Genomic DNA, 144,179 nt, shown 5'->3' with positions numbered 1-144,179 from the left:
TGATAAAGGAAAGAGAAGGGGAATGATTACTTTGAATAGAAGAGATACCCTGCTTTGGTTTCTTTAGGTGGCTTATGCCCTGTGTTACGTGATTCTTCAAGCATTCTGAGGGAGACAGCTCCTGGTAGTTCAAAGGTGCTTGTGATCTTTATTTAGTCAAACCTGTAATCATTCAGAATTCAGGTACTTTTAAACTGTTTAAGTTTCCCAACTCTGTAAATGAGTAATGTTTTAAAAATTGTAGATTTCTAAAACTGTATCATAAAATCATCAAAATCACTCTGTCCACCCAACAACTTCACAGATAACCCTTGAAGTGGGAAAAGAACTCCAAAAACATTTTCTGTTATCCAAAAGTATTTTTTTCTTAACAGAGTAGAAATTATTTACCTTCTTAAAAGCCAACTCAGTCATGAAATATCTAATTCTTACATACATTCAATTTGAGATTTTTAAAGCCTGAGAAAAAACCTCCACATCATTGCCTAACATGTTTGGTGACTAAGCTCTTACTAAAATTGTCTCTGACTACATAAAGCTGTACTTTTGTGAAGGCCCATCTGCTGTCTTTAAAAGGCAGAGCATCTGGGTTCAAATCTTTTGCTACTTCCCACCCCCAAACTGGATGTCCCTCCATGTGGGTGCCCTGAGAAGGGCCCAATCTGGTAGTTTGCTTACACATGCCTAATACACACAGATAGCTACAAACTTCACATAAGACACATCAGTCTTGGCCATATTTAATTAGAAATGGTGCTAGCAGGAAAGACAGAAGAGGGGAGTGCTGCTGCTTTTCGTCTATTTTAATTGGATTTTAATTAGGCAAATTACCTGACTTCAAAAGAGCAAAGCACTGGAGCAACTCATGAGTATTATTATTATAATAATTATTAGTGCTGTATTTTTGGGTTTTTTTTTTTTTTTTTGGTTTTTCTTTGTAGTGGTAATCTTTTTTATCTGTTAGTAATACTGTCCCATTAATGTAAGTCTGTTCTTCAGTTAATGCATATTTCAATCTCTCTTTCATTAAACTTGTTAAGGCTTGTTTACACTGAATACTGTAAGTGACAAATCTATAATAAAGCTCTTACAGGTCTATCCTCCAGCAGCTTGGGTTCTAAAATATTTGAGGACACACACAGCATCTTATCCTAGCCTAGATACAGGTGGTAACAGAAGATTTGGAAAGACTTTTTCTTTCAACCAGAGCATAAAACAAAATGGGCACAACCCCACAGATGAATGAACTTCTGCCATTTTAAGTGCTTTCAAATCCAAATTATGATTGTTATATTGATAATGTCAAGAAAGTATTGAGAGCAGATCTGATCTGCAGAGGGTTCAGGTTATTTGGAACCACCAGATAAACTGTGCTATTAATTCTATGCCACATTACTAACAAAGTGGTGTTGATTCCACTTACAGAAATTCTGTGCTGCTCTGATCAAAATATTCAATGATATGAGAATAATGAAAATCTGTTTGAAAAATAAAACTTTAATGGTAGCTATGACTTAATGCTATCATCATTCTGCTCAGGGTCCTCAAAAGATCCTGTCTGTCCCCATTGTGTCAAGTGCATTGTGTCTTCTGCACGGTTATAAGAAGGAACTTAAGACTCTGAAATTCTTAAGCATATAAGCATATTACAAATATGCTTTTCAAAATGTACCTGTTGTTCCAAAACTCTATTTGTGAACAGACAAGGAGGTGCACTGATAATTGTTAGTGTGTGGTACTCTGAAAAACAATATTAAATTAAAAGGAAATAAAGTCAACAGCAAAAACACACCCTTTGACTTCAGCCGATTTAATTTTATGCTTTTCTTTATCATTAAAAAAAAGTCTTTTCTTTCTGGCTGCCTTCTAAGCAGATTCCAGAATCTGTCTCCCTGATGCTATTTTTGTGACAAAAGACTTTCTGAATTGTGTAATTCTTGAGTTCCATGTCAATCACCTCCTGTATTTCAATTCTAAACATAAATGTTAATGAGCTAATTACACTGTTCAAAAGATCTTCTATTGAAAATAAATGTTTAGTAGTAGGTGTGCTACTTTCTGTGTTATATAAATAGGCTTTAGAACTTAATCTAGACAACTCTAGTTGCTATTTGCATATATGAATCTACCTGTTGTCTAGTACACAATTGCTTAATAGTTCTTTTATTGCAAGTATGTGTTGCCATTTAAAATACTAATTAAGCCATTAGCACTTAAACATTCTTTTTATAAATCAATTGCTAAAATTTCTGAATATATTAAGCATCATTTAGGTGATAAACAAAACATGCTTTGACAGAAATTCATCCTTAATCATAGAGAATTTTTGGAATTTGGGGTAAATGTTATTGATGTATCTATTTTATTTCATATTTGGATAGACTTCCTTCTGTTAATCTTGCAGTTTGTTAGCCTAAGACAAGCTCATTGTGCCAAATATCCAGCACACAGATCTAGCTTTCCAAGTACAATCAGAGCAAGTGTCTGCAAAAGAACTTGCAGATGCAGTAATTATTTATCAAAAGTATAAGTTGTGCTTATCATCATTTGCAGAAACTGCTCAAAGGGCGGCACCCACTACTAAGCTACTTTACTGCATTACATAAGTAAGCTCTTTGTTTTGGGGAGTCTGTGCAGAAACTGAGGTTGGTTGTAAAGAAATAAAGTCAGGTCTCGTTATGTTCAGGATGCATGAAAATCTGCATTGCCAGAGAGCACACCTGTCCTCAAAAGTTCTTGTGAAATGCCATGAACTTTTTGAAAACTGTGGGGCAACCAGCACACAGTGGATTTGGAGCACAGTGGAAGCAGAAGGGGAACAGGTAACATACAGGTAACATACAGGTAACAGGGATGACCTCATTACTTTCGAGTTTTCAGCACCAGAGGAAAGGAACAGCCTCTAATTCTCTTTGTCTGAGCTTGTACTATGACAAGTTTTCTGGGTTACAAGGAGATTTTCCCAAATTCTCTATTTTCTGAGACATTGCCATCCACATTGCTTTGGTTCTATCACTGCCGTTCTGTCAGTCAGTCACTGGTGCAGTGCAGCATTACAAAACACATACATTGGAAAATGTTCTTAAATGTGAAACAATGGCCCACACAGATATCATCTTCAGTGTGCTCAAGGGGAGTACAAAATGTTCTTTCCAGTTCACCCATTAATCCTAACTCTTTCAAGTCAATCACTGGTGTACTTACCAGTTGCACAAACAGAACAGTTCCTTTTATTCCCCCCACAAGTCTTTGTTCTACTCTTTGCTGTTCTATGAGGGAACATAGTGATGCAACAGTGATAAACTATCTCTGCAAGATGATCATGCATATGATCAATCAGACTCAGCATGCTTATACCATGCTGTAGACATGGCTCATTAGCATGCTACTCTCAATGCCTAGTGAAGGAGTTACCAGATCCTCTGCTGCTATGTATCATCATCATTCCTTTTTAATTTACTAGTAATGACTAATTACTCTTTCACAGAAGAAATATTTCTAAAGCACACTATTTTAGACTTGGTAATATTTTATCTTCGCTTGTATTTCATTTAAGTGCCCACTTATTCCCCTCTTATACCTCTTCTCCCCTTGCCTTCTCACACATACATACAAAGACACATGCAGAGAAAGGGGAAAAAAAAGAGGAAGAAGAAAAAGGGAAAAAAAGTAAAATAAAAAAGAAATGTTAACTGTGCTGTTAAAGCACAGTAGGGATAGAAGCCTTGAGGGAGGGATGTGTCTGCAGGTGCTGTACACAGACTCAGCAGGGTGTAGATAACCTGTCTGTACATAATTGGAAGATACAGCTAGGTACAGTTGGCAGTGATTTTGGTTCTGGCTGAACAACATGCAGCCTTAGAAGTGTACTGCAGATTTTAGTGACCCACTAGGGTTTAGGAGTTGGACAGGAGAAGGCTTGTCTCTCTTTTGTTACCATTTTTGCTACTTCTAGTCTATTTCTGCCAGAACTCGCAAAACTAGTCACAGACTGTTAGCAGTGAGGTTGTGACAAATAGATTATATGATATGGATTCTGGGATGCCCTTTCTCCTCCAGAAGTTGCTTTCACAGACTTCAGACTGTCAGGGTGGCTGTTCCCTTGTTCACTTGTTACAGGCCTATACCACTCCCTCTATCAAAGTGCAAAAGTTCCCTAATTTGTCATTTCCCACTTAACAGTATCTTCAAATATAACACTAGAAAAAACTGAGACCATATCTATCTCTGTGAACTCATGAGGGAAGCACCACACTGCTGAGATTTAGTTGCTGTTCAGTCACCATCACCTTTTTACCCTTGGGTCTTTTTTTCCCAACATGCTGTTTGAAGTCTTTTGCCTTGTAACCAATAATCACAGAGCTCAAATCAGGAATACCTGTGACCCACACTTTTGGTTTTTTAGGTCTCTCTTACATGGCCAAGATTATAAAATACATAATTTTTACACTAGAATGATAGCCTGAGAGCAAGCTAGGAGAAATTTATTAGTTAGAGGACATAAGCTGAGACATCGTTTAGTTTCAGGTTGCACTGCTATTTGGCATCAATACAGTTATTATGCTACTTGAATGCCATAATATTGACACACTGGTTTAGTTATACATTATACATTACTATACTAGCAATTTTATTCTTCTAAATATTTGGCAGTTTTCTTATCTATGAAGCAGAAATTAATAAGATGCTCCCAGCAGAAGCAAAACCAGTATAGAACATAAAACCAGATTCATCAAAGAGCTGTGTCACTTATGTTCACCTGAGATCGTTGATGCATTTTTGTTTATTATTTTAGCAGTATGTGTATTACTATTATTAATTGGTTATTGGCTATTGGTTATTGCTATGGCTTGTACTATGAATGCTACTACTATCTTTGAGAATGACCTATTGTTTTTTCATCCTTGCTTAAGCTTAGCAAACTTCATTCTAGGAGCCTTTATTGGTGTGTTGTGATAAAGAAAAGAAAAAAAAGAACCTACTGATTAAGCAAGACATTTACAGTGAGCAGTAACTCCTCTAGGTTCTTCAATGTAGTGTTAATATTTCATTAAATTTGTGCTTTCTTTGTTGGATATGTTTTGCATTTAATTTTTAGGAGCCCATGGATTTTCAGGCCATGTCTTCCTTAATCTGGGAGTCTCTAATTTGTGTCTTCTGCCCCAATGGATTTAAAAATTTGTCCTGATGTTTCACTGTTTTCAACAGATGAAATTAACCACGACAACTCTGCTGACCTTTCTTAATGAACGTCTAAAACAATGGTACATTGTTCCCAGCTGTTAGCAATATGGACTTAGTGCTCTGTGTTCTTCCTGATATTTTATGACCATGAATTTTAGCTATTACTAGCATTAGCAGATTTAATAGAAGGAATAAAAGCACAGACAAATTGCAGGTGTAAAACAGTTTATTTCATGGTGCAAATCTCAGATGGGTTGTATACGATCACAGTATGTTGTACTAATAATTGCGTATGACATACTTGTGTTTACAACTAGAACAACCTGGAAATTTTTCCATTTTTTAGTATTAATCAGAGTCTGAAATTGTCTCAAACCACCATGAGGATGACCAAACACATACTCAAATTCAGCATACCCAACCGTAGAAAATACGTAGGCATAGGGGTTTTTTAGGAGGATAATAAACGTATAACTTATTGAAATTGTTTTTCCACGGGATCTGGGATACACTTTTTCCTGGTCTGTTTTTAACATTTGGATTATTTTCATGTCTATTAAAGTGGTATGAATTCATCAGCTGTTACATTTACAGTTTATCTGTCACATCAAACACCAATAAGTTAAAACTGGCAAATGTTACATTCTCTAGGTATGTTTTCTTCATTCCTTTTGTCAACACAAAGGCTTGATCTTATGCCCAGACAAAATTTTTTAGTCAGCCAACCCATAAGATATCTATACTTTGAAGCGTACAGACGTTTTCATTGGACATTAATGCCACCCCAATTCTCCAGTGTTCTCTGTGGCTGCTGTGGTAGATATGGCAGAAGTTGAACAAGAGCTGTGAAATGCAGTCACTGAACCATGGTGGACTTACTGGCTCAAGTCAAACTTCATCTGTGATCAAAATAGAGATGCTGGATGTTGAGCTGCAGGAGCACATTTGCTTTTGTCTCTCTGACAGAGTGGTGACTTGCATGGGATTAAGTTGTTACATAGAAAATTCTTGCACAAGATTAGCCAAAGGTCATCTATGAACAGCTGGGCACCTGTGTAGCCTGGGCCTTAAATGGAAAGGTAAAATAGAACCACTATCACATACAGGTCTGAAGTACTCTGATGGAAAGCTCAGATATTGTGTGCTGAGGAAGGGAACTGAAGCTCTGTATTGAATTACTGTACCTTCAAATATTTAACCAGGCTTTTTTACAGACGAGTGAAGACATTAATTGCAAAAGTAATACTGATTCCTCCATAATCATAGAATAATAATTTGAAAAATATTTTGTGAGAAAATGAAGGCCCTGAATGCACTTTTTTCTCTTTCCTACCCAAGCTCCAAGATCTGTATGAGTATGTAGACACTCCTTCATAGCCTTCTAATTTGTTTTGACCAGTCTTTACATGAGTACAGTAATTATCTGCATGGATTAAAGTTCTCAGGTTCATTACAAAAAAGAAAAACCTAAGAACAGACAAAGGTCATTGGTAAAACTGAAGAAATAGAAGGTATATTTTCCGGTTTTAATGAAAAGGAGGAACTGGGCTGGATTTTCATATAAGTTATTTCATATAACTTTGTTTTAAATACTCACTCTAATATATGAATAATGATATTTACCTACATAAAGTTCATTTGTCCTGAAGAACAACAAATTGTTTTCTCTAATAGTCAATTACCATGGTCAAGGATAAGTAATCTCAGAGTTTTTTCAAGCCTGTAAATGTACTTAAAGCGTTTTCTAATACTGGTAGGATTATCTATCTGTCTTCAGCCCCAAGCAATTATTTTTACTGAGCAGTGGAAGGCTAAGATCTTAGGTAGAGAAGCAAGAGTCTGATTTCACCTCATAAGTTCTGATAAAAGCAAGAAACTCAATATCTTCTGTGATATATAGAGTGTTACAATGTTATCTACCAAAGTAAAATTGAAACCACTGCATAAATATCTTTGCCTCTAGCCTGTAAAATTGCCTTTTTTGTAATTGAAGATTGAAAATTATTTGAGGAATTGCTTGAATATTCTGATAAATATGTTTATCTTTCAGAACTCTGAATTACCACAAAAAAATAGGTGGTCTTCAACTTTGGATCAGCTTGCCACTATAATTTAAATCATATTATTAGAAATGTTGAATATATTTTTGCAACATAAGATCAAACATTTCCTACCACAATGAAAAATGTTTTCATTAGTAAAATAGGCACAGTAGATATAATTTCTATTGTGTGAGTGTAAAAGAGAATACTGCTACATACATATTTATTCATGGAATTGTTTTGAAATAACTCAGTAATATGAGCTCCAGATGGGAATTAGCGGAGTTCTGGTACAAAGGTAAAGCTGCCGCCAGCTTTCTTGTCAGATACTCAGATATGCCTTGAACACAGTCCTTGAGTAGCCCATCTGCAAAGTAAAATTGTCAGAATGGTCACCTAGGCAAGTTCAGAGATCTGGGAGTGAGAAAAGACAATCTTAAGTACATTGTAAATTCTGCTGGGTTTTGGTTATATATTCACATTAAACAAACTGCCATGACTCCAGGGAGACTCCACCTGACTACAGGTCTATTCTTAATCAAGAAATATGTAATAATTTAGGCAATGACGCATTCTAATGTGTTTGTGAAATTCTTTTACAAGGAAGGTATTGGACTACATAAAAGACAGAGAACTGAATTTGGGATTTTGGTTTGGACATAGACTTGACAGTAGAATGTTTTTTTCTTCTGTGTGGCAGTATCGCCTGTGCTGAGATCTCTGAAAAGTGTTGTGATGCAGTTTCTGGGCTAGGTTCTTTATCAGATTGAAGACTAGAGTATGAAACGGCTACATTGTAATCGTTCTGTGTTTTCAAAACACTATTGTGAAGGTTTGTTTATTCTCTCCAATAGATTTTTGCCACATGTTCATAAAATTCCTTTTACTTTCTAGTCAGTGTTTTCTCTAGTGATTACTTTTGCTATGACTATATTACAACTGGAGTTCAAGCGTTTTTTAGTTTGGGGGCTTATTGAGCTTGTACCAGACACATTCCAGTGAAATCCTAAGCTATAAAGGTACCCTGTTTTCCATGATACCAAACTGGCATTTTATTTCTAGTTTGCTAAGGATAAAATAAAGATTTCCTTTCCTCAGCAGACAAAAAGTTAAAGACCTTAATCTAACATCATTTTGAAAGCCATTTTCAATAAAATATGTGGAAGAAGGGACTGAATCACCTCCTCCAGGTTTACACTGCTCCAACTCTCTTTAAATTGTGTTTCATTAGAATAATATGGAAGTTCTCCAGCGGTGATTTGATTATAAATTTAGTCTGGTTCATATAAACATCTGAAAATTCATAAATGCACTGAAATGTTCTGAAAGAACTGAAGAGGACTAAATATAATGCATAACATTAAAGCAATCCTGGGTTAATAGCATTTACATGACAAAATGCTGGGTGCAGCATTTTGATATGATGACCAGAAGCAGAGATGTTAGACACAATGATTAAGTACACAGAAAATAATCCAAATATTGTTTTAAGCTGAGATAATGTGACGATTTTAATGGTCCAACTGGCTAAAAATCAAAGTTCTGAATTTGCCCAAGGAAAGTATCAAAATAAGATTTGATGTTAATTACAGGGAAATTTGGTGGGCATGCATGAAATGCATATTAGTCCTGTAAAAGATTTCTGGGTTGACCCTCAATAAATGATCATAAATTTGTGATCTCAAAATGCCTTGGAAGAAAGTAAAGCAAATTTTTTAGATTGCCTAAACTTCATTTACAGACATATATATATAATCTCACAAAATTAATTATTGTAACATTTCTTGCTATATCATGTTCAAATAGCTTTCATAGTCTTGGGCAACTCTTCCTCATTTTCTGACAGAAAGCCACAATGATTGAACCAATCAAAGCATTTATGTTAGCATTGTCATGAATCTTATTGCAAGATGTTTTCTAATGTCTCAGGACAAAATGCCTTTTTCAGACAGAAAAAATAAAACGTTTCACAAGAAGTAAAAGTAAAGGTGCTTTAGAAATGTTGATTATCTTCTCTCCTTGCCCGCATGACTCTGTGCCCTCTCACAGTACCTGGCAAGAGATAGGTGTTACACAAATCTTGTCTCTACAAGTGACTTCTGAAAAACAATGTGTTAAATAACCACTTCTTCTGTTCAGATGTTGGGTGTTCCACCTGACAAAGCACTCATGATGCTTTATAATATTTTAAGGGATATGTAAAGGGATGTTTAACATTAGGTAACAAGCATAATGGTCCATGATCTTGCTCTCTCACGAGATTATTTAAGCATTTTGGTGTTAAAACTAAGGTGAAGTACAGGTACTTCAGGTACACCAGCCAGGAACAAGCCAGTGATATGAGCTGCCTGGTAAGAGGTGTTGACATGGACTGCAAATATGTCTTCTTCCCTTGGGCATTTTATTTCCCAAAAGTCAAGAGCATGGTCAGTTACAATCAAGGCAATGCAGTGCTTTTCATCTGATAAGCGAGTGAAGAGGTAACAGGTTCTTTCAGAGGCCAGTGAAAGATTACATAAAGGTAATTTCTGTTCTTCTGCAAAAGCTGAGCTTTTTACATCAATTCCTGCACTTGTTTGATCACCTTCACAATCTGTTTGCAAGGAGATTAATTTCTCTATGCTGTATTCTGCTTCCTCCTAGTAGAAAAAGCATACATTTAGCCAAACTTGATTGCAGGTGAAACCCTTATTTGTAAAAATAGTTTCTTAGTTTTGACAAAACAAAAAGTCTGCTCCTAACTTCTAGGTGGAAATCTTGGGAGTACTGTGCATTACACTTTCTCTCCATAGTCTGAATAGGGCATGGGGACAGGGATGGGACAGGGAATTTTTAGTGCTTCTGTATGCCGACCTGCCTGGAAACCAGGGCACTTCAGGAAGGCAGACATAGATGGAGAATAGTCATACACATCAGTTTGTAGCATTGGTCAGGTTTTTAACCAGATCCAGAAGCTAGGACATGCTTTCAAATCCAGATATTTATTAGTAGTGCTAGAGATTAAAATGTAACAAGACTGCTGGCCGGTATAACCATTTCCATTTGGATGCATGCAGCTCTGAGGTTTCCACCTGCATTGTTATTATATATTTGGATTGAATATGAATGGTATTGAGAGGCAGGAGGTAATAGCTTGGACACAGCCTGATGTTTCCCCAGCTACATGGTTTCCCAAGACATAATATTTAACCAGGAAACTTTGCTTTTGTCTAGTGTGCATCTATTTAAAAAAAGTGACCCCAGACTCCTGGTGAAGAAGTAGGGAGATTCTCAGCCTGAAACTACTTGCTCTGGATATACATTAGGAGTCTTTTCTAAAGTAGAAAATGCAGAGAGTTTGCCATGGCAACTTTGAGACAGGAGACTAATTTTCATAGAAGCTGGAAATGACAGGGAAATAATTCTATTTTCAGAACAAGCAAGAAGCAAGAACATGAAATTTAGCCTTGTGTATAATGTGAAATTAGAAGCAGGTCAATTTATTGACTGAAGTAATCTTGTAATTTTATTTCTGTTTTTTGATGTCTTGAAGCCTGCTAATTTCTTGACTCTCAAAGCCTTCGATGTCCCTGTCATATTACCAGATATTCATTAGCCTAAAAATGCCATAGTATTTTGTTTAATGGATGTTAAAAGCAGTGGCTGGAATTTTATGCAGTCATTAATATGTTTAAATATGCTTTGGAATAATCCTATTTATTGTAGAAAGCTCTACATTATATTTTCCTAAGTTTTTCTATTGTAGCAGCTTGGTCATCATATGTTAAATATTGTTATTTAGCTGTCATAATGTTTTTGCTTCACATAAGAAGTGAGGAAAAGCTCATTCACAGATCTCCTGTGTATGAAGTATCATCATAAAGAACAGGGTTATCTTTAATATGTGATGTTACTGTCAGACTTCAAATACATTACACTTCATGCTGTTGGTTCTAACATCAGCCCTGGAAAGGTACTTTTTATTCTCATTACATGACTTTACATGCTTATAATTTTTCATAAGGCTTTTAAATTTCTCTTCAACGTGGATTAATTTTTTTACAAGATTCATACTAGTTAACATGAATCTCCGGAGTAACACTTCATGTTCAGTAGTGTAACAAAAATTTTTAAAATTTTCATATATAGGTACGCATAATTTTTGTTATCTACATCAGTTATTAGTAATAGGTCTACTCTCTTCTGCAAGAAAATTACTATTAATGGAAATATAGAAGAGGAATTATACCAAGAAAAAAATAACAATGCAAACATTTGAACAGGTGCCCAGAAGGAAGAGTAGGATTTTTTGCAACATCACTAAATTTCAGGGCAGTAGGTTTTAACTCTTTGTCAATTTTCAGGTTGGCATCAACTCACAAAGCAAGCTGAGGAATTGCCCTACATCTAAGTAAAAATCGTGGAAGCTAGAACACAGCAAAGATGTGCAACTGCCTGGGGAGGCTCCTGCTTGCTTTTGGCTGGGTCTACCTTTCCTGGCCCAATGCAAGACAGAGACCCTACAGAGCCAGAGGTGTGTCTGCACTGTCAGCCCTGAGTACCTGAATCACCCAAGTTTTAAGTTACAGCTCTCAGTAACCAACCCCTCCCTGTACCTGAATTGTGGTGGTACAAGAAGACCTGACTCCAAGGTTGTGCAATGAGAGGCTTGAACTCTGAGGATGAAGAAGGAAAACCAACAAAAAAATTCTCCCTGAGCCAATGCTGGGAATTGCAAATAGGATTGGGAGTTAAAATGGATCTGAGTGGGATGCAAGTTAAATCATTTGAGGTTTGGAGGGGAATTGATCTTTTCATGAGTCAGGAAAGCACAAACACATTCTTGACAAAATAGAATCTGGACCTGACATTGGAGTCAAGAGGGAGTGAGTGGATGATAAGCAGAGCAGGTTAGCCCAAGGCAACCATGTGGAAGCTGTGAATGTTGAAGTACGTTTGGATCACAGAAACTAGTAATCCTATAGCCTGGCCATCCTGTAAATAAAACATAAAGCCACAATATAGTCTTTGTGTAGACTTGATTTAAAGGCATGTGTGATTTAAAGCCGTGTGAGCCTTGCACCAATCATAATTTCAAATATATTTTTAAGTTGAAATGTATATGTAAAGAACAAATATGCTCCTGAATTAATTTTTCTTCCCCCTCCCACACAGTGTAACTCTGTATGCTCTATAATAAACTGAGGCGGTAGCTAAGGCCATAATCATGTTTGCCTTCAGCATTAACACCATTTAATATTTTCTATCCAAATCTTGTAAATTTTCTCCCAAAGTTTATGGACAACCACAGTGTTTTATCACATTTTGTAGACGTTTTATTTAGGGACTTTCAGCAGATCTGGGTGTTGGCCAGAAACTTCACACCTGGAAGGGGAATTTCACTGAAATAACTAGATTTTTCAAATCTTTTAAATATTTGGCTCAGGTATTAAAATTAGTGTTAAGCAAATGAGCTACCTTTATTAATTTAACTACTTCCATTTCAGAGACGTACACATCTCATGCTAACATCTGTCTTCCTATCCCAGGAGCTGCCTTTTGTTAAGTGCCCCAGCCTAGTAAAAGAAAAAATTACCATCTATATGCTTCCCACTGATAAACTGAAGAAAGCAGAAGCTGCCTTCTGAGAATACGAAGGTAAAATTGGGTCAAGGACACAGGAGAAGGAGCAGGCAGTCACATTTTCGTCCATGCTGAAGAAACAAGATCCAGATTTCCTATGCGTGATATGCTTTCATGCCTAGTGGAAACTTATTTGCGACTTGCTAATGTATTGTAGTTATAGAATAGAAAGTAGAAAATTGTGTAAGCACTGACATCACTGCAATTTAAAAATGAAATGATCACTTGGCAACAAAATATGGGTCTTGGATCTTTTTGGTTATAAGTATGGATTTTGGAGTATTTTTGGGGGTGGGGAGTAGATACTTTAGAGGAAATCAAGTGCGACAGAGAGTAGTTACAATGCACTGATTAAAACAGAAGAGTTTTAAGAAAACGTGATTTATTCAAAAGGGAGCAAGTGAGTTTTATTTGTATTTTCAAATTTTCTGGACTGTTAAGTGAATATTATTCTGTGTTTCACTGAATGTATGCTCCCAGTTTCTTTTTATTATTTATTTCGTGTGACCAATGATATTTCAAATTGTATGCAAATATGTTAGAAAATTAATTAGGATGACTTTTGTAATTAACTCAATGGTTCCAGACTACAGAGGGGTGATAGGAGATATGTCCTGTAAAATAGCAGGGATCATTATTTTGTATGGTTGTGCATATTGAATGTGTTCATCACTGATGTGATAGTTTGATTATCAACTTTATTGCTTTCAGTAAACACAAATATGTCACAAATCATTAAGAGATTGGATAAAAATGACACAGTCATGTTATGTGCAGCTTTTAGGTAAAGTTCATTGAGTATAAAATATTACACTGGTTGCGTAGAATCACGTGGGGCAAAAAACTACTTAGGGATTTGTGGAAGCGAAAGGAGTCTACTTTTGACCTGTATTCTGCAATATCATGGAAAATCAGCATTAGCAAAGTTGACATTAATGACTGTGGCTGCCACAGCCTGACTGTCTGTGTTCCATGCTGCATTTTCCCATCTTCTGTGCAACCATTTCCCTGGGGCACATTCTAAAACCCACGTTCCATTTCATCACAGCTCTTGGAGCCTTCTTTGGAGGAAGAGAAAGTCTGAAACTAGGAAGCATTCTTCTATTTATGCAAGTGGTTTTGCACTGCCAATACAGATTTTAAGATAAATTCTTCTCAGACACTGCATTACTTGAATCCCTTAATAGTGGTCTACATCATAATCTCATGAAAACCAGATAACACATACAGAGATTCAGATTAATGCTTTTTGGTAGTCCTTTGTTTCCATTTTTGATGGGACAGCAAGATTTTCCCCTCTAGCTCGCCCAAAAAATCTCTGTTGCTCAGTTGGTTGCACCTCCTGAATCATTTGGACCAGCTGATATTTTCTGTTGTCTTGCCTTCTATTTTTTCAGCTCTTTGGTTTCTTTAAGACAGGGAAAATGGAGGCCTTATTTTACATGAGTTTTGTGGTGAGAGAAAACAGATTATCATCATTCCCACTGACACAACTTCTTTTTTTTCCATTCATGATGCATTTTCCACTGTCACAACTGAATTAGTTTCACTGATTTAGCTTGTTTACTTGGTTGGCTATAATTCTGTCCACCATTGTACCAACTGCACAAATTGTTTATACTGTTACAGAAAATATCAAGAGAACAGAATAAATTAATTAGCCCATAATGCAATTATAGCTGCAATATTGTATCAGTCTTATGAAATATGAATAGACTTTTATGTGACAAAGAGGGCTGGAACCAGTAAAAACCTCCAGCACATGAAAATTTGGATAATCATGGCCATATGGAATTCTGCTGCCTTATCCTTGTAGCAATGCCATAGTCATGGCTGCTCTCAGTTTTTAACATTTGCAATGAACTTTTTAATTAGCAGTAACAGAGGAATGCTCTAGTTCATTCGTTAGTTAGAAGCACAGCTTCTGGCTAGTACAAGATTGAAAATAATTGATTTGTATTTCAAAGCACTACATTGAATACATTATTACACAAAGATGATCTAGACAAATAATCTCATTACAAGGATGATATCACAATACTTATCCTTAATAGGTTGTAAAAACCTAAAAGTTAAGGGGTTATTTTCACATTATGAAATTCCCTGCCATATTTTTATTCAAACTTGCTTTGCTGACAATATTTTTTAGTATAAAAGGTGTTCTGCAGACTTTTCACAGCTGAATGTTTCAAGAGACATGGTTTTGAAAAAAGCGCATACTTGTGCTTCTACACTTGCAAAAGAAAGTCTGTAGCTAGTAAAGCTTTTACCATCATTCAAATTGGTTTTGTCATCAGTTATTTTTTAATAGTCCATTTTTGCAATTATTATCCCCCAGACTTACAACGGTCTCATTTAACAGCTCTTCAGGCTTGTACAGTTTGGGCAACCAAAGATTTCACACATTCTGTGCTTTAATTAAAATATATCTCCACCAGTCTTCAGGGATCTGACCTTGTCTTTTGTAAAAGTTGTGTTGTTCTCTTCTCACAACTTCCCCACCACACCGAGTGCCCACTCAAAGGTCACAACCACCACAGCAGTGCTGACAGCACTTGGAGTTTAGGCTTAGCCAGACCTTTTCCTGACCATCTCTTGGATCTTGATGTCTGAGAGACAGTAAGGCTCTCAGCGCTGGGAGAGTAGCTGACAACAGCATTGGCAGTGGGATGTCCTTTCTTGCCTATTTAAGTTCTGCAACTCAGCAGAGCAAAGGCATGGATTCTTCCCTAGAAGGCAGGTTGCAAGGTCCAAGTATGAATATTCACTGTGTGCCTGGCAGGCACAAGAGGTGAAGATTTGCTGGTGAAATTAAGAGGGTTTAAAAATGAGGAGGTTGTGATAAGGCCTGATTGGATAATGTTTGTTCTGGTTTTTATCATGATGCTTGATTTAGTCAATTACTATTTTATTAGATTGCTTGTCTGGAAAAATTATTATTTTATTATGTTCTATCATAGGATACTTGTGCAGTCAAGATTTGCTCTCTTTAGGAGGATTGAAATGCCAATTATGATTTTATACAGGTCTGGGAAAATCATTTACACTCTAGTTACAAACATGAAAACAACTGAATTTAAAAAAGTTGTATATGTTACTCCTTACCTTACAGAGAGTATGGGCATAACTGGCAAAGCAATTAATTGTACTTAAGGACTGCTTCCAAGCACTTCTTTTTTCTAAGGTAAATTTAGAAATACCCAGGGGCTGTAGCACAATGAGTGCAGTGTGCTGTAACCTTTATGTGATAAGGAAGGGACTTCAGCATGCAAAACTCCATGATTAACACTGAAATAAGATTAGCAGCCTAGCCAGCTAAGGACCTGGCTGTCACTAATCTACAACACTTAGCACCTCTTTAGACCTTTGCTCTCCTCCTGTAAAGACTCTTATTGACTAATGGGAAGTTGAAACAGCCCTTCAATCACTTGCATTATAGTTTTGTGTAGCTGGCATTAAATGCATGTTTAGATTTTTGGGGGAAGGTTTTGTTTGGTTTTTGTTGTTTGTTGTTGGTGGTGTTGGTTTTGGTTTTTTGGTGAGAGTTTGGATCATAGAAATTGAGGAAACCCTGGAGTGTGGACACATGAAATAGCATTATCAGAGTTTAGTGAAATTTCAGAAGTCAGCTGTAGCAAACATTTTGTCTAAACCTCATTGCTGTGACAAATTGTGACGTTCACTAAATTTTCACTAACTTTTCCAGATAAACTCAGATTTAAGGCTATTTTATGTGATTCAAATGCCTTTTTCTATGCACAAAGTTCAATTCAGGTTTAATTATACTACTCATCTGAGGCTTGTTATGGATGTATGTAAATGTTTGACAGCAGAAGAAAAACAGAACTGTGTTAACCAATCAGTGGTTTGGGCTTCTAATGTTCTTGAATGTTTTCTGTTTTTACTGAACTATGCCAAGACTGAGTTTGTTTACTCTCATTTTGGACAAGATCCTTCCTTTAACTAACAAAGTTTATTTTTTTTTTTTCTTTTATCTTTATTCTCTATGTCTGACCACACATCCCGTTTATTTTTAATCTATTGCTCTCCTGAATTGAAAACTTATAAAAGTGCTGGTCTGAGGTGCTAGGAATACAGATTTTCTCCTTTATTTGCAAAGCAAATAGAATAGGTGGTCTTCTTCCCATGACCCTGTCAACAGCACTTACAGCCTTATTTTTTTCTCCAGAGAATACGCACTTACAGATCAATGTTTCTTGCTTTTTTTTTTGTTCACTGTGTTCTCTTTCAAATTTGTTAACCAAGACAATAATTAGCAACATGTCTTCTTCAGTAATTGTTGGTACATTTAAATGCTTGTAAACTGGTGATAATTTTTGCTTCCTCTGGTCTGAGCAAAAGAAATAGTATTTCAAGGGTCCTCAGCCCCCTCACATTTGGGTCACTCATTCTGAATTTTTTGTTTCATTCTTTCTTACTTGAATTGGTGTACAATTATTCTGATTTATACAATTTATGAATTACTAGGAAACTACTGTATGTCATAAATGATATTTTTCAACAAAAAGAAAACTTTAAAAAGAAGGCATTTTTTTATCTTCATACTTTTTCCACATAGGTTTTTTTGGTTTCTACAGGTATAGACCTGAATTCTTGGACTTTTAAGATGACCCTACAGAATTTACTGTCATGTCACAGTAGAAAGTTATCTCCATGGTCACCAAATCTAATAATGTCAAATGCAACCTTCATAAGTTTATGAAATTATTTAAGAATAATAATAATCTTACCTCTCCAATGCTACCTCAAGCATGGCTGTAGGGTTTCATCCTTCAGATGATTAGAAATCTTTTTATGTGAAACTATGCAAATATATCTACAGACAACTTGTTCCTATTGCTTTTAACTGCTCTTTTCTTGGATGTTTAGCTTTTATTGTCTTTAAGGTGAATAACCTTATACAGTCAGTTTGTATTTTTCTGTGCTAAGATGAGCAACTCTTGCATGGTCCTTACTATAGTTCTTTTATCTTACTCAACTTGCTCTTTTATTTCACCCAGAAATCTTTTATTGCAGATAAAAGATGTGGTTTTTTCAGGAACACATAACCAAAACTTTGCACAGTATTCTATCCAAAGTATCTGGGTTTCCTGTTGTCATTTGTCATCACTGTGTCATTGGTGGCATGTGGATTTCTGAAATACAGCTAGCAGATAATTTTCTTTCATTGTAATTTCCAACTGATAGATTTCCTACTTAACTACACCACTTTTCATCTTTCTAGTGCTGTTTTCTTGCTCTTCCTCTCTGTTGTTCTGAGTCTACTGAGTTCTGACATTACCTCTTAGCAATGTGTCAACAGCAATTTCTCTGTGCCAACCTTATTTATGAAAGCACTGTATAAAGTGGTCTGAAAGTGAGACTCAGAGCAGTATCACCATTGATATGACTCCAATCCACCTCCAGAATCTGTTTAACTCCCTTTCAAACTCCCAAATATTAAGTTATATTCTAGTAAGAAACTTACTCTGATTTTTTGGTTGGCTTTATTTTTGGTTTGTTGTTTGGGTTTTTTTCTGCCTAGATGTGTTCTGAGCTCTCTATATACCTGTTATTTTCCTCCTCCCTTTCCTTTTCCAGCAAGATTAATGGACACTCCTGGCTGCTGTGCAGTCCTGCAGCTGTTCTATTTCCTCTGCCTCCTTTGAGCACACCACAGTCCATGTCTGTGTCTTTGTACAGCTACATGACCTGCAGTTCCAGGGGGCTAGTACAGACTAACCTGTTATCTTCAGGGTTGCATGAACCCCTGCTGGATCCAAGGTTTTAATGTGACCCTTGTTCATAAATGACCTTTTACTGGTATAAATAGGTGAATTACTCGAAGCATCAGAAAGTGACAATAAATTCTGCATAAAAGCTTCTACTTGTAGGCAGCTGTCCAACTCTGGAATAAACTCATACATACAGCAGCTGAGTATCCAAGCTTTTGGATTTTATATTAATGGGGACATCCTTTGTTTAATTTTACCACCATCTCCAAGTGTGATCTATATATAATACGTGGTAAAACAGATCTCAGTTACTCTGCTGTCTATATTTAAGCCAGTGTTGAAAAGACTAGGAAGTTAAAATATGCACATATTGGGGGTAAAGCACCTTAAGTCTGTGAGGGACTGAAAAAGATCTAATAACATCAGAGAAAGTTGTGCTTTGATGAGTTTGGAAATTTAATCTTAGCCAGAGAAAATAGTTAAAGGATCAATAGAAATGGATTCTTTTTGCCAGAAAACATGGATTTATATTGTTTCTCATGCCATTTATAAGAATGTTTATTATCTTGTTTGGATCTTTTTTTTCGTAACCAAATATTTTAACATCAGCTTATACTCAGATGGGTAGAATTAAGGCAGTACATCACTGTATCTGTAAACTCTATGCCTCTGTCTTCCAGTGATGGTCTAGGACATACAACCTTTCATTTGCACAGTTTAAGAGTAGGGGAAAAAAATTAAATTCTTATTTAGGCCTGTTTTCTGAAGCTATTAATGACAGGCAGTGGAAAGTGGAAAAGGAGGAGACAAAAGGAGGTTCTGTACTTCCCATGCACTGTGGTTCTTCTGCAAAAAGTACATGAGACTGACACTCAGTTTGTAGATGCAATCAGGTGGGTGAATGTGGTTGGGAGGGGTAGGATGGACTTCTTCCATGAACCTAAAGAGAGTCACAAATGGGTTTTTATTTAGCTTCTCCCAAGTCCCTCCTACATTTTGTGAAAGAAGGAAAATACAGCCTTATCTTACTAGTTGTTTCTAAATAAATAATTGTCCTCTCTCTTGAGGTCAGATGACCAGAGTGCTTAGTGTAATGCCTCTCATTCCAGAGATGGGCAGCAGGAGATTGGTTTCTTTAAGAGACACAAGATAGGCACTAGAGAAGGAATGAATCAATTTTTACAGGTGGAGTTTGTCCCAGAAATCAGCAAAACTAGACTCAAATTCTCATGACTATATTTGGAGATTATTATCCCTGAACTGATGGAAAACCTGCATCTCTATTTATTCCATAGAGGTTAGAGTCAAAATTTTCTCCTGTAATGTAATAGATGTTTTAGAAACTTTTGACAAAATTGGAAAGAAAGATTTTTGCTTTAGCTCTATTAAAAAATACTACAAATGAAAGTATATGAACTTCATTTGATATTTGACACTTACCTGATTTCTTGATGATTTACTTGTTAAAATAATCAAGCACATTTTTTCCTGTAACTTCCTTGTGCTTCTGTTTGAGAATTATAAAAAAAGATATTTTACCTTTATGGATTGTATTTTATAGCTTCACATGGGAATTTTTTTGCAGTATTTTCATTACTTAAGTCACTCATCAAATCCAGTAATTATTATTACTTGGCACTGGTGAGGCCACACCTCAAATTCTGTGTTCAGTTTTGGGCCCCTCTCTATAGGAAACACATTGAGGTGCTGGAGAGAATCCAGAGAAAGGCAATGGAGCTGGTGAAGGGTTTGGAGCACAAGTCCTGTGAGGAGTAGCTGAGGGAGCTGGGGGTGTTTAGCCTGGAGAAAAGGAGGCTCAGGAGGGACCTTATCGCTCTCTACAACTGCCTGAAAAGGGGTTGTAGACAGGTGGGTGTTGGTCTCTTTTCCCAGGTAACAAATGACATCACAAGAATAAATGGCCTCAGATTGTGCCAGGCCTCAAATTGTGCCATTGTGTTTAGATTGTACGCTAGGAAAAATTTCCTCACAGAAAGTTGTCAAGCACTGAAACAGGCTGCTAAGACAAGTGGTGGAGTCACTATCCCTGGAGGTACTTAAAAGACTTGTGGATGTGACTCTTGGGGATACAGTTTAATGGTGGACTTCACAGGGCTGAGTCAATGGCTGGTCTCAATGATCTTAAAAGTGTTTTCCAAGCTATATGATTCTATGATTCTCTAATTTTCTATTCGGGATTAGACATCCAGGGATAATTTGGATTACTACCTAGTACTCATTGTGTCATTTTTTATCTGTGTTGTGGATAGAATACAATTTTATTTATAAGACAAAGTGAAAATCCAGTATGAAGATATTGGCAAAAAAACCTCATCCCTTAAACGTGAACAATATGTACAGTGTTCTGACACTGTAGTTTATATTTTTTAAAGGTGTTACATGTTTATTCATGGAAATACAATTGAGAATGAGAATATATGCTAAATCACATACCGCTGAATATTTGTGCAAGTACTGAAATGTCAACTTCCTGCTTGTTGCTTTCCACATTTCCAAGGATTTCTTTTCACATTGTAATATCAGATCCAGAGCGCTATCTGAAGGGCATGAGCTTTCTTAAAGGTTTGTTGATTTGTCACCTAAGCAGATAACTGAGCTGCAAGCAAAGCTCAAGCTTTGCAGAAATACCTTGGATATTCACTACCCAGTGAGATTTAAGGATCTGTCTCCACAAGGTACATCTCTAATCTCCCTGGAAAAATATATCAACTCTCCCTTTAGCTTCTCCCCCTCTATTTTCTTAAGTCTCAGAAGAAGTAGCAGTTTGTGAAAATAACTTTTAGAGATTTTTTCCCCCCTTATATATCACATCCATACTTTTCTGTTTGAACACTGCTTAGACTGTCACTAATAAAAGCCTATCTGGGAAAAACCTACCTGGGAAAGGACATCTTTAATATGTGTAATTTGTATTTGAAATTTAAACTTTTGTAAAATAAGATTCTATCACTGGGGCAAATTCTTCTGGGTGCCATCATTAACAAGACTTTGTTCGTCTAAAGAGAAGGAAAAAAATTGTGTCAACGTCAATTGTCAGATTACACAGGTTTGATGACAGCAGTATGAAGTTGATGGCCAGAGGTAAAGTTGCATTTTATGAACCCTAGTGGTTTTAATTGCAGCTACATTATCAGGGAGAAACAATTTAATTTTTTTTCTAATGTAAAGCATTCACAAGCCTCCCTGGACTCACTGGGATGTTGGTGTGACACTCTTTTCAAAAGCTCTCATCCTACCATGGAATTTATGTCTTGATCACAAGTCCTCTTCAGTTCACTAGTACTTCATTAGAATCTGGTGCTTAATTTAGACTGGTAGGTAAGAAAAACTATACCCATATTAACTGAAGAGCTAGGATATGGAATAGGTGCCATAAAAAAATTCACCACCAAAAGAGTAGGAGGAACAAAGCTTTCAGTCAAGACAATGGAAAATAAAAGTAATGGTGCTTTCAAAGTCTTCAAAAAGCTGTGTTAAAGTATCTTGTGAAAACCTAGGTTGGAAAGATGTAATACTTACAGAGTTAAACTGCTTTCAGAATTCAAAGAAATTACTGGCCTCACAAAGAAAGAAGGGTTGTTTTGTCAGTAGTTGATATTAAAGACATAGAAATGGCTTAGAATTTCAATTGCAACCGAAAAATCCTTGAGTTTTCACTCCCCAGAAAAGGGAAATTGCACCCCCCCACCTTTTTTTAAACTATCTTCTCCTGCTTGCCTCCACTCTTTTCACTCCTTTAAGCTGCCTCTATTGCTGTACACAATAGACACATGCTGGCTGTGTTCATGTAACCACTCAGATGTCAGCTGAGCTTTCAGTGCCTAATTGTGGGACAAACCCGTGCAGAGTTTAGGGATTTGTCCACTTTCCTAAAATAGTATATACAAGACCACTCAACAAACACTTTCAAAATTATTAAATCCACTTACTCTCTTTGATTGAAATGCATCCTTTTTGTCACAGCAGCTACACTAACCTTTTCTTTTTTTTGCTCCACTACCTACATCCTTTGGCATAGTTTAATGCAAAAAGGCTACTGTTAAAAAAAAATAACAAAAAAAATTAACCAAAACAAAACAATAAAACAACAAGAAGAAGAACAAAAAGGGAAGGAAAAATAAATAAAATAATTTCTTCTGCTGTGGAGAAAAAATTCTTTGACTCTTGGAATTTAGAGTAAGTAGTCATGGGCAATTGATGTATTTAACAGAATTTTGAGTCAGTCAGCAAAACACATCTGCTATGCCCTAGAAAGGACTGCAAAAGAACTATGTGCTCTTCACCTCTGGTCATTTAAATCTGATCTTCAGGGAAATAAAAATGTTCCTTTTTGTCTCTAAAAATCATATTTTTTAACTCTTAATCAATTTTAAATGCAGTGCCTTTTGCAACTTTATACAGGGAAAGATGAAAAGAATGGAGCACACCTTCACTCTAATGTGCATAGAGTCAGGGAAGTACTGAAGCACTGTAGAAACCTTGGCTCCTTAGCTTCACTGTATTTGCAGCAGTTCAGAAACAAAAGAATAAACAGTCACCTGAAAAAAATGAGCAAATAAATACTATTAAAGAAATATTCTCTTTTCACAAAACATCAGTTTACTGTATATTTTGGCCTTTTGATAGATTTTCTGTACCTTCTTATAAAAGACAGTATGATTTCCCATGTTTTCCTTCTTTTCTTTTGTAACTGACAGGCTAAAGGAAGCTCTTACAGAAAGCATTCAGGATTTTGAGCAGCCATTGAATTTTTGAAGGCAGAGAGGCTATTCAGCATTTCAATTGGCATTCTTTAACTTTAGGACTGGGTGGCTGTGCAGGGCATTGTTGGGAAATGTATTGATCTGCTAACGTATTTGCTCAAATAGGTTTTGTTTTTCCTGCTTGCCTGAAACACTTTGTCACTACTTTGGTATTTTGTCTCTGCTGTCAAAGACTTCCCTCCACACCACTGACACATAAGGAAATGGTATTTCACCCGTGCAAGGTGAACATGAATGTGCACTTGATCAAATGAATGAGGGTGGTTGGAAGTGGGATTTTTGTTCTCCTGTATTGCTACTTCTTACACCTTGCATTCATGCTTTCTCTGTGGACTGTTTAATGCTATGAAGTAATGAAAAGTATTTTAGCCTTTTGCCTTTGAATCTAATATGATTTCTTGGGGTCTAATATAGCACATCAGCAAATCTCTGGCTGGAGTTCAACATTTGTTCAAGTAATTCAGTTAATATGACAGAACAGAAAGAAAGACCCATGTTTTGGCAGCAGTTTTCCATGTGAAATGCAGTAAAACAACTAAATTCAGCTTGCTTTGGCAATCCCATTTCTCAGTAATCCATACTACACTAATTCACAGAATCTGACTAAAGTGATGGTCACAAACCAAGAGCTTTGGTTTAGTGGGTTTAATTTTTTTTAATATATTACATAGACGAGATTACTACTTGGAAACAGTAGTAACAGAACTTCATTATGAGCCAGGGAATTTTATTATTGATGTAAAAAGACCCCAACTGGACATGTGTTTTGAACTTCAACTTCTTTCAAATTGGTGCTTATCAAGTACAGATAGTGTTCTTAAGCGCCAATCATATCTTCGGGTTAGTGTTTTTGGATTAGTGGCTTTTGGATTTTGATGTGCTTAAAGTCATAAAATAGAGGGTTAAGAGAAATCGAGTTTGTGATTTAAGTTTATTTGCATAAACTAATGATTAATTTTGGAGACTGGATACACAAAGGAAATTAAAAGTATTGGATAGAAGCACACAATTTCTTGTTTCCACCATACCATCATGATAAAACCTGTGCTCATGGTTTCAGCTCTTGGACTAGTATTTACTTGCTGTAGAAATATACCTATACCAACTGGGTGTAGAGGCATTTTATTGCCTGGTGGAACTAAACATGAGCTGAACCTCTTTCATAACCTGAGTACAGAATAAATATTCTTTGGACTTCAGCATTCAGTCTTCATGACAAATCTTCCTGCAGGAGCAAGGGAGCTTGCATCAATGACTCCAATATAGTTGTTTCTGACAACCTATCCCTACAGAAAACAAACAAGCACAGAGGAAAAAAATCACGTTTCTGTGTTATGAATGATTAAAACCTTTTCCATCTTGTTCTATACTTAAGTTTCTTAAGTTGCTTACTTAAGAAACTTAAGTAACTTTCTTACCTAAGTTTCTTACTGATGCCTTTTTGTATTGTTTGTAACAGCAATTACAGCATCTAAAGATCTTTGGATTTATAGACTCTTAAAACATTTATCCTGATGAAAACAGCTAACAGATTTTCTTCATGTCACAGAGGTGTTGTGAAAATGAATTAACAGCTATGAAATGATAATAAAAATGGAACTTTGTAGAACAGGGCCTTGTAGTCATTAGGTGCACATATTCATATAGTGAATGAAACAGAGAGCCATGTAATTGAGTAAAAATTTATCAAGAACTATATAACAGAAGACAGCATATAATATAGAGGTTTGAATTCTACCTGAACTCAGACCAAAATTTAGTTTAAATTTTTTCCTTACAAAATTAATTTTTATGATCACCTTATTTTAATATACAGTAAATTCACGAATACAAGCCGCACTGAGTATAAGCCGCATCTCTGGGTGTTGGCAAATATTTCGGTTTTTGTCCATAAATAAGCCGCACCCGAATATAAGCCGCTCTGTCGTTCGCAGTGAGGACCCGCGTGCAATTAGTAACAGAACCGCGGGAGGGCGGGGTTTACTGGCTGAGCTAAGGCTGTGCAGGCTCGGCCCGCTAGGGGCCGCTGACGAGGCCAGGTGGCCCAGCCCGGTGCTGCCGCTTGGGGCTGGCCGCCGCTGCCACTGGGCTCAGTCACCCCGGGTTGGCGCTGCCCCGCGGTGGCAGGCAGGGACGGAGCTTCCCCCGCTCCTACGGCAGCGGCGGCGGGCGGGGACGGAGCTTTCCTGCGCCCATGGTGCCAGCGGCGGGCGCGGACAAAGCACCCCACCTCCTCCCCGGGCCGTGGCAATGGCTGCGCGGGGCTCCCGTCGGCTCCCCGAGCCGCGGCAATGGCGGCGTGCACTTCCCCCCCCCCGTCCCCGGGCCGCGGCAATGGCGGCGCCCCGCCCCCACCCCGTCCTCCCCAGGCCACGGCAATGGTGGCGCCCCCCGCTCCCCGTCCTCCTACCTGAGCCACGGCAATGGCGGCGCGCCCCCCCACCCGTCCTCCCCTGGGCTGTGGCAGAGGAGGGAAGAAGAGAGCTCTCCCGCCTCTCTCCCCGCCCCCCGTGTTGCCTGCAGGGAGCCAGGGCAACACGGTAACACTGTAACAATCGCCGAATGCCGGCTTTTACTGGCAGGTGCTTGGCTCGGCACCCTGGCTGGCACGTCTGGGGTTGTAAATGTCAGAAAATTATTCACATATTAGCCGCCCCCAACTATTAGCTGCACTTCCGGGTTTCCACCAAAATTTTTGTCAAATTGCTGTGGCTTGTATTTGTGAAATTACTGTATTTAAAAAATTCCTTTCTCTAGGGAATGCACTTTCATAGAAAGAGCAAAAAAATGGTTTTGTGTAATATTGTTAATAAAATATTAAGTTTTGGTGGTGCTGTCCATGCAGGACAAATCAACTCTATTGAGCTCTTTCCAGCTCAATATTCTCAAAATCACTAAAATTATTCATAAACTAGGAGATGAAATGTACTGGACAATGAACAGAGAATGAAAAGCCAACTCTGCTTTACCCAAATGAGCATCTTAATCTCTTCCTCCTAGGGGATCAGGGATATTTCAAACTAACAGAAAATTGGTAGAGATTTTTTTTTAATCAATTCAGTTTCTGCCTAAAATTGAGACTCAGCAGAGGAGGTGGAGTTTGTGTTGTGATCATAGTATTTCCAAAGTAATACTTTACTTGAAAACTTTCTGATACTTAATCAATAAATACAAAATGCTTATTATCTTTTAATATAATCCCTCTTTGTCTAAACAAATGTGTTTCATTTGTGCAAGTAAGCAAATAGTTTGAGCCCTGCTGGTGACATGATGGTCACGGCAACTAATTGTATGACACAAGTAGTATTGATATTTTAGATGATGCTGGTACTAAGCAATTGAAAAGAAATGGATACATAAGCAATAAAGGATATTTCACATTGACTTCTCCAGCAGGTTTGCAAAACATGAAAACGTTATTTAAATAATCATACTTGTATAATGAACATAAAAATGAAAATACTTATTTTTCATTTTAACATCCTGAAAATTAAATTGGCATGTCATCTCACGGACTTTTCCTCTGATCTACCATATAGAAAAACATTATTTGGGCAGGGTTTTTTATCTTTTTTTTTTCTTCTTTTTTTTCCCCCCTTTTTAAATTTTTCTTTTCTTTTTTTATCTTCTTTTTCCTTTGTCCTTTTTCCTTTTTTATTCTTTTCCCCCTGTTTCTTTTTTTTTTAAGGGCACTTACTAATAATATTTTGTTTTAAATTAAAGCTCTGAAAATTACCTTTTCAGTCCCTGGACTGTGCTACTTCCCATGGCTCATTTACCCTGCAGTGCTATTCCCATTCTTGATGCTGTACTCCAGGCTGAGACTGTCAGTTGTGCTTTACTTTCACTGACAGAGAGAGAAATCCCATGGTTGCCACTGTCAAGAACACTTCTCTGCCTTCATTCCACAGGGACATCAACAAGATGTCTGTTCCCTCTCTGTGTGCTCCTCTGTCATCGGGGTGATCACCTAAGCTTGGGCTGCCTTTACTTCTTCCTTCCATTGACAGCAACTGCTTGACATGTCATCATCATGCATGCAGAATCCTGCTCTTCTCATGTGCAATGGTCTAACTGAACAATGAAAACCTTCAGTCAGTCCTTCCACCTTCCAGGCGCTGGGAAAAAGTAAATAACTGAGCAATAACCATTGTCTCAGAAGCAAATTTTGAAATGGTTTCAAGTCCCTGAGAAGGAAATATAAAGTTTAGAAAGGTAACCTAGAAGAAACCACAATATATAATGCAATGCCTTTTGTTTATATAAGGTGAATATTTACTATTTCAAAGACTGTGTTTTAGTTTACATACAGTTCCGAAAAAACATTGTATAAAACTGCCACAAAAATAATCTGACAAGATTTTCCATCAGATGCAAAATGGTTCTCTGCCTCCAGTTTACATTCAAGGTATTCTTTTATTTTGAGTATGGAACAGGACCCACCATAGAACATAACTTTCAAATTCTAGTATCAGCTAATTCTCCTTCATCTTCCACACCTGTGCTTCTGCCCTTTTCTTTCCTCTTCTGACTAGCCGTGTCTCAATTGTCCACCTTTACCGCCTAACTGATCTCTCCTGTCTCCCTTTATTTTTCTAGACATTTAATATTTCTGGACATGATCAGATCTAGTTTTTGAAAGGTCCCAGCAAAAAAAAACAAAACAAAACAAAACAAAACAAAACAAAAAAAACCCGAAAAACAAAACAAAAAACCCCCCAAAACTTGGTTCAAAGTTAAGGATTTCACACTGACAACACTTTGACATCAGCATCCTCCTGTTCATTTATTACCAAGAAGGGCTTTTAGCTGAAGTACCTCAGGTGACTTCAACTGTGCAGGAGACATGAAAATAGACAGGCTGTTTCTTGCCTAGATGAGTACCAAATCACTTAAAAAGTCATTTAAAAGGTCAGAACAAACGACTCTCTGCATGAAATGCTGCTAAAGAAGTGGGCTGGAATGTTCTATTCCATCTACAAATTGTAAGTGGTTTGAAGGAGCGCCCCATGTAGAAAACATTGCAGTAATCATCGTTTGAGGCAACAAAGATGTAGGGAAAATGAGGATTGTCTTCTTGCCAAATATCAAGTAAGCCCACTTGACAGCCACTGTTGCAGAACCCAGTATGACCAGGCAATGGAGTGCTGCCCCCCGAGTATTTCACAACAGTGACTGAAAAAGCACTGGGCTTTATGGTTATCAGCACTCAAATCAACAAAGCTGTAAAAATAAATCTGTTCTGTTTCGTCTACTTGCATCATAAGCATGTAAGTAGAATCTAATCCTATAACTGTTTTCATGTTAGTATCTTTTCATTAATCATACATTAGTTTATATTTCGACTTTCATTGCACCTGAATCTGGTTAATTTTCTCTTTGGTGCTTTTGAAGCGCCTCCCATGAAGCCTAGCTTATTCTTTCTTTTCATGTTCTACTTTATCTTGCAGTTTTTTGCTTACTACCATATTTCTCTTTGTTCCCCTAAATAATTTCCTTTCTCTTACTTGGTCCTTTTATTTCATCTTTGTAATTTAATTTATTCTATCTCCCATTCCCAGTCTAGGCATTTCTTCCCCTCTACTCTCCATTCAGTCCACCAGGACTATTCCTTTCTAGTAGCTCAGCCTATAATATTCATTTCCTTTTCCCATTTTAATTCATTAATAATGGATAAGGCATTCTTTTGCAATTTCAAAACTTAGCCATTTTAGTTTACTCTCAAGTAGTTGAGGCTGAGCAAGAAAAGAAGTTAATTGCATTCCACTGGAATCAGAATACAAATAACTGAGCAAAACTTGGAACGGAAAAAGCAGAAAAATGGAAGGAAATTAAATGAGGCGAGAGATGGACTAAAAAGTAGCAGTGGGTAAAACTGAGCACAGAAGTACGAAACGGCTACACCAATACCTGGAAAAGTGATTGAACTAGAAATAAACCAGGGAATCAAGTCAAATGATGAAAGGGAGAGGAATAAATACAGTCCGAATTCAAAATGAGAGAAGAAAAAGATATCTATATCTAAAGGGGACTAAACCTGGTGAGAGAGGGACCCAAAAAAAAGGGTTTCAATATCTTCAATTCCCTCTGTGAGCAGTGGTTTCTGGTTTCTGTTTACTACCTTATGGGTAACAACTGCAGCTTTGTAGAGAAAAAATGTTTAATTACAAATAGAGTCAGTGTGCAATTAAAAGTGTGGCACAGCTAAATGGCAACCTAAGCATCAGCCTATCTGAGGAGCAGTTGTATTGCTGCTAGAATAGGTATGTGAGAATGCCTAATATTTCAGTTTAGTGAGGAAAAGACTCTTGAAAAGCTGATTATTCTTTGATCTTGTTCTTATCAGCTATATTGTGAAATCTGGCTTTTCTTCAAACTGCAGATAATTTGGCTGTCATAAACTGGCAGCATAGTTTTGATTGCATTGTTGCAAGAAAAAATGTACCGAAATGGGTTTCAATGGAATTCTGACACCTGTTTGCTAAATATTGTTTAATATCTGCATCGAGCCAAAAGCCTCAGTTGAAGCTGACTCGCAAATCTAAAAAAAAGTGAAACTAGCTATTACAGTCGTAATATCATCTCCAGTTTCCCTCCTTGTTTTACATTTATATTTGCCATCAATAAATAGTATTTTTTGCATAATTTAGGATTTCTATACGGATATATATTGATATCCCTATGTCTGTACAGACACCCTTATCTGTCAGTTCACTACCAGTCCTCCTGTCTTACCACAGTTTAGCTGCTTCTCAACTAATCATAGAGTAGGAAAGATTGGAAAAAGAGAGGGAAAAACCTGAAATTAGCACTGATAATGGCTATAATGCCCTACATCTAGCAAAAAATGGTAATGAATCTTTTATGCTTGACACTTATGTTCACCATAACTCTGTTACACAAAATACTGTTTAGACACCATGTTTTCTATGCAGAGACAGTGTTAAACACTTTCCTAAAGGGAGCAGAAGCCTGGCCCAGATTTGCCAGGATTTTCAAACAGAATGGTTTGAAAGTGTGGGCAAACTTTGGAAAGATTCAAGCTAAAACTTGGGCTTCAGTGTATATAAAGTAAAAAGTTCTGTTTGTGTTGTGGTCTTGGATCAAAATTTTATTTTAAATTGGCTGAGATGAAGAAAGATTCATCATATGTTTTGCTGTTTGGGTTATTTTTTCTTAGACAAAAGCTTAATCTAAATTTCACTCATCCATTTCTACAGTAGCTTGGAAAAAAGGGAGAGATTGAATAAACTCAAGACTTGTCAAAATCCTCCCGCTCACTCCCACTTACATAAAAAACAATGCTGGTTAAATTTGAGTATATTGTTAAAATTATAAATAAGCCATCAATTGTCACTTTTGCCCATGTGTTTTCCAAAGAAATCCCCCAAAGTGCATTGACAAACTTTCCTGGAGAAGTAGAATTCCTGGACAGAAAACCTACTCATAAGATGGTGCAGAGAAAGGACACCACACAGAGCTTGCTGTGATTTCTAACCAGCGGTGGGCTTTTATAAGCTGCACTTACAGAAGAACACTCTTCAGCATTCTGAAGATGCTACTGAGATTCAGAATAGTGGGAGGACAGCTGCTGCAATGTGATGATTTTGGGGGCATGGGCTTGGGCCTATTTTAGGAATAGAACTGCCTGAATTTGAACTTGTTTGGCTACAGTCTAAAATGTTTAATCATCTCGGCTCAGCTGCACTTTTGGGAAGAGATTGGTTACATGTTCCAAAAACAACTACGGTACAGAACCACCGTGGAAGCCAGAAAACTCATATGGAATGAATGCCGTTCAAATGAGTCTTTAGGCATGTTGTGTAGCCACCAGAATGGCATGGGAAAGCAAGTCCCACAAAGAATGGACCTCAGCAAAGAACAACTTATGAAAAATAAAATAATAAGCCTCCACTGGACTTCCAAAAAGTGCTTTTGAAGCCCAGAACTCTATCTAATGGTATTGTGGGGCACAGGGAGACATCCTTCGTGCCCACAACCAACCAGGTCCCTTTGGCCTTTGTGTGAGGGAAATCCCATCATCCTCAGCAGAGTTGCTTGGCAACAGCTGGTCTTAAAATCGTGGATAGGGCTTTTTTTCCAATGTTCTTCCCTCACTTTTGCACAGGTGAAATACTGTATTTCTTTTGGAGTGAGATTATAGCTTCAAGATTCAGTTATTTTCAGCTATGCTTTTGAAGTAACCATGAAATAAGCTTAAAGGAGGTGAAAATATACTTTGATATGTAGGCACTGAAGAATATAACTTCATATTTAATTTCTTGGGTTTTTTTTATTGCTGTGTGTTCCTAAATCAGTATCATTTATAAGATGCAAAAGGACTAGGGTGCACCAGTTTTGAAATCTGGCATTCTTCCTCCAAGACTTAATGGTCAGTAGAGTCTTTTTAAAATGAAATGGACTTTTAATAATTTTAGACACTTTCATAGTTGCTGTGATGCTCATTTACTAGGGCTTTGACCCTCACAAGATCCCTTAAGGTATTCTGCTAAGGTCTCAGAAGTGCAAATCTGAGTTTTGTTCAGGTGAGCAAGTGCAGTCCTCAGCTTCCACTCTTGAATTTACAGCCATGGTCTCCTTATCCTCCCACCAGATCTTAGCATACCTAATACAGAGCTGGTATCTGCCCCATGGCTGTCATATGAGCACTGAGGAGTTTATCTGTGATCAACCAGCTTTCAGAAAATTTAGTGCTGTTTATTTAAGGGGGAAAAAAGATGCCACAGCAGTGTGTATCACAAAGCAATCTCTCTGCAGTTATTGCACATCAGCAGCACATAGTACAGGCAAAAAGAAATCATCTGTCTCTATAGCCTGTGTTGCCAGCATTCCCCACTTTGCCTCAGATATAGCCTGACCTGCTTTTAGACCTTTCTCAAGTTCTATGTGATGCTTTTCAAATTGCAGCAAACTGTTTCCCCACTCTGCAGGAAAAACTGCTTTGTCTCCTTCACCTTTCTGCAGTAACCCAGGATATTAAAGCTTTATATTGCATTTGTAGCACTGACACATTTTGGCAAAATCATACATATAATGGAAGATTCAGACCAATAATCTTCAGTGCTCATATTTGTAAAGCCTCATCTGTCAAAACCATCAAAAATGGCTTTTAAAGATAAAATTACTGTCAAAAGTTGGGATTTTCAATACTGGAAGGATGAATAGGTTTAAAAATTTACACTAGTTCAGAAAAAAATACACGTCCTCTTTGTACAAGGTAGGCTAAAAATACTGAAGAGAATTTTGTCCCCATTTGATTTTGTTAGGCAGCTGAAATGGTAGATAACTACCAGCATGTTCAGGTTTAGGTTCCATTAATCCACATGCAAAATATTCTACATTATTAAGTATGCTCCTGTCTTTCCTAAGCCGCTCAGAGCTCTTCCAGAGGTGCTGACCTACAAGACAGTAAGCTGAATTTAGACCTTAAGTGCATACGTAATTCATTCACAGAAAGTATTTTGGTCAAGGTTGTGAGCTAGTCATCATCTGGGTTACAATGTGGCCCCAAAATATCACTTGCTATGACAGATGGTAGAGGGGTAGCTTCCACATATAGCACTCTTTAAAACTGTGACAGAAATCTTCTCTAGTGAAACTGAAAAGTTTAACTTCACCTTTCAGAAAAAAAATGACATTTATATCTTGCCTGCTGTAACAGCTAATAATAGTTACTTGTCTGCTACTAGGTGACAAATCTGATTTGCAACACAGCTCTTTTCACATGAGTTTCCCTAAATCAGCTGCTTACCCTAAAGAGAAATTATTTTATTACTGTGGGGCAGCAGAGGGGAAATGACATGATAACTTTCCACTGCATGAAGCTAAAATACAAGAAAGTCACAGTATTTTTTTAATGCCAAGGTCAAATAGAAAACATTTTTATCTTAACTGTAAGCAGGTGGCATTTTTTGTGAATTTGGTCCACATTATGCACACCGCAGTCAGTCTTTAATCAGCTCATTCCTTTTGGGTTACCTGACTTATATAAATATTAATCTTTTTACATGTGATTTTACAGCATTCATATCTATACTACCTTCCTTTCAATCTCTATAAGGACACTAAAGACTGGGAGTGCAATTAATTATTGTCTTAGTACTATCTTAGGGTCCATTTGTGCGAGTTTTCAACTGATTTTACTTATGTCAACAAGTAAATAAGGATTCTAATAGGTTATTTTAATTTATAATGTGCTGCACTGAAATAAAGATTTTAATTTTTTTTTTTGTAGTGAGATTAGCAAGGATAGTTTGGTGCAACACAGGAGTAAAGAAAAGATAGAGGTAAAATGAATTTTCACACCTCTTCAATATACCTGATTACTGTTTAAAAAAATAAATTAATGGAAGCAACTGTTAATGGTTGTCAAATTGATAGCACAGAAATACACCAATTTTTAAGTAACAGGAAGGTTGTCATGTTTGACTGTAATAATCTCACCACTGCCATGTTAATTGTAGATTTTTTTTACCTTGCATTATAAAAAAAAATTAATTCTATGATAGCTACCAAGTGTCTTTAGTATGTATGAGAAAATGCTTCTCACTTTTACAGTGCTGCAGTGCAGCTGCTGAAAAACAAAGAATTACCCTACCTCCCCTGCCACTTTTACTGAACCTCTGCACCCTCAATGGGTTCAAACTAACTTGCATAATTGTTATTATTCTTTCACAATAACTACTTAACGTATTACAGTTGGCTTCTAGGAATAAGAGGTTTAAGCATGAGGCATGGCAACAGAAGTGCAAAGCAATATTTCAGTAGCTGCTATGTGACAGAATAACTGTCTCAACGATTTGTTCTTGAATCCCAACCCTCCAATCTGGATGCTTTAATAAGAGTTCAACTTATTATTTTTATTTCTCCACCAGCAACTGCTGGTGAAAAAAGGAAAAAAAAAAAATCCACCAGACAAATTCATTGCAATTTCCAGACCCCTTTATGTTCAAGAAAGTGAATTTAAAGAAGATGATACCCTTATTTCAACATTCTAGTGAATGAAATATTCATTCTAAGAAAAAGCTGTGTTCCCAACGGTTTTCCTTCTCCTGGACACTTGGAAATACTAATTGTTTCTCTATTCCTCTCCTTGTACCTCCCCCTTTTCTTAAACCCCTGCAAAACAGTGCTCTTCAAAACAGTGTCAGTGTTCTGTTGTCATTGTTCATTGCACTCACACAAAACATTATAAAACTCCAAACTTCTTAAGGAAGATGAGATAATGTAGATATTAAATTTCATGGCAATACTGAAACCTGTAAAATAAAACAGTTGTTTTGGTTTTTGTTTCTGAAGAAGTTGCATCTTGTCAATATTTTCACTCCAAACTGAATCAAACCTATGTAATTAATAGAAAGAAGATGTAAAAATAAGGATAAAGGCTTCATGATATGTTACCAGTACCATGTCTGAAATAACTCCTGAAAACTTCACCTATTTTTGCAAAATGACCTCTAATGCAGGACCTGAACTAAAGTTCTGTCTGTGTAATAGGTAAAACCTTTTTCTATCTAAAGTAAGTAAGACTGACATATAATTCTGTCTGAATTTTAATGCATACTGAAATACCATTGTCTCCTTGAAGTAAGTATAGTCACCATTAGACATTTCTGAAAGTGTTTTTGGTATAGCTTCAGTTATCATTCTTTGTGAAACATGACTTTCCTCTATAGGTCACCAAGAGTTCTTTAAAGTATTGTGATTTTAAGTGTGAGATCATTGCTGGAGGACTACATACAAAAATACAATGGAGAAGTGGTTTTCCTTTTATGAACTTGTAGTGCATAACAACAAAGAAAAAAAATTTCCAGGGCAATTTTAGTTTTTTTAGGATTTATTTTCTGTAATGTTGTTTTGTAATCAATCTTTTCCATGATTCATCACCTCACAACCTCTCCTCAATTTACCTCTCCTCCACCATTTCTACAACTCTCATTTTTATCTTACCCAGTGAAACCAAATGTGCTTATGCTCCCCTATAGCAGATGTCTTTTTTTTTTTCACTTTTTCCCCAGCAATGGTAATCTATTGCTAAATGATATGAACTTCATTATTTCACTGTGTTAATTGAAAAAGTGCATGCAGACTTTTGTAACATGGAACTAAAATAGTTAGAGTTTTATAATACACAAATTTGTTTGTTTGTTATTAATGTATTAATATGATAGTTACTTATATATATCTGAATTTTTTTCCAGGAAATTTTCAAAGTAGCTGAGCAATACAAAAAATCTCCCTGGAAAAATTTGTTAAATTGATAAAAAATTTGGTCTACAAAGGAGTTGTAACATCATTTTACGTGATTTCTTTACTGCATTAATTCCTCTTTTACTTTTTTTTTTTAAATCCTTATAACTTCACTGACAGATAAGCAAATAATAATAATAATTTTCAGAATTGTAGTAGCTGCAAGATCATTATTTCTAAATTTGTTTTGGTTTACTAAAACCATAATGATGATAATGAGCTCCTAAATATCATGTTCTTATACTGTATCTGAAATACATTAATTGATACAGGGGCTGTCATTAGAATTTATGTTAAAAGAAATTGGTACCTTTTGGAACTAGAATCAGTTTGAATAGTTGTAAAACAGGAAATTTGTGTTCTTACAAGTCACATAAAAAAAAATCCTAAGAAACCTTGCAGCTGAGAAACACAGGTAAATAGCATGCACTGCCTGCAGGTGGGAGGGGAAGGTCCAACCCCAGGTGCCACTGTTGTGGCGGGTGGTTGCTGTGCTGACCTAGAAATGCCAGCTCCTGGTGGAACCCCACTCTGTTGGGCCAGAGATTTGTGTTCCTGGGGAGTCCTCAAGCTATACAACGCTAGCATGAGAGTTTAATTTCATCTATTTGTGAGCTGTATAATTAGAATTGCAGGTTGCACTTCAAGTTATAATAGGTAATACAGTGTCTAGAAAGACTCGATATCTAGCTAAGAACTTTTAACTAAAGAGAACACTAAGGAAATACTGATACTGGCAAATTAGATCATCAAATTGAAAATATTTGATTTCTTTTGTTGGCTTTTTTATTGCAGTTCTCTCTGTAAATTAAAGCCTTCTTGAACTTGAATAGTTATGTTGCTGTATGAATTTACCTGTAGTACTTTGCCTGAACATAGGCTGTTGTTAGTAAATATTCAAGATTTGGCTTATTCTGAACAGATACAGGTAATGTATTAATTGGATTATTAAAACTGCCAAACCAAGCTTTTAGGACCAACAGAGCTTCATCACTGACTTTCCCTGAATATTTTCACAAGATTTCTGTTGCTACAAATTTGGTCTTCACCTTGAAAATGAACACAAAGCAAATCTGTTTATTAAGTTTAAATTATGTTCTTGGCAAGTATTGATCCTCTATCTGAATTAGATGCCTGTTTTTCTAGGATTATAATGTTGAATTCAAATTATAATGTTGAATTCCTACACTGATAGTAGGAGTAGATTATGATTAATTTTTCAAGTATGACAAATAAAACAAGTAATGTTTGAGGCAAAAGAGCAACTCTGTTATGTCTGAAGATGTGAGATTTCTTTGGGTTTTTTTGTTCAATTTCTTTGTTTTGTACTAGAATATCCAGGATGGATGATATAAAGTAGAAATTTATAATGGCTGAGTGCTGTTCAAGAAATTTATCACCTAATTTTTTTCTCTTGTTTATATTGCTGTTTCCCAGATGAAGAACAGCAATACAGATGAGAGACATGGCTATTTAAAGGTCAAAAAGACAAGAACAAAAAGTTTCCTTTGCATTCTTTCAATTATTATAGCCTTCCTTTCAAATACTAATATCCTCCATCCCTATCTTTCTCAGTTTTTTGAATTTTCAGCACCATTAAGTTTCTCAGCAATGTCAGGGGCACAAAGAAATGAGAGAATTTGGGATCTCATTCATGTACACAATATTCTGGAAGAGTGTAGATCTTCCAGAATTCCCAGAGCTGCTAGGCAAAGCAAATACAAGCATGGTTTTGTCACCTGCTGAGAATAGATCTATCCTCTTTCCTGTCTCTCATCTTCTCATAGCACAGTTTAGAAATGGCTACCAGACGCATGTAATTTTCTTTATATGGAATAGCTTGTGATGTTACCTGTATTTCAGATGGACAGTCTGGCATGCTGGTAGTAGAAATTGTTACTGGCATCAATTAATACAATAATGACTGAAGTTCTATTCAGTGTATTTCTATTAAGTAAAAGGTGCCACTCTTTCTCAGTAGATGCCAGGGCTTTTCAGTTGCCCCAAAGCTTGCATGAATACAAATAAGACATGTACTACTCTATCCCTTAAGAGGACAGGTCTAGGGATTTTATTTTCTTTTTAATATTTCAACTAATGAAGAAGACATTACTAAAATTTCCCATTCTGTGCCCTGGGCTAGTATTACACTAGCATCCACTTAGAATTGGCTTCATGCAGAAGATAACAAATAAAGCTCTGAGGAAACAAGTGTTCGATTAGTATTGCTTCTGCTGTGTTCAAAATTAATTTCAAAAGAACACAAGACATGCACTGCAACACCATATGTAATATGCCAAGGCTAATAAACCTCCCAAACAGGGATTACATTCGCTATTCATTCCATGATAGAGTGGATCATATGCTCACTTTCTTTAAAAAGAGGTTTTTTTAATATCTTTTGTTACATTTGTTGTTACATTCACCAGCTACCTTGTGCAGGCAAGGCCCTTACTGAGATGTTCTCTGTGATCTGTACATCTCCAAAAAGGTAGAGTTACTTTCTGACTTTTTTGTTCTTTGTTCATTTGTTTGGGGTTTTTCTGTTAGTTCAAGTCTAATTGAGTGATCTCTGGGATGCTTCTGCAGTCAATCCTTGAATGCTTCTGCTTCAAATTCTAACTATATTTTAGAAAGGAAAGTATTCACGTACCATGCTTATTAATTCCCCTTGCCATCTCCACCTCTCAAACACACAGGCTTCTTGGGAACTCAGACCCAAGACCACTTGAAATATTTGCTTAAGATCAACTTGTTTGATTAGACTTTTACTTGATTACTTTCACATATTTGACTAATGCTTTATGAAGCACTTGATGGCATATCTATAGACTTTTAGGGTGGATTGCATTCATGTGCAAAGATCCCCTGTGACACGGAAAGAAAGCGCTGCTTGAAATGAAAAAAGCTAATTTTGCACAACTTCCAGGCAATCCATATTCTTTCTCCCCCCAGTGTAAACAAATATAATTGGTTCCCATCACCTACCTGGAAGTGGCCCTGGCGGAGTTTTAAACTGTGGGGTTTAAAATTCATTACTTACATAAGTTGAAATCTTTTCCAGTCATATATTCATAAAGGGAAACAAGTATTTATTGTTGTACTGCTCGCCACTGAAAATTAATTATATTTATCGAATCTATAGGCAGCAATTTTTTTGTATTTCAGGTAATTTCAGGTAATTACTAAATATGAAAAATCAACTGACATTGAAGATACTATAACACAGAATATAAATACTCTATTTTCCATCTTCAGCTGTCACCTAAGAATGTTGAACTCTTAAAACAAGCAATGGAGATATAGCAGAGATGTAGAAGTATTTTCTTTTCCATGCTGCCAATAGATTAATGTTAGATGTCAGTATCCTTCTATTTCACTCAGAAATCCGCATTAGGAAATTTAATGCAATATTGTTAAATGGTTTTAGGCTTTATTGAAAATTAACATTCAACATTTACCAGAACATAAGTTTCTGAAAACAGTGTAACATGTAAGTCAGCCTCTATGTTTTAAAATAGTGATGGAAAATAGAATTACAGTAATTTCACGACTATAAGGCGCACCCTTTTGACTAAAATTTTCCCTCAAACCCGGAAGTGCACCTTATAGTCCGGTGCGCCTTATCTGATGTACAAAGTTGCAAAATTTGCCAAACCGGAAGTGTGAGCTGTGAGCCATGGGGGGAGCCGGAAGTGCCACAGCAGCTGGGTGGAGGTGGGCCCAGGGGGTCGTGGCACCGCCCCTGCTGGGTGGAGGCAGGCCAGGGGGCCCGCAGCACCGCCCCTATCAGATCCAGGCAGTCCCGGGGGCCCATGGCTGTCGGGTCCAGGGGGGCCCAGTGGCTCGCGGCACCACCCCTGCCAGGTGGAGGCGGGCCCAGGGGCCAATGGCTGCCGGGTTGAGGTGGGGCCTCGGCCAGTAACCGCGCAGGGGGAGCTGGGGGCGGAGCCTCGCTGTAAAAAAAAAGTGCACCTTATAGTCCAGGGCACCTTATGGTCGTGAAATTACTGTACTTTCCAAGAAGTTTTTTCTGCAAGTAAACTTGAAAGCTGTCTTGATGAGAACTGATTGATACAAAATAGTTGTGGAAGAATTTGCAATTATTTTGGCAAATTTTGATGTTTTGAGCTGTGTTTGTCATTAACAAGCATGACCACACTTGTGAAAAAACTTATGTATTGTTGAAAAAGCAATTATTCCTGAAGAGCTGTACTTCTTGAATAACTGAACCAAATACAGTTATTTATTAATGTTATCTTTTTCTCTAAGTGTGCATCTAAGCATTTATTGAAAAAAGAAAATTTGGTAGAATAGAATAAAACATTTGTCCATATGAGCTTTGGGCAGCTGTTTTTGTTTGTTGCTTTCCCTTTGAACTGGTGAAGCAATGAGTGAATTATGTAACCCATAAAAAAAGCTTATAAACGTTTTGTACTACACCAGTGTGTATTCTGCTTAAGCAACATACTGAGCAGAAGTGTATTTTAGAAATGGTTTGAGATTTCACTATAACTGCTTTTCATATCCCTCTGGCTGTGTTCATTTCTCCAAGAAACACTTATGGAATAGTGGGAGAAAAATAATACATTAGAAAGAAAATTTCTATTGCAGTCCTTTCTCTCAAAAAAAAAAAAAAAAAAAAAAAAGGAAAAAAGGTCACTACGTTTTAGGTGGCATTTATGGATAGTTAAACTATAAGAAAAGAAGTTATTTCCTCTAAAAAATAGGCTTTGATACTCTTTAAATTTCATGTGGAGTTCATACTGAACTTTACTGGGCCACTGCTTCTGGAGTAAATATACACAGCTTACATAACAGCCTACAGTAACTCTGGAAAGAGAATTGCACATTGAAGAAACATATTTCTTTGGAGTACTTTTTGTCACTTTGTTTGGATTTTTTTTTTTCATTCCTTGTCTCCCAGTAAAACAATATTCTGGAAATGATCTGGTGTTTAGAATGACAACAGAAATTTAAGATAATGTGGGTAATGCATGAATATGGTCAACTTTACTGTAGTAAACATAATTAAGTTTGCTGTAAGCAATTGTCACAATACTCGTTTTTGAGCATTTTTAATTGACAACTTTATCATAGATGTTATTTCAGACGGGAAGTATATGAGCATGGGAAAAGTCTAACAGAAGACCACAATGTGTCTAATGCAAGGGAGGATTTGAAACCAATAACAAAATTCCATTCTATAGGAATCACTCCAGGGGAGGATTTTTTTTTAATATATCTGGAAAAAAAAGAAAGGAAAAAAGTCTGTAGATAAGAAGCTAGAATTTTATCAATGTTTTAAAATATAAATTAGCAGAGGTAGGCCTGGAAAAGCCAATAACTGATCATCTCTCTAGGTTTCTCAGCAGTGTAATTGGTTAATATAGTCCTAAAATATGCAGCAAGGAAAAAAGTTGATGCAGAGCTTTCAAAACATTTCTGTGAGCTCAGCAACAACAGTCAGTGTACTCAAAGGTAATAGAATTTTAAATGGAAAGTAAATACTAATATACTTGCTTAGCATGAAAGAGAGTGACAGCACAACCTCCAAGTTATTCATGCCTATAAAAATAAGGCCAAAGATTAAAAAGAAATGGTGTTTTCTCAAATATACTCAAACATAATCAAAATCCATTCCATGTTTGAAGCAGAACATGGAGAAATATCTTCTTCTTTAGAGGAAGGTGATAAACAAATGCAGAATTTTCACATCACAATAGCACAGTGCAGGATGAAAGGATGATGTTCAGCTTTCTCTGGAGGAAGAAAAGACACCCTTGAAAAGTTCTCTCCAGGTAGGAGAAGAAGTTAAAGAAATCACAAGCTGTGTTTTGCATGCTTCATTCTTTTCAGTAGTTAAAAATGTACCCTAACAAGCAGCACAATTTGGATACAGGGTTAAAATAATATCAAGACAATACTTCTCTACTACATACAATGGAGTAGATGTAAAATGTTTCCAAGTATCTCTTAATAAAAGTCAGGCCCATAGAAAAACATGAAATGCTACAAAGAAACAGCAAAATGGGTTTAAGCAATGTTAGACAGACTGCCCTAATCTGTTTCTGTATTGACATTTACTCATTAATTTTGTCTTCTCCTCATTGCTTCCATTACAATGGACTATATGCAAATTGGTAATCCAAGTAGTGTTTGTAAATCTCCGCATATCCCAGCACCCTGATCCTACATCAAGCTCATGCCTATCTATGAATCAGTTGCATTCACTCCTTTTAAGCTTTTGTTGTGAAGGAGGGAAAGAAGTTTAGATATTTTCAGTGTGAGGAGGGCTCAGTATGTTCTGTCCATGTCTCTGACATTCACAAACGGAAAACTAAGGTCCTGGAACCCCAATGAGATACACATGTGTGTATGAATACACGCACTGCTTGTTCTAGGAGGTGCCAGGGTGAGGTCAACATTCTCTGTGTTTGCCCTTACCTGAAGTTGCCATACCACAAATATTAGGAAATAAATTAGCGAACAAATTTCCCAAAAGTATGAGCAATCTTGAGTGAATTTTTGGTTTCACATGCTCCAGTTATCCTTAGTAAAAAACTTAAATGAGCTGGAGGCAAAAGTGAGGGGGAAATACACCTAATTCTTACTGAGTCTACCAGATAGCATGACTCCTCTCTGCTTCCACCCTGCGCTTGCCCATACCTCTGCACGGGCCAGCCAGCTGCCAATCTCTGCGCGTGCATCAATCTGTTCAGTCCTTTGTGAATCAGTTTAAATCCACTGCAGCACAATGGAGTGCAACACAGAGTTGTCAGCTGCTGTGCAACAGCAACACTGCTTTGTAATTGGAGTACTATAACACTGCCTTCATGCTTGACAAGCAGCATAAGACTGCACATGAAAGATAAGTATCTTGCAGAAAATTTATATTTAAAATAGGTAAAAACATTTGTACTACTGTCAGTTCTGGTATCTGTTAATATTCTAAGTTCTTCTAATTATCTCTATAAATCCTATAGCAAATTTTTAAATAGGACAGAGATGACTTTAAGTGTTTGGTTAACAGTAGTTTTAATAGCAAGGGAAATGCTTGCTTATATTGTTCAGTTTTTTATTAAACCATGGATTACTGGATTTTTCTATAATGAGATAACCCCATAACAATCTTCCTTAAAAAAACAAAGAAACAAGTGAATTATTTTATCAGTCTTTACACTTTTATGCCCTCAATTCACTTTCCCTTAGCTACACACTGCACTCATACACAAGTGCTTCGTTCAAGGGCAAGATGGTGCACTGCTCAACAATACTTATTCCATTATTTGTTCACTAAGTGCTAACTTGGAAAATGAAATGTGAAGGACAATAGCTTTCAACCTTTAACAGTTTCCCCTAAGCTATTTTATGTCAGATTTTTTGTTATTTTTTTCAATATTTTCAGTGCAAGCCTGTTTTTTTGCACATTAGTTTACTTAAGTCAGGATTTTTCCAAGTTATAAAAGTTCAAATCTCTCACCTGTATGCCTGTTCCATATACTGTCCTGAAGACTCTCTAGGGCACCTCTTAAGGATTGTTTTTCCTAATGTCTCTCTTCCTCATGTCAGCCCCAGGGGCCATGAGCCCCTGCCCCAGTGCCACTGCAGCAGGGCCAGTGCCAAGGGAGTGGCACACGTGGGGCTGGGACTCCCTGGTGCCTCCTGGCTGCCCTGCTGCTGGCTGGGACAGTGGGACCATCCACATCTGGGAAACTTTAGTCTGGAGGGTGCCACTGCTCCTGGCCCAGGGGAGCCCCTGAGAGCCGCTGCTTCTTCTGATGGGTTCTCCCCTTCTATGTTTTGAATGCAATTACATTCTTTCTTTTTTTGTTTTCTCTACCTTATTTGAACAGATAATACCACAACGCTGAGCAGAGCGGGGGAATTTGTTTTCCCCATGGTGGAAGAGCTCTATGCTCACCTCTGCTTTACACTGTTGCCAGGCTGTCAATTATAAAATAGTAATGCCGATGCATATGACCTCGGGATTCATCCTAAAAGATCACAATAGCTGCCTGCAAATTGCGGGTTGCTGGGCTCTCCCATATCCCCATGAATTTAATGGCTGCTCTGTACCAAGCACTGAAACAGCCTTTTATTTATCTATGCATTCAGTCTACACTAAACTGTGATTCTCCAAACAACTGCGAATAGATTTGGATTGCATTCCTTGCTAGATGAGAAAGTCTGTACCTATTTCAAGAAATTTAGTCATAAGTTATTGTGTGGGTAGTCCACTAGGGAAGAACAGAGCTGCTGCACAGCATTGAGATGTTTCACACGGAGCTGAGTTAGACAGAATTATTCCTGCCCTTAAACCCAAAATACACAGTGTCTTCAAAGCATTAATTAAAAGCAGCTGAAGGAACAGATAAAGACACAAAGGCATATCAGAAGATAGTTTTATACTAACTGAACATGAACAGCCTATTTTCTTTTCTGCTTAAACAGGCTCTTATATCTGAACAGCCAGATCAAAAGCCAACTGACTGAGTGCCAGTTCAACAGCTTTAGAGGGTTCTGCCATCTGTGGATGAGAGGCTGTCAGCGTTTTTAATCTCAGTGCATGGGCTGGGAAGGCAATACATCCCCTAATGGCAGCAACACTGGAATGACTTGTGGCTTCCTCCTCCTACAGCAAAGCGGAATTATGAATCTGAACAACAGGTTATAAAGTATTTTATTATGTGGTCATAAGTGTCACTTTCTATGAGGAACAGAGTGGTAATTTAGTGTGTTAAATTATCACTTAGTGAAATCACATGTAACAATGAGCTCTGAACTAACCTTAATTGAAATGATCTCAAACTATTCAGTGCTTTAATGCAGGTCTGTTTATGTATGTGCATATACTTGTTAAATATTGATGCTTAAACTCCATTCACATCTGGACAGCAAAGAAACCTTGGTCTTGTTGATGCCTATGGTGCTAGAAGTCCAACTCTTCCTGGCAAATAAGAAAAAAAAAAAGAAAAAGGAAATCCAAGTATTAAGATCTACTTAAGGCAGTGAGAAATTTATAAAATCTAAAATGGATAAAGAATATCCTTTCACTGAAAACCTTAGAATTTTACCTAGGGAAGTATAAAATAAATCACACACATATATACACATTTATTATACACATAATTTACCCATTTATACACATAAATCCCAATGGACTCTTACAAACAGCAAAATCTATCCTAACTGTGAGTGCATTTGAGTTCTGAGGACAAGATAAAAAATGAAAGCCAAGACCTCATTACACAAGAGTTATCCTTTCTATCTGTTAAAAAAATGCTGGAAAATAGATTCTTGATCACATAAGTTAAAAATTTTCTAGTGATGTATTAATAAAAGAAAACATTAAAAGAAAAGCAAGCCATTATCTATGCACTTGAAATACCAATGATCGTTTCAAATTCTATTATTCAGGAAGTTATGATTTTATGTATTATCTCTTTTTTTTTTTCCTTCCTCTTGCCATCAGTAAATATCCAGCTGGTCATTTAGCTGTTGGTAAGAATAATTTAGAAGACTCTTATAATTTACACTTGATTTTCTAATTACATCTGATTTTTACTAAGATCATATGAAAATCACTACAAAAAGACCTTAAAATTTGGAATAAAAAAGAGAAGATAGTTTCCTGAACAGGAATGGTTAAATGGTGAAGAATGAACATGTGCCTATAATAAGTGAGCTCAACTCCTTCAATAAGATAGATATTGAGCAATAAAGTCAAAATTGGAAGTAATATTAGGACAAAAATGAAGAGTCAAAAAATGCTGACAGAAAAATAAAATCTTGCATCCCTTTCTAACACAAGTGACAAGAAATTATTTTTGCACCTGTATGTATCATCAAAATGCTTTGTAAATCATAACCTTTGTACAGCAGATTTTCCATCTGCAGAAGGCCAGCACATCCTTTGAACATTTATTTGGTGCTTTGAGACATGTGGATGCTACATAAATGGGAAGTGTTAGTATGGCTAGACCTGCAGTAGTAGCTGAGATTTTTCAAATCACATCATAAGTGTCACAGGCCTAGAGATAACTGTGCCACTTATGCCAGTATTGCTTTTCCCCTCTGTGGTTTAGTGAACCAGTCAGGTTCACCAAGGATAACATTTAGAAATCACAATATAGCATTAGCTGAATTTCCCCACCAAAACCTAAAAGATCTCTAATATATACATATAATGAAAAAAACAATCCATTGATTTTTATTACAACGTATTGAATAACTTCCAGATCCTGTTAAAATGTAATAATAATTCTACTAAATTACTTTGAATACCTATTTTATTCCCTTTATTTTATATTTTTATAATTTCATAACTAAATAAAAATTTTTTTTAAATATATTTATTAATATGTCTCACACATAAAACCCTGAAAAGAGAAAGTCTGCTTATCTACTTGCAAACAGTCATAACAGTAATACAGAGACATAAATGTACGGAGGATAGCTTTTCTTGGCAGTTATACCAAATTTAAATGTCATTGTATGTAGCTATAAAAAAACAACATAACAAAACAAATAACCCCCCCAAACAACAAAAAATCCCAAATCAAAACAAGAAACCTCTACATGCTGAGACAACCTTCTAGTATTCCAAACTCAGAAAAACTAAAAAGTTGAAAAGATGATGAGAGTATGAGTGGATATAAGAATAATATTGATATCAACAAGCTCTTATTTTCCTTTTTTATTTTCCTTTTCCCTTCTCAGTGTCTCTCATTCTTTTCTCTTTTTTATTGTGATTTAATCCTGTCCCTCAAAAATTACTCTTCATACTTCTCTTTCTCTAGGTCTTCTATATCTCTATTTCCTCTTATTTCAAATGTAAGGATAGTTGTTTTCTTGTTATTCTTAGGTTTTATTAAAACCACAGTCTCTATGGATCCCTAATTTCTTCCCCTCTCACAGAAAAGTTTAGCTTTTATCTCCATATACCAGAGTTGATATTCCAGCACTAGCGTTAATATGAAATATTTGGTTTAATACCTGTAATTCAGATCAGCCCTGTCCATTTCTAGTTTTAACCAATGAAATCTTTATGATAACTGTCATAGAAAGTTGATTAGGAAGGAAAATGCACCAGCCAGCTGTTGTCTCCTGACTTTGGTGTTCCTGCATGCATCTCTTTTTTATCATTTGAAGCTAGTCAGAAAAAATCTTAAGGGTTCAAATTTTTATTATTATATTAGAAGTTTGCTATCAATCAATCACTGAAATCAAGTCTCTACTTTAAAAGACAGGTTGGTTGAAGATTTAACTTAGACACGACTTATTCTGCAGCCATTGCAGACAGGAACATCTAAATCTAAATAGAATAGGAATAGGAATATCTAATATCTAAATAGATCTGAGAAAAAAACCAAAACCACAGCAAAATGAGAACATCATTCAATTAATATTAGAGTAAACTACAGTACTAGAGTAAATATATTTTTCTTTATTTTGGACAGACATTGGATTAAATGCCTAGTGATATTAAAACACTTTAAATCATACTTTGATGTGTGCACTCTTGTCCTGGAAAAATAGTTTAGGATAACAAAAAGAGAACAAGTTGTTCTAAGGCCACTCTAGAAAACATATGATCAGCAGTTCCTAATCAGCTCACATTGTTTCCTGGCTGCGTGTATTCACAGAGGTTGCTTCCACAAACACAAAGATCTACTGTTTCCAGGAATAGATAGCATGTTAGTACTTAATAAACAAAAAAAATCAAACAAACAAGCAAATCCCTGATAATGTTCATGGTCTGATGGATTAATAAAACCTAGCCCAGAGTCATCTTATAAAAGGGCAGAAATACCAAGCTTTTGGCTGCCTCTGAGTGTTACTATGGTGCCTGTGTAGCATATATAGACATTTTGACCATGGCCAAATATTGCTGCAACACCACAGATTTTCACTGAAATAAGTCTTTGGAAAATGCCCAACCTCAATAATTCACACTGGGCAGGTTCCCACATCATCAGCTCAAGCACATCCTTGTTCACAGTCCTGGTGAAAGAGCTCTGTGCAGTCAGTTTGATTTGTTCTCTCTTTGCCAGAGATTCCCCTCCTAAATCTGACTCTTTGGGCTGTGTGACTCCAACCCCATAGCTGAAGAGCAGCACCATGTGGCTGTTAACCCAGGCTCATTTAGAAATTTGTTTCATTAGAAGAGTTAATAAGAGGAATTAAGTATTGTTGGTATTCAGCACTGCCCTGTTTAAGAAGAATATAAATCACGTGGGGCAGAGAAGCACAGTGGCTATATCAAACAAACCAACTGTATTGCTCACCCAGGGAGGAGAAAATAGGATTTGAATACTATTCCATCCCAATGAAGCTGTGTAGCAATGAAACACAGATCCACAAACACTCATTCTGTTGTTAGGAATGAGCTGGAACTGAGAGTCGGCATGTGGAAGAAGAGAAAGGATTTAAAGAATTGAAAACAAAATTTAAAAATGCAAATAAAGAAGAAAACAAGCAAGCAAACGCTGGAAGCCTCAGCACTGTCTACTGTACACTGATGACTATTTGAGAACATGTAGCTACTGAACTCTGGTGACCATTAATTTTGTCAAGAAAAAGAGAGCAACCAGTGTAAGTAAATTAAATTGAAGGAAATGGATGCATGCAACAAATGGTGCAATTTGTCTAAAAGAGTTTTCAAAAACATTAATGAAGATTTTCTGCTGGGTAAGCTGGTATAATTGTGCTGCACTGTATATTGATTATACAAGAGAAGAAATCTAAGCTAAGACTTCATGCTGTTAATACCTTGTCAAGCTGGGCTAAATGTTGTTTCTTGGGCTATTTATATTGGAAATTGGAAGTACTGATGACATTTTTTGCACTTAGTTTCTTATTTTTATTATTAATTTAGAACAGTAGTTAGATATCATCTGTAAGCATCATCTGTAAGCATCATGTGTGTGGCTGGTTGTTTTCACAAACAAAATTATATATCATTGTCGAGATATATCCTTCATAACTAGAGAGAGAAAGTTAAGTTATGTAAAATCATTAGAACTTCCATGGTAAATGAAAAAATACTTCTCCCCTTACCAAAAAACCATATTCAAAACAAGTAAAAAACAAAAAACAAACTCAAGTATTTGGAGTGATTCAGTTCTAAAACAGAGGTTAGCATTTATCTATTTGAAACTGTATTAATCTTTTGAGTTTTTGAAGGTAGTTAGTTCTGTTGGAATACAGTGCTTTTATACCATATAAACAGGAAAAGAGAAGTGCCTGAGTGTGTTTAGAATGAAGAGGATTGTGATCAGTAGGTGAATTGCAATCTTTAAACTGGTTAACAAACACTGCATCTCTTCTCAATCAAGGTGAAAGACATATGTTTATTCCACCTAGTTAAGTGACAGAACAAAGTCTGGTGTAAGACTTCCTACACCTAGACATGCCAATGAGTCAATAAAATTCTGGATGATAGCCATTTCTCCCTAGTCAAGTGTCACATATATTGGTTTAACGAGAGGGTATTGTGTGTTAAAGGAAATATAATAATTTTTATTATAATGAAAATATATGGTCAGACTCTGATTTCAACAAGGAGAAACAGGATTAGCCTCAAAAAAATTAAGATCTATCTGTGTTTCTGGAGCAAGATTTTCACTTTCAGTGGTAAACAGCTTTGAAATTAAGACATTCCACTAAGATGAAATATTATGCTAATGAAGGCTCTCTGACAGGAAGGACCTAAGACATCTACTTGTCTGGGCAGAAGAGCATCTGGATCTAAATGAAACATCTCCTGATCCAACAGTAAGAATGTGCAGATTAAGAAATTTTTCTCTTTCACTTTTTCACTCATTTACAAAGATGCCAATAATGTATGCAACTGATAATAGTGCTACTTCAATGAGAGTTACATGCATGATATTTTAACCTAAGGTAAGCATTAACCAAAATTTATAACAGCAAAGATTTCCTTAGCCAAACCAGCGGCAAATCCAGAAACTGAGTGTAAGCATGTTAAATACCCAGGTCTCCAGTGTTTTGCTTAATTCATTTAAAATGCTACAGTGTAGCCTTAACTCAGTTACACGATCCAGAGGAGGAACTAGTATTAAAATTGTCAAGTAGGTAAGTGTCTTCTGGAAAAAAATAACATCCAGAAAGAGTCTTTAGCATACAGTGGGAGATCAAAGTGTAAACCTGAGCTGCAAGGACTGCCAAGTTATATGCAAACTGTGCTTCTAGACTCCTTTAGTCCATGTGCTAACAGAAAAGAAAAATGAAAAAAAACAAAAAACCAAAAACAAAAAAACAGCAAAATTCTGCTGCTTTCCCCAGTGCACTGCAGGCATTTTGCAGATAACCATTAAAATTTTTTTGCAAACTATCCTTTGGTCAAGGTTGATGAGAGGCCTCTATATATGGCATGAATAACCGCCTGTCAAGCATGATATTGCAGTCAATACCACAAATCAAACTGCTTCATTTCTGCTGGCTCACATAAGATGGAATAGATCTCTTGGTGAATTAATGAGAAAGGTTTACCTGAGTCTACTCCAGTCAGCTACTTGTTAGGTTCATTAGATATGGGGTTTTTAGTTTAAAAGCTCTTAAGCTGATCTGTATATTACAGGATTACATAATAACAGAATATTCTCAGTTGGAAGGGACCCAGAAGGATCATAAAATCCAACTAATGACCCTGATCAGGACTAGCCCAAGAGTCATACCATGTGCCTGAGAGTATTGTCCAAACATTGGGGAGTCCGTTCCAATTCCTCAACCCCCTCTGGGTGAAGAACCTTTTACTAATATCCAACCTAAACCTCCCCTGACAAAACTTCAGGACATTCTCTTGGGCCCTGTCATTTGTCAAAATAGAGAAAACATCAGTGTTTGCTCACTCCTCCTCCCTTCAAAAGGAAGTTGTAGGCTGCAACAAGGTCTCCCCTCAGTCTCCTCCAGGCTGAACAGACCAAGTGACCTCAGCCACTCCACATACAGCTTCACCTCAAGGTCTTTTGCCTTCTTTGTTGCCCTCCTTTGGACACTATCTAATGGTTCAATGTCTCTTTTTAACTGTGGCACCCCAAACTGCCCCCAGCACTCGAGGTGAGGCTGCCCCAGTGCAGAGTAGAGCAGGACAATCCCCTCCCTTGCCCAGCTGTGATGCTGTGCCTGGTGCACCCCATGACACCACTGGCCCTCCTGGCTGCCAGGGCACTGCTGACTCATGTTCCACTTGCCATTAACCAGGAGCCCAGGTCCCTTTCTGTGGCTCTGCTTTCCAGCATCTCATTTCCCAGCCTGTCTGTGCATCCAGGGTTGCTCTGTCCCAGATGCAGAATCTAGCACTTTCCCTCACCGAACTTCATATGGTTGGTGATTGCTAGTCCTGTGATTTGTCAAGGTCTGTCTGCAGGATCTTCAAGGGAGTCAACACCTCTTCCCAATTTTGTATCACCTGTGAACTTGCTCAGTGTCCCTTACAGTCCTGCATTCAAATTGTTTATTAAGAAGTTGAAGTGCACTGACCCTAAGATACAACCCTGTGGAACCCAAGTGTGGATGAGTTGCCAGCTGATATTCAGAAGGTGCAGGTTGGATAACAAACAAACTGTGGGTACCTCCAGAGTTTCCTGTTTCTTCTTTGGCCGCTCTTACTGAATGATAACCAAGCACAGAAAATTCCAAGGTCTGTCAATAAGGAAAAATTAATCTTTTTATTTCTGAACCATGAATTTGAGAGCTGCTGCCTTATTATCATTTTCCTTATGAGATTCCATATCATTCAGGCATAAAAATGGTTTTACTAAACAGCTGGATTAGAGTTGATTAATACAACTTGAACAGACTGCAGTGGCCAAACACAAGCAGGTACAAGTCATATTAAAAGAAAAAAAGTGAGAGATGGTAACTTAAATTAGCTGTGGAAAAGCAACAGGCTTTATGATGGACTTTTATGACAACATCAGAAGAAAGCACAGTGAATTACTTTGTTATTAGTTAGACCCTAAAAGAATTTCAGTAAAGAAATGACCAGTGGCAGAAGCTGCATCTTGATTATTAGATGAAGTTAAGACAAAAGTTCTGATTTGGATTCTTAAAGTACAGTAAAATTTTAAATATTTTTGAACTTAACTTGAAGATCTTCCTATAAAAAAAACGTCCAGGAGGAAGTGAGCAGAGAAGAGGTGTGGAGGAATTTGAGAATGAAAATGTAACAACAAAAATTTGTGCAGCAGATAAGAACAGAGAAACAATACATAGGAAGGAAGAACGACAGGATGTCATTTTATAAAGTTACAATAAAACTGTACAGACATGGTGTAAACCAAATATGTAGGAGCCAATGAACCACAATAATGACTGTAGGGTATAACATACAATACTAATTGCATGTGAGTTTTGCAGGTGGATGTACTCTAAATTGCTCAGTGCTGAAACATGGGAACACAGAACTCAAACAGTTTTCCATACCAAAAATAAACCCTTTTACTTTTATTCTCCTGGTGCACTAAATTAGATTACAGTAATTTCACGACTATAAGGCGCACCCTTTTGACTAAAATTTTCCCTCGAACCCGGAAGTGCGCCTTATAGTCCGGTGCGCCTTATCTGATGTACAAAGCGGCGAAATTTGCCAAACCGGAAGTGTGAGCTGAGAGCCGTGGGGGGAGCCGGAAGTGCCACTGCAGCTGGCTGGGGGCGGGCCCGGAGGCCCGCGGCACTGCCCCTGCCGGGTGGAGGCGGGCCAGGGGGACCAAGGCACCGCCCCTCTCCGGTCCAGGCAGTCCTGGGGCCTCATGGCTGCCGGGTGAATGTGGGCTAGGGAGGCCGCGGCACCCGCCTTCCCGGGTCCAGGCAGTCCCGGGAGCCCACGGCTGCCGGGTGAATGTGGGCAAGGGGGGCCGCGGCACCCCCATTCCCGGGTGGAAGCAGTCCCAGGAGCCCACGGCTGCCGGGTGAATGTGGGCAAGGGGGGCCGCGGCACCCCCATTCCCGGGTGGAAGCAGTCCCAGGAGCCCATGGCTGCCGGGTGAATGAGGGCAAGGGGGGCCGCGGCACCCGCCTTCCCGGGTCCAGGCAGTCCCAGGAGCCCATGGCTGCCGGGTGAATGAGGGCAAGGGGGGCCGCGGCACCCGCCTTCCCGGGTCCAGGCAGTCCCGGGAGCCCACGGCTGCCGGGTGAATGTGGGCAAGGGGGGCCGCGGCACCCCCATTCCCGGGTGGAAGCAGTCCCAGGAGCCCATGGCTGCCGGGTGAATGAGGGCAAGGGGGGCCGCGGCACCCGCCTTCCCGGGTCCAGGCAGTCCCGGGAGCCCACGGCTGCCGGGTGAATGTGGGCAAGGGGGGCCGCGGCACCCCCATTCCCGGGTGGAAGCAGTCCCAAGAGCCCATGGCTGCCGGGTGAATGAGGGCAAGGGGGGCCGCGGCACCCGCCTTCCCGGGTCCAGGCAGTCCCAGGAGCCCATGGCTGCCGGGTGAATGAGGGCAAGGGGGGCCGCGGCACCCGCCTTCCCGGGTCCAGGCAGTCCCGGGAGCCCACGGCTGCCGGGTGAATGTGGGCAAGGGGGGCCGCGGCACCCGCCTTCCCGGGTCCAGGCAGTCCCGGGAGCCCATGGCTGCCGGGTGAATGAGGGCAAGGGGGGCCGCGGCACCCGCCTTCCCGGGTCCAGGCAGTCCCAGGAGCCCATGGCTGCCGGGTGAATGAGGGCAAGGGGGGCCGCGGCACCCGCCTTCCCGGGTCCAGGCAGTCCCGGGAGCCCACGGCTGCCGGGTGAATGTGGGCAAGGGGGGCCGCGGCACCCCCATTCCCGGGTGGAAGCAGTCCCAGGAGCCCACGGCTGCCGCGTGAATGTGGGCTAGGAAGCCCACGGCAACCCCGCTCCTGGCTCCAGGCAGCCGCGGGAGCCCATGGCTGCCGGATGAAGGCAGGCTAGGGAGCCGGCAGCAGCCCCGTTCCTGGGTCCAGGCAGTCCTGGGGAGCCATGGCTGCCGCGTGAATGTGGGCTAGGAGGGCCACGGCAACCCCGCTCCTGGCTCCAGGCAGCGGCGGGAGCCCATGGCTGCCGGATGAAGGCAGGCTAGGGAGCCGGCAGCAGCCCCGTTCCTGGGTCCAGGCAGTCCTGGGGAGCCATGGCTGCCGCGTGAATGTGGGCTAGGAGGGCCACGGCAACCCCGCTCCTGGCTCCAGGCAGCCGCGGGAGCCCATGGCTGCCGGATGAAGGCAGGCTAGGGAGCCGGCAGCAGCCCCGTTCCTGGGTCCAGGCAGTCCTGGGGAGCCATGGCTGCCGCGTGAATGTGGGCTAGGAGGGCCACGGCAACCCCGCTCCTGGCTCCAGGCAGCCGCGGGAGCCCATGGCTGCCGGATGAAGGCGGGCTAGTGGGTCGGCAGCAGCCCCGTTCCTGGGTCCAGGCAGTCCTGGGGAGCCATGGCTGCCGCGTGAATGTGGGCTAGGAGGGCCACGGCAACCCCGCTCCTGGCTCCAGGCAGCCGCGGGAGCCCATGGCTGCCGGATGAAGGCAGGCTAGGGAGCCGGCAGCAGCCCCGTTCCTGGGTCCAGGCAGTCCTGGGGAGCCACGGCTGCCGCGTGAATGCGGGCTGGGGGGCCGCGGCACCCCCCTTCTCAGGTGGAAGCAGTCCCGGGGGCCCATGGCTGCCGGGTCCAGGGTGGCTCGGTGGCTCGCGGCACCGCCCCTACCGGGTGGAGGCGGCCCCGGGGGCCAATGGCTGCCGGGTGGAGGCGGGGCCTCGGCCAGCAACCCCACGGGGTGAGCTGGGGGCGGGGCCTCACTGCAAAAAAAAAGTGCGCCTTATAGACCGGTGCGCCTTATCTGATCTACAAAGTTGCAAATTTTGCCGAATCCGGGGGGGTGCGCCTTATAGTCCGGTGCGCCTTATAGTTGTGAAATTACTGTATGTGGAATATTATTAGCTATGACTTCCTTGATGATTCTTTAAGTAGAGACTAGAGAATACATATCTACTGAGTGATGGTATAGGGTACAATTCACCCCAGAGAGCTATTTTGAATCTTCATGATATAAACAAAGTATTTGTTATTTTACTTAGTTTGTAGTTTTTAAAGGAATGGATCATGAGTCTTTCTCAGATTCTGGTCCAAAAAGACAGGAATTAGCTTGTGGAAAGAGAGAAAATTTATAAAGACATGAAGGAAAATATTTGGAAACTTGAAACTACAAGGAGCAATCAATTACTTAACTTCATTCCATACTGTTAAGAAAGTTTAGAGCTTGTACTCTACTTTTATTCTGAACATTACTCATCTTGATAAAACTGAAATACCAGTCTTCTTGCACAAGCTGTGTCCTGATTACTGAAACGCAATCCCACATCAAGGGATGCAGCAAGCTAGGACACAGTGGTTCCTCTCCCTGCAGGAGATTAAGTCCATTGCCAAGACACTTCAGAACAGCATGCTGAGGCCTGTGAATGCAATAGGACATGCAGAGGAAGCGGATGACTGAGATGAGAGAAAAGAGACACATTATGCTGATGAAGGCTCTCTGGCAGAAAGGCTCCATCAGATTTAAAATAATGCATAGGGTTACTCACAAAGAGGAAGCTTTGACTGCCAGCTTGTCAGGAGAGAACAGCAAACCTCTGAATGAGGTTTTCTAATCCAACAGGGAGCCAGCGTTGAATTGGACTGGCAGGGTAAGGATACGACAGAACAGAGATGCAACAATAAGGTAGACTGGACAAAACAATTAGTGGAAAGGACTGAGAAAAATGAAAGTAGATCTGAACAAAACCGAGAAAATATTGGGGAAAAAAATCGGAAAGTATAATGTTTCTAACATTACCGTAAAAACCCATCCACAATTTGCAAGGTTCAGAGAAAGGCCTACTGATAACCCTCCATTGGAAAATAATACCGAGCTTAAGTAACCTCAGCTGTGGCAGAGGAAAACTGGAAATAAAAAAATAAATTAAAGGCAGGAAAAAGAGTGTTACAGAATCCTTTGTTAAGAAAACTTCTCTGTCTGACCTTTCAGGAGTCACTCTGGCAGTGACACTCCGATCACTGATGGGACAGAAGCCATTTAGCAGCGGGCAGCTCCTGTGAGCTCCTCGGAAATCCCTGCAAATCCCACTCTCACTCAGTCAGACCAGGTTTCCCAGAGTGGAGTCTGAGACCTCTGGATCCTTAAATTCAGTCATAGCACTACTACAGCTGCAGCTGGTGCCTCCGAGGAGGGACTCCGAGCAAAGGAATCCCTGGGTTATTGCACTCTGACAGTCTGTGCACTCGGTGGTCTCGGGTGTCCCATCTGAGCCATCGGCTCCTGCTGTGTCTCTGTGTGGCCGGTCACCCGCCTGGAACACAGGTCCCTTTGTCCTTCGTGATGCAAAACATCCTCTGCCCCTTGCCTGGGACTGTCTCAATTTCCCTCCACCCTCTCAGCCTGCAGCTAGCACTGGAGCTACCCGCACCAAATGCATTCCTCAGTACTTGCTTCAAATACTCAGCTGAGGTTTTGTGTTTCAAATCCTACAGCTACCCCGCAGCAATGCTGCCTGCAGCATTCTGACAGCACGCACGCTTAATGGCAGCAGAGGCAGCTGTGATCATGCAGTCACACCTAAGAACCCAGCAGGTTTCAGACCCACAAATAAAAACTAACAGGTATTATAGCCTTGCCCATTCCTAGGGCATCGGTGTACTGCACTGACATAGTGCTCATCAAGGTGTTCATACAAGGTAACGCATGATGAAAACTCTTATTCATAAGTAGTTTTTAAATGTTTGTAAAAAAGAAAGGTGCTCAACACAGAGATTTCCCAGTCCAAGGCACATTGAAGTCAATGGCAACTTGAACTGGACTATATACTAGAAATAAAGATATACAGAATTTTGATTTTCTTCCATGACTCATTTTACGAATAAATAAGTCCCTTTTAAAATTGTGGTTGTTAAGTGCCAATTTAGTTGCAGGCCCAGAAATAAGAAAATTTGTATGAGACTTACTCATGGCTAGATTTTCGTGTTGAGCACAAATATGTAGATAAACTGCAGGCAAGCAGACACCATGATTCAGGGCCATCAGTAATTACATCAAGATTGAAGAAGTAAATCTTTCTTAGCATACTATACTGAGAAATTAGTGGGTTTAGGTTGGATTGGTTTTTTTCTTTATGAATGAAATGTAGAAATTAATGGTTGATCAATGTCACACAACAGTGATGCTGTTGCTGTTCAAAAATAAATGTTCTCCCCAAATATCATATAGTCATACAGTTTTATTTCTTGTCATATAACTTTGTCCAGAGCTCAAGAATGAAATGTATACAACCTTCTATCAACACTGCCAAATATTATCAGGTATATAAATTTCATGTTAGAGTACTTCTATTCATTTGTGTGTCCAATGTTTAACTAATTTAGATGCTAGGGATTATATTTCTAAAGAATTAATAAAGCCAAGTTCTTGGTCTATTGCTTTTTAAAAATACATTAGACAAAGAAAGAACCAAAGAAAATTTTAGAGAGATGATAACTTTGCTACAGTTATCAACTTTGGTACAGTTATCATTAGCAAAAAGTGTTAGGAATTTACAAAACATATGTGATTAAGAATATGAAATGATTACTACAGAGAAAATTATTTGATAAATCAAGTGAGGAAAATACAATAAAAACAAACCTGCACTCACACAGCAGCAGTGTGAGAGGTAATCTGGCAGTATGTCAAGGTAGATAGTGCTTTTTTCATTTTAGAACTCAAACTTATCATTACAGCCTCAGTTAGGACACATGGCTCAGTTCCAAGAAAAATCATAAAGCCAAATCCCTAACAGGAGGCTTTAATATGATCACTAAAGAAAGATCTCCGGCAAGTTGATATTATTTAGCTGAACTTTTCCAAAACACCATTCATGAAAACCACTCTCAGACTTGTAATCATCAAGACTCCAAAGTTAACTGCCTCCCTAAAATGCAGCTGCTTTCTTCCATCAGCTGCAAAACACCTTCATACCATCCTGTCCACTAATATCTCATAGCTCTCTACAACATATCCTGCCTTAGGTACTTCAGATAGCAAGACTAATATTTATAGCATATACTCAGGGTTATCATTCATTCTTTGCTACCAACAACTTTACTTTCAGTAATGAAAATGACCTCTAGATAAGAGGCCCAAAACTATGCCCATTTTTAAAATATGCCATCCTGGAGAGATTTTACATAGTTTTTACACTGTTGCCTACCTGAGACACACACTAGAACCTGTACTGGAAAATTAATACTTGCAACAGCCTTGTCACTAAATTTGTCTTTTCAAACAACCTCTCCAGAATCTGATGTGCACTGAATGAATCCAGGTTGTGCCTCAAGTCATAATTTAAGGTTGCCAAAGGCCTCCCCTCCACAACCACCACAAAAATACTCCCTGCAGCAGATCCATCAAAATCTTCAGATTCTTTACCTCAGTTTCTTGAAGAATATTACTATATTTCATCCTGTATACTCAGTACTATTACTGAAATTATGTATGTGGTAATAAACAATCATTATGCACCAAAATAAATTCACACAGACAAGCAATAAAGGACAGAATGGCCCAGCTACCAGTGAGGGAAAAAATGTTTCTAAGAAAATAATTTCTTGATCATAATTTTACGGCAAAAATAATCAATTCTATAGGAATACTGGTTCTAGCACATAAGCAACCACTCCGCTCACAGACACATAAATACGTTCATGTGCAATATGCAATGAATCTAAATTTCACATATTTGTTGTCCCTGTCTTTGGCAGACAGTTACCTTACCACCCCTTCTATCTTAAGATCCTCTTTTCTCTCAAATTCTTTTGCTGATATAATATCTAATTAAATCTAAAACTGGTTCTAAATCTAAAACTATTGTCAAATAGTATTTATTATTAAAGTTTACTTTTTAGACTTCAGTCCTGAAAGATCTACATGCCCCAATGATTTGCTTCATGTATTGTACCGTCCACTTAAAAATTTTGGCTTGTCAGAATAACTTACGTCCTTTCTAAAGCTTTAAAATTTTAAATGATCCTTATCAAAACTGAAGATAGGATCTCTTAAAACCATCATATTCTAGGCGTCTGAGTATACTGTCAGCCAATTTTTGTCTGATCCGTGTCAGTATCTCATTACCTTTTTGCTAGTAGAAGTATACTGAGCAGTATTGCACATAAAATAGATGGCTGATTCACCATCCTGACAAAGCTCTTGAAATAAAAAAGGGGTTATTGTCATTGTCCAAAGTAACTTCCTGTTAACAGATGGCATACTGCATGCGGTCCTCATTTCTGTAAATCAAGATGTTTTTGTTTGAGTTATACTACATTTTCAGGTTCTCGTGATGTGTTTGGTCTACATCACATAACTACAGCTATTTAAAAATTGGGCAGGTAGTCTAAATTAGTCATGTAAGCTCCCCCCTGGCTTCTGTGGGCTCTAAATTCCCTGGTCTTACAGTCTCCTCCAGAAGGTGATCCATCTCATTCTGAAGTAAGTGTCTAAGTCAGGTGGGACAGATTGCTCCCACAAGACAGAGTTAACCACCTGCCTTGATAACTTGTTTGAGTCATTGGTTGCAACCTCACATTACAAATACTTCACTGTATTATTGATCTCAATATTCTTGTGCCAGACTTCATGACCTTTACCGGCTCATTTTCTAAAAATTTAATTGGGAAGATATTTCTATGCAGTATGTTGATAATACAATTTCTTTCTTCTGTTTGACTCCAAACCTTTGCTGTGCTTGGGTATGAGTACTCTCATGTTGATGTCTGGAAACTCAAAGTTTTACAATCACTTTCAAGTTGAATTCACAGATTCAATAAAGTATTTAATTTTCTTCTTTAAGAATACAGACCAGAGGTATGTATTAATGAATTAATTCTTTTAAAATCTTTAGAAATCTTTGCACAAAGATTAAAGTTGAACTTTAAAAAGAAAAAGAAAATAATTGTTAGTCCCTTTATTAGGTAATAGCCTTATCCTGGCTATCTTCCAGTCTTTGCACACCAGACTTTATTCAATCAATGGAAGTTTGTCCAAATGTTTTTATGGTACTTCATCCTGGCTGGAAGTATGTTGTGGGGTCCTTATCAATTAACTGTTTCTAAGATTTTGAACAATAATCCCTGGTTTGCTTTATTATGTATACTTGCTACTTCTTCATGCTGTAAAAATCATACTGGCAAACATTCATTTTACAAATTTGTTGGAATAGATGGAGAATAATTGTTTAACCCCTGATATGGGTCACATTTTTTATTATCTCATGATAAAAGAGCTGCATAAGGTATTGAACTGAGTACTTTCCTACCTTAGGAAAAAATTTGTCTTTTATTAAAACTGTTGACTTAAATTGACCCATCCTAATAATGACTGCCCTACTAAACATAATGGATCAAGAAATAGTCTCAGTTATGTAAGAGACACAGCTGCACAGAATTGTTTGTGTACAGAAGGGTTAAACAGAAAAGATGATCAAATTTCTGCAGTAGAAGTCTTGGCTGATACCCATTCAAAATTTTACACTGGAAATTCAAAACAAATGCTACAGAGAATGCTGCAAGAAATCTCAAGAGACATTGTTTATCCATTATCAGTTTGTGATTTTTTTTTTCTTTAGATTTTATACTCACGTTACCTCTTTAGTCTATTATTTTCTTTAAAGGTCTTGTAGAGAGGTAATAGAGCCATGAGACATAGGTCTGCCACAGGCTGACGGAAATCTCTGAGCTGAGTACTTTGACACACACGCCTTAGCAGATCTGAGTGTTCTTTCTATGCCTCCTTGTGTTTTGTACAAAAATTAATTTTGCTACAACTGTGTAATGAATGTTAACAAAATATGCAGTAAGGGTTTACATATGTTTCTGTACAGAACTTTTTTTATTAAACTTGATAGAATTAGATGGTGGTAATTAATGGAAGTGTTGCACATTTAACTGTTTATCTGGATGCCATATGTACCTTTTCTTATGAGTAAAATAAATAGATTTTTTTTTTTGGCTCATTACACTCCAGCTAAAAGCTATAGCTGAAACAACAGCTACCAAGACCACAAGTTTACAAAGCTTTATCTATTTCTGTTTTTTCCTGCAGCTCGGTATTGAGCCCAGGTTTAATTAATTTAAATTGAGGACATTGGCCCTGCTCCTGCATAAGATCATGCTCAAGTATATACAGTTAAGTTCTTTTTTTTTCCCCTTTCTTTTCTTTCTTTGTAACATAGGTATACAACGTTTTGAGGTGGTATGGAGTAACTTAAAAAAGCCTGAAATGAAGAGCAGAGGAAATTTTTCCTTGCACAACTTATTAGAAAGGTGCACAGATTTTTTTCTTTTCATTCTCTCTCTGCATTTGCTCTATTAGATGGAAAAAAATACACATGGGAGCATTGAGGGGGGCAGTGTCTTGGTTTCACCTGCTTTCATCTGGACTAGAGTTCATATTTTTCTTAAGTAGCTGCTACAGTGCTGTGCTTCTAGGCTTTAGTATGGGAATAATGTTGACAACACATTGATGTTTCGGCTGTTACTGAGTACTGTGTACCCTAAATCAAGGACTTTTCAGTATCATGCTCTGCAGGTCAGGAGATACACCAAAAGCTGGGTGGGAGCATAGCTGAGACAGCTGACCTGGTCTGTCCAAAGGGATATTCCATACCACAGAGTGTCATGCTCAGTATATATACTGTGGGAGTTACTTAGGAGTGACTGATTGCTGGGTACCAGTCAGTGGGTGGTAACTGCAGCCTTCTCTGGATCCTGTTCATCCCACCTCTCAGGGTGGGGAAGCAGGGCGGTGGGGAGAAGGGGAGGACAGGGGCTAAAGCAACACAGAATCATGGCACCACAGAATGGCATGCCTTGGAAATGACTTAAAAATCTAATTCCGAGCCTGCTGCCCTGGGCCAGTGTGCACACCCAGTCTGGCATTGAATACTGTGAGGAGTGGGACTTCCATGGTTGCTCTGGGTAGTCTGTGGCAGTGCCTTACATTCACAGTAAAGAATTTCTTCCTAATATCTATTCTAAACCCACACTCTTACAGTATAAAGCCATTTCCCCTTGTTCTACTTGCTCTGCCAAAATGGCCCTCTCCAGCTTTTTTGAAGGCTTCTCTGCTTGCAGGATGAGGATGTGCGAGGCTCTGGGGCAGGCAGTAGAGCCCAGCTCCCACAGGTGAGTTTACAGCTTTCAGGAAAACTGAAAACTGACACCACTGTCTCTTTGGAAAGTTAGTTCACTGCCGCTCTGCTCTCTGCAGCCATTTGACACCAACTGCTTCCCAAAACCAGGAATCAAAAGTCTAAGGTTCTGCTGTGTGGAGCATAGAGCAAAGAAGTTTCTCTGACATTCTGGCTCCATATAGTTCCTGTTTATCTTTCTTGCTACCTGTTGTTTTTCCCTGTGGGATCTGCAAGAACTCTTGCACCCAAGTAAAGAATGTCACCAGCTTCTGGAGTGGAAATAGCAGGAGCTAAACTTCCCTGATGGTGTTGGTATGAGCCTTGGCATCTGAGGGGTGCTTGAGGCAGGCATAAAATGACTCCATGTCATAGGCAAAGACACCTTGCACTAGAGCACCTTGCAGCAGGCACTGTCAGCAGGATGGCCAACTGTTTCCTGAGGTGCATCTGGCACAGCACTGCCCCCCATGACATTTTCTTGCCAGAAAATTGAGCACATTTGAAACAGCAGCTGTACAGTCCAGTGCTCACTGCCTACTAGCTGTCCCTCAAAAAGATTCAGTGTGTCAGTGTGGCCGGCCAATTCAAGACATAACACAGCAAGTCTAATGGTCTTTATACTCACCTGTTAGATTTTGTCCCAAAATGAATGAGAAGTATTTTCAAGGTCAGGTTCAGCAGAGCACTAACAATTTACTTCATTGATAAATCTAAATTTGCTTGTCCTTTCACTGAAGTGTTTTTCTTCACTATACAATATTTTCTATTTTTTAAAATCAGAGTAATAATCTAGGTAGAGACAGTTAAACTGTGTAACCTGCTATTATTTCATGCTATTTATAGTGAATGGACAGTTGTAACTTTCACATCTCACCAGCTGTGTCCTGAGGACTCAGTTACATTACACTGAAAGCCTTTGAGCTAGGTCTAGTCAACACTCACTGGGATCTATTAGATATTTTCACTCATGTTAGCTGTTAGAGAGCTCTGCTGGGTATTTGTACCTTGATCTGCCCAGACAGATAGATTTTTCATGGCTGGGAAGCATGTGCTGTCTTTATGTGTCACAGCTGCTCTCTGAGTTGTTTATTTATCTATTTCCTCCGATTAAAAAGAAAGGTCATCTGAGTCCTTGTTCAAGCCTTCCTTTTCAATCATGGGAACAGAATCATAAAATCATTTAGATTGGAAAAGTCTTCCAAGATCATTGAGCCCAACTGTTAACACTGCCAAGTCTACCACTCAACCATGTCCCTAAGTGCCATATCCACACATTTTGGAGCACTTCCAGGGATTGTGACTCCACTGCTTCCCTGAGCTGCTTGTTACAATGATTGATAACACTTTGTGTGAAGAAAAGCTTCTGTGATGAAATTTTTCATAATATTCAGTCTGAAACTTCCCTGGCACAGCTTGAGGCCATTCCCTCTTGTCCTATCACCTGTTACCTGGGAGAAGAGACTGACACCCACTCACGAGCTTCTTTAAGGGAGTTGTAGAGAGTAATTATGTTCTCCTCTAAGCCTCCCTTTCCCTGGCACCAAGATCAGCAACTCCATTGCTCCTCCTTCCAGCTCTTCCTGTAGTTTCCATTTCCTAACTTCCAGTCAAATGGAACCCTCCTGGTAAGCAAGAACTAAATCATTGTAAGTGGCTCAGTGAGCCCTTCTTCCAGTTCCCTCAGTACTCCTGGGATCCCATCTGGCTTGATAGACTTTTATGTGTATAAGTGGTGTTGCAAGTCTGCTTGGATTATTGGGACCTTCTTTTGGCTCTCTATCTCTTTCTTTCATCTCAGAGGCCTGGATACCTGGAGAGCAATGGTCTTACTCCTAAAGACTAAGGAAAAGAAGGCATTAAGTACCTCAGCCTTTTCCTTTTTGTTATCATGTTTCCTCCTACATACAATAAAGGACAGAAATTCTCCTTAGTCCTTCTTTTTTTTCTGGATTTAAAGAAAATTTTTACTGTCTTTTACACAAGTAGCCAGATTAAGTTCTGAAATTGTAACAATCAAGTCTCGTCTCTAGATCCACAGGTGGTGTTCTGTTTCCTTTTCACTATCTACTTTTATCCTTTCTTTCTTTCTTTTTCTTTCTTTTCCTAACATATTTTCCTAAGAGATATCTTTATATTTTTACTGTTACATTACCGTAGATGCTAACAACCAAAATAGGAATGAAATTGTTCTAAAATAGACTCTACACAAACACACATATATAGATAGATATAGATAGATATAGATATAGATATAGATAGATATAGATTAGATAGATAGAGATAGATAGAGATATAGATAGATATAGATATAGATATAGGTAGATAAAGATGATATAGATATAGATAGATTAGCTTAGATATAGATATATATGTAAATATAGATACAGATAGATATAGATAGAGATGAGATAGATAGAGATAGAGATAGATAGAGATAGAGATAGAGATAGAGATAGAGATAGAGATAGAGATAGAGATAGAGATAGATAGAGATAGATAGAGATAGAGATAGAGATAGAGATAGGGATAGATAGAGATAGAGATAGATAGAGATAGATAGATAGAGATAGAGATAGAGATAGAGATAGAGATAGAGATAGAGATAGAGATAGAGATAGAGATAGAGATAGAGATAGAGATAGAGATAGATAGAGATAGAGATAGAGATAGAGATAGAGATAGAGATAGATAGAGATGATAGAGATAGATAGAGATAGATAGAGATAGAGATAGACATAGAGATAGATAGAGATAGAGATAGAGATAGAGATAGAGATAGAGATAGAGATAGAGATAGAGATAGAGATAGAGATAGAGATAGAGATAGAGATAGAGATAGATAGAGATAGATAGAGATAGAGATAGAGATAGAGATAGAGATAGAGATAGAGATAGAGATAGAGATAGAGATAGATAGAGATGATAGAGATAGATAGAGATAGATAGAGATAGAGATAGAGATAGACATAGAGATAGATAGAGATAGAGATGATAGAGATAGAGATAGAGATAGAGATAGAGATAGATAGAGATAGAGATAGAGATAGAGATAGATAGAGATAGAGATAGAGATAGAGATAGAGATAGAGATAGAGATAGAGATAGAGATAGATAGAGATAGAGATAGAGATAGAGATAGAGATAGAGATAGAGATAGAGATAGAGATAGAGATAGATAGAGATAGAGATAGAGATAGAGAGAGATAGAGATAGAGATAGAGATAGAGATAGAGATAGAGATAGAGATAGAGATAGAGATAGAGATAGATAGAGATAGAGATAGAGATAGAGATGATAGAGACAGATAAAAAAACACCGGTCATTCAGTGTAATTTCACTCTAATCCACCCAAAAGGACCTATTAACAAGAACCTCAGGTATCCTGATCTTCAGAGGTGGGTTGTAGCATCTTCTTTCTTACTTCTATAAGAATTGAGAACTCTAAGATTTTGTAAGTGTTGTGTCCAAGGCAGCTTACAGCCATCATATCACCCATCAGTCCTTCTCTGTTCACCAACATCTCTAGTTGGCTCACTTATCAGCTGTACCAGGAACTTATTTTCCACACACTTTAGGAACCTCTTAGGCCATTTTTTCTCTCCTATGCTGCATTTTCAGCAGACATCTGGCAAACTGAACTCCTTCATGAGAACAAGGGCTGGAAATTGTGGGACTTCTCTCCCAGCTGCTTATAGACTAGTTTATATTCTTCTTTATCCTGGCTGGGACCCAGTTGTAAAAGCCATCCCACCATGTCTCCTTTATGGCAACTATCATAGTTTTCCTGCTGCACAGTGTCCTCCAGCTCCTCTTGTTTTTAACCCATTTGTTGACTGAGTCTATTAGTTTAGATGCACGTGGCATATTGATCTTGCTCCCTTTTTGGAAGAGAAGCCCTAATTTCTGAGACCATTCTCAGAAGTTCCCCTGGTTTCTAAGACAGAAATAGTGCTCGTGTCTTTACTGTTGCATAGATCTTCATCCACTACCTCCACCGAGAGAGCAGACCAAAGGATCTCACGTGCACACAGTCCCTCAAATATTGGAATGATTCTCTCCAGATCTTTAGCAAGCCTGGTTTTATCCCCTTTCCCCTTCAAATCTAGTTTAGATTTCTTTCCAAGAGCCCTGTTGATTCCTGAATGAAGATTATTTTCCACCTTTGAGACAGATGTACCTAATCTGTCACCAGTAGATGAGGTCGTGAGGAGTAACTCATTATCAAAAACCCCAAAATTGTGCTGGTGATACCAGACTTATATACCTGGTTTTATCTGCTGGACCTTCCTGTTTCTTTCCTCATCATTGCCCACAACTGGAAGGATAGAGAAGAGCACTAATTGTGTTCCTGATCCCTTAACTGGTCAGGCCAAGGTCCAGCAGTCTCTCTTGATTGACCTTGAGCTTCTTGCTGCAAATTCATAATTGCCTGCCTAAAACATCAATAGTGGATGATAACCTGAGGGTCATACCAGGGCAGGAAGCTTTCAATTCAAATCATTGACCCAGCCCCCAGCAAGGCAGCAGGCTTCCCAAAGAAGTGGATCCACTCTGGATATTCTGCTCCCTTCAGAAGGGAGTCTCCTGAGACAATGTCCTGTTTTTTTCCTTTATGGCACCAGCTCAGACACCAGGAATAGGCTGACTCAACGTCAGCAGCACCTCCATGTTAAATGAACCATCGCCCTCATGTCTCTTCAGTTACGAATGCAGAGCCTTGTACTTACCCTGTGGTGCCACCTGGATACGTGGGGCATTCCCACAGGAGATGAATCTGTCCTGACCCTTAAATCACTGCACTCAGCCAGGCAGAGAGAGAAAAAGGAATTCTCTGTATTAGGCATCTTGTCCACCTGTTGGCCTTTTGGGCTTGCAAACGAAGTGGGAACTTTTCTATCAGGGGCAAAGAGCAGTGCAGGAGTGGTCCTTGGTGCTAATTTAGGTCTTGCTTCATATTCCTCATATATCTGCCATTTGGACAAGCATAATCCAGGGATATTTGCGGACTATGTATGCGGTCTGACTATCTTTTGCATTGTTCCAATGGTTAAATCTTTAAACACTTAAACTTTAGACTAGTTTGGGTTGCACACTCTTGTATCCCAGTTCTTACTTAAATTTGCCTTTTTTTATCCATGCTTCCCATGAAAAACCTGAGAAAAGGCTCCTGCATGTACAAGAGTTGAGGGTGGTAAGTAATAAATGAGTAGGTGTTTTTATATGTAATACATTCAACTCAAATATCTTCAAAAAACCCACAGATGTGAGGAAAAAGAATTTAAAAAAAACCCCAACCAAACAAAAAACCCATTAAATAGACACAAAATCATTGGTAGGTCTCACCATGAAAAGAGAACTCCTGCTTTAGTTATTCCATGAGTATAAATACACTGATACTGTTCAAAGCAAGAACACACTGTTGTGGATCAAAGTGCACACTTTAATTATCAGCCAAGAGACTATTCGTCTAATTAGGCTTTCCTCCGTATTCAGTTTATATATACCAGCTTTGTTGATGGCAGAGAAAGGCTGATACATGTTTGGGGAAAGAAGGAAAGAAAGAAAGAAAGAAAAGAGGAAGAACAGGGAATCAGATAATCAGGCACTAAGGAAGAACCTTGCCCCTCTCTCATCTGGGAAATGTCTGAAGGATCCTTTTCTTTATGCCACATGGGGAAAGTATCTAAGAATGTTCAATGTCTGCCTCAGGATAAAGTGCGTTCTGAAGTCACATGATAGAGATCTTCTACTGAACCCACCCTCTTGTGCAACTGCTTCAAAAGCGATTGAGAAATATGGGCAAAAAAAGGATTTCACTAATGAATGCCCGTGTTAACAGAGACATTACGTAATCAGAATTTTAGTTCTTTCCTGATAAGGGGATAAGAAAGCAAAGATTTGAGATAAACTTCACGTATGAAGAGAAGTATCTGACATTGTTGTTTAATAATGTGATCAAAGGAAAAATTAACAGAGGTGAGCAAAACTTGAAGGTTTTGTAGAGCCTACTTACATTTAATGGTGGTCTCCTGCTCCCTGCTTTCTAATGAAAAGCAGGTGGAAGAGCAATAATTGATAAGCTTATTTTTAAAGTACTTACTAGTGATCAACAGTTCAGGTTTAATTAAACACGTGTAAAGTAGAGGAAGCAGTAAAAGACACTTGAATTTTTAGGTTGTAGTTCCTACCAAAATCCACTGAAGTCGGGGTAATATGATTTGTTAAATATTTTGACATGAAAGATAAAATTCAACAGTAATATTAAAATAGAAATTGCTTAACTTTTGAGAAAATAAGAGGATTTGTTTGTTTTTTTAAATTCTTCAGAACAGGAGGTAGAGAAGGAGCAATAACTTTTGCTGCTTGGGATGTTCACGGTGACATGCTGTTTGTTATTAGCAGAGTCAATGGGCATAGCAGCAAGATAAATTCCCAAGATTATTTTAGAAGTTAGTATTGCTGAGAGATTTTCTGGATTTACCTGTCTGCATTCAGAGGGATTTTTAGAGTGATTAATCATATCTACTTTTAGTAAAAGTTACTACCTTTAATTATGTCATCCAAATAGACTAAGACCTGCTGTTATTTTTCCTTTATTCTTAAATATTTTTTATTAATATCTTAGTAGGAAAGAAAAAATATATGCTGGTAAATAAAGCAATCTCTCACATACTGATACAAAGTTGGAAAGTGATGAATTGTAGGTGAAACCTCAACCAAATTTGACAGTGGCAAAGGCAAAAAGTCCTGAAAATGAACCTGGTAAGTGACCAATAAACCCAAAAGAATCTTGTATCCAAGTCTTTAGAAGGGGCTGAAGTGGATGCTAACGAACATAGTTCTTGTTACATATACTGCAGTTTGGGTTTTGGGTTTTTTGGGGTTTGTTTCTTTTGTTTTGTTATTTGGTGTTTTTTTATTTTTTTCTTTCTTGTTAAATATAGCACTTTGGATTAACTGAACTTTGAGCTACCCAAAAGTAAATGTCTTTTGAAATTTTTTTCTTGACAAGGAGAGACAAGAATTCCAAAAAGACAAAATCAAGAATTCTCTCTATAACTTCCTATTTCTAAGGTGCTACTTGTTTAATTACATATAGATGTATTTGTGCTCAGTGAATCATTATTCTTCATCAGCATACAAAGGGAAAATCATCACTTGATTCTCAGCTGCCACAAACAAGGCACATGGTATTTGCCTCCAAGTCAGTACTTCAGTACATGAACTTTACTTTTTTCATTTCTAATTTTTAAAATAAAAATACTATAGGGCAGTGGATGATTCTTCAGTTGAAAAAAAAAAAAAAGAAGCTTGCTCTGCATCATGAATTATACACTAGCTGGTACAATTTTAGGGAATGTTTAAAAACCTTCAGTTTAGAAAAATAAATCCAGTATACACAAAAAAACCCCAAACAAACTTTAACTCATTGGAAGACTGTCCTCTTTGTGTAATTGTCAAATTTCAATTCTTTCTTGCACATACTTTAGGTTGCTAACTTCCTCATTCAACATCCGGCAATAAGTTTGATGTCTTATTTCCTGATGTCTTCTGTAAAGGCAAATTTTTTACAGGGTAAACTACAGCCAACTAATCAACTTAATCTTGTCTGCTTTCACCTGTTGTACTGATCCAAGCCTCAGTGACTGAAAATATGGCCTCATTATTGTTTTCTATTCAGATATAATATTTCCTTCTGGTTTAGGCTTCTTGAGTGGGAAAAGATAATAAAGTTGTCATAATAATCCTCTATTTTTGCCCTGATTTGAGGGTAAAGAATCTACATGTAAACCACATGGATTGTTTTACAGTTAACGTCCCAATTTTTACTAACAGAAAATAATTTGCTAGAATGCATGAATGTGGAAGAACTAACTTACATGAGAGGGAATAGGTTTGCTTAAATTTTTGAGGTGATATATTGCAGCAGCATGTCCCACTCCAGGTTATCAGGTCTGTTGACCTTAACATCTTCCTAGATGGTTTCCTGTTTCTATTTGACTATGGTTTTTGTCCTGAAGAAAAGAGATATTATATATGCCACTGCGTGTGTTGAATGTTTCCTTGGTGCCATTCTGTGGTATTTGCAGCCCTCTTTGACATTATCAAATGGATTGACATTTCAAATATTTGCAGTGCTCAGCGGGTACTAATTCAGTGAAGGTGAACCATGAGTTGCTCACATAGTGGCACAGCAAGTGATGTGTGTCTATTTAATCACAGCTGCTGAAATGAGATCAAAAGGCACTGTGTTGTTAAACCTTTAAAGCTGCTGTCACAGCGGAGAGATCAGGAGGGGCCCACCACAGGAAGCAGAGTAAAGAGTAAACTTGGGCTTGTAGCTAATGCAATTTGGCTCTTGGCTGTATCCTGGTGGAGATGACTAGAGGGGGACATTCAAGGGAGTGGCTCTACAGGTTCACTGCATCTGCAAAACTCTCTCCCACACAGATATGCCCAGTGTCAGGAGCACCAAGAGACATTTCTTTAAATGAATTTGTGTGATCATTCTTCCCTAGGTAAATTATGGTTTTACTTCACTTCCAGTATTATCCAATTTTACTAATTTTCTCTCTGAAAGAGAACTTATTCGGCTTTTACCTGGTATTCTGGACCATGACAAGCCTTCCTGTAACCCCAGAGTTCAACCACAGCAGATACTTATTTGCCCTGGACCAAGATCTCCCTGGCTGTTCTTCCTTTACCTGCTGAGACCATGTATTAATTGCACAGCTACACTGCACAGTTTCTAGCCAGGAGAGGGCAATAGCATCCACCAGCTGCTGTACAGGAGCAGGAGAAGGCTTGGAATATGTGGGGTAGATGGTGGCATAGAGGGTGGGCAAATCGATGATAAAGCAGCAAGTGGTTGTAGATGATGCACAGTAAGTGTGACAGCTCTTAGTTCACTTAAATATTTGGTCTGGACTCTTTAACTGCATCAAACTCTATCTTGGCTCTTTCTTGTTTAATATACTACCACGTGTTAACAGTTGTGTTAGCACCAGCAAACAGAAGCTCCACTAGATAATTCAAAACAGAACCCTCCACTGAATTACATTACTCCAAATGATCATGTTCCTTACCTTTGCTGAAACAAATAAGGATAATGATACAGAGAATGAGGTAGGGTTTTCTATTTAACTAAAGCCTAATAATTTGGCTTTTAAGATCAAATATTGGAAAAAAAACTTCACAATGAAGCACCTGTGACTTATGACTCCACACTGGTTATTTGGCACAGTACAAAAATCTCTGCATAATGTTTTATGATCTGTGTCACACAGAAGGTCAGAAGACATAATCTAATAGTCCCTTCTGGCTTTAAAATATTGGAATCGGAATCTAAACTAGGCTGTAATGGAACTCTTTCTCTGTGTGTGTAAAATCTAAATGCACAGAATGTTACCAGATTCTGGGCTTGTAAGTGTTCAGAAACTCTCATTTCATTCCTCACACCCTTTATCTCCCTGAGAAGTGACTCTGAAATTGTAGCCTCCACAGATTCTTCAAGTTTCCCTTCTCCCTACTCATCCCATTCAATGTCTTCACTCCAGTATTCTCTGCCCTGAGCTATGAAACAGCAGACATTGTCAGTCTGAGTGGTTTACTTGAGAGCCACTCTGGTCAGGCGTTTCCTGCTTCTGTGATGAGAGAACATTTATGAAACTTTGAAGAATTTTCTTCCTTTTTTCAGTTAATTCTAAACTACTTCTATATCACCTACCCTCATTCAGAATGCTAGATTCAGACACTTGGAGTTAACCAATGTAAAAATGTTTTCTGATTATTTTTGTAAACATTCCAGTTGTCAATTACCTCAAGGCAAACTGTTGGAGGTCAGATCATACCATGAAAAATCCAGCATCATTTTGGAGGGGAGAATGCAACTACTCACACAGAATTAAAACCTGTGAGTTCTCCTCCTATCCCAGTGATGCTCAAGAATTTTGCAGGGCTTTTGCTGTTTTTTATTATTTTTCATGGAAAATTGTCTCTTTGAGAACCTGTCTACTTGAAGTCTCTAGTGCTTTTTGTCCTCATTTTGGAATACATAGCTGCAAAAGTAACAAGGACTTTATTATTTTTTATCTTCTCCTGTGAGATATTTCTGCATCTTTTTAGTCTCCAGTGACAAACACCATGACACTGCATGCAGTATTCACTGTAAAATTAAATTAAGAACGTGTTGGAGCACCTGAGAGCAACTGAAAATAATTGAAATGAGCTGTAAACTCTCATTACTCCCATTAAGATTTATTTCTCATAAGAAACATTACGGGGGAATTTGATGCCTACCCTTTTGATTCCTCTAGATGTGGGCTGGCACAAGAGTGGCATACAAGAAACTAGAACAGAACAAAACTAAAATGTAAACTGATGGTGTTGACGCATAACTGAGGATTAGCTAGTAAAGGAATCAGAGTGAAGCTGAGGAAGAGACATTCCTTATGTCTCTATGTAGGAGGAGGCTGAGCCCTCCACTCTCTGCCTTTGCAGCAGCTGCATTATGAATTAATAAAGAGACACTTCACGTATATGCACATGAGGTCTTTGCATTAATAATTCATGAGGCCATCAGTCAAGCAGCTGCACATTTAACGCCGGAAATTGAGGTTAGACCTGTTCCGCCCTGCTCTTTGAATTTAAAGGCACAAGGTGGAAGGGTGGGGGCCAAGAAGATAAAATGTGTATCAGGAAAGGGGTGGATGGGAATGAGGCATTCTGACACCTTCTTCAAAAAGTAGCTGAGAAAAAGTGTTTGAAATAAAGGCATCTTGACAAGTGTGGGGGAAGGGGAATGGGAAGGCAAGACAAAATGCAAGTGATGTTTTCTAGAGTTTGTCATACAGTACATCTTTGAGGTGATGTAACAATCAGTGGCAGAAAGCAACTCTGATCCTCTGTTGGTAGAAATGGTGTGTACTTGCTGCGCCTTGAGGAACTGTTGAGAATGTGAAAGATCATTAATTTCTTTTTAGTAAAGGCTACATCAGGCATTTTGCTTTCTAATTATTTTTTCTCTTTGTCGGAAGCTAGCTTTTGAAAAAAAATAATAAAGGGAGAGTGTAGAAAAAAGTCTAACCCAGTTCAAACACATTTCTTCCCTAAATACTTTATTTCTGGGAGTAAATCTATAGAAAAAATAATCCATGGGTTTAAGAGACAAAAATCAAAGGTGATTAAGGTTATGAATTTTCCTGTGAAATAGTGGTCCATTGAAATATGAAAACTGATTGGAATTAATATATTGTACAACTCCTACATATAATAAATACATACAATATTGTGATCTGGTTTCTCACATTTCTCCATTCTCAGAGAATCAAATTAATAAAGAATTGAGATGAGTTTGATATAATGTCATCTTCATCTTTATCTACCTTTGAACATCTGGTCCTTCTTTTTTATGCCATTGTCTTCTTTATTTCCTCTGTTTGTAGTGCTTAATTTCCAGGATACAATGCCACCTATCATAAAAGATTGTGTGTTGTGTTACTGCTTTGAACATGTCATGGTTAGGGGCTAAGTGGAAGTGCATATAATGATATAGGGGTTGACATTCTGGTAAGGTCAGTTAAGGCAACACCTCGTGTGAAGCAGTGAAAGTGTTCTCAGGTCTGTTTCAAAGTTTTGACTGTAGTAGTGCACAGCATAAAATTTTGAATTTGGGCCTGAAACTTGTGCTCATCACAGCTTTCTAACTTTGGAGGTAATTAACTATTGAAGCAACCTGTCTATTAAAACAGGAATCTTTTGTGTTTTAAAATAATTTAGAGATTTTAAACACAAACTTTCTGAAAGCTGCGTACTTTGGGCTCAGTATATTCTGTTCAATATAAATGTACCTGTTTGAAATTCAGAATTAGAACTTGAAACAAGTCCTTGTGCTCTTCTCTGGCCTTCAAAAGCTCAGTTTTCAACATGAAAAATTTCTGGCAGAGGACACTAGTTTGATATGCCTGCCTACCCTTATTATTGTTACAATAGGTAACAATAGGTTACAATAGGTAGGTAATCTATGATTTTTTTTTTCCTGACAAATTATTACATGCCTATTTTGAACAAGTAAGATTTTGGATGATATGAAGAATTGCATATCATAAAGAAGACTGCAGCCCACTAAGTAAGTGTCTGTTAATACTAATGAAACTAGTTCTATATTTGCCCTTTCAAGCAAGTTCTTTTTCAAAATATCCAGTGGGGTGGGGGGACAACAGCATGTAAGAAGACAGTCAAGTTTTCAACTGCAAAAAACTGTGCAATTTTAATATGGGATATTTGTGTATTTTAAATGCTATTAAGAGATATTATACTATTAAGAGATATTATATATATACTATTAAGAGATATATATTATATATTATAAGAGATATTATTATGTATATTATACTACTAAGAGATATTATATTAAGAGATATTATATAAAGCATATCTTCATTTAAGATAAATACTATATTTCAAAAGTTACTATTAAATCTCTTTTTCTAATTGTGATTTAGAAAACTGTGAATTAGAAAAATAACACCTTTTCACCCTTTTCTCTGCACCAGAACCTTATGCAGATTTAAAAAATTTTTAAAAATATTTGCTCCCTTCAGCAAATACTTCCAGTCTTTCCCTGTCCTGTGACTTTGATGGCCACACTATTCTTTATGCTTCCACTTTGAAGTAAGCAACCAAAACAGGAAAAGTGAGAGTGTGAGCTCTGCTACTGCATCAGTTTCTGCTACTATGGACATGGGTTTGGAAATCAGAGGAAGGAAACCAAACATTTCAATGGTTTTAAAATCCTACTTTGATTTCTTCAATACTGTTTTTCAAGCAAAGCAAGCAACTGGAATTAGCACACAATACCACAATACCCAGGGGTGAAGAGGGGAAAATGATATTTCCTTTGTAAAACATTAAAATAAATTAGTAAATGAAATAAACCCTAAATAAAAAATGAAACTACAGGAAAAAATGTTACCATGATATTTCATTTGATGTTATACAGGTGTGATATGAGGAAAGGGGAGATGCAAACTCATTAGAGACCAGTTCTGCTGTCTCTTATGGTAGTTCTAATGACCACTTAATAGAAAGGGGTTTTTTACTTTGTAGAAGGTTCTGCATGCACACTGAGTCTTTCCCCTTTTCCTGGCATTTCAAACATGACACACTACAACCTTTCTGGCTCCTTGCATTCAGTTTCCCTACAAAACTTCATGACCAGCGCAACTCCATAGCATTTTGGGCATCTTGTTCTTTTTAATCCTAACTTTTTTCTGCCAGCTTGTTCTAAACAGCACAGCCAGAACACTCACTGCATTGATGGATTATAGCATTTCCAGAGAGAGACTGATTCCATATGCCCACATTGCTACTGACAACTTTCCAATTAAATTAGCACAAAAGCTTCCAAACTGTCTTTGGTCAATGGCTATTTCTGAAGCATTCCCAGGTTTTCCTTGTCTTTCAGATAGTCACATAAGAAAGCTTTCATTCTTTATGCATAGAGTGGCATTGACTTAGAAGGTGTATTAGCGACAGAAGCACAAGGCATGCATTACTGATCTGTTTGCAAAGCTGAGGGTAACTGGCTGTACTGATGTACTTTTCATCTAAAGCTGACTGGTAAAGTCAGCAATTTAATTTTTTTTTCCTGTTAATTCTCACCTTTTACAAAAATATCTATGGAAGATAAGCTTTTCTTTCTTTCCACAGGACACCTTTCCTGAAAAAGCCCATAGAATCATCAGAGAATTTTCCAAGGAGAAGAGCTGGGGCAGAGTACTACTACAACATCTCTGACATGTGAAGCTGCTGGGAGCTAATTTTCCCCACTAAACGACCTTACATGGTTCAGTAACAATCTACTGCAGGAATCACTGACATGGATGATTGTTCTTTGACTTTTAACCTCCAGGTAATAGAGATTAAGCACCACTTGGATGGAGACAATATTTTCTAACATTGAGTTTCTAATAACTACACTATTCTACAATACACACACAAAAAAATGGAGTTTACAATAGGAAGCTACTGATTCTTTTCTTCCTATGTTATAAGCTCAATTTGCCTCTGGGAGAAATTTATTTAAATATATTGCTCATTGAGTCTGCAAGTTTTTCTGTGTTTCAAAGTAAGATTGATACCCAGGAAAAAATACTGTTATTATAAAATCCCATTTAAATTTCACTTCAGAAATTTTAGTAAGGCTAGATGGTGAAAGAATTCATATTCTTTCTTCCTTTAAGGAACACATAAAACCACAGCTGCCAATTTAGACATTATATGCATTCTAAGTTGGGTTTTTTATCAGCTAAGTAATAGCGTCTTTATACTTTAAACACTTCTTATTAATTTTATGTTCTACTAAAGCATATATTGTTTTTCCTTTGGAAACAGTAAAATTTTTCTCTTTCTATTACTTTATTATTCTCTGAAATCCTGGTTAGTCTACTTTGTCACACAATAGAGCTCAGATTTGGTCTCTTTGCATGAGTTCTGTTATCCCCAGTGCTTCAATGAAAGATTTCACCCTATGAGGGAAGAATGAATTTGCTTTTCAGGGCTGATCAGTCTTTCCCTCTCAGATGAGAAAGGCAGACAAATACTTTACCTCATTTTGTGTGGGCTGAGATTTGTACAGTTCATCCTGAACTGATACATCTTTCGTACACCACCCCAGAACAGCTTTCAGAAGCAAAGCTTGTTTTAGACTCATGATACACATTAATTTTACTTACACTCTGTTGATCTCAAGTGCAGTCTGCTAGACAGAGAGATTACTGTGTAACTCACACTGTGGTGCAGTACATGCAGTAACCTCATGAAGAATGTTTTACAGCACGTGAGATGTGTGGTCCTGGAACTTGTCGCTAATGAAGGATCAGGGCCTCACAGCTGCTGTCATTCACACAGTGAAAGTTCCACCTAGAAAACCTCTGCCAGAAAACCTCACCTGCACAGGAAAAGCCATCTGGAGACCCAAACGCATTATTTTTCCAAGATATAGGTGCACTTATCTTCTCTAACACTTACAGTAGCAATACCCGGAGGCTGCTGTCTGCTGAAGGGAGCAGAAAAACTTTTTCATGGTTAGTGAGGTGCATGCTAGCTCTAATAAACTTGAACTCAGACTACCTGAGTTACAACTATCTGGACATTCGATAAACAACATCAACAAAAAAGCTGTTGCTTCTGCATGGGCCAAAAAATAACATCACCGATCAATTCAGATGGGGAGCCAGGGTGAAATAATAAGAAAAAGTATTAATGAATAATATAAGCTAGGTGGGGTGAGCCTATGAAAAAACTACAGCTCTGGCTGTGGTTCGGAGTAGCAAAAATATTCTTTCTCAGCAAGGAAGTTTAAGCTTTTTTATCTGCTTAAGTGGAAGTAAAAAGTATGCTACTATCAAACTTGAATACTTAGTAGTAGTCAATGCCTTCTAAACAGCAACCTCTAACTATAGGTTAATGTATGAAGTAAACACAAACTATAAGCAGCATAAGGTTTTCTGAATATATCCAAGTTCCTGCACTGGTAACTGGACAACTCAATCTTGCATTCAGAATAGAGGGATCTTCATGTGAAATGCAAGTATCAGTAATTACATTTACATTTGACCCCAGTGCTGTTAGGTTGTCATGACATCTACAAGTCTGTACAGGAAGGATGAAACTTAGGGGAAATCTAATAATTGTAAAAAAGGACCAAATTAAATAAAGGGCCTTAAAAATGCACATAATGTACCAAATAAGGTGAAAAAACTATGCCTTTCTTTTTTTTTTCTTTGTCTTTTTTAACACATTTACACATTAGGAGTTGTAAAAAATTAATGTTGATGTTTAAAGTCAAAATAACATACATCTGACAGCAATTGCAACACATTTGTGGATCAGGCACTAATGTGATGAGGACAAGTGTTAATGGTCAAAGAGAAAAATATTTTTTTATACCAAATTCCAAAAAGATTTCAGCAGATTTATCTCATTTTAGTGAGATAAATATGATTTTAGTGTTCGCAATACATGAGAGAGTGTCATAATCCTACTTGGTACAGGTTATTTAACATATTCACTGCATGTTACTGGTAAAAGAACCCTTTCTTTCCAATTTCATCCTGGCATGCATAGGTTTATGTAGAGGAAAATAATGCGAAAGCTAGCCTTTTACCCTACATTGTAACGACTTGAGGTGATCAGCAGGGCATGAGGCTTGAGATGAAAGCTAAAATTTTCAAAAAAATTTCAATGAAATTGAAAGTGACTTCAAGGCCAAGTGTCATTTTCAGAAATAGCTGAGATAATTAGCATGAGAGATAAATGTCAAGTGCTTAAGTCTTACCTGCCAATGGACCTTAAGTATTAAACTTAATTTTCAGCTTTGCCATTTCTCTCATGCTTTCCAGAAAACTTCTTTAAATATAAAGCTCCTACCTCTGTATATGTTATATTGATATTTCAACATATAAATACAAATTTGACTCTAAATCACAAGTAGATGTTTGCTAATATTCATCTCTATAATTTATTATTTTCAGGAGGGGAAAACAGTGCTCAATGCTCAGCAAACTCACAGCATAGGGCAAAATTTATTCAAAAGAGAGGAAGAAAAGATCATTCTTATCAATAAGTATTGTAATCTTCAAGGAGCAGGATAGATGGTTTTAAGGTCAGAGAAGTGTGGAAATGACAAACAGATGTATGAGCCTTCACTTTAATTTTTTTAACTCTCTGATTAGTACCTCTCAGGAGAAATGGTCCTCTCTTCTGAAGAGAAGAAAAACATTCAGAATAAGCTCATTATTCTCTCTTTATATCTCCCTTTTCCCTCCCCCCTTAATATACTGCAGTATCTCATTGACTAGAGAACATAACATTTACCCTTGACTTTTCTGTAATTTCTAATGATTTAAGTCCATATTCATTAATTTTTTTGTACATGTGATATTTTCCCCAAATCCCAGCAGTAAAAAAGTTAATTGTTTTTCTGACATTTTTCCTCTGTCTTTTCACCTTTTCCTTTTCTTTCCTGCTAGAGACAGCCTATTGTTTCAGTCCTGTAAATGGATAACCAATACGTGTAAAATAATCTTTGGAAAGCTAATATATCATGGAAAAAATGAAGCTACTGTGTACTCTCTAAGGGAAAACAGACTTCTCTTACATTTCATGGAGAATTATGGTACCTACATTTAATAGTAAAGCAATAATATTTTACTTGGTTAAATTAGGCTGGTAAGATTTCATGTTGTCTATATAAGATTTAAACTTTTGTTTTAAAATTCCCATCAAAAGGACAAAGAACATTTAGATATATACTGCTCATAGGAAATTATTTCCACCTTTTCTTCACTTCTGATAGTTCTGGAGATGGAGGCTATAAAGAAGACATGATTTCTGCCCTTTGACTCAAATGAGGCAGGTATAAGATACCATAAACTACCTGATAAAAACCACTTTTTCAAGTTAGAAATATATAGAATTTGTAAGCAATCTGACAGACAAGGAGACATGAATCTTCAATTTATACATGAAATATCAACATGTCACACCTCTAAATCCTTTCTGTTTAGTAGTGAATATTACTACTTCCAGTGGCAAAAAATGTCTTGTGAGAGCATCACTCATTTTACACACATTGACTTTATTTCAAATTGTTGCACATTTTCTATAAACAGTTAATATCAAGTGCACATAGTGTCTTTAGGAAGGAAAAAAAAGGAAAAGGAAAAAAATCTTAGAAATATAGAAGCATAAGTATTTGCATGTTGGTGCACCATGAAATTATAATTTTAAGAATGACCACTTTATTATTCTGCTAATTTGTTCACACACTTAATTTCACAGTTCTCTCTAAATGGTTTCCTTATATTGAGGACAGTTAGTCAGAGAGAGAGAAATCATTCTTGTCATTGTTTCTAATATACATTGTGCAACTAATTTTCAGAACCAGCCAGTCAGTATCTGTTGGGTTTCCATCTGTGCTGGAGAAGGAAATATTCCATGCTACAGCCACAAGTTTCAGTTTGGGTCCTTGTCTGGGCTAAACTGCCCAGAAGGGACTGGAGGTCAATCTGGACAAAGATCAAGTACTTCAAACCACAGCTGTTTTCCATGGCTTTTCTCACTTAGTTGATTTTCCAGCACTGGTTCTTTCAGAAAAAAACAGTGTTAGTACAGCATGTCAATGAAGCTCATGAAAGGCTGTGCTGCATGTACTATTCAGTGTCCCTGGGTAGGCCTGGTCTCTTTGAAGAGTCTTTGCAGGAAGAGAGAGAACAGTCTTCAAATCAAGATGCAGCATGGATAAATAGTGCCTCTTTCTGGCCTAATGCTCCCCTATCAAAGAGAACTGTCAGAGACAGCACAAATGCAACACCAGGAGGGCAAGATTCAATTCCAGATTACTCTCCAGCATGACATACTTTATATAGTCTCACTCAGAATTAGGTATTCTAAGACAAAGGGAATTGGACTTCTCTGGTTAATCCCTTATCTCTTCAACAGAGAGCTTGCTTGCCCACTAGTATTAGTGCTTTAGGGCGACTAATCTGTGTTTGCTGTATAGAGAACCTCATAAATTTTAATTTATGGCAAATTTACAGAAAAATACGGTTTTATCAGCAATTGCTGCACTAACTTTAAAGGGATTTATTTCATTACAATTTCTATTATTTATTAAATAATTAGAGAGTTCTGTTACCCACATGATTGTTTGCAACAGTTTATAAGAGTTGTAACTGCATCTAGAACAATTGGCAATGCATTTATCTTTTTTTTGAGGCATATTTCTTAAGTGTTCATTTTGTTATAAAATGTTTACTAAGCGGAAAACCTCACCCATTTGGAAGGAAATATGAAAAGCTGTTTTGATATTAAATGTATTTGTGGAGGACCTGTTACCTCCCTTACTAATGTATAAATGTGAACAGTGATCTTGTTGGAAAGGAAAAAAAATCACATCCTTCCCTGAATGAGTACCCAAAATGTTGGGTTTTTTTAGAAAACAACAGGTATCCTTCATTATGCCTCTCCATGTTTTATTCCCTTTATTCTTCATGGATCATAAAATAAGACAAGGAACCAAATAACTCTAATATGACAAGAAAAAATGTTCCTAATGTTTCTACTTGAAAAAAGCAGAAAGAGTGAGAAATCATATTTGAACTCTCAAATTGATCTTTTTTCCTTCAACAAATGCCTGATTAAAACAGCCAATAATTTTGCTTTCAACCTAAAACCCTGAAACTGCTTTCTTTGTAAAATTGTCAAGAGTTTCTTTAATTCTGTTGATTATCTTCACCAACCATGAAATAATTATTAAGACTTGTATTGATATTCTTTCCTTGATAGTATTTTACTGTAAGACCTTTTGAAATTATGTTTGAACAAAAAAGTATTGTTAGAACTGTTTGTTGTGATGTCTTTGTAAGTGTACCTAAGAATACATTGTCCATTTCATATATCCAAAAATCCATATATTCATAAATCCATACAACAATATCACATAAAATTTTGTCCTTTAGCTTAGATTCATTCTAGTTTCTAAGATAATCTTTATATTTTTTCCTAAGAAAATTTTATTGAATAGTAGTGAAAACATTTTAAAATGTTGCAAGAATGTATTTTAAAAATTAAATTAAATAATGAAACAATATAGAAATATCACCATTAGACATTCTGTTTTAAGTATCTAAACTCTAAAGCCAAATATTTATTTTAAAAACTAATTCAAAGTTGTTTAGATGATAATTTTTTTCTCTGCATTTTATTATGTTGAAAATGAGAAAGGGAACAAATGTTCTCCTTAACTTGAGAAAGTAAGGTAAATATTTAGCATGAAAACAAAAATAAGGTTGAAGATAATTGGACAAAATAATTTTCATGCAAGAAAAAGTTTAATTAAAATTCCTTAGTTTTACTGATTTACTGATATCAAGATTTTTTTAAAAGTAGACAACCATACACTGAAGAATTCTGTAATTTATAAGTGAGAATTTTCTGACCACACTTGATAAGTAGCTAGTCTGTTTAAAAGCTGTAACAGTCTGAAGTCTCAATTGCTTAACTCCATTTGAAAATAACATGCAAGAGAATGAAAAGGTTTTGGTGTCTGGGATAAGCCTATTAGTACAGTAAATGGAAATGTGAAGCAAGAACAGAAAAGATTTGTGATGCTTTCCTTGAGCCATGACATTTTTTCAGAAGAAAATGGAATATAGAAAATAGAAAATAACACAACCTTTAAAAGCATGAAAAATCCTAAGAGGTGCTTTCAAATAAGCCTAAGCTAAATCTAGTGAGGATCTTTTGTAACTAAAAAATTGTGGATTTAAATGTCCTGATATGCATGAGTAACAAAGGAAAATAATGTAGGAATGGAGCACTAGAATTTTTAAGTAGTTAGATGGTTATGCAAACTGTAGATGTGTGTGATTGAGGGGACATGTATTTAGGTTATACAGTAACAGTTGTTCGCCTACTAAAGCTAAAAGTTGACTTAGCTCAGTGTCCTGTTTTTTTGCACAGACCTGAAAGTTAATGTGACATTCACCATGGGTTTGCTGCCCATAACAGTCATCTGTAATGTCCCTGCCATTTCAGCCATGTGCAAAAAAATTCTTTGTCCCTAGAGTTAGGAGTCTAAAAACATCAGGATTATGAATTTATGTTCCTCTATGTTTGAAGAAATTAGATTTTGTTTAAATTAAGTTGCTCACCAAGCACAGCCTCTATACAACTGGATATGGGAAATATGCAAGGTGTGGTATCACACAAAACCTAGCACTCCAAATCCAAAAGTAGTTTAGAGAAACTCATGCAATGCTTGAGGAAATTAATAAGTCTGTGTCAAGTAAATTCCTGTCTGACCATTCTGGAGCTACTCTGGAGACACCTACCACCCAAGATAGTCATGGCTGGGACCAAAGCCCCTTCTCAAAGGGTGGCTCCAGGAGCCCCTGAGGACTCCCTGCACATCCTGCTCCACGCAGTCATGCCAGGTCTCCTGGAACAGCAGCACAACAATTTGACTGGGTGCTTCCAAGGGACCTGGAACAAAGGAATTTCTAGGCTTTTACATCCTCAGTCTCTGCACATCCTATCTAAGCCATCATCTCCTGCTATGTCTCTGAGTGTCTGGTCACCTGGACAGGCACAGGTCCCATGGCCTCAATGTCACACAGAGGGTCAATGCTCTTGCCAGAGGTTCTCACTCCTGCTAAGCCTGCAGCTTGCACTGCAGCTGCATACCCAGCTACAAATGCATTCCTCAGCATCTCTAATATCTCTGCTCCATCCTGAACCAATCTGAATGTCTTAGTAGTATTTTTGCTGCTGGTTTGGATAAAAAATTTAGGACTGCTACGCCCTGTTCCAGTTAGAATTGAGGAAATTATTTAGGCTTTTGAAGGGTAGCTGAAAGAGGTTACACCTATTTAGTGTCACAGTTGTTTGATTCTCTAAGGAAATAATTTAAATGTCTCCTCAGCAGGCTCGAACTTTAGATTACTTTCCTGATGGGATACACCCAGGAATTCAGAGGAAGCTGAGAGATGTAATTTGCCAATAAAATCATAATTATCTTTGAAAGGTCATTGTGGACGGGAGAAGCAAATATCACTCATCATCATGAAGAACAAGAGGAAGAATCAAGAAACTAAAAGCCTTTCAGCACCACCTTGGTCAAAGGAGGTGGAAGAAATAATCCTAAACACCATTTTCAAACATTGTTCACTGTCTTTATTAATGACATGGATAATGGACAGATTACATTCTCAGAATATTTCAAATTATGTAAAACTGGAAGGAGTGGTTGGTACACCAAATATCTGGGTGGCTTTTAAATATCTTCAGGGTTGGAGCTACCATAACCTCTTTGAGCAATGTGTTTCCCTATTTTGTTACCCTCACAGGAAAAAAAAGGATAATTGCTGTATCTCGGGGGTTGATAGTGCAGGCAGTAGTGCTTTGGTTGTGCTGCTATTTACAGAGGTCTCCACAGGCTGAAGAAATGGCTGGCAGGAACATCATGAATTCAACAAGAGGAAGGACACAGTTCTGCTCCCCGGAAGAATTAACTCCATACATCAGATGGACTGGAGGCAGACTGGAAATCAGCCTTACAAAAAAGGCCCTGTGGATCCTGCTGGACACGAAGTCAAATATAAACTTGTCAAGTGTGCCACTCTAGGGAAGAAACCCAACAGCCTCCTGAGCTGCCTTAGAAGTACTGCCAGCAGGTCAAGGAAGGTGACCCTTCCCAGAAAACAGGCTGCCCAATATAGTTTTGGAGTTTTTATCCTTGGAGATATTCTAAATCTGGTTGAAGAGCTCTTTGAGCAACCTGCTGCAGCTGACCCTGTTTGAGCAGGGTACTCAGAGTAGGTGATACCTGTAAGGACCTCCCCACCTCTCCCAACTACTCTCTGATTCTGTGGTTCTGGAATTCCTAACTGCCAAGAGTTTCCTTTAAAAGCACAGATGGAAGAAAGCGCAAAAAGGGACAGGGTGAAGGTCAAAATGAGTCACCCTCTGTCCTTCATCTTAGAACTGTTTCATTGTACTAAAGGTATGCACACTGATAGACCACTGAAATAGTAAATAAAGGGAATCAGGACAGTGGTGCTTGTCATCCAGTTGACCCATTCAGGACAGGAGTCACTGTGGTTTCATTCCTAGAAAAAAGATTGAAGAAGTATAATACTTAATTTTCTGTATAGTTGCCCTGATGCAATTTAGTGGTATGGGTCAGAAATTTGATAATGAAAATGTAGAATCCAAAGGAGAGTACAAAATCAGGAAACAGCAAAGAAACAACTTTTGAAGTACAACATGCAAAATCACTGTACAATATGTCTGAAAATTGATAAAACACAAATTATATACAGGCTGCTTGAGTGTTAGGTTATACATAATGTCATTGTTAGGCAGGAAACATTAGAAAACATTTGAATTTCCCTTAGGTATGGAATTCAAAGTTTTAAGAGGTATAAAAATCTGTATACTCCCAAGAGCTCATGACAGTTATATTTAGAAAGCTTTGTGTGCATTGTATGATCTCTGTTTCTAAGAAAGTAAAATCCTGCATGTAGAACAAAGTACAGGATAATAAAGCAAAAGCAGACCAGAAAAATATTTCCAGTAGCTAACACTTGATCAATAGATAGAAAAACTGCCAGGAGGGGAAATAGCAAGTGAGCATTTTCAATGTTTAAATTTACTACTTTCCCTCTTCATGGCAGTGAATGTAGCTCATCTAAGACATAGTATTCATAGGTCTCAATATTTTTTCAGATGCAATTAATTTTTGTGCTACTGACCTGATTTATTTTCCACCCCTCATTTTCACTCCTGGTTTATGTTTTGAAACTAGTACATGTCAATAGCTAAAATTAGCACTTTTTTTCTGGCTTTTCTCTGCCTATGTTATAGTTCTCCAATGCTATAAAAAAGAGCACATCTTGGTAAATTATATGTGCTTATAAACTAAACTTGGGAAAACTATAATGTGCCAATGTTACTAACTCCTACTATGAAAAAAGGCTTTTAATAGGAAACTTCTCTTTGCCATTATGAAGAGAATGTGTAAATTTCAAACACTACCTGAATCTGCTGGGGAATATCACATGGAGTAACTCAGCATCAGATACAGAAAAAAGGCCTTAATAAACATCCCTACACGCAGGAGACTGGAAAGAAAAAGCTGAAAACAGCATTACTGGATTTCTGAGAGAGTGTCAGAAAACAATACTGCTTTGTGTGATTATGTAGTCTGCATTTTCCAGGAGTGTGGTCCAGGGAGATGGTTCAGCCTATTCAATTTCCTTAGATTCATTCCTCTTGTTATATTACCTGTGGACAAGGCACTAGGACAGTAATGGGATTTTTGAATGCACTGATATTTTCATATTTAGCATTATATTTTTCTCTGGGTTTTGTTTGTTTGTTTGTTTTGGTTTTTGTTTTGCTTTGTTTTTTTGTTTTTGTTTTTGTTTTGTTTTTTGTTTTTGTTGTTGTGGTTTTTTGTTTTGCGTTGGTTTTTTGGTTACTGTTTTTGGGTTTTTGTTTCTCTTTTTTCTTGGTTGGTTGGTTGGTTGGTTGGGGTTTTTTTTACTGTTTCTCCTTTTTGTTTTGTTGTGCTCTAAATTAGTCTTCCAAAGCTCACATGTATAAAGAATGTATGCTTAGCTGGAAGCAATTCCAGCTAAAAATTAGTTCCTTCTGCCTCATTATCCTACTATTTCATGCATCTCTGAAACTCTGCATTATACTCTAAAAAGCTTCCTAGAGGAGATTTGTTGCCAAAAGGCATCAATCAACATAACTTGTGATTAACCTCACACTACAGAATAAAAGTATGTCAAAATGTTCTCATGTAAATGGCTTGATGTGTAGACATTTACCATGCCAGATTCCATTTATATTTATATTGATCCATTAGCTGTCCTGGCATTCTGAGTGGAGATAAAACCCTACAAAAAAGGAGATTTTGCTGAACACAATACGACAGATTCTGGTAAATGCAAAAAACCAAACTAAAATCTCTTACTGAGGCAATTTCATATTGCCTGGAGTTGCTACTTCTGCAGCATTGTATTGCTGTTTTGGGACACATCTGGGCAGGTGGTTTTTGGAAAAAAGACAAAGGCATGGAAAAGGAAACAGAGGACTCAAGCTGCAGGCAGTCAGATGCTACATGAAGAAATGTCACTCCTATCAAGGAGTCAACAGAAAATGGAAAAAAATTCCAAAGACCTGAAGAAATCATGCATGGAAGAGAAAATGAAGAAGTAGATTAGTACAATGTTGCAAATCATTTTCCAGAGCCTCAGGATAAATGAACTAATCCTTCTTATCTCAATGCCAAATATGCATAATTTGAAAAGAAGGAGAATAACTTGCTTAAAGCATTTTTCGACATTTATTGAGTAACAGATGAAAAACATGGCAGCTATATTGAGGTGCTCTTTAAATTGTACATTTCCACAAAGTATTTACTTTACTTGAACAGCTTTGATAAAGTCTCACAGGAGACTGATCCTTAACAGACCTGGGGTGAAAGGTAAATGATAATATAATTTAAAATTAGGAAAGTGAAAGATAGAAAAAGAAGCCAAGAGTAGGTTTTACTAAGAGTAGATAACACTTAACTAGCGTTAAGTTAAGCAAGGAAGGAATCAAAGAGTGAATTGCTGCAGAATATAGCCACAATCACTGTTGCTTAAAACATTTATTGATGGTGGGAAAGACTCACCAACAGTCATTCAGACTATGATATTTGTGTTTCCTGCTGGCTTTTTCTTTTGTGAAAGGCTTTTTGGTGTTTTCCTCCAGAAATGCTTATGCTTTTTATGTTCCCTGTTTGTGCTCTTTGGTCTTCCTTTGTCAAATGGCATTCTAATTCGGCTTTGGTTTCATTAATATTTTAGTTTAACATATGAAAAACCTTCTTCTACTGAACAACTGAACAAATTTCCTCTTCTGATATCAAAAGAAACAAGTACAGTAATTTCACGACCATAAGGCGCACCAGACTATAAGGCGCACTTTTTTTTTGCAGCGAGGCTCCGCCCCCAGCTCCCTCCGCGCGGTTGCTGGCTGAGGCCCTGCCTCAACCCGGCAGTCATTGGCCCCCGGGCCCGCCTGTACCTGGCAGGGGCGGTGCCGCGGGGCCCCAGGCCCGCCTGCATCTGGCGGGGCCGGGGCATGGCCGCCACCCCTCCGTGCTGCCTCTCCGGGGCCGGGCTATGGCCGCCGCCCCTCTGTGCTGCCTCTCCGGGGCGGGGCTATGGCCGCCACCCCTCCGTGCTGCCTCTCCGGGGCCGGGCTATGGCCGCCGCCCCTCCGTGCTGCCTGCACGGGGCCGGTGGGTGCCTGTGGAGGGGCGGCTCCGCCTCCACGGGGTCGGTGGGTGCCTGTGGAGGGGCGGCTCCGCCTCCACGGGGCCCGGGGGGTGCCTCTGGACGGGCCGTCCCGCTTGCATGGGGCCGGGGCGTGCCTGTGTAGGGGCGGCTCCGCCTGCACGGGGCCCGGGCGTGCCTCTGGAGGGATGTTTCCGCCTCCACGGGGCCGGTGGGTGCTTCTAGAGGGGCCGTCCCGCCTGCACGGGGCCGGGGTGTGCCTGTGGAGGGACGGCTCCGCCTCCACGGGGCCAGGGGGTGCCTGTGGAGGGGCGGCTCCGCCTCCACGGGGCCGGTGGGTGCCTGTGGAGGGGCGGCTCCGCCTGCACGGGGCCAGGGGGTGCCTGTGGAGGGGCGGCTCCGCCTGCACGGGGCCAGGGGGTGCCTGTGGAGGGGCGGCTCCGCCTGCACGGGGCCAGGGGGTGCCTCTGGAGGGGCGGCTCCGCCTGCACGGGGCCGGGGTGTGCCCGCCCCTGCTCCGCCCCACCTCCACCTGGCAGCCATGACCCTGCCGGCTCCCCCCGTGGCTTGCAGCTCGCACTTCAGGGTAGGCAATTTTTTTGAACTTTGTCCATCAGATAAGGTGCACCGGACTATAAGGCGCACTTCCGGGTTCCAGGGAAAATTTTAGTCAAAAGGGTGCGCCTTATAGTCATGAAATTACTGTACTGCTGATGTGACGGACATCTTTTTAATCAGTGATGCGTTACATGGGGGAGGAATGAATGTGGATTCCTGTATTTGTTCACCATAAGTCCCATGAATCAATAATAAATACAAACACATGTAAAATTAGAACTTGTTGAAAGAGTAATGCTAGACTTCCAAAGAAATTTGCAATTTCAGACAGATTTAATTTCCTGATTTTGGAGAGCTCTTTAAAGACAGTACTCCAAATTTGATATCAGGTCATAATCATTATCTGGTTTCTCCCTTTTTTTCCTACACTTTCTTTCCCTTTTTGTTGCTGGACATTCTTAACAGATAGTTTATCTTTAATTTTATTCTTAATAGACAGTTTATCTAGAGTGTAAGCATATTCTTACTTACATAAGTAATACATAAGACATGCATTCTAAGACTATCTGTATACAAAACCAAAACCAACCAACAAAACAAGCAACAAAACAAGCATTTCCAGCCTAAGAAATATTTGCATTCAGTGTTTTCAGATGTTTTTGAATGATGTGCAAATTCTTGATCAACGTCCAGATAAATCATTAATAGCGAAAAGAATTTAAGCCAGTAATCCAATTGTTTGCTATAGATACTTCTTTCAGCCCTAGGCACAGGAATAACTGACGAATTAGACAACATGCATAATGCAGACATAAAGATGAACAGTAATTCAGCTGCTGCTCAATTCTATATTATATATTACAAACTGTAGAGAATTAAATCAAATTTCTAAGCAGCATGGCTTTAATGGATGCATGTCTGTTGTGTTGCTACTGATAATGCATTATTATTCCACATAGTGTAGGTTTTTTTCATTTGGTGACAATTTCTCTTGTACAATCATAGTCCTTGCTACAAATTTTGCTTCTGCTGCTCAAAATCTTAGGTGAACACCTCACATAAAGGCATGCAGTCCTTGATTTTGAGACAATTATTCTATAAGATACTATATTATTTAAAATCTACTCCATAAGAGATCAGTAATATTTTAACTGAATTTAGAGGGGAAAAACAGTGCTGGAAATCTGGTGTAAACTGTAGTCTTAATTTTTTTCATATTCATAATCCACCTTCTAAATATGTGCCAATTTTAAATATCTTGTTTTAAAGGTAAGTTTATTGCTCCAACATGAAGAATTTTGAGACTTTTCTACTATTTCCTATTTGTGAATTATCCTCCATGTCAGCATATGTCTGGTCCTCTGCTGTGTGGTTGAGTCATTTAAAAAGCAGAAAAATATACTAATACTAGTTTACAATCATTATGGATCTAGCATTTTGATTACATTAGGGATCAACAGTCAGAGATTTGTAAAACATATTACATATTATGCAATGTTTAAGAGATAAATTCAACATCTGACTCTTCAGAAGTGTAAACAAAATAATGTATGAATTTAAAATAAATTTATTTGGAAGATTTTTGTGAACTATTCAGGTATATATGTTCCTGTTCTTTGATAGGTCTAACTCTCTGACATGTGTTTAATTACTCCTGATTCTGTTTAGGCACTACAGGGTACTACTCCACTTTACTCTCCATGCTCTTCTTTCCTTCTAGAAAAAGTAAATGGGAACTGTGGAAAAGGAACTGGTGGGAAAGGGATGTTGCTGTCCTTGCCTGATGAGGAAGCTGCAACAAAACATGAATTTGAGCTGAAGGAATGGGAAGCTAAAGACTACTTTTTGCTTAGTGTCTCTAAAATCATGATTACTCTTGTGTGTTTTCTGCAAGTAAATGAAGCTGAAATTCCCACTAACTCATATACAGAGAACTAGTGTAGCCCTTTGAAAATGGTGTATTACTTTCAGCTTTGTTGTTGCTGTGTATCTGGCCTCTTTGATCTTTTTTTTTTCCTTCACTGTAAAGCTTCCTCTCTTGACTTCACAAAAGTAAAAGAAATCAACAGAAGGCTTTCAAATTTAATTTGAAACATTTCTAATTTTGGGTTTCATCGGTCAAATCCTCTGATCTGATTTTCTCATCCCCTCAGACTCTTCACCATCTCAAAGGAAAACAGCTCTCAGGCCACAGGACTACGTCTATAAATCTTCAAAATCTTGTACCTAGGGCTGTCTCATCTGTTGTAAACCTGGAGCTTTGCACAGGTGAGTGATCATCCCTGCCCTAATAAAGTTGATAATGTAGTTTGAAATGAAATTTGATTCCTCCCTTTCTGGAAGAAGCTGTGCTGTTTGAAAATGAAATACAGGCCATTTGTTTGACGGCTACTCCATTATATTATAGCCAGTCTTCCTGTACTCATACAAAAAGCAAGATGTGAAATAGTGATATTAAAAAAAACAAAAGACAAAGACATGGTAATTGCACAAGAAAATGGCAAAACTAATATTTTTATGTGATTTTACTAAGCAAATTCTTCCTGGGAAAGAGCTTTCCTGACAAAATCAAATTCTACTGTTGCATTTCATAAGAAGCTGGTTACATAAGCTGAAGGCCAGCTACATATTTAATGCCTCAGTTCAAGCTGAGATTGCACAATACAAACCCTTATAAATAAACTATTATTCATGGAACAGTATTTGACTGTATAATGAAGTCGTGTATAGACCTACATCAGCTCAGAATGCCTTTAATGCATTTGGTAACTAGCACAGTTTCATTGCCTTGCCATTAAACAACTTCCAGACAAAGGGTTTAGAAAGGATAATCTTTTTTCTACTGCTTGTAGAGATATTGAAGTGCAGCAGGAATTAAACCCACTAATCTACATCTTGATTGGAGCAAAACACTGGCAAGCTGCTGTCTACGAGTGTCTATTTGCCTTATCTTGGTGGAGTATTCTACAGCCATGCTGTCTTTCCCTACAAAAACTTCTGTAAGAACATGTTCTGACTCTCTTTGTTTCTGGTTTTGCTAATGAAATTTATTTATAATGTGTTTCAGGGAAGATCACCATGCAGTATAAATTTAATAAACTCCTTTGACATAGATGGAGTTTTGCTGTTTATCCAAACTGACATTCTGGGTCTATATATATGCAAAGGTTGAACTCAATGACCTTAGGGGTCTTTTCTAACCTTAATGATTCTATGATGCTACACTGTATTGTTTTCCATCTGCACATGATTGACATTCACTATTTGATTTTCTGAGCTAAAAGACAATAGTCAAGTCTCTTGAAAGTATTCAGCAAGTCCTTTTTTACTTTATTATGTGTTTCCTGTATTTTATTTCAACAATTTCAACAATGGACTTTTTAAAGTATTTATTTTAGATAATCTGCTGCCTGAAAGATCCAAGCAAATAGATTTTCCCTCTCTCCTGTGTTTTCATCCTAGCAGAAAAGCTATTAAAGCAGGCAGAAATCTGATTGCAGTCTCTGTTTTAAAGCATTCTGGAAATTGGTAATTTTTGCTTTCTGTGATGGTGAGAAAAAAATATTAGGGTCTATCTAAAATATTAACATTTATATAAAATTAATTAAGTTTTAGGGGGTTTTATTTCAAGAAATATATTCATGTAAGTGGTCTGCATGGGAAAAATGAATCATTTATTGTCCTTTCAGTTGCTTCCTCTTGCTCTTTCATTTTCTTCAGTCTGTTTACTTATTTTCATCAACCCCCTCCAAAATACTTAGATGTTTAGCTACCTTTTCAAGCTACATTTTAGGTTACAGTAAATTCACGAATACAAGCCGCACTGAGTATAAGCCGCATCTCTGGGTGTTGGCAAATATTTCGGTTTTTGTCCATAGATAAGCCGCACACGAATATAAACTGCTCTGTCATTCGCAGCGAGGACCTGCGTGCAATTAGTAACAGAACTGCGGGAGGGCGGGGTTTACTGGCTGAGCTAAGGCTGTGCAGGCTCAGCCCGCTAGGGGCCGCTGACGGGGCCAGGTGGCCCAGCCCGGTGCTGCCGCTCGGGGCCGGCCGCCGCTGCCCCTGGGCTCGGTCACCCCGGGTCGGCGCTGCCCCGCGGTGGCAGGCAGGGACGGAGCTTCCCCCGCTCCTACGGCAGCAGCGGCGGGCGGGGACAGAGCTTTCCCGCGCCCGTGGCGCCGGCGGCGGGCGCGGACAAAGCACCCCGCCTCCTCCCCGAGCCGCGGCAATGGCGGCGTGCACTTCCCGCCCCCCCCCGGGCCACGGTAATGGCGGCGCGGAGCTCCCGCCGGCTCCCCGAGACGCGGCAATGGCGGCGCGCACTTCCCCCCCCCCTCCCCGGGCCGCGGCAATGGCTGCGCAGGGCTCCCGTCGGCTCCCCGAGCCGCGGCAATGGCGGCGCCCCCCCCCCCCCGTCGGCTCCCCGAGCCGCGGTAATGGCGGCGCTTCCCCCCCGTCGGCTCCCCGGGCCGCGGCAATGGCGGTGTGGCCCCCCCGCGTCCTCCCCGAGCCGTGGCAATGGCGGCGCCCCCCCCCCGTTGGCTCCCGGGGCCGCGGCAATGGTGGCGCCCCCCCCCCCCGTCGGCTCCCCGGGCCGCGGCAATGGCGGCGCCCCCCCCACCTCCTCCCCTGGGCTGCAGCAGAGGAGGAAAGAGAGCTCTCCCGCCTCTCTCCCCGCCCCCCGTGCTGCCTGCAGGGAGCCAGGGCAACACGGTAACACTGTAACAATTGCGGAATGCCGGCTTTTACTGGCCGGTGCTTGGCTCGGCACTCTGGCTGGCACGTCTGGGGTTGTAAATGTCAGAAAATTATTAATATATTAGCCGCACCCGACTATTAGCCGCACTTCCGGGTTTCCACTAAAATTTTTGTCAAATTGCTGCGGCTTGTATTCGTGAAATTACTGTATTTCTGTTTTGATGAACCAAGTAGAATGCTGAAACTATGCCCTGCAGCTGTTGGTACCCAAATGCAGACAATGAACAAAATTCAAATACCTGAAAAGAAGTGAAATATGAATACCAAGTTTGATAAATAATAAACCTGAACAAATATTTAAGTTAATCATGGACAGCCTGTGATTTTGGAAAATAACCCAAATGCCTGACTATATTATTTTTTCACTGAATTAATTTCTCAGCATCAGTTAGAAAGGCATGCAGATGGTGTCTCTTGCTGTAGCCTGGACGCTTGCTTGGGAGTTACACGGCTATTCCAACAGCACTTAATGCACGGTTTTGCTTAAAGAAATATATAACATATTCAATACGCACTCTTAAAACGTATTAATATTAATCATACTTGCAGGTACATTACCAGAAAAGGAGACACATCTCATTTTTAAGGCTCGTTCAATATATTTTAGAATATGTATTCAGATTGGTCCACTTATATGATAAAGATGCCTGAAGACATGCAGGAAGGCTTTTGAATACTGTATCATCTGATTAATATTTACGATCTAAAGAAAATTGATAAGACAACTGCAAAAAAAGTGACATCAAATATAGGAAAACATTTCTTTCCCAGGAGGGCTTTTGACCAATGGAACCCTGCACAATTTCTTACCAAATGTGAATATTTCAGGTTCTTTTAAGGTAGTTTTGCATCAAACATTGAACTGTGTTTTTGCAGCTGTTGGGGATATTTGGATTTCATCATATTTTGCTTACCATTTATTAATACTTTCATAGTTTTCCTAATTTATGGAAACTTCCCATGATCATGTAAGGAATATCATTTGTGGTAGTGTCTAAAAATCACGGTCTTGTTAGTATTGAGCAGCTGTTCACCCAAAGGGGACTACAATAAGAAGCTGTGTGGTTCAGAGACAATAAAGACAAACTGTAGGTATACAGTTCAATCACCATGAAGTCCAGCCCATGTATTCAGCTCCATGGTACAGATTTTAGGACAGGCTAAGAAATGTAAGAAACTGGTTACTCAAATAAGACTTATCTAAAATGTTTTACAATGATCTTTTCTTGAGAAATTTCAAGTCATGTATGTAAACATCTACAATGATTTCTGTATTGTTTTTAATCCATGTTGGTAGAAAAGAATATTTAATACATTCATATAGCATTGTAGTCTTGAAAAACCCTATACAGAAATTAAATTAGTTTTGTAAATTTTTTAAGACATTTTTGTCTTTCCTGCTCAAATACGCACAATGATAAGAGTAATAGTAATTTAGTAATAATAATAGTGTTTATATGTTGAAACTTTTTCTTAATCTGTTCGGAATTTCATACTATTAAAACTTCTTCCTTTGAAGGAAATTAGCAGTTATACATAGAAACCCTGAAAGAATGCTATGGAAAGAATTTATTAAATAATGTCTTCTGTAATTTTCTCATTTTTATGATAATTGACTTTCTAGAAATCTCTTGTAGACCTCTTATTCACATTTATACTGTAATTAAAGGAGTTTTTATTTTTCCCTGTATGAACAGTTTTAGGTGTTGGAGATCTCTACCTTTTGGATGCAGAGTAGCCTAGAGAGTATGTGAACATGGTAAGCTCTTTGGGTCAATTTCTGTCTTTGGGTTTCTGTAGTGGTTTTCTCATAATGAGGCTGCAAGCTGAAGGAACTGTAGTAATGAATCATCCTCACCTGCACTGGAACCTGGATAGGTGGGATGAATCACCCCCTGGAGATTCTCATCTCTCATCATTAAATGAGGGCTAGGGGAGAGGTGGACCAGACAGCTAACTCTCAGAATGGCAAGGCCAAATGAAAAATTGAAACAAATTTTACATAAGTGCTCAGGATCTTTTTTATTTTGTCTTTCACTGGATAACTAGAGAATGTTATTTCTTTAAACAGTATGCATTTATGATGTAGGAAATACAGTAATTTCATGACTATAAGGCGCATCCTTTTGACAAAAATTTTGGTCCGAACGCGGAAGTGCACCTTACAGTCCGGTGCGCCTTATACAATGTATAAAGTTGCAGAATTTGCAAACCCGGAAGTGCGAGCTGCGAGCCAAATCAGGAACCACGGGAGCTGTGGCTGCCGGGCAGGGGGATGCCGGGATGCGGCACGACTGCCGGCCGGGGGTCACGGTGCGGCTGCCGGCCGGGGAGAAGTGGGGGAAATTGGCGCAGCCGCCGGCTGCGGGGAAGCGGTGACAAGCAGCGCAGCCATGGGGAAGCGGGGAGAAGCGGCCCGGCCGCCACCGCGAGAAATCAGCAAGAAGCTGTGAGAAGATCCGCCGCCGGCCAGCCGGAGGGAAGCCGGGACACAGCGTAGCCACGCGGTGGGAGCCGGGAGCCGTGCCAGCCGGCACTGGGGGCAGGCGGGAGTGCTGGGGCCCACTGTACAGGGAGGGCTCCTGGGACTGCGTTTAAAGGCTACACCGATCTTTGAAAAATGTTTGCAAATTGAGCACCTGCCAGTAATTTGTTACTTTGTTGTGCGCCACGCGGCTCCTCGCTGCAAAAAAAGGTGCGCCTTATAGTCTGGTGCGCCTTATCTGATCAAAAAAGTTGCGAAATTTACTGACTCCCAGGGGGTGCGCCTTATAATCCGGTGCACCTTATGGTCGTGAAATTACTGTACTTTTCATTAATCCAGAATTATTCGCCTTCAAATAAAAAAAAGAAAAAAGACATTATGGCTGTCAGAAAATTTAAGTTTCTATCAATGTGTGAAATACCTACAAATGAAATATAATTTATCTGATCTGAAGTCAGCATTCCATCGTAGTCAAATGGAAGAGAAAGGCACCTAACAGAGAAAGTTCATCCCTGTGCAAGCTCAATGAAGGTACCCCACACACCTGATATCTGAATGATTTGAAAGTGAATGTTCCAAGTCCTACCCTCCATCACGATAAATCAGGTCAACAAGCCTCTCTCTCTTATTTGCAGATTATAAAATGAAGCTGAAATAAATAAGGTTCGTCAAACAATAATTTTAAACCAAATACTGAAAACACTGATGGAGTTTACACTTTTAATGGTCTATTTGTCAAATGCAAAACCGAGACTGAAAACTTTTGGACAGACATTCCACAAGTATTTCTGTGGAGATACTAATTTCCCTACAGGTACATTTCCTTGTTTGGTACTGCTTACATGTCAGCTTCTTTTTTCTGAGAACTGTTCTTTCGGGTAATTTTTTTTTCAGGGTGCCATTATTCACACAGATTTTTCTGAGGAGATATTATGGCTTAATCTCTGGAAACCCACAGGAAAATATATGAGTGAAAGCCCTGGGGTAAGTACCATCTAAATACACAGAGAGCGACATACATATTTCCATGTTGTTGCCTGGGCAATATTTTTGCACATATGGAAAGCATGTGGTAAAATAATCAGTCTGCAAAAGATGACCACATAAATTATCAGAGAGAAATGCAGTAAATATAAACATAAACGCATCCTGAATTTCTTTACCTGATTTTTAATCCTTTCCTGCCTTGTCATTTCCTGTGTCAAGGGATAGGGAATAAAATTGGGAAAAAGTAGAACCTGTGTGCTAAGAGCAGTTTAAGATTGAAATAAAATTAATAATAACAAAAATTATTATAAGAACAATAGAACCAGAAATTACAATGAAATGGAGGGGAAAAAATGAACTGAACTCCAGAAGAACAAGTGATCCACAATCCAAAGGTTAACTGACTGTTGGCCTACCCTATTGGACTGAGAAAAATCTTTTCCTCATGTGAACACTTGCTGAACCAAACTTGCACACTGAACAGAGAGATGCACTTGAAGGGTGATTCAGGCGAATGCAATACTATACACTCAATATTATATTGTACAAATACTTATCTGCATAGTCAACTCCTTAAAACAAATATATCACAAATTCTTGCAGGATTGAATATATTATAAATACTAATAGGATATGAGCCTATGCAGGTATAAATTAGTGTTCAATTTACACGAGTTTTAACATTTGAAACACTAAAAACACCAGAGAAGTGACTTACAAATTAGTAGACAGTGGAAAAATGCTGAGATACATAACACCAGGTTTTGGCCTTGACTGTTTGAAAAGATTATTTTTATTGTGATCCGTATATAATGGTAATTTGACTCAGATCTTAAGTATGGTGTTGACAATTCCAAACATCTAGTCTTAGTAAATGTCTGATTTCTCTTAATGTTTTTAGAGAAAGGAAGCAAAAGTATACGTCTATTAAATCAGGAAAGAAGCTGGTTAGAGAGGTCGGGGTACAAAACATGATCATGGAGACCATGAATTTCAGCAACTAAATGCACTTCTTTTACTGATTTGATTGTTCCAAATGCAATCTTTTTTTAGCTAATTCTATGAGATTTAGATTATGAAAGCACATAATCTGACCAATTTAAGGAATGTTAAATTTGTAAATGGATGCATTTTATGCATCTTTAACAGTTTTAAGCTATTCATTTTCAGAGAAAAAGATTCTATAATGAGAAAAGAAGAATATAAAGCAAGCCAAATTCACTAACTCAAGCTTTTTTATGAGTAGCACTTTCTTTTAATGGTACATTTAGCTAACATTGAATTACAGAGGAGTTCTGACAGAAGTGCATATGATATCTGCATTAATATCAAAGTATCCTTTATTATCAATGTTATTTTCATGAAAACAAGATTATTTAAATAAACAAGTCACATAAATAAAGTGCAACTTTTAATCCTGGTTAGTTAGTAATTACTCATCTTCTTGAACCCAGAAGATCCATTTGTTTCCATTCATCCCTTGAAGAAGGACTTGAACTGCAGTGTTCTTTGACGATGGGGAGTACATTGTATGGTTGTCAGCCAAAATGAGCATTTATCAATTATTAGTCACTATTACAGGTAGTGAAACTTTCTGTACTCCTCAAAATCAACACCTAATACCCAAAGAAAATGAACTGTTAATCCAGTCTTTTTATTGATATTATTGGTTTGTTCTGAGATCTTGGAGCAGATACAAAGACCACTTTCTTATGCTGCATATATCACTTATCTACTTGCTCTTTGAGCATGGGGCACACATCAGAAAGCAGAAGTAATCTCTAAAGAGCTTTGAAGCTGGCCATCTCTCTGAGAGTGCCTAGCATGTTTTTCCCATTGCTACCTCACAGAAATCAGGCAATACAAATAACCAAAATACAGTGAATAATGACATCAATGTCAGGTACTGACTCAAGTTGTAGATCCACCACAGAGCTAAAGAAAGACCCTGCAGAGCTGAATCAGAGAACAAGAAATGTCCATTGATCTAAAACCATACAGTTCTGTAAAACTCACTGAACATAAAAACCTCTTGTTTTTGAGAGATAAGGGTAGTATGAATTGCTTCTTAAGCAATTTTGGTGTTCCTAATTTGTTTCATTAACTTGTAATTGTTATTATAGAAGCCAGAGAACAAGAACTGGATTCCATGTCAGTCATCAAGGTATAATGAAATGGAATGAAAACTGGGAATATTTTTTGCTGTTGCAGAGCCTTTGTTTTCAGTTTGTCTTTCTTCTCCGTTTTTAAAAAAATATCATGTCTGAAATAGTAACTTCAAAAGTAAAGTTACATGTCTTCATAGGAGAAAGCTTTCAGAACACAGCTTCTCTTATCACGAGAGTGTTGTGGTTTTTTTGGTGAAAGTACCAGCTTGGGCCTTGGTACATCTCCGTCAAAATTGATATTAAGTTTCAAGGTATATTTGAGGCTAGAGATCCCTAATTCAATATATATTGCAAATGTGCAAGATAATGAAAGTGTGTGTAAAATCTGACAGTGAGAAACTGGTAATAAGTTGATCCCTGTAATAGAGATGCAGTCTTTGATACATTTTATTGTTTTAATGAAGTTATGACATTCTGCTCTTTAGGCCAGCCTGAAATATCTTTACTTTTTATCTTACCTCACTACTAATGACACACAAGTGCCTAAGGATTCCCCTTGTGATAAAATATTGTTATAAATGACAATGAATATAAAAATGGCTCTGTGATGTACAATAATATATTTCTAGCATAGCTGAATAATCTATTATATTAAATTGTTTTAGGGATACATTTAAACCCGTGTTATGTGAGTTATAATGGCGAGTATCATTCCAGACTTTCTTAAGCCCATCTAATTAAACTGCTTTGGTGGGAGAAAAATTATATTTACTGGGTTAATTCCTCTAGTGGATGTTTCTTGTACACTTCTATTACTTTAGAAGTCCAGAAATACTGAAATCCCTCAAAGGTTCCTGATGTTGCCTATTAGCGTGTCTTTCCTTGGAGGAATAGTAACTTCATCATAGATTTTAGCTTAAACTCAGTTTTCCAAAATATTGTAGTTTATAAAATTATAGTATGGACTGTAACATTTGTTGTTGATTCATGCTCAGCCTGAGGCAGACATTCTGTTGCCTTTCAGGAGAAAATTATGTTTCCTTGAATGAGAAGGGTATATGACAATGGTAAAGGCAGGCACTGGCAGTTTGATATAAAAAATAAATTGTTTGCTGTTATCTGAATATTCTGCAGATCATGAAGCTAGAGGACTATTTTTAATATTCAGTTTAATATTCTGTGGTGCCTTTGTACAGAGCAGTAACATCACCATCCCATTTGCTGCAGTATATGTACAAACAGTAAATACTAGATTGCATGCTGGTCTCATCTACACCAGTCTCATTCCAGAATAAGAGTTCAAATCAGTGAAGCAATTTTCCTGGAATTAATCAGGTTGAATCCATTTGTGAGGGCAGAGAATTTAGCTCTACCATGGCCTTTCTCCACATCCTTTCAGCTCCGACATGGTTCTCGACATGGAACGGGGACATATAAGGAAAATATGAACATAGAATTAAGCCTTAAATTAGCTTGAAGAGTGGCTAAGGTTACATTAGCTTTGCCATCTTCAGTGACTCAAAAGTTTTTAGGAAGTTATCAGCGCTCTTTTTATGCATGCTGCTGTGTGAGAAATAATGTGCTGTAGAAATTTTCAAGCTTCTTTCAATCATCTTGTCCTCTTTTACAGACTGAGAAATTGAGGATCTAAGATACACATCAGACAACTTCTAAAATGAATATGGATCTCCTCCTAAGATTTAAGCTAAAATATGTATGTTTGAAAGAGCTAAGGCTGACTGTAGGAATTTTCCTAAGTTTTTCAAGCAGAGAAGGATTCATCCAGCGCAAGTCTTAAGAAATCTCTTTAGATGCTGCAGGGTATCAGAGACATGTCAAAGGGCTGACAGATAGGATCTGGGATACATGAAAGACTAATGCTGCTGTGAAGAATCAGTTGAGACTGAAGGAAAATATCCCAGAGTATTTAAACTGCTATTAATTGCCTATATAAAAGCAACTGAAAACCTACCTCTCTTAAGCAAGTTTCAGACATTTGATATTTCTAAGCAGAGACAATTTTGGTTTGATTTTTGACATGGTAATGTTCAAAGTTTTGGTTTTACTGAAATCACTTTATTTCTATGACAAGATAATATTCTTGGGTAATTACTTCTAAGACATAAAAGGTGATCTTAGAATGTTAAAGGCTACATTTCACTTTGCATATCAGACTCAAAGCTTTTTGAAAAAGCTCAGGTTATTTAAAATTTCCTTATTTTCAAATTTTGCATAGTACCTTCATAAATATGAGTTCTCTGACAGCTTGGACAGAAATCTCCTAGGAATAATTCAGACATCTTAGTTTCATAAACTGTAATATCTACTGTGATTCTAAAATCCATCCCTAGTCTGAATTTAACCTTTTGGATTTGAGCACTGCATTTTTAGATCTCTTCTAGACTGTGAAGCAAAATTACTCTCTCTCCTTAGCCAATTTTGAATAATTGTGGTTTACATTGCTTTCACCTTTAAGTATGAATTTGAATAATATATGGCATAATACTACAGGATGGACAATTTAAATTGAGTTAGCACTGCATGCCATCATATTTTGAATCTCCTGGCTTGTGTACGCTTGATTTCAGACTCAATGCTGCATTAATGTTTCTTTATTTCTATTTAATATTACTGAGTATGTCCTCCAAATTCTGTAATGGTGTCTTTATAGCCAAAGTAAAGCTGGAAAATGTTGTAGTATATTAGTGCAAATATAAACAAATTAATTGAAATTGTGTACTGACCAAATTTCAGATACTGAGGGTAACTATCAGAGTAGTAGGTACATCTCTGCATGCTCAACTAACATCTTTGGGTTGAAAGTTTGATGTAGAAAGCTTAGATGGAAAAAAATGTATTTATAATGATCAAGGGAAATTGGCATTAGGAAGTAGCTCAATCTGAGCATTTCTTATTTCTCCACACATGCATGTGAGGCACATGCTTCTTATACACAAAAACTGGTTTCTGGAAACCTCTTGGGGAAAGCTGAGAACATTCTTTGTAGTTATGTAAGGCTTTGCAGTTTAGGTTCAGGGTCTATTTCAGGAATCTTTGAGAACTTTTCAGTGTTGCAAATAAGAAGTATAGATTTTCTTTAAACTTAGCTTTTTGCATTTGGTACAGTCTGTCTTTGCAGTCATGAATCGTGATGCAAAACCTCCTCCAAAGAATGAAGGAAATAATAAAGCAATAGATAGGTCTTGCTAGCCATGAAGGCAGAAAAATAGGTAGCTGAACACATTATAATTGTCATCTTGTAGATTGAATCTATCAGCTAAAGGAGTTAGGTCTTTTCTCCCTGGAGAAGATAGGGAACATTACAGGAGAGATCTCACCACAGTTTTCCAGTACTTAAAGATGGCTGCAACGAGAATGGAAACTCTCTCTTCATGAGGAGCCACATGGAGAGGACAAGAAGCAAAAGATACATTCCACTGGGAGAGGTTTCACTTAGATATAAAAAAAGAGATTTTTTTTTTTCACAGTAAAATAATCATTCACTTGAATAACCTACTCAGGATCACAGTGATGTCCCTACCAACTAGAAGCTTTCAAGATACAATTGGACAGTGTGTTAGGTAATTTTATCTGGCTCCTGTTCCCATGAAAGATGGGACAAAGTGAACTTTTGAGATCCTTCACAATTGGGCTATAACATGATTCTATGAACAGACATATTCAGAAAATATTTTGAAAAAAGAAAAATGAACTTTGATGGGAAAACTAGTAGGTAAACAGTTACAAATTTTGTGGATAAGAAGATTGTGTTCTGTGAGGAGATTAAAATATATTGGTTTATCTAGCCTAGAAAGGGGCTTAAATGAGATATAACTGCTGTTTTTAAACAGAATGTAAATACTGGAGGAGTGATATTTAAGCAAACAGATATCTATGGTGCAAAAGCAAATAAACATAGACAACACCGGATACATAAAAACTTTAAGAGGGTTTTTAACTGTAGAATGAATTACTATTCTTTACTTTCCAATAGCAACCAGAAGAGTAGATACATTTACAAGTAAATGGTAACAGCAGTAAAGGGAAGTTAAGAGTATAGTGAGTACAGCTATTTTTAGAGATCAGGTAAATACAGGTATTATAACTTGATCCTCGTAAATATGTGAGCAAATAAGACAACCAAACCATCAAAATTCCAACATAAAATTTGATTTGCCACCTCTTCCATCTTACAATTTCTGAAACAAAAGCAATTTCCAGGAAGGAGCAAGTTCCTAGCATTTGTTATTTTTAGTCCCTGAAGACCATCATGAGGCAGAACTTGGTGCAGGTTGGCTTGTCCCACAGTAAAGGGATGCATTTCCATACTTGCAGCACTGCTACATGACCATTTATTTTCTAGGTGGAGAAATGAATGGTGCGCCTGTAAGCATCCCAAGGGCTAGAACTTCACAGACATCTGAGGAGTGGATGATGTAGCCCAGGATATATGATAGAGCTGCTATGGAGAGGAAGACTGGGAAGAGCTGACACTTCTTTTCTCAGGAATTGCCCTGATCCATTCCTCCACCAGCATAAAACTTGCTCTTTAGTAAGACCTGGTAACATCATGTTACTAAAGCCTGGTAATCTTGCAAGTGTCTTTGTACCCTGGGAGTCAAGAAAAGAAAAAGCCTTCAAGCATAGAAGGGTCTCAGTGCCAGAAAAATTCATTAAAAAAACTCTCAGGATACCATGAAGTTCCCATTTTAAAATGCCAAAAAATAATACAGGCATTGTGAATGTTAACCTGCAGATAAAAGATGCTTTATTTATATTCCCAATTATACAAGTTTTGACCTTCCACTCATCATTCCATATTTGCAGATAGTGGAGAACAGAACCTCCAGGACTAGGAGGGTGAGAGAATAGGGGCATTCAGTGGAAAGTATACCTTTCATTGTGTGTGACAGTCAAAGAATATGCTCCCTTTTTCTGAAGTTACATTTCCGTAGATCAGAGTCTTTGTTTATCAAATACAATATTTTTGTATTTCTATTACAAACTTCAGTTTAGGTTTCCTTTCTGCAGAAATGACAACTCTGAATATTATCAAGGAATAAAGGAGGTGATCTTAATCTAAATTCTGTCTGCATAAAGCTCTTTCCTTTACAAGCCCACAAGCCAAGCACAACATATCTACAACATTTGATTAAGATCCACTAAGTATTAAGTATAAACTTACACACATAAGTTTCTTCCTGTAGTGCTGCTAGTAGGATATTGAATGCTGGGGTTTTGTTTTTCCTTTTGTCTCTTTTCCCAAAGACATTTATGTCTCTCAGGTATCCTGTGCTAAAAAGTAAGGGTTTTTTTTCATGTAAAAACCCTAAATCTGCCATAAGGAACTCTGCTGAACCAACTTGCTCTAATTCATTAGCAAGAAAAATCTACCAGGAGAGGAATAATATAGAGGTAATCTAGAGGATTAGGATTCAGACAGTCAGTCAATATTTAAAGACTTTGCAGATGGAAAACTAGCAGAGGTCTGAAAAAGGCTGTTAAGACTACTATAAGGTTCACAGAGATGAGCAGAAAATACGAGAATTGAATGGGATGTAAATTCAGAATCACTAAGAAACTCTTTCTCTTTTAAAATGCTTTTTGTTATTTCACAGTTCAGAAGGAAAATGTCAAATTATATTGCCAATTAAGAGGTGAAATTGCCTGCTTTTCTTAGGGAAATTTAAAATATAGAAATACATACTACAAGTAGGTATTTTAATGGGTAGAGGTGGGGACAGCTGGAAAGATTGTTTTGGTTTTCTTCAGCTCATTTTAGATCTAATACCTCTGTGCCTGTGGACCACGCTGCAGCATGATATGATAACAGCTATTTTTCATCAATATCTAAGGTTCTACTTTAAAATTTCTATTGTATACTGAGCCACCAACATATGTGCAATAGGAAGCTTTAACAGAAGCAAAATTAGACTACCTAGTCTTTACCATATGCATATATGTGCATGCCATATGCACATTTAAAGTCCATTTACAGCCTGTTTCCGGTTTTTGTCATCAATTTTGCAGTCATAAATTAAGATGTTGTCATTAATGATATCCATTCTAAACCATTAATCTTTCGTTACTATCAGTCTATATGAATGAAATGCGACAAGTACATGCAAGAAGCCATTGCTTGTGCAAATTTTAGATTCAAATTATAAAAGGCTGTATTTCAAACACAGAAATGTAGAAAAAGAGGTATTTTTGTACATAAAACTAATAATAGAAGTTTGTGGGTTATTTTTGCAGGACAAATGGTAATGATTTCATACCAAAAGAAGACAGGTTTAGACTAGATGTAAAGAGGAAATCTTTTAAAATGAGGTAAAACTATACCACAAGCTACCCAAGGTTGGATACCCCAATCCTGCAAACATTCAAGGTCAGGTTGGAAAGGTCATTGAGCAACTGGTTCTATTTGAAGATGGTCCTGTTTCTTGTATGGGCATTAGGCTAAATTACTTTTAAAGGTCCCTTCCAGTCCAAACCTTTCCATGATACTATGATTATTCCTTGCTCCAACTTTACTGATTTATAAATTCATAAGATGTGTTATTTTTGGGAAAAAAAAAAAACAACAAACAGTTGTGTGGATTTCAGATTCCATCATGAAAGTTAACAGTGTTTGCATTTTACACAATAGTAGCATTTTAAGATTTGTAAATTATTCAGGAAAGATTCTTATCTCCCCATTTGTTCATATTTTGAATGAGACTAATATCAGCTTTAATTAGAGGTGTTATTATAGTTTATCAAAATTCTATCTAATATTTGTTAAATGAGCTTTCACAGAATGCTTAGTCAGATGTCTTGTAGAAAGTAATTTTCAGAGATCATGCTTGAGGAAAGATGAATTTCCATTACAACATCTGGGGTAAACTAGCTCCATTCTCTTACTGATACTTTTTAAAATCTTCTCTACATGTGGAATAAAATAATGGAGAATAAAATAAAAGGTTCTACAAACCTCCCATAGTTTCTGTTGCCCTAGTCATTAAAGTAGTCATCTGTCTCTACCTGACTAAAGCAGCTGCTTCTGCACTCTAGGTGATGTTTGGCTGGTAAACACCTGTAAACAAATCTGCCAGGTGCAGACACCAACTCAGTTACAGAGCTTCCCATTTTTAATCTAATAGTGTCACAGTTGAGGGAAGACAGATATGGCTGGCAACACCATCAGCCCTTTCACTTGCATTTCTTACCAGTCTTAACTACATATTTTCATCTTTAGTCCTTATTCTCATACAACTCTGAGCACATTTTCTTCTACAGGCCTTTTTCTTATAGAACACCATATCTTTCTCATAAGCCTCTCTGTTAGTTCTGTACAGCTCTGTCAATTCTGTACAACTCTGTCTCCTTATCTTATAGCCCCCTCTGGTAATTCTAACTCCATTCTCTTTTTAACAGCTTGTACTGATTCCTTTACCTATAAGAAGTTTCCATGGCTCTGCTTCTTTCTATCTTTCAGCATGGCTGGCTACCCCAAGGTATTCCTGACCCAGCCACCTAAACCTGGGCTGTCCATCATACAAAATTATGTTACCTTATCTGTCCCTTACACAGCCACGTCCCTTAGCTCCTTTCAGCACAGACATCTGCCTGCATCCCAAACTACAAATGCCTATATGAGAGAAAGCTGACCTACTCCTTTATATACTCGAGACTGATTGGCCAGGTACAGATATTTCTTCTTTGGTAATCAGTACAGCTGCAAGTTATCAGGGAAGATCCCCTCCTGCACTACCCTAGCTCTCCACATAACAGGGCTTAAGTGGTCCTATCCACAAAAGCACATCTTAAATCCATAGCCATAAAGTCACTGTACTTCAAAGGATGAAGAGCAGGTAAGATTTGACTGCATGTCTCAGCATGTGGATGTGATGCTCCTTGTAAACTCGTCCTTCTTTTTCTGATCCAGCCTGGAAGACAGTCTTGAAGGACTCTTTGCACATGGGGATATTTCTCTATGTAAAAGTACTTGACATATTGACTACAGTAATTTCACGATTATAAGCTGCACCATTTTGACTAACATTTTGGTCCGAACCCAGATGTGTGGCTTATAATCAGGTGCGGCTTATATATGGACAAAGAATGAAAAGTTGCTGTTTTAGTTTGGAGGACAGGTGAGAAAGGCAGGAGCTTCTCTTTGAAATGGAGAATGTAAACCCCCTCCCTCCAAATTATTATAATTTTGAAATCAAGGAGCTTTCAGGTAAAGATATGGGAATTAGGAATAACAGTTCTTTACTAGGGAAATTAAAATAGAAATAGAGTACTACAAAGAAACAAACTCCAAACCCTGACAAAGTCAGAGTACAACCTGACACCCTGTCAGGCAGGGTGTTGGTAGCAGTCCCATTAAATGGTGGCTGCATCCTCCTGCAGTGACAGATGTGATTCAGTTGGAGCAGTGCTCCTGTAGAAGGTGCAGTTTCCCTCTGGAGGTCCAGTGGTGATGTGGAGAAATCCGGTTTTCCTCTGGAGTCCAGTGGAGAAAGGGGCTCCCTTAGTGTCCCAAAACCTCTGTTTTTATCTTGGTAAGAAATGTTGGGCTCTTCCCCCTGGCTGGAGCAACTTCCAGTGGGATGAAGTAATTTTATCAGTCACACAGTGAGACTCAATGGGCCATTAGCAGAAAATGACTCGCTGGAGGAAGGATGAGTTGTGAAAAGATAAAGAGCAATGCCCTGCCTGGTTTCAATGAATGGCCCATTAGCAGAATATCTCCTGCCCCCACCCTCAACAGATGGTGATAGAATAGATACCTTTTATCACACTCTGTATTGTAACCCAAGACTCTTGCCAACACCGGGATGTACGGCTTATAATTGCGAAATTACTGTAATTATAAATTTGACTCTTACAACTTACCTACCTGATCAAGGCTGTGATTTCTGTGTCCATATGATGAAATTCCACAAGGCTAGGTGAAAGTCTTTTCTGCAGGCTTGGCAGGAACCTGCACTGTTACTGTTTGTGGTCTCAGAGCGGTGAAAGGCAGAGTAACATGAGGCTTTCTTACAAGAGCAAGAAAGAGCATTTATTTAAGGAAATCATGGGTTTAAATAGCATACATCGTGCAAAACAATTTAGAGAAAGTTCATTGGGCAGAGGAGCAACACTTCTTTTAGAAACACACTCCATGACTAGCGTCATGTACACTAACAGGTATGTAATCTTTGTTTTGGGTTTCTGTCCTTGAACAAACTGAGAGCAAAGCTCGAGTAGCCTGAGAAAAATCCTGACTGGTTTTTCCTAGACCTCAGATAGTTGCCCACAGTGCACCATATAACCAACTCTATGAAAAAGAAATTTAAAACCTGCAAACCTCCTCAGTCAATTGGTCAAACAACCCACTAATAACACTCTCCTCAAAAAACCCCAATCCAACCAAAAAATATAATAAAGGATACTTCATGTCTGGTCTACTAATTATATATCTTTTTTTATTCTTGTGGTGCCCTTTAAAACTTTTCTAACCATTCCTGTGGCTATAGATACACTACAAATCTCCTAGGTTAATTAAACCAAGTTCTTATCAGAAATTACAGTAATGGCCAGCTAGCCAAAATACTAATCTCACAATGTGCAGCTTAAGCTTTGTATCTGAAATCAATCATATTTTCAAGTAGCCTGCAATGTTATGCATACTGCAGCCTAGTGTTAAATACCCTCCTATATCTTGCTTTTGAATTGGATCCCAGGACTCAATCTGTCATGTTCAGTAGAATTTCACCCTGCAAAGAGCCCCATAGATTTCCACAGACTATCTGCCTTTGGATGCTGTAATATCATTCACAGCACTAGTATTTTTCGTGTTAACCATATGGCCTATTCATTGGATCCTTAAAGACTGTGTAACTTATTGTTGTTCCCTCAAAGATGAAACAAACATAGACCTCAGACAAAGAAAGGACAGTCAATCTAATGTTAATACTTGTGTTCAAACTATACACCTTACATTAACACTATCTTGTTGCCCCTTTTCTCTTTGTTTTTTCATTAACTACTGTGTCCCTAGCTGTAGAAGTTACTGCTATTTTCACAATAGGATTTAGCTGCTTCAGAGTAAGATAAAGGCTATTGGACTTGATTGGTTGTGGAAAATGGTGAGCTATGTTTTATGTGCTTCATTTTACTTTTCATTTTGTCAGCAAAAAAAAAAACAAAAAAACAAACAAACAAAAAACGGAAAAATAAAAAGAAGCAATGACTATTTGCTAGTGAAATCTATTCTAGTTTGCTTTAATTTACTTTCTAAATAGCTATGTTAATAGGAGAAATCTCCCCTTGGAAGAGTGGAAAAATCCCAGAGGTACATTTTGGATTCTACATAGAATCAAAAAACTGCAAGGACTGTAAGCATTGCTTCTGAAGCTGCTGTGTGAAGAGAAATCATGGGGCTTGCTGAATCTCACAGCAAAACCTGCTGTCTCAGCAACAATTACTGTAGATGTGCTTACAAACTGACACCAATGATAATGTCAGTGTGCAGCTGGGATGTTAAATGGAGCCTGCTGCTCCACACCAGCTTATTCCAGCAGATTCATGGGCAGGGAAAAAGCAGGCAGAGGGACAGAGAAGATGCCAGTGTGTGTGTGTGTGGTATAGATATATGAAAATGCAGTCATGCATTTAGAAATGAAATGTATAAAAAGGTGAAGACAGTGAAAAAATACCAACTGCCACTCAGCAGGCGATCCAGGGCATCCGGAAAGCAGCATGATGCCAGCAGGTGAACAGGGCAGCAGGAGCCTGGTAACTGGCAGCCACCATGTGGCTAGGCCAGCAGGCAGCAAACACCTGGAAGCTTCTTTGTGAACCAGCCAGCAGTAGCCTGGTACAGAGCAGAGAGCAGGTGGATGGGGTGGCAGCCAGGCTGGATACCTGGCAGCTGCTCGGGGTCAGCTTGTCAGAGAACTTGCTACACAGAGCCATAAAAAGGCCTGTTTGCTTTTTTTCTGTTGCCTTGTGATTTTTCACATATTTTAATGGGAAAGATGAAACACAGCTTCTCCAAAGACCATTTTGTGGGCAAGGGGAAGCCCGCATCCTTGCTTAAGAATTTTTGCAGTATTTTCAAAGAGTCGCCTCAGTTTCAGCATCTCTTGAGCAACACTGTAATGAAATTCCTTTACATTGGGCAGTCATTGAACAGTTTTGGTTTTAAGTACCATGGTACATATTTAGATCTCCAAGTAAAGTTAACACATTAACCAGTTCAAAATAAGCCACAGCAGCAATATCATTACAAATCTCTTCCAGGAAAGGAGAACATTCTTCTAATCTCCAGAGGAAAAAAATAGAGATTATGGGAGAGCTGATGGCATTCACAGTTCCACATACTTAAAGGCACTACGCTGACTCTCACTATCTAGAAACTGGCTTTGTGTGACCATCCTGCCCCTTATGAGCCCTGTAGAGCTTGGCAGCCAGAGAATAACAAGTGTTATTGCTGCAATGTCAACCCCCTGGCTGTGAAGGAGACCAACTGGAACAAGGGTGTAAATCAAAGAGCTTTTAAAATTTGAGGTTACATAGCTCATTAAGCTCTTTTAATGAAATTTATATTTTTCCTATGCATTTTACAGACTTCAGTCCTTCCCCAAAGAATTAACCATACAGCTGACCTATTCAATTAAAAAATCGTTCACCAATTTGGGTCATCTGGGATAAAACTCAATATACATGAAATTAAATCAGAATCCTTCCTTTGAAGAGAGCACAAAACCTCTATACTGATCAGAATGTGGTTTTGCTTTTTTTCTCTTTCTTCCTCTTTTCTTTGCTGATACATCACTCTCTGTAGAGTGTATTTGCAGCAGGAGGGTAACCTCTTCACTCCCCTGCAATGACATGCTGCAGGCTATAGCACATTCTTTGGGTGTATAAGCAGATGGATATTACGTAGGAGAGAAGAGGTGGCATTACCTCTGACCACAACATTGGTAGAATCACACGGCTAAATCCACTGTTTGCATTTTAAATAGAGGTTTTGTGAATAAATAGTTTAAAAAAAAAGATTTGTGAATATAACCCAGACCAGTGCTCTAACAAAAACGTATCAAGTTTTAAGAGGAAGAAAACTGAGGGCAAATCACAGGAACATCATCAAACTACCTACACTGAAAGAAAAGTGCTAACAGTTGCATTGCTAATGGTATTTGTTCCAGAAACAACTGCTGAAATGTTAAAACAATGCATTCCTGTCAGAGTTACATTGCTTAAATAACTAAATAAAAATAGCTTGTTCAATGGATAGCCCATCAGAAGACTGAAATATACAACTTGGAAGAGCATGTGATATACTCTAAGAAGCAATCTGGAGGTAAAGGGCTATAATATATATTCATAAAGGGCAAGAGTTAAAACTGTGCAAGCAACCTTGGCTGTTAATTTCTTGACTGAAGTGCTTACCTTTGCTACCTCTGCATTTTCTTCATTAAGACATCCTAAGTAATTGATCATTTTTATAGTGTTCGGAGGTTCAGATACCATAGAAACAGCCTGAAACAAGGGGAATGGTTGTAGTATTAGAATAATTAGCAAAGAGTTGTGGAACAAAGTTCCTGCTCAATGTTTATCCTTCCCAGCTCATCCTCAGACAGTGACTTGGCATTGTTTGCGATTTTTGTCTGTGCTATTATGTACATCTATACATGTTCACATCTGCCAGTATGCCTGCATATTTTTCCATTCAGTGTAATATGTACTTACTCTCAAAATGTGTGCTCTGTAAGTGTACTGTCCTACTTACTGAAATCACATTGCCAATTAACAGTTTCTCATTAGAGCGGTTTGCTTTGTTCCAGTGGAAATCCAATAATTACATGCACTGGTTTATCAACACAGCACCTCCCTTTTGATATTATGGCTATTTGCATAGCGTGGTCTAATGTTCCAGATCTGCAGCTCATTATATTATATAACTAATATATTATTAATAAGATACCTTCTTTGCTATGAAATTCTATGTGAAACTGAGAATCAATATTTTTTAGAATTTTTGGAAGAGGATGGAGGAGAGTTTCAGTTTGAACTGGCAGGAGTTTGTTGCCTGGAAATCCTCAGGTTTTAGTTCAAACAAGAAAATAATTTCAACCAACTCTATTTGCTCCAGGAGCAACATACAAACGCTATGTGGTGCCGTAATGCTCAAGGTGAACTGCATAAATCTTAAACTTGGAGAATCATTTAGGTTGGAAAAGACCTTTAAGACCTTCAAGTCCAACCATTAACCCAGCACTGCCAAGACCAGCACAAAACCACGTCCTTAAGTCCCCCATCTACAAGCTTTTAAATACCTCCAGGTAGGTATCAACCACTTACTTGGGTAGCCTGTTCCAATGATCCTGATGCAGAAAACACCATTTTATTTATATTTTTGAAGTGGAAAGGGTATTAGAATTTCTTATTAGAATCTGGGAGATATGAAAATACCCAAAATTATAATTTTAAGATTCAAAGAATAATCTGTAATTTACTGATCTGAAAGCTATAAAACAATGCTACACAAGTTTATCTGAAAATGGTTTTACAGTTAAAGTTTCTAATTGAATTTTTACTGTAAGTAAGGAACAGATAGCAGGTGTTATTTTGGTTTATTTTGATTTTGTCCAGAGTGGTTTTGTCAACAAAGTTATTGTTATCAAAGGGATAAAGACAAATTTTTTGCAACAATGAGCACTTTTAACAATAGATACTTGTTTTCCAATGGAGTCTTTTACACTTCATCCATCTTGCACTACTATGTATGTTCTTACTGCGACTATTCCACAAAAGTTTATCTGAATAAATTTATTTAACCCTAAAACCTTCTCTTAGCCTGTCATGTAATAAAAAGAGTGACAATTTTGGCAAATTGAGGTGACTTATCTATCATAGAAATCTGGGGAAGAAACTGAGGCTTCTTTTCTTCTAACATAAAACTCAGATGACTGTAATTAATTAAAAGAAAATGAGAGGGGAGATACTTTTTACTTGGACATGCTTCATACACACATATATGATAGACATACACACCTTCCATGATAGACAGACACTCTGTTTTTATTTACGACATTTATGACATTCAGTCAGTTTGGCCAAAATGAAACAAAACAAAAACCAAACACAAACAGCTAAATAATAACCAGTGTGCATTTATGTGTATTCAGAATGCAACATGGCTACTCTGGCGACAGAATGATTTTCTTCTAACTTCTTCCTATATTCCAGGAAACATGGTGCAAGATAAAGGCTAGTTGGATAATACTGATTTTACTTGAAAATTCAAGACAAATATCTAGGTAGTAGGGGTTTTTTTGTGAGAGAAGGAGATGTTTGAGGGTTTTTGGTAGGTTTGCTTTGTCTTGTTAAAAAAAAACAAAACAAAAAAACAAACAAACAAAAAACTGAAACCAAACAAAAAACCAAAACCAAACAAAAAAACAAACAAAAAAACTCCACCCCCCAAAAAAACCCCAAAAAACCCAACCACTTTGGCCCCCAGAATTCTCTCTGAAATACAAACCAAAATTCTTTTATTTATGTAAAAAACCCATACCATAGATGGCCACAGCCATACTAAAATATTGTGAATTCAAAGCTAATCTATTTGAAAGCATCAACAAGATACTTGAGCAATCCCTATTAGCATTTAAGCTCAACTCGTAGTAATACACATTAGCAGTGTTTTCAAACAGGGTGAGACACCATTTGGAGATGAAAAGCATAATTTTAAGGTATTCTAGGCATCATAATGAGAATTGTTTCTTAACACTGAATATTCATGATGTATCATAAAACTAATGATAAACATAAAAACTGATGTGAACGTTTGACTAATCTGTTCTTATTTGTTTGGAAGAGCTGTAGTAATTGCCTGGTTTGTAAATTAAACATCTGCTATGGGAATAAACAAAAACATAACTGAGCATATTCAAATAAATTGAATTCACCTTAGTTCCATAAATTTTATTATATGGACTCATCAGTTTTATTATACCTGAGTGCTGCAATGCTATAGAAGTCAGTATGTAATTTTCTCTTAGATACCCTATTTGTAACAACAAATGCTTTCAGGTTCTAATAAACTATTGCTCTTATTAAAGGTTTTGGTTTGTCAGTGCCCTTTGTTTTCTCTAAAAGATGGTTGATAAAATGGATGACTTAAGTAAATTCTACTACTATGTTTGTATATTGCTAAATTGTTACCCAGGTCCAATAGAATGTTAGAAATTGTTTCTAGTTGCATACCACTCATTTCAGAAATGCCACAATTTTTTTTATATGTACATAAGAAATTCACTTTGTGCTTAAAGTAGCCCTGTTTTACTACCTCCAAGTTTCAAATAGTGAAAGATCTGGATAAAAGACAAACAAAAAGACATTTTAAAAAATACAAAGGTTTTTTTTTTTTGCTTTATTTTAAGTAAAAAGAGAATAAACTCTCTTGGACTGATACATTTCGAACATTAAACTGTTAAAAGTACTATACAATAAGTGGTTAGTTTTGGATTGCAGCCATCGTTATTCAATGCATGGGCAGCAGAAGTGGAAGACGTGCTTCCTTGATTCTTTGTATTATTAACAATTCCACGGTAGAAACTTCATTGTGGCTTCCTGTTGCATGACTTTGCATGACTTCATTGATCAAGTATGGAATCCTGCTACTCTAATTGTTAGGACTGAAGAACAAAAGTTTGAAGTATTCCTATGCAAACACTGAAAATACAGTGTTTACTGCTCCCTTGAGGCCAGGATTATATCCCCATAGAAAATGAAGTATAAGAGTAAATAGCTGGTGATGTCTGAATTTTAACTCTCCATAAGATTATTAAACTCCATAAATATGAACTTAAGAATTCTATTCTTCTGCTTCAGAAAGGTTTTTCCACATTGCTTTCTACTGTGCTTGAGTGCCTTACCCCTTCGATGTAATGTAATTTTGGACCATTGCTACTTCAGCTTTTGCTTTCCAGGGAGAAATTTTTTTACCAAATTTGATTTACAACAAGTAGATGCCAAAATTCACCAAAATTGCCTTCAGAAAGGAGGACTTGGAAAAGAGCACAGAAGTTGCTGATCACAGACTGAAATTTGAAAAGAAGCTCTGGTCAAGAAATGAGCTGGAATTGTCAGCATTCCAGGTAATCTCGATCAGGGGCACCATAAACTGGAGCCAAGCATATTAATTTGCCAATCAAGGACAGTTCAGTCTTTCCTCCTGACAAGGCTTTTAGTCTTGCAGGAACAAGTGGGCCATACAGGTGGACTTCTGCCCAACACCCCACGCTGTAACATGCTGTGAAACTGTGTCATTTTGTTCATGGAGGCATTCAACATTAACAAGAGTAACAATAAAAATTGTACTACTTAGGAACTTATGAAAAAACTGCCATTGGCTTCAGAAGCCAAAGCGTTCCTAGTATTTTGTGACTGAACATTAATAATGTGTCATATGAAGTAAGAATCTGAGACTACTGATTCCAAATTAGTTGTAATGTAGGAAAAAAAAACCAGCTGATTTAGCTTTTCACATGCATCAGAAAGGAGTTCATTGGGCTTTTTGTGAAAATTTAAGAAAGACAAAACTCCAATGGAAGAATAATTCCTTATGAAGTCCAAATTACTCAAAACACTGTTGTACATCAGTAATTTCATAAAGATGCAGTTCCCTGTTAATGTTAGAACCCTCTTTGTCAAGTGTGAACTTTATATGTCAGAAATTCAAATCACTATGTTCCTAACGAAGATTTTAATCAATAGCTGATCAGGTGATCAGAACTCCTGTATATCTACACTTCAGAAGCCAAGTCCTCTCCATAAGCAGTATATAAAATCTTGCGCTGTGATTTTTCAGATGCATTTAAACATTAAGTGAGCTTTGGGAATAAGGGGAGGAGTGGACTGGCAAGATAAATCTCTGTAACACTTAGCTATTCGTGAGTAGACACCTGTACCTAACTTGAGGCACTTAACTCCCACTCACGGGTTGCAAGAAGACATAAATTACAAGTCAGGGGCTTGGACAGTAAGGTATGCAGTTGTCTAAAGCATAATAATGTGGCAGATAGTGAAAAAAAATCAGGGCTTTTTTGAAAACATAAAAGTCAGTCCTAACTCTTTCAGAGAGGCAAAGTGATCACATTACATTATCATCCTAGACCTTTACATTGCTCTGGGGTTTTAGGTTTAATAGCAACCATTACCATCAGAGAGGGAATATTTCTTGTTTTCATTCCGCTATCCAGAATAGCTATTTCTTAATAGTGCAGCCTGAGACAGTAGCAGCAAAAATTAGAAATAAATTATTCTCATAATGTCTGGGGGGAGGCAAAGTCTCTCACAACAATTTTTAGACTGAACACACTAAGAAAATAGAGACTTGTTTATTGACTTTAAGTATAAAAATGTACTATATCATTTTCTAATGAAACCTGCCACACACAAAGCAGTAAAGGACAAAACCAAAGGCTAATGTGAACACTGGAAGAGGTTTCTAATGCTATGAACCTATCTCTGTGTAGTACCTTAGTCCTCACTCTCTCCCACTTCCTGGACTTCTGGTCTTTTACTTCATAAGAAAATATGGAAATTCTCCATCAAAATAGTAATCTGCTCCACTCTTTAGATACACTCTCAAATGACCTCTGCTGGATGAAATAATAAGTTTTGATGCATAAAAGCATTAGGTAATATAGCCCTTTTTCTCCAGCCTTCCCCAGTTTTTTAACTGGTAAGCGAAAATAATTTTCTGTTTAATATCCAAAGTTTCCCTTCCCTTCTCTCTGACTGAGACTCATTTGTGTGTTCAGAAATTCGTAGGTATAAGTGTAGACTTCATCTTCTACACAGCCATTGGCCTGAAGTGACACATTTTTAGGAGGTCTTCACTCTCTTCCATAAAATTCAGTACATGCAAAGAAACGCAGGAAGTACTTTCCATACCAACAGCACTGAAAAGTCAGACTAAGAGCAGTTCCTCTCCTGAGTTTCCAAGGACCCTCAAAAGAATAACTCCTGTCTCACTTCAGTCTCTTAAAAACTCTCAAAAGCTATTGGCTGCATTTCACCCACCCCAACAAAGAAAAAGAGTATGATTGGATTGGTATCTAAAAATTTCCAGCTCTAGACTGATGACTGCCTTCCTTAGCCATGCAGCTTTGGAATGCCTTGTGAGCCTATGTACACCTGTGCGCCCACCCTCAGATGCACTGCACTGCTGCAGGCTCTGCATTCTTAACAAGCCAGGGCTGCACAGCATGGATTGGATTTTATGATAGCTTGGAAGTAGGATATTATATGCTGTAATTCTCTGCAGTTTTTCCACATTGTTGATTGCCTACTTTGATTTCTCTTGCTATCCTCATAAAGGTAGTATCCTGAATGCTGATGGCAGAAAACTTGGCACTCCCTGAGGCTGTAATTCTATGGTAACAAATATTGGAGACGGTCTATAATTTGTGATATACAATAACTGCAATAATGGTACAATGCCTGTGGGTAAAGCAGTGGAGGGAACATAATGCAGCTAATAACTATTCATTTGATGGGTTTTTAATTTGGTTGTTTTTGTTGGTTTTTTTTCTGAATGTATCCTGTGTGCAATATTTTAACCATTTCACAACATTTTTGTAGCAATAGTTTTTTATAATTGTGTATTTGTATCATCTGCCACACTTGGCTTCCTAAAAGGCGCACATAATTTTCCAAAGTTTTTCTCTGTCCTCAATTTTTTCTATTGATTTAAATTTTCTATTTTGAGGTACTAAGTCTATATTAAAAAGAGAGAAAAATTATATAAATATTCATTTGGCCAGATTAACACTTCGATATTTTAAAATTAGTAGTTTAAGAACAGTGTGGTTTATTTCTACATATCTTTTTTAGAAATATTCATAGTTTATGTGATGAATTTTATAGCCTTTCTCTGTACAATAAAATATCTCTTGTGTTCTATTAGAGGGCAGTAGTAGCCCAGAGAATACTAACCAGAGAGAAGGAGAGAGTTTCTTAAAGTGTTTTCTGAAACTTTCATCTGCAACTAATAGTTCAGGACAGCTGTAACTCCCTTTGCAGTATAGTACTTCTGGTACTAAAACAGTTGCCTGACACAGATTGATAATTTATGCCTGTGAAAGGCCACTGGGATGTTTCTAGCCCATAAATGATGGACAGTAATAACGGAGGATTTGTATCTGGAGCATTACGAGATCGCCACGGTTTGAAGGCTTTCAAGTGCTTTATGCAGCCCATCAGGGTAAAGTGATGTAAAGTAGGTCAGGTGCTGGGAGGAGGGAAGTGAGAAGGGAAATCATCGGTTGTGCAGACATTAGCACATTGTGATCTCATCTGCTGCTGTGAGGCTGTAACACAGACTTGATAAATTCTGCCAAAAATATTTTTCTTCACGTACCTGTCAGTGACTCTCTCTCTTCCCTACAGTTGTTATGTCTGACTGCAGCATGTTCTAAATAATAATATGCCATTTGGGAAAGTGCTAATGCAATTTGTATATGAATACTAAGTAAGAAATTTTGTAGTTGTCACCATGCTGTGATCTCCCTTTGTTTTTTTATGATCTCTGAGCTTTGATCTTCTCTGTCCCAAAACAGGAAGCTCAAGCATGCCCAAGAGAGTGCCTTCTAGTCTCTAAAAACACCTATGTATCTCTGTGCAGAAATTCTACTTCTCAAAACAGAGGATAAACATCAATAGATGTAATACTGGGGGTTTCCCACAATGTTATTCTCCAGGCTCTGGCATTATCAGCTATATGGTCACTTGAGTGAATCACCATCCTCATCACCATTCTTCCTCTTTTAACTCTTTCCTCCTGACAGTCGATAAATGCAGCTCTATAGGGAACTCCTCCACAATTAATTCCTAAATACATCTTAAACAAGTTACTTCTTATATTTCCCAATGTATACATATTGGACAAAACAAGAATCTCAATGGAAAAAAAAATTAAATTTACCTGACAATTTCTGGCATAGAGCTGACATATTTAGGTAGTCTTGTTGTTTGAAAATGTATTGCCTTTCCTACAGTGATCCTTTCAGACTGCTCCACGATTTGCACGGCGGAAGATATTAAGTGTAACAGATAAAAACATCATTTTAGTGGTTTTACTCTTTGTTCCTGACTGAGAAGGATTTCATATGTTTAAGGTGCAGAAGTCAACATGCTGAAGCATGAGACATCCTGCTACCTGGACATAGCCCTCAGATGAATTTATCGAAAGCAAGAAGCTGTGTGAGGTGACAACCTAGAAAACCAAAAGCAACCGTGCCAATAATTGTTTATAGCCAAAATCACTTTAAATACCATTTATAATAGTTCATTTAATACAGGGTGTAAAATATCATTGGCTCTGCTAGTTTGAGTATCCCACTGTTCTGACAATTTCATTAAACCCTTAATAATCCTTAAAAATGAGCAATGATTAAACTATTCATTTGTAAGCCTTGTTGTTGAATACAGTGATAGACATCACATTCTTTCACTGTTAACAAGTGCCAATTCTTGGGCATTGTGACAAGTTTCATTTGTCAGTGTTCCTGCAATTTTTCACAGAGTTGCTACTCTTTCCATCAGGGCATCCACATTTGGTCTAAGCATTTTTGCCAAAGAAATCCCACACAATTTTCCACAACTTCTTAATAAAAATAGGCTGTGTTAATACTCTGTGCTATCAAGGTGTGTAAAAATGGCTCAGCATTATGCTTGAAAGGAAAAGATAAGCAAGTTTACAGATGAATTTGGGCATCTACTTAATAGCATATGTCTCAACTGTTTAGAAACCCATTACAATTGTTACTGAAACAAAAAAAAAAAGGTTTTTCTGAAACAGAGAAGAAAATTGCTTGCTAGAGAAGCAAGCATATGTTATTTTTTTTGCATGAATAAATTCTGAAAAGTAGTGAAATTAGACAAAAAATTTAAAGAAAGAATTTTAATGTCCCTTCTCACAACTCCTAAAAATTAATACTTAGAGATGCAGCCTCACCTAAAAAAAGCTCTACTATTGATTGTGTCTTTTCATATTTCATTTATACAAAAGAAAAGAAAAGAATAATAGGACAATTATTTTGGAGGAAAATCTCCAGGTCTCCACACAGGTGTCTCCATGCTTTGACTTCTAGCAATGCTGCTGGCTGCTTCAACTCTTGCAGATCAGTTACAGGTTGCTGCTCCTCTGTATCATCATCTACTCTTTCAACTTCCAGAAGTCACTCGAGCCTGGTGAAATGAAGAGGCCTGAATGAGAAGGCTGCTACAGACATACTAATATGTCTACATCAGTCACTCCACTCAGAACTGGAGATAAGGTTACCAGTGCCTCTTCTTCATCAAAAGCTTCAATGAATTTGCAAAGCGGAGCAGAAGAGTGATATATCACACATTTGCTGAGCAGAGCAGAAGAGCAATGTACTACATGGCTGGACAATACGCCAAAAATATGATATAGAAAATTGTAAACAATTATTGACGCTATGAATGCTCTTTTGGCTCTCACACCCAAAGTGTTTCTGGTATCAAAATGTAAAGAAGAAATAATAAAGTGGGGTAAGTGGTCTTGCATATCTCGCTGAATATTTTTGTGCAGCTGGAAGATTTGCAGCTCATTGCTGAGGTGTGAAATACCTGGCGCCAAGTAACATGTGTACTTCTGGTTCTCATCTTGTCTTGAGTTAATCTCTTGATAATTAGTTGCTCCCCTGATTAGTTCTGTAAATTTGGTAGGGCCATGATAATTTCTCAGGCTTGGTGAACTGAGAAGTGTCTTAGTCATAGATGCATAACATATCTTTCTTTTGCCTGGCTAGTCCTTTTCATAAAATATTTAATTTCCTCAGAGATCTCTACTCCTGACTGATATTGGCCACCATATTTCAAAGTTAAGGGAAGAAAGAAGGATCTATATAAATACAGATATTGATCACAGGTATGATTGTGTGAGCCCGACTTTCCTGAGGAGTCAGGCTAAAAGTCGTATAATGGCAAGGTTTCTGAGCTTATGGATTGTTTTTTAACAGTAATGACGGCTAAAATGTCTTTAATTTCAGACTTGCCATGTCCCATCTGGACTGTTCAGTTCCCTGAAATTTTGATGCTGCTCTCAAAAACTATATCCCTGTATTGTGCTTCTACATGAGCAGGCTCTTGCAGGTCTGACTCACAGATATTTGACATGAATTTTTTTCCTGTAACTTTTTATAACTTTTTAAAATTTTCAAATCCCTTTGTTGATGCTAGTAACAGCCATATGAGTTAAGTATTGCATTTTCAGTTTTAAAATTAGAAAAGAAAAAAAGAAGGAAAAGTAAAGCCATCATCAAAAATTATTCTGCTGATTATATTTGAGTAAGAGCAAACAATTGCTTGCTACCTGTCCAAGATTATTCAGGCCTCAAATCTGCAAAAATAACTGCACAAGCAGCACCTAGCCTAGTTCTGTCCAAGTAATCACAATACCTTACACACTTATATTAATAGGGCTTCCTAAGATGCATTATTTTGATGGGACTGGATTTATGGCATAATTACATGGATAGTTATTCCAGAATAGCTGAGGGGCAGGTAACCTCTGAAAGGGAGTCAATGTTAAAACCTTGTAGGTGGAAATGGAATCTTGTCTTAAATTACCTGAGTTGCAATGACCCACTGTGCCTGACTACTGCCTCACCCCCTGAAAACCATAATCCAAAAGGCCATGATTTAGGTACCCTGATAGATTAATTTTGTGTGATGTTAATTTGATATACATATATATAGAACAGAGTCATCGAAACACAGAATCATTAAGATTGAAAAAGACTCACAAGATCTCTAAGTCCAACCTTTAATCGAATACCACCATGTCAACTAAACCATAGCACTAAGTACTACATCCTGGGATTACTGGGATGAAATACTATTGCTTCCTGGGATGGTGACTCAGTCATTTCCCTGGGCAGCCCATTCCAATGCTTGACAACCCTTTCAGTAAAGAAATTTTTCCTGATGTCCACCCCAAACCTCCCCAGGCACAGCTTGAGTCCATTTCCTCTTGTCTTCTCACTAATTATATATGGGAAACAAGGTTGATCCCCACATCTCTACAAACTCCTTTCAGGTAATTGTAGAGAGCAGTAAGATCAACCCTGAGCCTCTTTTCTCCCCAGCTCCCTTAGACACTCCTCATATGTGGCCCAGAATACACTGACTACTTAGTCCTGGATGCTCCCCGTTCCTGTCTCCCAGCTCAGTCATTAGGTGCTCTGAGGATAACTGGTCTTTCTGTTAAGGACTGAGGCAAAAGCAACATTAAGTACTCAGCCTTTTCCCCCTCCCTGCTGACAAAGTTCCCCTCCACATTCAATGAAGGTAGGAGATTTTCTTTCTTCCTTCTTTTGTAGTTAATGTATTTACAAAAAACCTCTTTAGTAACATTTGCAGAGTTTGCCAGATTGAGTTTTGACTGAGCTTTCACCTTTCTAATTTTCTCTTTACATGACCTACTAACATTCTTGATTCCTCTTGAGGTGCCTGCCTCTTCTTCCCAAGATGTTTTTTTTTTTCTCCCTGAGTTCCAACTAAAGCTCAACATTCATCCAGGCTGATTTTCTTCCCCACAGCTTGCCTTTTGGTGCATAGCCTGCTCCTGCAGATTTCCTCTCTTTTAATACACCTATCAAGTGTTTTATTGCTTTTTGTGTACACACAAGTTGAATGGACACGTTTGAACAGACAATTTCTTTTTTAATTGAAAGGAAGGAAGGATTCTGGAGGGTCTACTAGCATCTCTAGCACTTCTAAAAAGCTTACTCCCTTAAAGATGAAGAATAATGTGGAATGAAAAAGGAAGCTACGACTACAAGAAGTTTTAGTTTAAAAAAATTGTTTCACAAAATAAAAATCGCAAAATCTAAGCTATCATAAGATACTCCAAAATCTTTTTTAAAACTGATAGCACAGCACACAAATAGACATTGTAATTGCTACTACTTTAAGCTGCTAACCAAAACAAATTCACAGGGACAATTTGAAGTTGTCATGACATGAAACTGGTAAAGACAATCAGGCATTTATAAGAAAAGCTATTTAGTTATCTTTGAGTTTCATTGTAAAGCCTTCCCAATTTGGGCCACATTATGATCCTTTTAGTCATGCTGGTTATTATCATTCTGTGACCCTAATTAACTAGAATGACTCACTGCATTAAGTCATCCTCAGTGTAAGCAACAAAGCAGAGTCTGACCCCTTTGGAAAACAGTCTTCTATTTCAACAACTCATAGGGACATCCTCCTTGGGGCTGATATCACCAAGTTCCTACTGGACTGCCATACACATACACTGACTGTATAAAAGGGATATAAATTTGTTTAATTATTTGTTTATTTATTTTTTAGTTTAAAATCTGAACCTTGGAGAAAGAGAAACTGCATCTAAAGGAAGGATTTTTATCAATTCAATAAAGTAAGCATGCATGCAGCACATGGAACAATAAGAATACTATTGAAACCAATAGAACAACCAAAAATCAGTAAAAGACAGAAAACTAAGAGTTAATATCTCATCTGAGTACTTTTTAAAAGATAATATCTTCACAAAAGAATTGGCTTAATAGAAATAATTACCTAAAGGAACACAGTGGGGGAAATCCCTATTTTAGGAAAATGGCTTTATTTAAAGATTTCGTAAAACAGTATGAATGTTCACTGAGGCCTAAAATGCTACACTTCAGGAAAAGACTTATTTCTCTTCCTGTTGGCTTCTAACTGAAAATCTGTCACACATAGTGAATTATTTGTTTTAAACTTCATTTATTTGCTCCACAGGCTTCCTTGCGCTTATCTATCTCTAATTATTCTTCTGTTGAAGTTGCTGAATTTTCATAATAGAAAACCCATTAGTTACTTGTGTAGTATTATCTGCCTGTAATCTGTCCCCTCCTGAGCTTCCATATACCTTGGTCTTTATTTCTCTGTGGCACTCACAATATGATTTTCCTGTGGTACTTCACAGGCTGAAGAGACAGAATATTATTTTGTTGAACACTGTCATACTTCAGCAATGAATAACAAGGCAGTCTCTGGTTCTTCAGTGTGTGTCAGCTTGAGATTTTTTTCCAGATGTTGTCATAACAGCAGTGTGCTGAGATTAGAGCTAACCATACAGTTATACCCTACATTCTCTAACACTGACGTGCAGCTTGTCAGTGATTCCTTCAGTGGTGTGTCCTTGTGTGTGTGAATGTGCATGCCAGCATTCCCCAGATTGCTGCCCCAAGCACCAGAGCTGCAATCATTCCTTATTGTGCTCACTCACCAGAAACTCTCCATCAGTAAGAAATAGCAGATATAATATTAGTATTATCTTCTAGTACTTTTACATATCAATCTAAGTCAAGTTCTGCTTAGCCAATGCCATGCCATGTGTGTTGTGTACTCACACCTGAGTTGCTGTATATGCAATCTTCTTTCATGGGCATGGAACTCTGGTATTCCCACCATGATGGTAGCCCTGCACTTTGTGAATCATGTGCTGTAAACCAGAGAACGTCTAAACTTCAGGTATGCTGCAAACACATAAAGGATTACTCGAAGTTTGTTTCCTGGACAGCAGTGTAATCCTCGAAGCTGCCAGTAGGCTACCACTGTCATTGATAAGGACAGGTTGTCCTATGCCTTTGGCTGATCAAGTAGCAGGACTTTTCCTGGAGCAAGGTCTTGGCAGTCCCTGGGTGCGCTGAAGCAGAGCTTCATTGCAATTGTTTCTGCTCCAATGCAGAGCTTTTGTTTTGCTGTCAGATTTCTACCGGAGTCAGGAGGTTTTGTATCACGACTTTGCAAACTGTTCACCAGTTCTGCCTTTCTTGTGGTATCCAGGTAAAACTTGGATACAGACAATAACAAAGATTAGTGTGTTTAAATAACTGTGAAAGACTAAAAATATGCACTTCCAGTGAGCCTCACAAGACCTGCAGATTAATACTTAATGGTAGGAGTCCCATGTTGCTCATACAGGAAATGTAAGTTAAAAGAATAGCCTTTCTATTATATTTAGATTATAATCTCTTCCACTAAAACATGGGACCAAAAGAGGGGCTTGACTGTTCTGAGCGCCAGGTCACCTTGCTGCTGCATGTGGGCAGTTGTGCCTGTCTTTTATGTGGGAGCTGAGAGGTTGGAACACTAACTCAGGCAAATGCATCTCTACTGCTGCAAAAGAGCAGGGACATAAACTAGCTCATTAGACTACAGTGAAGATATCTACAGGATTTCAAAGTTGTCTTAAAGATGTTGTTTATCATAAAGGCACTTTTGTGGTTTTAGAAGAGAAGATTGAAAGAAAACATGGAGTTTGCCAGTAACTTTTCTTCTGTTGTATTCTTTTCAACAGAATAAGTATACAATGTGTTTCTCCAACTTTATCAAGGTGACACAGCAACAGAAAATTAGTAACTGAGTGAAAGCTAATTCTGCATCATTTGGCTAAGACTTCTGTCTCTTCACAGACTAATGTTAGCGTACCAAATTACGATCAGAGAATATGAAAAAGAAAGTCTCTCATTCTATCTTGAATTTATTCATTATATAGCAGACATTTCTTCTAGTGGTAATGATTAGCCTTCAAGATGTAAAGCGTATGCGTTTCAAAGACAATTAATTTTGATTCAATACTACTCAACTAGGTAAAGTGAAGGATGTGCTGCAAAGTGGATTTTTTATGTTATGGAAAAGTTAAACTCCAAAGGGTTTTATTTAGCTTCAGTCGTCTAAGCTCATCAATGTCACTTCAAGGAGACTAAACATGCATCTGACTTTGAGACTTCCAAATAGAACTAGGAAATGTTTAGCTGTTTTGCTGTCTATTAAAGGCAGATGTCTTCTCTTCTGTTTACGTGTCTGGACTGTGAATATGAAAAATAAAATAAAATAAAATAAAATAAAATAAAATAAAATAAAATAAAATAAAATAAAATAAAATAAAATATTTAAACATTAAAATATTGGTTAGTTTTTTAAACTATATATTGAACCATTTATGACATCTTAAATACTAAATCTTCTTAAATATATTATATTTTAAGAGGCAAAATTATCCTGTTTTCTAGACAGAGACAACATAAAATTCTAGACAACTCCTGTAAAAGGATGCTTCCCTCAGACTTTAGGTCTTAAAAGAGCTACTTTACTCCATGATATTTTCATAAATTTTAGCTAGGAATAATTATGTCAATTTTTCTTCAAAAGTTTCTAAAAACTCTGTTTACCAAAAAAAAATACCGAACTTTGAGTGTATTTACTTGATGCAGATGTTGATTCAGATTAATACTATTTTTATTTACTAATTCAGAGACATACAAAATACATCAAAATAGGTCACACATTTATTCCTTTACACGTTTTTCTATGGCTGAAACTAATACCTCTACTTGAAGAAGTGTTATTGTACAGATTGATGAGAAAAAGCTTAGCTAGAAAGAAATGCTAATCAAAAGGAAAAAGATTGCCTTTAATGTTAAGTCTGTATGGTCTCTCAATACACACTAAGGAGCTTATAGGAAAAAAATTACTTCCAGATTGGTGTAGCTTAGCTTTTGAAAGAACTTATAGTTGATTATATTTCTGAAAAAAAAAGTCAAGATATTTCTGTGTATGTGCTTAAATATAGCTTGAGGAATTTAACTTTGCTAAGTCAGATTTGAAATATTTCAATCTAAAACTGTGGGATTTAATTCATATTTCAGTTTTTGAGCTACAACTCTAGCTCCTTGGTTTTAGCAGTGAAGTCATACCAAAACATTCCCAAATCATACTGGATTATGTTGTTAGGAAGTAGTCTCAGTGACAGAGAAGAAGAAGCTGGACAGCAAAGGAAAGTATAAGGATGCTCTGCAAACTGCAACAGAGAAATAGGTGTTCTTCCTGAGCATCCCCATAGCTACAAGAAAACAGACTACTCTGAAATTTAAATTCAATGGCAGGACTAGGAATTTACTGTCATAAAATTAAAAACCAAACCAAACCAAAAAACACATAACCCACCACCCCCCCAAAAAAAAACCCCAAAAAAACCAAACCAAACCAACAAAACCAAAACCCAGAAAACACCAACCGAAAAAACAAAAACAAACACAAAAAAAAACCCAAAAAACCCCTCTGAACACAGCCAAAATAAACAGGACCATTTCAAGCCTCTGCAGGACTGTATGCTGATTGTACATCCTGAAAGGAACTAGGGGCCGAAAAATATCAAGCATTTTGAAATCTAACAGTTCTGATTGACACTTTTCCTGGAACCTCTGGAAAAAGTTTGTGTTTAACCTCGCCTATTACATACAGTTTGTAAATGGTTTATACTTTGCAAGTTTTGAGGAATTAATTACGTGACTGAATATTACTTCTCATTTCCAGCAGAGGACTTGCACAGCATCATTGGATAAGATCAAATTGCTCATTGAGTAATCTAAATTCAGTAGTGCCTGAGCAGTATGATCTAGCTTGCTTTAATTAATTAACCCCTAAAAAATTGCAGCATTGTACATCCAGTTGAGAGAGCAATTAATGTCTACAACAAATTATGTCAACATTCTCTTATGTTTTATTCATATACAACTTCACCTAATGTAATTAGAGACTAAGGGCTTCTAATTCTGCCGTTATTTACACCCTGCACATTGCACACTTCATTGACTAATTTGAACCAAAAAAATGAAGATATAAGACTTTCTGATTTCAATTACCTTAAGTTGATATTCTGCTGCCTACAGCTTATCTGTACGTATGCGAAGAAGTGTCAGACACCCTGCAGCAGGCTGTGGCATGCTGAATAAAAACCAGAGAAAACACAAGAGAGGTTAACTTGCCCTGAAATAGAAACACACTAATTTTTATAAACTGAAAATTTTCAAAAGGAGCATGAGACAAAATTATTTTAAAATTGAAATTATGACATGCAATTCAGTTTTCCAGTTTTCTTAAGCTTATGATCTTTGACATTTAGACCTAACCAGTAAAATGACTGTTGAATACACAAGGAACCAAACCAGAAATTTCAGCTGAAAGTTTGACAGGTTCTACCATTCCTTTAACTAGGTTTGACAATTTCTTATTGATAAAAATCATTATTAGTATGAATAATACAGCATCTCCTATGAAATTCATCTGAAGTTTCCATTATACAAAGAACTCTTAACAGTAGTTAAGTGTCAAACCCAACTCTTTCCCCAGGGCTTGGAGGAAAACAGATCAAGATTTTTCGACCAAATAAGTAGTAATTCTGTAATGAAGAATGCTCTTATTAAATGTTTAAATATTTTGTCAAAGATCATTCTGTGAATTCACAGATTTTTCTTGATCACTCTGGTGAGAACAAGCATGTTTAACAAGGTTCTCAAGTACAAGTCACCTTTCGAAACACCCTATCAACATGAAAAATTATTACTTTGTTTACATTTATATTTCTATTTAATTTTTTTGCAGTCTTTGAATCTGTGTACTTTCTTTTAAATGTGATTGATCTTAGCTAAAGGATTTATCTCTTGGATTCAGGAGATTGGTAGATTCAGGAGATGGGTAGACAAGATGGACAAGTGTTCATAAGCGCGTATTCAGACTAATTACACAAAATGTGCTGCCTTAAAAAACTGGAATAAGCCCCAGAAAAAAGTAAACTAAGTTAAATGTTGCTTTAAATCTCTGTTGTAGTATCTCCCACAGACTTTGTTAAGAAGTTACAGGTTTGGGCAATTTATTTTATTGTGCAACATACTTGTACTATCCTAGCATCGAAAATACAAATAATAAATACAGAATCCTTATGATTATCTTTTTAGCATTCAGGCCAGTTTGTCATATTATTACACAAAGCAGGTCCTCAAAAAACATCTCAGTCCTTAAACTGAGTTATATTACTTTGATGACCAGGAGATTCCCACCCTCTCCCATTAAGATTGCTTGTGGTTCTGTGGTGAATATGCAAAATTATTTTATCAAAAGCTATAACAGCTTTTTCATGGGTGTTTGCCCATTAAGATTATGCCATGCACTTTTCTAATATAGAAGAATTTGAATCAAAAAAACTAAAAATCCTGATAAGAACACTGAGAAAAACTTTATGTCCTGTAATTAGTCACATAAAAAAAAATCTTTACTGTAGACTAGCTTTACTCTGTTTTGTCTCCATGTGTTCAACTCTATCATATTTTTTAAAGATGATTAGTAATTTGATTTTTCTCCCAAATTCAAATTAAATTCCCTCCCTACCTTCTGTTTAACAGAGCTTCATCTTTGTAGTGACTTTCAAAGCCACGGGATAGTCCTAAAGTGATTGAAATTTTTGATTCTGCTGTTAAAATTAGAGAAGAAAAAAGTCTGCTCTGCTTTGAACTCTAACTCGGGCTTTATGCTCCATAAATCAACAACTTGGACTTCTCTGATTTGAGCTATATTTCCAAATGTCACTGACTATCCCGCATTATGTAAATGACTTCATAAAATTCAAGGTCTGCTACACAAAATAAAAACCAAAACCAAAACAAAATAAAACTCCACAAACCAAGCAAAACAACAACAACAACCCAAACCAAATAGAAAACCAAAACCAAAGCCAACAGAAGTGTTACTCTTTCACTGACTGCAGTTTCTCCGAGAGAGTTTGAGAGGGGTTTCTGAGAGATTTCAAATCATAGTTAAAATTAAACAAACCCTCTATCCTTAGGGTGTATTAGCACAGAAATTCCATTTGCCTCATTTTCTCCAAAGTCAGTTATTACTCCTTTCATGATTGTCCTAGTTTTAGCTGGGAGGGGGTTCGTTTTCTTCCTAGTAGCTGGTACAGTGCTGTGTTTTGGATTTGTGATGAGAATAATGAGAGAAAACACTATTGTTTTAGTTGATGCTCAGTAGAACTCACCCAAGTCAATGACTTTTCAGTTTCGTTTTTCAGCTTCCTTCTTGATGCCCAAGAAGCTGAGCAGGAGCATAGCCAGGACAGGTGACCTAAACTGGCCAAACGGGTGTTCCATACCAGAGGAACTCAAGCTCAGTGTGTAAACTAGAGGGCCAGGAGGGGTGGATGATGTGGTTCAGTTGGTTACAGTGCTGGGTTGACAGCTGTAAATGATGATCTTAAAAGTTTCTTCCAAACTTGATGGTTCTGTGATTCTATGAGCCTTAGAGTTAAGGAAGTAAGGGAAATAGGAGGCCAAAATGTTCTTGTTGGGGGGGTGTTGGTGGTTTTTGTTTGTTGGGTTCTTTTTGGTTTTGGCACAAGTATAGTCACAAGCTATCAGTTACTTACCCTATTTATAGATATTATAGGAGAGAAGATTTTTTACTTGACATCTGAATATGATTAATGCACTGACAAAGCAGAGTCTTAGGAACAGTTGCTCTGGAATATCAGTTGTAGGATGGAAGGAAGCACACAGAAGGAAAATTGGCTTGATGGGTGATGCAGGCTGACATTTCCCAGCACATTCAACTTGATGACTCAGTGACAAATAAAAGATGGGAGATTGGGTAGGTTTATAATTAAGGGTTTTAGGAGAGAAGACCAGTAGTTTATAATTACATTTGACTGTACTATTTCCTTCTTCTGAATAGTAATTGAACTTTAAAATTTGCTTTCTACAAACAAGCTAGTGCAATTTTATTCCCCAAATATCTGTATGATGCAGGCAAATGAGCATTGCAAGCATGGCCAAAGCAAATTTATTGAAATGTGTCTTACACAGAAAATTGTACTACACTTTCAGGTCTTCATTTGAAGCTGAACATTAATCTCTTACTAGTTTACAACTATTTTCTACCTCTGCTGACATCTATTCTCCTAAAGTGAAGTAAAAAATAGTAGATTCTGGATCATGTAATATTTTGTCATCTTCCTCCTGCAGCCCTAAAGCATCCAGAGTTTATAATCTACTTTTTTAGGATGTTTCAGGGGAAATATCTCCTTTGTTTGTATCATATCCACTGTAGTCCAGTCCAGCACAGAGGTAATTACAATGGAGTAAGAAACCTTGATAGATACATGGATGCCTGATAAATACTTTGTGAACCTATGAAAAACAAAAGCAGCGTTTTCAACTTGTTTAGCATTCCTTGAGGAGATTGATAATCTGATTTAAAAAAAAAAAAAAAAGTCAAAATTAAATCTCCCACCTTCTGTCTAAGAGAACTTAATCTTTATAGTGACTTTCAAAGCTGTGGGACAGTCTTTGTAAATGAATTTTCTTGTTACATGATAAAAATTACACTGCAGTTCTAAAACCTAATTTAGGGTGTATGGACTTTAGGCTCCATTAATCATCGGCATGTCCTTCAGCTGAAGTGTGCTTACCACCTCTCACAGGCTGTAATATATTATGTAACCACATAAAATATAAACTGCAGTAATAGACTCTTTTAAAAAGATAAAATGCAAGACAAAGCTTATGTATAAATATCGAAATCCATTTTATTGGGATACTACCCTGGTACAACCCTTGAAATTGAATTAAAATTACCTATGCTTTCAGATCCTTTTCAGAGGCAGAGTTCAATTAACATGAGAGGGATTTATTAACCTGCATGAATGCCACTTGTTATGTCAATGCAAACCTTGGAAAATGCTTTATTTCAAGTCCTGCTGAAAACAAAGAGTCATTATCTCGTGTCTACTTCACTATTCCATTTTAAAACTGGGGAGCAATGGAACCAAAAGTACTGATCACTTTTCATGATTTATAAATATTAACATCCTTGTACAGGATTGCCCTCACGAAGAGCAAGTGCTACATTTGAAGAAGTACTTTTCCTCAGTGCATTACCACTGAGGCATTAACACACTGATGTTCAGTTTCAGGAATGTGCGTCTGAATAAAGAATATGCACTCTGCAAGATGCACAGTAGTGAGATGTCTGCAACTCATTATCTATCTACCAAGCAAAATAACATTGTTCTTCTAAACTATGTGCTTCTTTCTTAGCTTCTCATTAGTTTGTGCAATGTAACTTCTAGAAAAAATGGTAAGCCCTGGCTTGTAGTCTGAAAATCAGGTACAATATCTGCCTTTTCAGTATCTACCCCTTCCTTACAGTTTCTTTGGTTTTGCGTTTATCCTCCTGTGCTACATAGCCAATATTTCATTACTTCTTCTACTCTGTTCTACTCTGTTATTTTCAGCTTGGGGCATTTTCTTTTTTTGTTTTGTTTTTTTCCCCCTTTTTTGCTGTTTGTTTGTTTTGTTTTGTTTCTTTGTTTTTCTGTTAGACTGCTGGAATTCCTTGGATTAATTTTTAAGCTTTTTTATGCCCAAAAGGTAACTAAAAGTTAATTTCTGCAGGTACACAATTTCTGCAGTTCTATGTTGTGAACAGAGTTGATTTGCCTAGGACCCTGCATTATCCTAGATGAAGATTATCTCTGCTGTTATTTGGAGCCATGCCTGAGTGCATTTGGAATATGCTCAGGTTCTCAAATGAGAACATGTATCTTGAAATTGGATAAAAACTAGCCAGCAAGCTTTGACATGCATGCCAAATGGAGGAATCACAATGGTTGGGGGGCAATATCTATTTAATGCAGCAATAAAAAGAGATAAGAAAATGTGTACACCTGCAAAATAAAGATACCACCAAGCTAATGCCAACTGAGTCTTGGTACACCAGGCCAAGGATCACCCTGGAGTGATAAGCACCATGCAGCTCAGTTTTAACTCACCAAATGCAGTCATTCCAAATCCAGAGGCAAATTAGCCTCTCTGCATGCCACTACGATGTGTGCAAGTACCAGGAGGTTTGGAGTCCAGTGTAACATCGACATGCCCAGAGCATTTTTAGACTGGTTTTGTTGGTAGACTTTCTCTAGCAGCATTATTTTACTTAAATAACCTCTACTACTCTTTTGTTGTTAATTTTGCTGTTGTACTTAATGACTTGTCACAGTTCCAAGAACAAATTCTACTACGAGATCCAAATACGAGCATATATTTTGGGAAAAATATAGTCTATGAAATGCATCTGAAAATGAGAGACATTTAAAACTGTTGCACTCATAAAAGCAAAGCCCTTTTATTTTATTAAGTACTTGTAGGGTGATTAAAAGAAACGCTCTCTAGAGCTATATGTTGTACAGTCTAACTGAAAAATCGTTATGCTTGGAGTAGATGCCTTGTCCCATCAATATCTTTTTATTTCCAACAATATTGCAGACTGTTCCAATAGTCTGCAAACAAAAATGCTCCTATTTACAATATTCTCAGTTAATCCCTTTATTCCTGTCTTTTGTTACTTCTATGTGCTAAGATGTAAGTGTAATGTAATTTAGGTATTCAAATTTTCTTTGTAGTCAATAGAGAGAGAGAAGCACTTTAAAAGGACATTTCATCCCATTTCCAAAATTAGAATCCCACTCTACAATTCAGAGAGATAGGACAGAATTCCTTTGACCAGAAGCTGGAATCTATGTTATACACAGAATCATAAAATCACACAGCACACTTGATCTAGTTGTCTGAATTCTCTGCATTATTTGTGGTAAAAAATAGTAGCTTCCATTCATGCCAAATTAGATTCCAAATAGGATAGATGAGTTTATTGTTAAGGGTATCCTTCCTCTCAATTGAGTGTTAAGGGAGATGCTGGACATCTGCTTTAGGTGTAGAAGTCAAAGCTAACAATAATATCTTCTATCTCAATTACTAAGACTGCTTGCTTTCTTAATTGAGCCTAAGCTTCTACCCTTGATATTTCAACTAAGTTAAATACGAAATGAAGGTAAGATGAATCTTATGTGCTTCCCCATCCGTGCCCCGCATTTGCAGATGCTTATCTACTTAATTACATCCCCTTAATTCCTTTTGAGCACCTATTTGATTCTTGTGTTGAAACTACGTGCTTATTTAAAAGTTCTGAAAAATAGTGGTCTTTCCATTAATTTAGCTAAAAGTCCATTTTCTAGCTATGAATGCGCATTATAAAATACAGGGATCTCTTTTCTTTAAACATACAAGTTCTAGCACCTGGTTGTGGTTTATCATCCCTCTGCAAGAAAATTTTCATAACTCTTTTCAAACCATAACAGGTTTCAACCTCTCGATTTCTTTCTTTGACTTTCATAAATATTTGTGTGACATATGTATTCCTTCTGAACTGTATAGCATTGGACAAAAAAATCACAGTTCTTTGTTCTTCCTTAGATAGTGTTAATTAATGACTCTCACATGGCTTACATCATTATCACCTATAATATTTGTAGAGTGTATAAACAATGAATTCAAATGCAGAACATCCAATTTTGGTTTTTAGATCACCTAATGTAAGAAAGGAGGGTATTAGGGGCAGGGGTAAAAGAAGCGTTTTATTGCAGCAGCTCTTGTTTTATATTACAGCCCCACCTGCCTGTGCTGGACCTTTGGATGGCATCCGACAGTACAAACCAAAACAATGATCACTCGGAAAACACTTCAGCAGATCAGCCAAATAATCAGACTCAAACCAGATGGGATGCAAAAACGTGTCTTTTTCTTCACAAGTTTGTGGAGAAAACTCATAAGAGGAGCTATTCGTATAACGATGACAAAAAATTAATACAAACCTTTTGTAATATTGGAATCAAACTCTCCCACTGCCAGGTGAGGGAATAGGTCATTTTTTTTTTTTTTAATTAAACATGGTTTGTCCAGACTGCCTTTGTTAAATCACTTTTCCATGAGATAACATTTTCAGTATATTTGGAAAAATTTCATTTTCATTTAAGATCTCCCTCTTAGAATGTACACATACACATGCGTGCACACATCTGCTATGGTGATAATTAACAAAGACTTTTTTTTACTTGGTGTACATGCATGCTACTACAGTGTTTATATTCTGAGACAGAAATATTTTGAATTCTTTGTATATCGGGCCTAATTTACCTTCCAGTTCAAATTAGCAAGGCCAGTGATTTCTCCAAGTATATATCAACTACAGAACCATCTGCACTAAGTAACTGTGGGTTGATTTACTGAGCTATCATTTTTCTCTTCTATTTCTTGTACTTCATAAATTTTAGATTCTGCTATTTTACTTATCTTCATTTTCAATTTCTCATTTCTATAGAAAGGTGGTGATTATTTTGCACCAAATATGTTTAGCCCATTTTATGTGATAATCAGATATAAAGTCAGTATATTCTCTTCAATCTAAAAATAGACAATTTTTTTTGCCAAATTCTTCTTGATAGATCAGTCCACTGAATATATAAATAAATAGTTCTTCATGGTTATATACTATCAAGAAACAGAAAACTGCTCAAAGTTCAATAATGAGGTATGATTTGATAATTTTGGAGTATTATTATTTTTATACTCAGCAATTTTTTTATACTCAGCAAAGTGTTAAAATATAATGATAATTTCCTGCCTTCTTGCCAGAAGTTCAAGACAGGTATGAAATTTACAGCCTAATTTTGTTACCTCCCTAAACTGACATAAATCAGGGAAAATGCCATTTAATTCAGTAGAGAGATACATCAATGTAAAATTAGATGTTGGTCCTGATGTCAATTATCACTTCAAAAATACTACCAATAATGCTGCTTTATTATTATTGTTGCATTTGATATTGGTATTCTGTTATTTCCCAAAAAAGCAACGACAGGATTGAGGTACTAGTGCACAAACATGTGCAGTTAGCATAGCATTATCCTCACATTTTGGAAAATGTGCCATCTCCTGTCAGCAATGCTTCGGTTATCTGTCTCGCCAGCACGCAATTCCAGTTCTGAAGGATAGTTCAGAGGTAGTACATTACTTGAATAGACAACACTCTAGCAAGATCTAAACTCTTATTTATGGTCAGTTACCACATGAGAAACAATTGGGGAGGATGAAAAAAACCAGGAAAATATAGCAGTAATGTGATCTTGTACAGTTTAATAGTCAGAATTATTTTTTCATTCTGAATAATTGAAGATTTCGATGTAAAAAAAAAAAATTATCAGCAGTCTCAATCTGCCTTTTACTTGCTTTACTAACTACTAGAAGGGAAAGCGTGTGTGGCAAGGTGGGGTTTTTTAACCAATGAAAAAGGAAGTTTTTTTCTCTCTTCTCGTTTGACTAATTCTAGAGATTTGCTATTCCTTGCTAAAGTGTGACAAGAGTAATGTATTTTGTGGTTTACTCTCAGATTTTGTTTTCTTTCTTCAATCTTCTCTCCTTCAGCAGGCTGAAAGATCTTTAATATTATTTTGTCCTTTGCATGCAATACTGTGAACAGATTGGTGTTGTCAGGGAATTACATCCAATCTGTGTTGAGCTTTGAAGAGGAATTGTTTATGATTAGGCGATTTACAGTTGAAGTGGGCAGAAGATGGCAAGGCCTATAATTAGAAGGAGGGAAATTTATCTCCCAACAGCATGTTCCTCCCTCTGAGCAGAGCCCTAGAGTGAGAAAAGGGCAGATGTAAACACACTTCTCCTCCAAGCTGGCTGATTCTGCACCTGGATTTGATTGAGTCTGGGTTGTTGCTGCCAGAAACAACAGTTGGACTTCATCCTTGTTAGGAAAGGCAAATTCTGTCACCACTGTCTTCTTTGCTTAGCTTATCTGTTGTGTTTTCTAAAGCGTTTTGTTGAAATACATCTGTCTCTTCTGACCCAGTTGGCCAAATGTGCATATACAAGCTGTGGCACATTACCTGCTCTTGGGTTGGAGCAGTCACAGGTCACTTGAAGAGTTGAAAAGGAATCAAAATGCCCCAGAGCAGCCATGCTAAAGAGCATCTGTCTGAATATGAACAAAGAGACATTTTCAATGTCCCAACTCTCTTGCTTAAATCTATGTAGCTGTATCCTTCCTCTGTTCTCCTGCTTGTAACTGTACCTCAGGGATGTGGCTCTGCCATCCGGACTGTGTCTGTCCGCAGTAGGGAACAGTGGCTACAAGCTACTTCATGAGTATTACACCTGTGTTTACCAGTCCAGGGAATGGTTGAGTGGCGTGGCAAAGGGCTCTTGATTCCCACTTCCCACATCAGCTTGCTATCTGACTGTCTTAAAGGCATCTTTGGTTATCTTATGGGTTTCTTTGAAGTAAAGTACAGTAATTTCACGAATACAAGCCGCAGCAATTTGACAAAAATTTTGGTGGAAACCCGGAAGTGCGGCTAATAGTCGGGTGCGGCTAATATATTAATAATTTTCTGACATTTACAACCCCAGACGTGCCAGCCAGAGTGCCGAGCCAAGCACCGGCCAGTAAAAGCCGGCATTTCGCAATTGTTACAGTGTTACCGTGTTGCCCTGGCTCCCTGCAGGCAGCACGGGGGGCGGGGAGAGAGGCGGGAGAGCTCTCTTTCCTCCTCTGCTGCAGCCCAGGGGAGGAGGGGAGGGAAGCGCTGCCATTGCCGCGGCCCGGGGAGGACGCGGGGGGGCCGCGCCGCCATTGCCACGCCCCGGGAGCCGACGGGGGGGGGCGCCGCCATTGCTGCGGCCCGGGGAGGACGCGGGGGGGCTGCGCCGCCATTGCCGCGGCCCGGGGAGCCGACGGGGGGGAAGCGCCGCCATTGCCGCGGCTCGGGGAGGACGCGGGGGGGCTGCGCCGCCATTGCCGCGGCCCGGGGAGCCAACGGGGGGGGGGGCGCCGCCATTGCCGCGGCTCGGGGGGGCCGCGCCGCCATTGCCGCGGCTCCGGGAGCCGACGGGAGCCCTGCGCAGCCATTGCCGCGGCCCGGGGGGGGGGCAAGAAGTGCGTGCCGCCATTGCCGCGGCTCGGGGAGGAGGCGGGGTGCTTTGTCCGCGCCCGCCGCCGGCACCACGGGCGCGGGAAAGCTCCGTCCCCGCCCGCCGCCGCTGCCGTAGGAGCGGGGGAAGCTCCGTCCCTGCCTGCCACCGCGGGGCAGCGCCGACCCGGGGTGACCGAGCCCAGGGGCAGCGGCGGCCGGCCCCGAGCGGCAGCACCGGGCTGGGCCACCTGGCCCCGTCAGCGGCCCCTAGCGGGCCGAGCCTGCACAGCCTTAGCTCAGCCAGTAAACCCCGCCCTCCCGCGGTTCTGTTACTAATTGCACGCGGGTCCTCGCTGCGAACGACAGAGTGGCTTATATTTGGGTGCGGTTTATCTATGGACAAAAACCGAAATATTTGCCAACACCCAGAGATGCGGCTTATACTCAGTGCGGCTTGTATTCGTGAATTTACTGTACCCTGGTTTCTGAAGCTGGCTTCTTTCGTACGCAAACGTAACCCACCCAACTCCCACCCTCTACCATTTCCAAGTGTCCTAGAAAGAAAACATGAAAAGAGCTTCTAATTATGCGTATGTCCAATAATTCAGCTCTATATTTCTTTCAGAGCAGTCCAACTGCTCTACAGATGTCCATGTGCAGCAATTTGTAAAATCCAGAATTTAAGTTGGCTAAAGTTTTGAAGTGATAGTTACCTTTTAACTGTAAAATCACTTCCAGCTAAATGTCTTCTTTTGTTAAACAGGAGAGTAAATAATAAAATCATAGAATATGTTGAGTTTAAAGGTATGTATCAGGATGACTGAGTTCAACTCCTGGACCTGTACAGAAATCCATCATGTGCCTGAAGGTGTTGTCCAAACACTTCTTGGTATAATAAAATCACAGAATAATAATGACAACATAGAAAAATAAATGGCAGCTTAGGTTTTCCAAATTTGTTTTGGCTTTCTTATGCAGGAATCTGTTTCTTCTTCAGCTTTTCTCCTTCTCCCTCACTAAACTTGAGAAAAATACTTTTTTTAAAATGTATTAAGAGATATTTGAAAATTAACAGTATTATATGTGCTTCCAGACTAAAGCTTCATATTTAAAAAAATACCAGTCAATCCTGAATACTTATAGTCTATATGAATTTCCAGCCAAGGCAAGCTACTGTCATCCATGAAGCGGTTAAGGAAAGAGAGAAAAGCTACATGATAATTTGTTTTTTAGTTCATCACTTTATGCACATCTGGAAAATAGGTTTTTATGCAGCAATGTTTTAGGGTTTTTTTTGCATCCTCCTTTTAAGCAATTGTTTCATTGTTCACTCTCCCCCAGTATCTCACAGAAGAGAGACATTGTAATTAGTTGCTATAGCTCATAAAGGATTTTCTGCAGGATGCGTTATAGCCATAAAAGGAGATTATTATATTCCACTGTGAACTCTTAGAGAACACAGCACAATTATTTACAGTGTCTTCAATCTCCCTATGTTCTGCAGTAGGAAAGGGGTCCCAGGAGTTAGGTGACCTCTGCATGTGACCAGTAGTTCAAGCTGGGGAATGCTGCTAGTGCTCATTGAGTCTGGAGAAACAAAGGAAATGGTTTTACAGATGCTACCAGTTTCAATAAGGCAAGACAAAAACAGGCTATTTATGAAATATGTACCCGTGGGAAAGATTGTGGTTACTCCTTCTATGTAGTGGACAGACAGTGACTGGAAAAGGAAGAAATGCAGTTAATATAATGATAAGTCAACAACAATTGAACAAAAATAGTATATATCTCAGTAACACAGGTGAGAAAACAGAGGAGAAAATAGAACTGTTTCAGCAAAGATTGGACTGTGGATCTGATTTTATTCTCCAAATTCCTTCACTGATAAATAAAAAGCAACAAAAAACACCAAAACACTAAGAAATGAGAAATCCAGAGATTTCTGAGTATAAGATTGTACTGTGGAAAAGTCACAGAACAGCGTATTATACTAGAAATCACTGTATTGATAAAGTACCTAGACGCTTGGAAAAATCAATCTTCCATAAAATCTTCCAAAAAATGATCAGTTTTTTGAAGCATCTCTGGCATCTGAACTTTAAAACATGTTTCTAATACATTTCATGTTCAATACCAGAAGTGGATTTCAAGATAAAGAACATTACTGTTCGGCTGATAGGAATTTAGGTGCTATGTTGCTTTTCATACTCAGTCAAGTTATCAAAATCTACTTGGAAAGGCTTAGTTTCATAAGTCTTAAAATTAGACTTCTGCTAACAGCAAAATTGGTTTAAGTATCCTGGCTTTCATAACCTCCTCCTATTGGATAAAGAGACATGGCAGGGCCAAGATTGTTTCAAGGTAGGTAAGAAAAAGGATTTCAGAAGTAGGACGTATCTAGCTTCCACTAAATGCCCATCTTCCTCTTTAGATGATTATATTTTGCTGAGCTCTAAGGGACCTCTTGGATGAGTGACAAACAATACAGCTCCAGGTCAAATCTGAAAGAGTATAGAGCAAGAAGTCATGGATGTCACCAGAGAGTTTTAATTTTTTTATGGTTGCTATTTGATATTTATGATACTTATGAGTACCATGGGCCCAGCTGTTTTGTGCAGGAAACTGTACACAAGTTCCTAATCACTCTCTAGTGTAAAAATTGCTTCTATGATACTGAATTCAATTCTTTAGAAGTGAATTTTGTCATTTGAAGGATGAATGCAACCATGGCATAAATGGTGACTAGAGCGCCACTGCAGGGACAGTGACCTGCTCTCTCATCCTCCACGGGAGCCCAGACTGTGCCCCTTAGCCCCAGTCAGAATGGGGTATTGCTACAGGGGGAGTTAACATGCAGCTGGCAGAAACACAGTACCCACAGCCCTTCTGGCTTCCAGGCTGCTCTGTCCCCCTCTTCTTTCCTGTCACAGTGTTGGCACCATTTTGACTTCCAGCACAGCTCCAGAGATTGTCTGCAGAGCCAGAAAATGCAGGGATGTGCTGAGTGGACTGAACAATGCCAGCACCACGGCAGGGGAGATGGGACTAGCATGAAAGCAGGAACCTTTATGGCTTGCCCTGCAAATCTGTGCTTGGCATTACATATTCAGCATCCAAACGCCTGGTGAATCACAGGTCACATTCATTAATTTAGGCTTCACTTCAGCTTGCTGATTAAATACATAAAACAAATGAATATTCCCCCTGATTTCAATTAGATCATTCAATTTAAACCTAGGCAAATGCTAATCTTTTCTGAACTAGGGCCACTGCTGTTCCATAATAAAATCTGGTACTTCATTTGAAGGAACAAAAATGCACAGAGAAGGCTATCTGCTATAACAAAGAAGAACAGACATGCTCAAATCCAGCATTGATCCTTGTGTTTATTCTCTGTAGGCTGCAAACACAATCTGAGCTGCAAAAATGACAAAATCAAAGGTAGCATTTGTGGGGTAAGACACTCGTCTGTCATCTGATTTATTGTAGCTCTTTCCCTAGGAGACAAAATCATACTGGCCAAAACAAAAACCAAATATTCACTCTGGATGTGTCATCCACCTGTGGATGAAAGTACTTGATTTGGCATTTGCCTCAGCTGTGGACCGCTCACAGCTTCCAAAGACTTACAGTGGGATGCTGAATATTCCACTATTCTGAATTTCAGCAGTGCATTTCAAACTGACCAACCAAAGCTTGGAGCCTCCTGACTTAAGCGAGGTCTTCTTGGACTCCAATGGCTATTTGCGAATTGAAAGTCTAACATTCGGTTCATTCATATGGTTGCCATGAAAATAGATTAATCAGTGCTTTTGGAGTACATGTTGTACTGCTGAGGACTGCAGAAATGTCTGCTGATAATTTTTTTTAAAAATCTAATTGTCATAATTCTCTTCATATATGTTCTTACAGCTCTAAATAGTCTTTTCTGACCCTTTCATATTCAGCCATTGGTCTTGTAAAGTCATCTGCAAAATTAATCTTGCAAACAGACTCCTTAATAGGCTCTATTTCACCCAAAGAAGAGTGAATTCTTGAGTACAGATGAGAAATAAAGAGTACATTTAAACAGTAATTAAATTTACTTTTTAATGTAATGGTCTTAGTGTCAACAAATCAATCTGTGCGTAAAGGACATCAGGCTTCTCAGAGCCATGTCCAGTGCTGATCTGAGCATCTCTCAAAGTAGAAACTCCATAATTTTTATGAGCAACCTGCTCCAGTGTTTGACTATCTTACTATTAAAAATAATTAATTATTTATTTAGAGGGAAATTTTTGTTTCCCTTTGTGTGTATTATTTCTGTTGCTTTTGCTGGATACCACCAAGAATAGCCTGACTCAATCCTTTTTACTTTCTCCAATGTGGTATTTACAAGCATCAACCAGATGTCTGTGCATTTTATCTCCAGGCCCAAAGGTCCTACTACTCGCGGCCTCGTACAAGATGGTTCAATGCCTTAATCATCTCTGTGGGTCTTTGCAGGGCTCACTCCAGCTTGTCCATGACACTCTCACAATAGAAGCCCAGGACTGGGCACAGCAGTCAGAGTGTGTGTCATCAGTGCTGAGTAGAGAGGATCACCTCTCCTGATGTGCTAACAGAGCTTTCCCTAATGCAGCCCATGGTGGCGGTGACCTTCCAAATACATTTTAAAACAAGGAGTATATTGCATGGGAAAGAGGCTGGGTTAAAACAGATCTTGGTTTGCTGTGCTTGTACAAGGGAAACATCACTCCCAGAGATGTTACCATTCCAACACTGGCTGCTGAGACTTTACCACCAAACCTCAAGCTGCTTCTTATATCTTCTCCAACATTTGATGTTTATTGCATCCACTTACAAACCTTGTCTTGAGAATACAACAAGCACACACATGAAATGTGAGAAGCAAGTATTCAAAATCTCTCTCTGATGGAAGTTTTGTATCTCCCTTCTTAGGAACATGTCCAAAAAATTATTCTGAGTCACTCTTAGCCTGCTTTGTTTAAGCTATTCATGTGCGTGAAGTATTTGTGTTCATTGGTCTAGAAACCAAGTAGAGACCAGTAGAGAGAGTGTATCTCACTCATTTCCATAGTTACCAGCTGAGAATCTTACTTAAAACAGAAAAACTTTAAAAAGTGATATTGAAAAGAATGCTCTTCCTCCAAACCTCCATTCTTTAATAGTCCACTAAGATTTTGTGCACAGTATTTTCCAACAAGTATCCTCAGAGGATGTAGCTGAATACTTAATGTCAACTTTGACATGATTCTCCAGTGCTCTGACCTTTCTAAATAAAGGTTCTTAGCTACAGTTCATTACTTCATTGCATGAATCAAGTTCTTAAGATGAGATGTTTAGACTACAAATCCCCACTTGAATATATTTACGAAATGTGCCTCAGTGGATATAAGAAAGATTTGAATTTGACTAAATTGTAGACTTAAGCATTAAAAGTATCCATTGCAGGCTTCCTATGACACTTAGTACTTCAAATTAACACTTTTGGGATAGGAACAAAGACCAGAAGAAACATAAATATTCTCCTTTTATTATTATTATTATTTTGTGTCTAGTGAGGATGAAAATAAAATTCACTCTGTGAATAACTTCTGAATTTAGTTCTGTGTTTCCCACAGGAGAAGATCACAGTATAGTTATGTATGTTAATTATTCTGAATCTAAATATTTATATAACCTTAGAGAGCAACAAGAGGGATTTCACTGGGACTACAGCAAATGCTAGATACTTTGTTGTGTTAACTTGTTAGTTTCACATCAGAAAAGTTTATCCTATAATACTTTTCAATAAATAAGGGAGGAAGAGCACTCTGATAAAATGTCATTATAAATTACTGCAAAAGTATGATTGGAATAGGGAACAAAAAGACTCTAGGATTCTTCAGTGTACAGTATCTGCCCTTCAGATACCAAAGCAGAAAAATACAAGTCTTCTGAAAAATGAGTTAAATCGGGCAGTTTCATGTAGATGTCTCAGATCCTGGGTGATTTCTCAAATGGCACTAGATGTCCACGTTTGGTGAACTGAGTTGTGCATAAGACCTGAGATTCAGTAAGAGAGCAAGATGTCTGTATTAGATGTGCATTTGTTTAGAATCACATTATAGTATATGAAAACTACAGAAATGTTCTTTTAACCAAAATTGTCTTCTGATAGATATTGAAGTGATTAGGGATGTAGAGTCAATGAACCTGATTGATAAGACTTCAATTTGGCTGCAGGGTCCAACTCCCAATTAGACTCTCACATGAGGGGGGCACTTGGATTGCTGAAAGTAAATTTTCAGTAGTCTGGACTGTGGCATGATTTTCAAATAAAAGTGATAATTTTCAACAAGCTTCATCAAAACACTTTTCTAGAACAGAAATCATTGCAACCCTGAACAGAATTAAGAACCTGAAGGGGTAACTAGAAGAGGTCTCCTGAACTGCAACTTGGGTTCTAGGGAGCTAGTAAGTGGCTACACTGCTGGAGTACATCTCAAGTTTGATACACAAAGAAATAAAAAACTCCAAACTAAAAGACAGCTATTGGAATAGAATAGGGGTGCTAATCTTAATTCCTCTTTTCCACTAGTAATATTTCTTTCAATACATACATTTTGGGAAGGAAAAGGATGAAAACAGTACTGTCCTGTTACTGCTTATTCAGGATCTTAAACTAAAAGTGCAGTAATCCTTCTCTAGCTTATTACAATTACTTGTACACTCAATACAGGAGGATCTTAATATCCTGGAATTCCCTGTGGCATTTGCCTGTGGTATAGAAAACCACAATGAAAAAAATTTGACTGAAAAGTTCTCAACCTGAGATAAAGCTATAGGAAGAAAAAGGGAAAAAAATTATATTACAAAATGGAAACAAAGGCGTAGTGAATGTTTAATCATTTCCTCCAAATTCAAATTCT

General features: G+C 38.0%; 1 long non-coding RNA gene across 1 annotated transcript; it reads left to right on the top strand.

Moving 5' to 3' along the window:
* Positions 1-47,907: 47,907 nt before the first annotated feature.
* On the top strand, positions 47,908-94,765 carry LOC116994418. The gene is made up of 4 exons (XR_004417477.1): positions 47,908-48,234; positions 75,535-75,736; positions 90,395-90,509; positions 94,703-94,765. It is a non-coding gene; the product is annotated as an uncharacterized LOC116994418 (long non-coding RNA).
* Positions 94,766-144,179: the final 49,414 nt, after the last annotated feature.

The sequence above is a fragment of the Catharus ustulatus genome, chromosome 3 (assembly GCF_009819885.2).
Source record: "Catharus ustulatus isolate bCatUst1 chromosome 3, bCatUst1.pri.v2, whole genome shotgun sequence".
In the NCBI taxonomy this organism is placed as follows: Eukaryota; Metazoa; Chordata; class Aves; order Passeriformes; family Turdidae; genus Catharus; species Catharus ustulatus.
This window is presented reverse-complemented; position numbering and strand designations above follow the sequence as displayed.